This window comes from Anas platyrhynchos, chromosome 4 (genome assembly GCF_047663525.1).
Source record: "Anas platyrhynchos isolate ZD024472 breed Pekin duck chromosome 4, IASCAAS_PekinDuck_T2T, whole genome shotgun sequence".
Classification (NCBI taxonomy): Eukaryota; Metazoa; Chordata; class Aves; order Anseriformes; family Anatidae; genus Anas; species Anas platyrhynchos.
In genome coordinates, this window is record NC_092590.1 from 34473624 (window position 1) to 34617802 (window position 144179).

General features: G+C 37.9%; 7 protein-coding genes and 1 long non-coding RNA gene across 12 annotated transcripts in view; 3 read left to right on the top strand and 5 right to left on the bottom strand.

The window, feature by feature from the left end:
- Positions 1-18866, bottom strand: part of RBM46 (RNA binding motif protein 46) — a 19707-nt gene extending 841 nt beyond the window's left edge. The window contains exons 1-7 of one of the 4 annotated variants that reach the window (XM_072037374.1): positions 18711-18854; positions 16946-17108; positions 15965-16126; positions 12175-12642; positions 10758-11540; positions 1213-1288; positions 1-682 (exon numbers count right to left, since the gene is read on the bottom strand). The exon at positions 1-682 is cut by the window's left edge and continues 841 nt beyond it. In XM_072037374.1, coding sequence (XP_071893475.1) covers positions 619-682; positions 1213-1288; positions 10758-11540; positions 12175-12642; positions 15965-16115 — 1542 coding nt within the window. In that variant the 5' untranslated portion in view covers positions 16116-16126; positions 16946-17108; positions 18711-18854 and the 3' untranslated portion in view covers positions 1-618. Of the gene's footprint in view, positions 683-1212; positions 1289-10757; positions 11541-12174; positions 12643-15964; positions 16127-16945; positions 17109-18638 lie in introns of all 4 variants that reach the window. The other 3 variants (XM_038178936.2, XM_072037375.1, XM_013100921.5) reach the window with 3 other exon arrangements.
- Positions 18867-32366: 13500 nt separating this feature from the next.
- On the bottom strand, positions 32367-36216 carry LRAT (lecithin retinol acyltransferase). Its single transcript, XM_013100924.4, has 2 exons — positions 34402-36216; positions 32367-34289 (listed from the first exon to the last, which is right to left on the bottom strand). The coding sequence occupies exons 1-2, from the start codon at positions 34969-34971 to the stop codon at positions 34137-34139; spliced, it is 723 nt and encodes a 240-aa protein (XP_012956378.3). The 5' UTR covers positions 34972-36216; the 3' UTR covers positions 32367-34136.
- Positions 36217-38229: 2013 nt separating this feature from the next.
- On the bottom strand, positions 38230-95207 carry LOC101793952 (uncharacterized). 2 transcript variants are annotated; one of them, XM_038178131.2, is made up of 20 exons: positions 94973-95205; positions 94772-94872; positions 94414-94483; positions 93531-93661; positions 92357-92445; positions 89565-89664; positions 88388-88431; positions 87144-87221; positions 78709-78905; positions 75615-75679; positions 73843-73949; positions 71649-71760; positions 67307-67406; positions 55699-55738; positions 55411-55462; positions 52147-52258; positions 47587-47670; positions 45943-46066; positions 41477-41567; positions 38230-40323 (listed from the first exon to the last, which is right to left on the bottom strand). In XM_038178131.2, exons 1-20 carry the CDS (start codon positions 95133-95135, stop codon positions 40249-40251), a joined length of 1935 nt encoding a protein of 644 aa, XP_038034059.1. In that variant the 5' UTR covers positions 95136-95205; the 3' UTR covers positions 38230-40248. The 2 variants fall into 2 exon arrangements, with proteins under 2 accessions (XP_038034059.1, XP_038034061.1); XM_038178133.2 differs by lacking the exons at positions 38230-40323; positions 41477-41567; positions 45943-46066 and adding an exon at positions 46085-46971 and having other exon boundaries at positions 67307-67409; positions 94973-95207.
- A 566-nt stretch (positions 95208-95773) lies between these two features.
- On the bottom strand, positions 95774-98037 carry LOC140002448 (uncharacterized). The gene is made up of 3 exons (XR_011809052.1): positions 97457-98037; positions 96776-96832; positions 95774-96173 (listed from the first exon to the last, which is right to left on the bottom strand). It is a non-coding gene; the product is annotated as an uncharacterized lncRNA (long non-coding RNA).
- A 5610-nt stretch (positions 98038-103647) lies between these two features.
- FGG (fibrinogen gamma chain) lies at positions 103648-109426 on the top strand. The gene is made up of 10 exons (XM_005020954.6): positions 103648-103807; positions 103899-103943; positions 104383-104566; positions 104665-104758; positions 105724-105854; positions 106501-106634; positions 106748-106932; positions 107379-107656; positions 108036-108202; positions 109199-109426. Exons 1-10 carry the CDS (start codon positions 103736-103738, stop codon positions 109211-109213), a joined length of 1305 nt encoding a protein of 434 aa, XP_005021011.2. The 5' UTR covers positions 103648-103735; the 3' UTR covers positions 109214-109426.
- A 6700-nt stretch (positions 109427-116126) lies between these two features.
- FGA (fibrinogen alpha chain) lies at positions 116127-122619 on the top strand. Its single transcript, XM_005020952.6, has 6 exons — positions 116127-116287; positions 118066-118194; positions 119032-119215; positions 119505-119650; positions 120267-121341; positions 121758-122619. The coding sequence occupies exons 1-6, from the start codon at positions 116141-116143 to the stop codon at positions 122465-122467; spliced, it is 2391 nt and encodes a 796-aa protein (XP_005021009.2). The 5' UTR covers positions 116127-116140; the 3' UTR covers positions 122468-122619.
- Positions 122620-125512: 2893 nt separating this feature from the next.
- FGB (fibrinogen beta chain) lies at positions 125513-132844 on the bottom strand. Its single transcript, XM_005020950.6, has 8 exons — positions 132686-132844; positions 130915-131118; positions 129737-129920; positions 128920-129147; positions 128198-128311; positions 127513-127635; positions 127047-127332; positions 125513-126125 (listed from the first exon to the last, which is right to left on the bottom strand). The coding sequence occupies exons 1-8, from the start codon at positions 132758-132760 to the stop codon at positions 125897-125899; spliced, it is 1443 nt and encodes a 480-aa protein (XP_005021007.3). The 5' UTR covers positions 132761-132844; the 3' UTR covers positions 125513-125896.
- A 4013-nt stretch (positions 132845-136857) lies between these two features.
- The window catches only part of PLRG1 (pleiotropic regulator 1), a 16177-nt gene continuing 8855 nt past the window's right edge, over positions 136858-144179 (top strand). The window contains exons 1-10 of the mRNA XM_038178490.2: positions 136858-136995; positions 137463-137569; positions 137813-137955; positions 138969-139022; positions 140555-140648; positions 141085-141175; positions 141364-141465; positions 143473-143565; positions 143912-144061; positions 144175-144179. The exon at positions 144175-144179 is cut by the window's right edge and continues 97 nt beyond it. Of these exons, the coding sequence (XP_038034418.1) occupies positions 136987-136995; positions 137463-137569; positions 137813-137955; positions 138969-139022; positions 140555-140648; positions 141085-141175; positions 141364-141465; positions 143473-143565; positions 143912-144061; positions 144175-144179 (848 nt within the window). The 5' untranslated portion in view covers positions 136858-136986. The remainder of the gene's footprint in view (positions 136996-137462; positions 137570-137812; positions 137956-138968; positions 139023-140554; positions 140649-141084; positions 141176-141363; positions 141466-143472; positions 143566-143911; positions 144062-144174) is intronic.

The window sequence follows — 144179 nt, forward strand, 5'->3', positions numbered from 1 at the left end:
AATTATCTGAAGTGTTGAACCTGTGTTATGACTATAGCATTATACCTTACGTAGCCTGACAGTATGTTGACGTAAGGCCCTTCAAAATACCACTCCATCACTGACATAATGCTATTCCAGAAGCAAAAGTTTTATTGGACGTGTTCTTCCTATAAAATTTGGCATTAAGTTACAGAAACAAGTCTTTTGAGTATCGCATTTGCATTTCATATTTGAGCTCCAACTGGAATACTGGGAATTATGTTTATGTATTAAAAGGCAGGGTTGCCAGGTGGTTTTTTTAAGTGTTTACTTCAGATTTATTACTTACAACTGAAACTAAAAAGATATTCTGCATGTAACTCACAATACAAGCACCGAATTATTTCAACACTAAAGATAAGCTACTGTTGTATAAACTATTACAGGTAATAAAAATCTTTTAAACAAGTTCTCTCTTCAAAACAAATTTAACTAAAACGATTTAACATTCAATTGCACTAATCTTCAAAAATCAAAAGTTAAAAAAATGTACTTTGAAAAATAATTCATCACGAAACGTGTAATCTGAATTTCCAGTAATTGTGCATTAGTGTGGTGTTCTTTTTCCTTCGATGGCAAGATCCAGTGTAACAAATTTCAAACTTTCAACTGCTCAACTTGTTCTTCAGGGCAATTCAAGCAGAGTACGGTGCACAGTTGGCTGCAGGAAAAAGGAATAAAAAAAGGGAAAAAAGTTGGGGGAGAGAAGAGAAGACAACTTCTCATTTCAGCAACCATACTGCATTACCTATTCAAACATGAAATAAGGAATTTAGGATAATGGTGTAATGAAAGCATTCAGTGTCTTATCCCAATGCTGCATTCCCTTTCTTCTGCACCCCTAATATTAACTCAAATACTTAAGGAAAGTATTTAACCATACTACTTTACCTCCACTGAGAACAAATTTTTAGTGAAAAAAAATTAAATAGAACAATGATCTAATAGGCATAAATTGTCTCAATTTCTTACATATAACGCTATCATAGCAGTAGTCTTTCATATTAATGCTTTAGGTCAAAGTGAGCATTAACGATGGAGTACCGTGTTCTGGCAGCCCTACTTCATAAATAAACTGTCTTCAGCATAATCAGCAACTGACTAGAAAAGCCCAATAAATTTACTCTTATTTTGAAGTTACTGACTCTACTGATGTCAGTCAAATTATTTCATGCATAAACATAGACCAACCTTGTTCTATCTTTCTGACTTGTTTTTCTCCAAGTTCTCCTACACAGGCCTAGATTTACAAGCTTATGGTCCCCATCTGTAAGCAGCAGGACAGGAAAATAACAATCTTTAGGACAAATCCTGGGTGACTCAGATTAGAAGCTCCCAGCAATGAAGCTAACACGGAGCATGGATTTAACTTTATTTTCAAACTCCCTTATAAGCTTTTAAAAAGCTATCTCACGACACTCAGAGAAAATGGTAATCCCCATCTTAAAATGGGTGAAGCCTCAGCAATGACAGCCATTGACACATTAAATTCATCCACAGAGACACACACCAAAAAAAGAGAACATTTACCATTGTGGCATATCATGCAGAAAGTTAAAAATAATGTTATTTTTATTTTCTTCAAAAGAGAGGAGGAACACAGACTTTTTTTTTACATGAAACTGGCTCCCCAGAGAAATAGCCCCTATTATAAGTGTAGTAACAACTCTGGTTCTTAACACAAATCTAAACCTTATCTGGAAATGCAACTGATTCAGAGATCAGTTTAAAGTCATTCTAGGAATTAAAACCCTAACTTCTGTGCTGTACTATCCAAGTGAACATCAGACTGGCTGATCCATCAGCAGGTCTATAACAGTCTCCTTTGAAAACAGACACTAGACTAGGTATTTCTAAGAGCCTTGCTGGTCTCAAGGTTATTTCGGTATATGCACACCCCCAACTGCTCTAACTAACAGCTCAAACAGTAGTGCTGAGAATGTTTTTGATGGAAAGAAAACTGCAGCAAGTAATCTTGGGATGTTTGCTCATTCCTACTCTCTCACTGGTGCTTTTAGGGACACAAAAAGCATATGGTTGCTTCAGGATTGTTACAAAAACAATTGTGTAAGCCATCTGATAAATATTTGAGATTTAAATTAATACTGTAAAAGGAACATTCTATACTACATTATAAAAATCACAAACAAAAAATACCAACCACCACTTATGATTGTATTTGATAAAGCCAGTAATTTACATGTATGTATTTTTTAAGCATCTTACCTTTTGTACTCAGCTGTTAATTGTTTGAACAGCAATAAAGGTAATTTTTATAACACAAACCAAGGCAATGTCAAAGTAAAGAAAATGCTTATAATGAAATAGTAGAGAAAAAAAAATCAACTGTGACACGTTTAAGTTAAATGTCCCAAATCCATGACAGAAGTCTACCAATACAACTGTTCAAAAAGCCAGATGCTGAGTATACTCTTGAACTAGTTTACGTAAGTTTTGTGAATTTTTGTGAATTGCTACTGCATGCAATAGTTAAAAAGCTTAAACAAGTGAATCTGCAATAAGATACGAAACTCAATCCACTCACTTCAGAATGCATGCAGTAAACAATACCACATGGTGAACTGGAACTAAACTGCTACTTATATGCTCTAATTAGCCACTACAATGCTTTTCCTTGATTCACAGATGTAGTAGTATCTTTACTTTTCTAGTGCTTCTAAATGCTTTCTTCTACCTGAAAATTAACTTCTTAAAGTGTGTCACAGTGCAATGTCACATGGAATAGCAGGTGCAGGGGAACAAAGGATATTTTATTGTTGAATACACTTACAAAATCTGGCAGATCCCTAAAACTGAGAAAATTTTAATGAAACTTCTTCCCCTTAACTCCCAAGTCAGATTCAGCAGGGAGAAACCTCCCAGGACCCAGCCTCTTGCTGCAGAGAGTATTATCTTAAGGACTAGAAACAGATTCTACCATCTTCCAATGTGCTGCATAGGTCTACATGTGCTGATGGAGTTTCCCTGAATGAAATTTTAAATTGTAAATTCAGGAGACCATTTGCATCAGCACTGGAAGAATCATACACTGCACGGACATTTTGTAACACAGAAACCTTGACACTATATGAACCAAATTGTTAATATCCAGATGGATAGTAGCAAAGCTTACTTAATTGTTATAGGACAGTATAGGATTTATAGTTCCCTCACCAGATTTGTGAAGAAATTTGCTTTTTAGGAATGTCTAATCAAGAAAAAAAAGTCACTAACTGCTGTGTAGCCATGCAACAGCCCTTCATAAACCCTGTAACACAGAACTAAGGAGAAGCAGCTTGGACAAAGTCTAAAAGAAGTCTAAAAGAAATCAAGATACAAAACATTTGTGTCTTGTTCCATAAAGACATCAAAACTGTAACTCTGTCTCTTCTAACGAGAGAAATAACATGTGATGTCCAGTACATTTTTAATAGAGCAGTTTGCTGAAGTCTCATTTTTTGTTTCCCATTACTATATAGGGAATATCATAGAATGAGTCACAGACCAGCTCGGGTTGGAAGGGACCTTAGAGATCATATAGTTCCAACCCCCCTGCCATGAGCAGGAATGTACTCTGCTGGAAATTAAGAGGATTTTTTTTATTATTATTCTTAAACCTCTTTAAGGAAAGCAAAACTTAAACAAAAAAAAAAAATAAAGGAGTTCTCTGGTAAATATAAAGGAGTTATTTCAAGTTGAGGGACTATATTAACTTCAGTCAAGAACCACGTTTTCTGACCCCTGGTAATCTAATAATAATTTATTCTGCACAGTGTTCCACTGAAATCAGATGGGCTACCTAGGAAATATTGAACATTAGCAAAAAAAAAAAAAATATTGTTTCTTTTCTAAATGCTTTAGAATCCTGGCAGAGCTAGTTTTGAATCGAGTACTTTATTTCTTACACTAAGTGGTCAGGGAGTGGGACTCTACGTTTGTAGGTTCCTTCCAACTGACTATGCTAAGTTCTCATTTTCTGCAGAACATATGAAGTCTTCCATTTTAAATGTTAACTATTTATAAGAAAAACAAAACAGAAATAGTAATTTATTTTGCAGATAAACAGTACAAATAAAACTTTAGTTTCCAGATGTTTTGTCTATCTTTGTGTTTTACAAGACATCTGATGTTTTGTTATCAAGAAAGGCAATGCTATTCTTTTTAAACTTGCTTAAATAAATGAAGAAGGTCTTCACTTGGACCAAATATAGTTCAAGTATTTTTTCATCTAAATTTAGTTTCAGCTGGGGGAGAAGGAGAGGAGAGAGCTGTTTACTCTTTATTCTGATCTTACTAAAAAAAGCTTTAGCTAAATAACAATATAGACTCTTGCATTTTTGTAAACTAGAATTTGCCAAACATCTGAATTTACAATTCAGGTTCTCTCTCTCCAAAATACAGCAGTAAAAACAACACTGATCTTTAAAGAGGCTATCACAACATTCTAAGACTAACAAGATTTTACTTAGTGATGTTATTTCCACAAAAAAAAATAAAATAAAAAAATTGAGGACTATGTAAAACAGAGTCCTGCTATAATATGAACTTAGTACAAGACTATGAAAGCTTTTACTCCTAACAGAAGGAAACTGAAGGGACTATCCTCAGCCTCCAAAATAGATCATGAAAATGAGTAAGATGGGAGAGGAAGATCTACAACTACAGGGACCTTTCTGAATCTCCACCACTTCCAGATAGGAACATGACTACAGCATATGCAGGAAACCAAACACTGGATGTGTTGTTGTTTTTTTTTTTTGTTTGGTTGGTTGTTTGTAATAAATAAATAGAAAATTGATAGCCAGTCACTAACCAAGCAGAGAAGTCACTAGTAAACACAATGGACCTCAGTGCTACAGTTACATCAGAAAAGCTTTTCAGAACTCTTAGATATTAAAGCACCTGTATGTTTACTAAGTATAGGGGTCACAGCTACTTAACTCTGTATTTATACCTGCATGCACTATTACAATTGACCCCATTTAATATGTCCATTCTAAAATAAATGCGTATCTATGCAATTACATTCACCAAACAGAAGCTAGTATTTCACAAGAAAATGTAGTGTATATGAATTTGAGTATAACTTAACAAGCAATTATATCCAAATAAATTTCTTATACAAGAAATTAATGAACACAATTAAAATAAAGTCAGTTTAATGTGTAATCTAACAAACAAATCAAAATTTCCTTATACCAGTGGAGTTCCACCAGCAGTAAGTAAAGCCAGAAATCATTCTGAGAAGAACGTTCTGTTCTGCTTTTTCTGGCCTCAGATGATTACATTTACTGAAGAAAGGGAGGTAGAAATTATCCTGCAACTCAAATTGACACAACTTCAGGTTCTCCTTTACCTGTACTTCAACGTCATCTGGATGAGCCAAATTGATTCCAGAACCTACAAAGCTGTATTAATGATGCAAGGTACCTGACAGATAAATAACACCTCTCAACAGACTTTTTAGTTTCAATTCGGCTCTGCACTATGTCACTGCTGGTCTTGGAGCAACTTCTGCGTTAATTAATGCAGCTATATAGTCTCAAAATTGGAGCTGCCTTGTGTCTAGTTAGCCTGAAGGACAGAGTCCAAAAAGGCAGGAGTTGGAAGCGTTACCACCCATGTTTTTCTACATGGGCACCACACTTGACAGCAAAGCATAACTTGAGAACACCAAGGTGCCATGCAACTTCTAGAGACAAACCCACACTAAAACGATGTTCAAAATAACAGAGAAAGTAACCATTTCTTCTACAGGGCGTAGAGTTTTCTTTCTATTCTGTGTCTTCCCTCTAATCCCTCCCAACCTGAACTGTAAACTGTCACCTTCTTCTGGAACTTCAACATGCAGCCTGGCTCCATATCCCAAAAATGAACACCTAGATATATAGTTTCCATATATTTAAATAAATCATGAACAGAACAAGGAATTAAAAAACTCCAGGCTTATCTAGTAACATTAAAATATAGCTTATTTGTCTCTCACTGAAATCGTGTCTTCTGAGAACCATTTTCAAAATATTCAGGTGACACCAAGTGGTAAGTTGTTGTACTGCTATCTATTCAGAACTACTGTATACAGCAACAAGTACTGTTGATACAGAAATACCTGTTTTTAATAATAGAGCGCTTTATACTAGATACAGGAGATTAGTAAAGATGTCATTACTGTGTGAATATCCTGATTTTATATATCTCGCTTATTGTGTTGATAAAAAAAACTGCTCTAACATTAAAAAATAACTTTCTACTTGTAGTATAACATTTAGATAAAAATACACTATTTGCAATGACCAACAGAAAAATACTGAAGTTACATAATCAGTATTTTATGATTTTTACGATATTTTTTTTCTCTAAAAACCTTTATTCCTGCACTTTCAGTTCTCCTTTTTCTTCTCTTGACCATATACAAAGTACACCCAAAATGTTCATGAAAAACAGACTGAGTATTCTCCAAACTTTACCAGGTGCATAACATAGTTGGTAAAAAAAAAAAAAACAACAACAACAACAAAAAAACTTGTTTTGACATTCAACTTAAGTTGATCAAAATGTGAATGTTTACATAAAAAGAAATGTTTGTGTAAAAATGTGATCTTAGAGATCTTAGATCACCAGATGATCTCAAACAATAATACACCAAATTCAGAGGAACAGAGACCTTTCTGAATCTACAAGGTCCTTCTACATACCCTAAGACATACACATGGTAAGAGAGAAATATCAATAAATCCTCTTTTCTCATGGAGATTACCTATACTCTATGTGCAGCACTGCAGCATCATGAAAACTGTTTTCTGAAAACTGCGAAGTGCAGCTACTCTGCATTATGTAGCAACTACCAGTAGTATATGCTACTCTGCATTATGTAGCAACCACCAGTAGTATATGCCTTTTTTTTTCCTCCTGTATTCTAGCAGGTTTCCAGGGATGGTATACCTACCCCATACCAGCCTTGAGGTGTTGACCAACCACAAGCTGCTGTTTTGCTTTTGTACTTACTGCTACTGTACAGAGTTAAGATGTTGACAGTATTTCTGACACCATGTAACCTCAGAGATGTCACCTGGGGAATGGGGCTGCACACCTCAAAAAGGAAAGAGTTGCAGTAAGCTGTTAAAACACTACCTACTCTGCAGAACATCCACAGCTTTCTTTAAAAAGCTCAGTGCCAGTCTACGCACAAAAAATAAATATATCCAAAGTAAGTCCAATTCATCTCCTTATCAACAAAAGAAATAATAACATGCATCTTGTTGAAATTTTGTCTACCTTTGCAAGAAATAGGACTAGCTAAGAGTGTCTTCTTCGGCTTTAAGAATTAAGAAACTTTGTCAAATCACGTATTTTTGCTTTAAGAAGCAATGTGTGAGGAGTTAGAAAACAAAACTTAATACATCTTGAAGTGTACCAAGTAAACCAAAACAAGACGTAAGGAAAAAATGATTAGGGGAAGCCTGCCTTTACCAACAGTTTGTCTATCAACACCAAACGAAGTATATAGCTGCAAAGTTTGTGACTGCTCAGCACAAATGATAGCATAAGGAACCTGAAATTCAATTCTTTTGCATAAAGGTCAAAAAGACAGTCTTCAACATAATGCACCCTTCAAACCTTAATGAAAGTCATTATGGGGAAAAAAAAAAAAAAGACAAAACCTTGACTCTGCCTTTCAAACACAACTACTAAAACAGCAAAACAGCAAACAAAGTAAGTACAGATATTCTCTTAACTTTTACAGTCACAATTCTTTTTTTCTTCCTAAAATAAGGCAAAAATTATGTTCTGCTGTTACCTCTTAAACCTTCTGGAAAACTCATACTCTTGCCCCACTGTTTGGATAGTCTCTGGACTTCAGCATGGCACCCATTACTAGGAAGAAGACTTTTTCATTCTGGTTTCTAACAGCTTTTCTCCATGTATTCTATTTTCAAATTCTCTCAGAGCAGCCCTTTCTCCTTCACCTTAATCTGCTTACATGACTTTTAAAAGAAACAAACTATAAACATTACAGAAAATTAAGCAGACAACACCTTTATGTTCCTGTAAGAAAATTACTTACCAGCTGGAATTATTCTGGGTCATCTTTGCATACTCGTATTTATAGCAAGTTGCTTCCAAGATGAAGTACACAGAGACTTTTCTCAAAATCATTGCTACTTACAAGCACACATACCCATGCAGCATCATTGAACATGTCAGACCATATGACAGACGCTTCACTGAGTAAGAGGGATCTTCTGTCCCATCCAGCAACAGGTATTTCTTTCAACAGAGTATATTAACTTAGAATAAAAACTTCTGTAGATTAGATGGGGGGAAATACAGAAAAACAAAACACTATTTCTACAGTCCTTAAAGCTATGTTTTGGTATTACAACAATGTGAAACACCAAACAGAGGTTTTTAAATCAACATGAAAAAGGTGTGTCTTTCAGAAGTCAGTTACACTTGCTCTGAAAGAAGGCTGTGCATGCTCTGTGCTGAACCAAATCCTCAGAAAAGAGGATGCACAGAGACAATAGAAGAATAAAGAACATTCGGAGTTCAAAGATAACAAGACAGCATTACCAGTACCAGGCCATTAGGTGGCTTTTAAAAATCCAAACCTGGGATTTGGGAATTCTGGTAAAAACTCACACCACTTGCAGTACACATAGAACCCTGAAATGTTACAAAGCTTTAAAATACTGTTAGTTTAAATTCACTTTAAAACATTTTCCCTTATAGAGCTTACAACTATAATTGAAGATAAAAAGCTCAACACACACTTCATTTTTATTTTTTTTAAACTTGTTGCATTGTGGATTTGATAACAGCTGTGGATAGGCATTCTCAGTTTAAAATTCTCTCTTATACTCCTCTGAGAAAGAAATCACCAAAACAATTTCGAGCACACCTTTTTATAATGGTAGCTTTAAGCCACAAAATGGGCAGATATGCACGGCCAGATATGCAGGGAAACAAAGCACAGAATGGAGAATGCTGTCTTGAAGCATTTCTTAGGAACAGAAGTGTCATTAACACAGGAGCACACTTAACCTTGTGGTTATCATTTTTCCCCTGAAAATTTAGGGTTACTGGACCAAAATTATTAAGTGAAGCCATTATAATAAACTCTTCTTTATCTAATCTCATTTATCCTCCCTTCATATCTAAAAAAGAATCAAACCAAAAAATTATAACCAGCAGCAGAAGATACTTTGAGAAGAGAACGCAGCAAGCCATACATAATTTGACTTTTTTTTTTTTTTAAACTATTATTCACGTGGATGCATTGCTGAGCGCTGCATGCATGCACAGCTAAGCAGAAATGACTATTTGCTGCATTGTACAATCTTACCATGCCACTATCTAGAGCTGCACGATCCAGCATCACCAAGCCCAATGCCTCAGACACTGCCTGTAAGGAATTTTGTGCCTTTCAACCTGCAAGTTCAGCCCCAGGAGACTGACATTCTAACACATGCTTTTCCTAAAACCAGAAAGTGAGAAAAACACTGTGGTCTCTTTAATACACTGAAATAAAAGTAACAGAAGTACAAACTGCCCGAAATTCCTAGATATTAGATATGACTTGTAGATAATTTGCCTATGGCCACTCCAAAACCCAAACTATGCCTTAGCCCAAACAACTCTTGCTTTGCCCCTCTTTTAAATGGTAATAAAAGCTAACTATAAGTCTTTTACATAGAATAGGACAATAAACTAGTTTGTGTTAGCTGAACAGCCTATTATCTCCAATATAATTCTTCACAGAAAGAAAGGAAGCCTCTGGCTCTAGAAATAACTAGAAATATTTTTTAATGACAGAAAAATATTCATGTTGCTGCACAAAAGTCTAGCAAGAATTAATTTCACAATACAGCACCTACAGATCTGGGCATGCTGAAAGAAAGCATGGTACTGATACACAAGAATATTACTCAGCAGATCAGAGAAGTCAAGTGACGGTTCATAATACCTGCAAAACTATAAAGGTCAGTCCTATCTCATCTTGAAATACACCAGGATGAAAAAGGAAGGGAAGAGAAAGTACAACTGCTGATAAGAGTAGATGGAATGAATTACACAACGTTTCATCTGGAAATACAATTTTTTAAAGCATATGGTATGTCTGTGTAACAGCCTTCAAATCCATTTACCGAAGGGCCGAAATTCTGATTTCATTTTGAATGTTTTATCAGCTGAGGGCTGCTACAATTACTAATGAAATGACGTGACACTATAAATCAGTTCTGTGTTTTGGATGCTACAGCACAGTATTACAGAACTGAAAAATACTGGACAGGAACCAGATGTCAAACATTACATTTTATATTATTTTCGTATTTTGACTTCAAACAGAAGGAGGGATAATGGACTGTCAGAATTGCAGTAATTTGCTTTCTCAGTTACAAGAAGAACGGGTATCATAGGTTTTTATAATATTAGAACTTCTACTTTCTAGCAGCCACATTCTAATTTTAAGAAATAAATACAAACGAAAATGCTAAACTTTGAAAGAATTAAGAATAACTGCATCTGTTTTCTCCCTTTTTTGGTTTAGAAAAAATAATTAGAAAGCACGTTTCACTTCAAGAACACTCCAATGATACCATTATAGTGCTGAAAATGTCTATATAGAGCAATGAAAAAAAAAGAGCTTTCCAAAACTATACACAAAGAACAATGCTGAAGTTAACTTTTTTAGCTTTGTTTCTTAAGAACTATTTAAAAGCATTTATGCTTACCTAGATGCAGAAGTGTCAACTGTGCTGCCAATTCCTTCGCATCTTCTAATGTTGTACAGAGTTTGTCTGGCATGAAGTAACTCTGGGAACCATATGCAATACTAGGAACAAGTACCTTGTACACCAGAAGTATTTTCCCATCCTGACTCGTGGTTGAATACAGGTAGTATTCTGGTGGTACCCAGTTATTTTTATAGCAAAAATAATCCAGGTGCATTACTGCAGAACTGAAGTGACTAGATTTTAAGGAATACATACTAATTGGAGTAAGCTTTGTTCCTGGAAGAAATGGGTATGTACACCTTTCAACTTCAGGGGGGCTTGGACTGTGCTGACCATTAAGACGAACTGAAAGGTTTGCTTGTTTCCATGCAGATTTTTGATGACCATCCTCTTTGCTGGGAAACCCTAAGAGACTTTCAGAAGAGGGACTTATCTGATCATTAAAATGTTGCTTCCAAGTACTTTCTTTGTTAATTGGCTTTGCCAGTGTTACCTCAATACTAGCTCCATCAATGCACCTCCCATTCATTACAGACATGGCAGCAACTGCATCCTCTCGGTTGAAAAAATGAACAAAAGCATAGTCTCTCAGCTTCTTCACACGTTCAACTACTCCTGGCTTGAACTTGTTGAATTCAGCTTTAATCGTGTCTTCTGTAGTAGAGAGCATTAAATTTCTTACATACAACACTTTGACTCTCTGCATTGTTTCTTCATCAACTTCTTTCTCTGGGTCTGCCCAATCTACTTGAATAGTATGACCCCAGAGCTGGAACGTTCCTACAGCAAAGAAGCATTACATCAATAAGAAAGGCGCAAAGGAAAACAAAGCCATTCTTATAGATTACCTCTATAAAAAGCAAACAAACATGATGCACACCACCAGAAACAGACGGTTCTGTTGTCTGCCACTTAAGCAAAATTTGTAAAATGTTACTACCTGAAATAATTAAAAAAAATAATCAAAACAAATGATTCTCTACTAAAGTATTAAAGACATGCTTTCAACCATCTTTAAAATATGAAATATCAGTAACTTCATTCATACCCCTCAATGAAAACAAGGGACACAATCTGAGCTCAGCTTTGAAAGAATTCCCGTGCAGGGACTAGTACATGCAAATGAAGACTGGATGCTTGCCCAAGCAAATATCTATCTTGTAAATTGCAGTAACTTGTGTTAATAAAACGCTTCTTTTTGTTCTTGGAACTGCTTAAAATTTCACTTATTTTAAAAAATGATTCATAAACAAAAACTGTTTTAGCTGAAAAGCACTACTACAGTTTTGTAACTCTCAAAGTAAAATAAATCAAAGAGAAAAGAGATTACTATTACCCCCCCCCCAAAAAAAAAAAAAAAAAGAGTTACATATTCTGCCACCCCAGAATTTGATTTAATTAAAAAGAGGTTTACCTGGGATTAGCCTCCTTCTAGCCATTGCAGCTGCTCTGTGAGACTCATATTCTACGAAAGCAAAGCCACGATTTTTAGTTTTGTCAGTGGCATTTGGATAAACGATGACATCCACCACTCCTTCTGTAACTTTTTTCATTTCATTCAGTATTTCTTGTTTTTTCTTTTCTTTTGGAATAGCTCCAATAAATAGTCTGCAGTTGTCCAAGCTGACGCAGACACCAATAAACTTCCCTGGACGAATTTCGTAGTTGTTAAGAATCTTGATGGCTAGCTGGGCTTCCTCTTTAGCAGTGTACATTACAAAAGCATAGCCTCGATTCTCACCACTGAATTCCATCATCAGCCTAAACTCGTAGATCTTCCCAGCTCTCTCGAAAATAGGAACCAATTCATCTTCATACATATCACGAGGAATCTTACCCACAAAAACTTCACATCCACGAGGTGGTGGAGGACCTTCCCAACCTTAAAATAAATTGTCCAACAGAAACCTTAGTACAAATGCCAGACAGGCACACCTCCACAACACAATCTGGGGTTGGGAGTTATTTACTTACTATCAGTCTCTGTTTAAAACTGGTATATTCTCACCTTAAGTATTTATGTTTAAATACAAACTGTACACATAGGGCAATAGTCCTTTCTTTCCCTTTTTTTCCTGTTTTTCTAAATTCTTTTTCCATTTCTTTCACTTGAATTTGGATGGCAAGCCACCGAAACTAACATTACCTAAAACACTGACAAGCTTGTTGTCAGTCTACATTTCAATCATTTTTTGCCCCTTAAAATTATATGTTACTTATTAGTACAACTGATATGAGGTAACTCAATTGCTAGAGAAAGAACTTGTTGTACTTTATACATTTAACATTTTACAATTTTAAACATTTCATCACACTTCTTGCCCACATTTTAAGAAGCTTTCAGAAGTCCCCAGAGCTTTTTGTCCCCCCTCAACACCACTCAAAAGGTCCAACATCTTGGTTTCACAATCTCCGTTCATCCACTAAAACAAGAAATCCCTAAGGATGGTAGAATATGAAACCATCCTTTTTTTCAGTACCCAAGAACACTGAATATTTTTCCTCCCCAAATGGATCAGTTTTCACATGCTTGAATTGGATGCTAAGGGGCGAAAAAAAAGTAAAATCCACAGAACAGATCCATGCATCTTGTCCTTATGCCAAGCACACTGATGTATAATAAAGACTGTATGTCTGCCATACATGCCGCGTTCATACATGTTCAACAGATAATGTAAAAAATGAGTATACGCTTTTAAAAATACGGAGTAATGGTCCGTAATGATGTCATTTATTTTCCAAAAACCTGTATTTAAAAAAAAAAAAAGTGGCTCATTTTTATTTTTTTAAGTTAGGCAAATAAATTAGAAAAGAGTTGCAAATCAGACAAATCATTCAATGATAACTAGTATATTTTTGAAGGCTTTGACAAGAAAGATTCTCTACAGAAGAGAAAGCGAGGGGTACAAAACTGTTAGAAAAAAAATTGGTAACTAAGTATGAGTATGAAATGACAAAGCATAAGGAAGCAAAGGAAGAATATGACAGTTATCAAGTTACAACAAGAAAAATAATTAAATGTTTCACTTTGGCTTGAATTTCACGATCACCTAAATATGATTTATTCTGTAATTAACTTACATTTTTTCCCTCACATACATATCACCAAAGGGCAAGTAATTTACTCCTGAATTTAATTTTTTTTTTAAATAGAACCACTAGGAAATTTTTGCTTTCTTGCAGATTAAGTTTATAAACTGTACACTAATTACACACATAAGAATATTATGTTTGCAGCAATCTAAGCAGAGGAACAAACAAAGGAATTAAAATTGTTTTGTTTTTTCAAAAACACTTTTCTGATAAACAGCTGAGGCAGGGGAAATTTAGGCTTGACATCAGGAGGGGGTTCTTCACAGAGAGGGTGGTTGCACACTGGAACAGGCTCCCCAGGGAAGTGGTCACTGCACCGAGCCTGTCTGAATTTAAGAAGAGATTGGACTGTGCACTTAGTCACATGGTCTGAACTTTTGGGTAGACCTGTGCGATGTCAAGAGTTGGACTTGATGATCCTTAAGGGTCCCTTCCAACTCAGGATATTCTATGATTCTATGAAACTTTCTTCAAGTGGCAAAAGTGACAAGAACCTTGCTACTGACAGTGAAGGTGATGAAAAATTAAAAATAATTAATGAATCAGGTTTTATGGTTCATTTTGAGCCAGATCAACTGCTTGCTCTGGATAATACGACAGCCAAACAAACAGCATGGTAACAGAAAAATGAAGCTATGTCTCCTTCAACAACAACACAAGCTTATATGAACTACGTCATAAACAATCAAAATTCACAAAAAAATTGCAAATAGTAATTGTAGTTTCTCAGAAACCATCTTAAACATCCAGGCCTCATTTGTCCTAGAAAAATGTTCGTAGTTATTTAGGGCAACTTCCAGCCTAAGCAAATAAGAAAATACATGAAGACTTGAAGTAGACAAATAATGTCAGTGAACAGATCTATCGAAAATACCTTGTCCAACAGATCTAATTTCAGAAAAGATTAACAAAGTCCATTAATAAACATACTTTTTGCCAAAGGAATACACCTAATATTCTGTAACATTCTAATTAAAATTGTAATTTTACATTACACAATGTTTTCATTATGAAAATATGTATTTATATATTAGCATAGAAACAGGCTGAATTCTCAGAAAGCAGTCAGCAAAGCCCTGCAGTTCTGTATTCAGGGTCATTTTCAAAAGAATTTCATTCGGCCCTCTTCTTCTATTTTACCAATGCTGATAAAAGTGGGCTGGTAATTTTAGTCAGGAAAAGCTTCCAAACAGCAATCATTTTGATACAGCTGTCTGTTAAACTGCATGTAGGAATGAGCAGTAGGGCTCAGGCTTACAAACATGACTTAAAGCCATGGGATCACAGGTCACTAGGGAGAATGATCCAAAACAGCAGCACGAAGAATCTACCATCTTTCTGCTTGTGTAAATGCATAATCTGTCTCAAAAAGAAGAGTTACAGCCGCAACTTAAGGCAAAATTATTATATATAGGTAACTGACAGTATTGTTAGAGAGAATGGCAGGTACTAAATGTCTTATCAGGAAAACTCAGAAAAACTATTTCAGACTAGAAAAAAAGCCTGAATTCAGCATGAGAGATGTTACCCATATTAACAAGCTAAGGGTAGAGTAGACAAACCCATCTTCCACGGCTCTCAAAACCAAAGCCAGATACTTTTCTGAAAATGCATTTTTGGGGAAAAAAAAAGTCATCAGGCTCAACACAGCAGCAACGAAGGAGAAAGTAAATACCCAAGAAGTTGAAACTACATGATTTAGAAACCATCTCTTTTCTTAAAACGTTCTCAAGAACACCGAGAATAAAAAACACCGTGACGTTTTGGTAAAAGAAAACAAAACCATGTGTTCAAACTCTTGAATACAAGAACAATGAAAAAAATGTAATTAAGAAAGACACCTAGTGAACTATTCCTCCTTCTGTACTTAAGTTTCTTCACTCAAAATGAAAACAACAAAAAACATTCTTTTGGGTTTTATCCATTTATTTCATAAGCTTTCAGCACTTCCAGCACAAAATATTAGTTTCACACATCCCCATAATCATGCCAGTTGCATGACCTTGCAATGTCTTTAAACAAAAACACTCTTCATGAGTTCTACTCAAAACTAAGGGTATTGCTATTCTTAAACAAAAACCTCAACTTTGTGATCTCAAATAAATGCTTACCTGGTGGAGGACCACCAAATTTTCTTTGCCCATTTTCTTGAACCATGCTGTATCCAGTCTTCTCCATCAGAGCCAGTAAGGCAGCCTCATTCTGAGTACTACTTCTGGTTTTGCCACATCCATTTGTTGCAGCTGTATTTTCCTCATGCATATCTGCAACAGCTTCAACAGAATATCACAGATACTTCAGGGCAGGTAAGTCTAAGCTGTTGTCTGAATACAGAAACTACCAAAGCACGGAAAAACACAACTTATGCTACATTTGGCTATTTAATGTGACTTTATTTAGCGTAAGACTGCAATCCTACATGCAATTACTACCATCTACATACTTGTTTTCAAAACATTGTTCCGTAGCTGTAATAATCTTCAACTCGAAGCAGCAATTTTATATTCTGTGTGTTGTTGGGTTTTTTTTTATACAAATAGTATCACAACTATTTTCTAAGTATGCTGTCCTTCAAGTTACAATAATGAATTCTTTCATAAAGCTTGTTATCACAGTTGTATAGAGACCTAAACGCTACTCAAAGGGACAAATTCCTCTCTCTTATTACTCTATTTTATGGAAGTACCAATGATTTTAAAACTGGATTTGAGTCCAAAAAAAAGACTTCAGAAATGCACTAAGTCCATGTCTAATTAACGTAAAGAATTCAAAGAATTCAGGAACAAAAATAATTTAATTAAAACCAATATATAATAAAACTTGGCAGAACTGTCAGTCAAAACTAAGAAGCTGAGATAATTCCACCCCAGGGTCCTTATTTTCATGCCTTTATCCATTTTCACATCAAAACTGAAAAAGGTTTATCAATATCAAGCTTTTATCAAAAGACTTGTTGCTGCCATGACCACTATTTCCCAGCGTGCCAAGATATCCTACAACAGCTTTAAGTTTCTGTTATCTAGGTCACAGGAAACTAATCACACCCAGAAAACCACACAGTAATTAAGAACTTTACTAGTCACACTACTCACAAAGTCTGACTTCAAAGTCAGATTTTTTCACTGACTTTCTCTCCTTGCCCTGTTTTTTTCCCAAGATTTTCTGCTGTAAGGTCCACAATACTTAGCCAAACAATCTTCTTCAACACTTCAATCCCTGGTCCAAGTGGCCTGTCCACGTGGTATGTCCCTCATTCTCCAAAAGACACGCAGCCAAAAAAAAAAATCACCATGAGAAACATCAACTACAACTGTTTATTCTTTAATGCCCTTTATATTTTCATCTTGCTTTGTCTTCAATAAATTGAAGCTTCACTGAGTAACATCCTGAAGAATTCTCTACTCCACCCCCACCATGAAAAACAGCTAATACCAGGCTTGATTTCACAAAAAACGTCTCGTCAAAACTCAGTTATCTGCTGAACAATTAAGTTCCCTTCACTGGACCTAGTTAAGACCTTCAATAGTGAAGTATATGGAAAGCAGAGAATAAAGGGTGCTAAACCACAGAGAGTAAGCATTCATGTGCCTGTCTCTTTGTTGGACTTCCCATCACTCAAGGTCCCAAGAAACAAATTACTTCAAGTGCTGCACCAAACTTGAACTAATTCCATTGCTGCATTAAATTGATCGATGCTGCCGAAAAGGAAGGAAGAAGGATCCCAAAGCAGCTATAATTGCATCCATTTTCTACAGTCTGAAGCAGAAGTCACCTTGTCCCCTTCATCTTGTTACTCTTGGTTTTTTTTTGTACAAACTAAACTTCAATGAACTTTTACTTCTAGCTTCATTACCCAAATAAGCACCATTATCTATACAGCTTATTTTTCACACAACAGCCGTCCTGTCCAGGTAACTTCCTACTGCTACCAGAAACAAGAACTACTAAAAATAAAGCCATACATACAAATAGGTAACATAGCAAAACTTATCCCACCCACCCTTTCACATAGAAGGGTTTTCAGATGATTGCTTGTCACGCTGACCAAGTTCTTACCTCCATACTAAAGACATTAACCAGCCCCATGGTTGTTAGAAGTCTTACTGTTCTTCACTTAGATATTCCACTAAAACCACTACAGTTCCTCAATCCAAAGTAAGTCTGTGTATGTTTATAAAGGTTTTTCAGAAGATTTACGCCATAACTACTTGTGGCTAGACTGGTTTTAATGATTAAGCCCCTTCCACCGCCACATTTAATGCACATTTTACCGTGATATTACTGTTCTGTGTTTGCATTATTTTGCCCAACAGCTTAGCCCCTTTAACCAACCTTTGAATCACGGCCCTGTTCTTGAGTCATGGCCCTGTTCTTTGGTGCAGTCTTTCCACAACAGCTGACACTTTAACAGCCTATACACGTCCCTTAATTAGAACACTGACAGAATAAACACAACTCCTTTCTTTCCATCCCAGAAAAAGAAAGGTTTTGTGTATATAATTATACAGAATTTAGCTTATAGATTTATAGCAGTATTGTGTAATAATGTAAGTTGTGTACATAATTACATACGGTCTAGTTTATGAAATTCTGTGGTAGTAATATCAATCTATTTTATATATATATATATATATATGTATGCATTTTTCTTTTCTATCAACCAGGTATTCATTCTGGGACAGGAACCTATGTAAGCAACCATTCTGGAAAGATAACGTTCACGCAATGCCCAATACAAAACAATAATTTAAAAAAAAAAAATCCCCTAAAACTTGACTTCAAAACCTTGAGCTTTGGACGCGGCCAGCAGCCAGCAGCCCACAAACACCCCGCCCGCCTCCTCAGGGCGCCATTTACCCGAGCGGGACGCCCTCAGGCCGGCTCCGCCGTCTGTCCGCCCCTCACAGCACCGCTGCCAGGCAGAGCTGACACCGCCGCCACAGCTTTCCCTCTCCCTGCCCCGGCTCAGCCAATCAGCAGCCGGCTGAGGTGGGCGCGGGAGTGATTGACAGCAAGCGCTGGCCAGTCAGAGTGAGCCAGAGGGCAGAGGGGCGGGGCACGCGAGCTCTTTTAAAATGGCGGCCGTTGCGGGCCGTTAGGGCGCGTGGCGGCTGACGGGAGCGTTGGGGCGCGAGGTGGGGCCGCCATGAGGGGGATGAGGGGAGAGCGGTGGCCCCCTCAGGGCCCCTCATGAGGGACGCGCAGGGGCTGCTGCCGCCCCTCAGACCGGCCTCCATCCCTCCTTTAGGCAGGAGGAGCCCTGGTTGGGCTCAGACGCAGCTTTTTTGTGTCTTTTTGGCTTGTAACTGTTCTTGGAAGGCCTGTCTAGGATAGGCTGTGGTGTAAGCATGTGCTTCCTGTTGTGCTGGTTCCTGTTGGCCAATGTAATGCTTCAGTGAAATAAACCTGTTTTCAATTCCTGCTGTTGTAGTTCAGTTTTTACTCAGGCCTAATAACATAATTATTAGTGCCATAACAAAAACAGGCCCTTCCCAAAGCAGTTGGGCTCTGAAGGCCTTGTGGTTTTAGCACTGCTTCAGAGCCCATGTCAAAGCTCCTCAGAAGCGCTGGAGAAGAGCTTTGATGGGCACACATCAAGTGCACAGCTGACAATAAAAAGTATGAGATTAGCCTGGAAGTTCTTTAATTTGTTGCTATCCAAGTATTGTAGCCGATTTTCCATATCTAGCAAACCAAAGACTCACTGACAAGAAACATGGAGCAGAGACTTCCTTCCTTACACACCTTGCCTAAGCTATAAACACAAAACCGGTTTTGAATATACTAGAGAATCCCAAGAAATTTAGCTGAAGGACATGCAAATTCATCTTTATTACAAATACGTCCTAGAGTTTTTAGCAGTCTACTTTTTAATATATACTATCATAAAATTGTATTTTAATAGAGCATATTAAATATTTATCTATTTGAGTTTCTTTTTTAAAAAGAAAAAGCTTATCTTTTAATCAATAATGGCATGATACACTCACCGTGTGTTTTACAAGTGACATGACACCATTTAAAAGTCCTGAATGGCCAAAAATGCTATTGCCTTCAAGATTAAATGCCACCACCTTTTTCGTTCAGGTGCCTGCTGTTTTTTTGACCGTATCTAACTCAGCTGTGAAACCTGTAATAGGAATGAATTAGAGGTATATTACAATAAATAAAGTTTTGTGTGTTTTGTCTGTAACTCAGTGCCCTTGTTACCTTGGAGACTCCTCATTTTGTGGCAGAAAACCCCATGTGTTTCATTTGTTATTGCTAGTGGAAAGAATTGAAAGAACATGAACAACAACTTCTAAGTGAAAAACCTCTTCAGCATTTTCTTTGAATTTCACAAATTTGACATCTCACTGGGCAGGTGACCATGCACAACCATTTCTGAGGTACAACTTACAGTTTGCTGATGAGCAGCTGCTCAGCAAGGAATTTTAACCCATTCCAGTAATTCAACAGCAGCAGATCTTAAGGAAACACACAACTTTGCTATCAGGTCTTCCTCTTTATGGCATCACATGAAGAAAATCAAAATAGCAAAAAAGTCTTAGTTGTTATTTCTTATTAAACATCAAAGTAAGCTGTAGTAACTAAAGACTCAGTTGGTTTTCTTGCTGACCCCTCCCTATTTAACAGAAATTAAGATCCTTTTCTTCTTTTGATCCATGTGTGCTAATTGGGTATTAGAGCTCTCACTACTGCCTTGCCCACAGGTGCTAGCTGTTTCTTTCTGACAATCCAAATTGCTCAGTATAATTAAGTTTTACTATGAACAGCTGTTTCTAACCTGTATTTGTCTTGGATTCTGCTGTGACTTGTCAAATGTGATAAAGTCTGAGCTTAATATTTTCGAGTCTTTTCTAACAGTAAGGCAGTATTTACAAGGGAATACAATACTATATGTATATCAAACAGCATATCGAATAACTTCAGGTATCCAAAAAAAGACTTGGCATAGCTGAAAACATGTCATGGCTAGAACAAATCTACTTATTGAACCCAGATAACACTCTCAAAAACAGCTTTTCTTGTATTAGAGCTAGAAGAGTCCTCAACAAGCAACCTTCTCAGTCAATCTTTTATTTTAAAAAGTTAATGTAGTTAATTTTATGCTTTTATACAACGTGTAATTGTGTCAAGTAACTTGGAACAGTTGAAGGAACTTCTCTGTTCCTCCAGATAGGCACTGCCACCAGTGAATTCTGCCTTGCTTTCATGTCTTTCCCATTGTCTCACATAGTACTGGATTGTATTGTGCATTCAAAAGACACAGCTCATTTATCAGTAGCCATCATTTGTAAAGGTGATTTGTAAAGGAAGGAGAAGGTCAATGAACATTTTAATTCTCATTTCTAGGAGTGATAACTCTTCACAGCAAAGAGACAGTTTCTCTCATTACTCTCTCTTCTCCCCACCCCCATATATAAATACCACTCATCCAAAGACATGACATATTTTAATGCACTTATTTTTAATGAAGATTAACTAAAAGATGGGAAAGAGGACCAGGCTTAGAAGAACGTTTGTTATTTATCAGAGGACTTAGTTTTTACTGCCTTATTTAATTGGTACCGTAGCACATACCTGTTAAACGCTTAAGCCTGATAAATAGAAGCCTTTTGGGGGGTTATTTTACAAGAGTCATAAGTATTTGGCATAAATTCTGGTTAGAAAATTACCTAAAATTGCAAATAATGTGCTGTTTGCCCTAAAGCTTTATTCAATTCCTCTTAATATAAAGGAGACACTGAGTTAGTTTCTTCATGAATGTCTTTTTGAAACTGTCACAAATCTGATGGATGAGGAATGAGGGCAGAGATGCCAAGATTATGACATTTATTCCTTTGGCTAAATTTGAAAATGTGAAAGAGGCCTTTTTCTTACACATTTTATTTTATAGCACTGCATCAGACGGTTGCTTTTCTTTTCCTTTAAGTTATTTTAGGTAGCTGTAACACAGAAGTCCTTGATGTTGTTTAACTTCTGTTTCATTGGAATGCTAGCAAGCCCCAGCATATATTCCTGGAGTGGACTGACTGCCACTGCAGTTGTAATATGTTTTAATAGAAGCATAAGATTTTTTTTTTCCTTTTTTTTTCTTTTTTTTTTTTTTTAATTCTTTTGGTCAGAGTAAATTTCACTATGGCCTGGAGCAGGAAAAGAGGGTATGTAGTATTTCTGCACTCTGACAGGTTTGATATGTAGGTAGTGGAAATACTTTAAAAGGAAGCAGACATCCTTTGAAGTTTAAACAAAGGTCTTTGTAGAAAACCTAGACATAATATGATTGTAAATCTAATTATACCAAGCTGTCCAGAAAGACTTAATTTCAGTCAGTCGGTCCACTTTCTTTCAGGTTCCAGTTCATCAAGTAGCTGTAATGCCTGTTTTGTAGGATCCTCCTAACAAGGCATCCTAGTGCCCGAAGGGTCTGTTTTCTTGAAAAGTACCATTTGCTCTTGTTCAGCTTTTTGCCTCTGAAGAGTTGCAATCCTTTTTAAATATAAAATCTGATATTACTGGAAGAAGCATTAGGGGCAACAATGTAGAGAAATCATCATACAGAATTGTTTTCTTTCCTTTGTAAACCACTTCAAGACACACATATGATTTTTAACATGCAGATGTGCAATGAATATGAAAAGAATATAAATTCTGAAGCATGTTCTGTGCTCACCTAGATGAACGTGAATATCAACAGTTTTATTGAAGTAAATTGAACTAAACCAAATTTAAATCAATATCGCTGACTACAGTGAGGTAAAATGTTTATAACGAGGTGTATCAAATCTCTTCTTTTTTTTTTTCCCTCATGACCTCCAGAGTTATTGCTTTCTTCCTCCTTTATATCTTGCTCTCAAAACCCTATACGACAAACCATACCTTTAATCACTGAAATGGCTGTTTTCTGGGAATGCAGCTGACCCAGAGAAGGGAAGGAGCAGTTTGGAATTGCTGAAAAAAGTAACACTGCAGAGGGTTGGTGAAAGAAGAGCTAAATGTCAGAAAAGAGAAGGGAAGATAGTACGGGAAGGAGGGAAGAGCTGCAGGAGATGGAGAATCCTTTCCTTTAGTACTGCAGTATTTTGATTCTACACAGTTACACAATGCTTTTCCATCTGTTTTTTAGGCAGACAATAACCTGAAATGACAGCATATCCCCTGAATGTCTGCAACAGCAGCAATTAAAGAAATCTGGCTTTTCTGGCACTTTTGAAATACTGTTGTAACAAAACTTGAGACCAGAACTTTCTTTCCACACCAATGTGAAGCACAAGGAGCTGCAGAGCCGGCTTCCTTTAGTCACAACACTGGTGTCCCAGTCCTCACCGGAGGCCTTGGAAAGGTCAGAGGTAGTTCCATCTCAGTCACTGCTCAGTTTTTGGTTTCTTTGCAAATCCTATCAGAAAATATTTTATTTATGGTAGTTTCTGTGGAAGTTTTATAGCATGGTTTCAGCATTGGAACCAAACAGGCATCAAACTGTAAAGTCTTTAGTCATATCTGATCTGACCTAGAAATTAACTGAAGGTTTACAAGGTAGACTAAAGATTTACCTATTGAATATTTAATAATTCTGGAAATAAATTATATTGAGTGCAGCAGGGGAGAACAAGGTTCAGTTTTTATTTTTCCTAGAATGAAATATTTAAAGTATGTTCATGGTAGCTTAAAAAGTGGAGTGTTCACTGTTTCCTTAGGCTATTCATACTTGACTTTGAATTCCAGTTTATTCTCACAATCCTAAAAGGCATTGATTTAAGCACACATCCTTTTAATTTATTATCCTTTTATATCCTTTTAATTTATTATCAAGCTCACATCCTTTTAATTTATTATCCAGCTGCTGTGAACTGCTAACTAGCTTTTAAGTCAGGAAGCTCAGGAAACTCAGGACTGTCAATGCCAATTACAATTAAACAACGTATGATACTTCCTTATAATTTTCTCTGTATTTTTCCTGAGACTTTAAGGAGATTGTGCTATGTTTAGAGACATAATTAAGGAAGTCTGAAACAATGCAGCCTGCTTTTTTTGTGGGTCTTTTGTTGGTTCTTTCATATGCTTTCATATATTAGACACACATAGAATGTCATCATTTATCTTTCTTTTTTTTTTTTTTTTTTTTGTAGTAGTATTCACTAAGTAAGGCTAACAAAATAATTTTTAAATGCCTTTTTTGTACCTAACTCTTGCTTTCCTTATGAGGCCAAGAGACATAATCAAAACTACAATGAAAAAAAAAATCAGGAACCACCACACTGTGGATAGCTATGAAGAAATCCAAGTGCTCTGCAGCTCAGCTGTCCCTTCCCCATTTCTGGTTAGGTGTTACACCAATGAAACGGGAATTTAGCACAAACACTTTTGTGCCTCCTCAGTAAGCTTCAGTACTTACTCAGCTGTGCCAGCTCCAAAAGCATGGATGTACTGGTGCGTTACGGGCCAATGCCAGCGTTAAGTGATCCCAGTTTGCTGAAAAGTCTGGCACAGCGTTCTGCTGACAGGCCTGTGGGAGAACATGAGTAAAGAACGACTGCAAGACCTTCCCTGGAAAGCCACTAGGTGGGATTAGCTGATTTTAACAGAAGGACTGTGAGCTGCGGCTCTTCTTATTTTGAGCGAGGCCTGCAACTCCCTTCTCCCATCAGTTGCAGATGGTGCAACATCGTCCACACCACATCGAGGTCTTGACAAATGGGGGATTTTCAATGCTCATGCCCACACAGGGCACCAGGGAGAAGCCACCCTCCTTCCCGTGCCCCAAGCCACAGGAGGCAAAGGCCTGCTGTGAAGGCTGCCCTTCAGACGGGGCAACCCTCCCAAACAGGGAGCTCAGTAAGCTCGTTACATCAAAAACCCCAGGGAACAAGGATAAAAAAGTTTCAGATCACCTTGCTAACATAAAAGCTAATAACGAAAAGCCTCATTAAAATAAACCATAAGTCAGGCATTTGCCAGAGTCAGAGAATTGACACATAATAAAGAAAGGGCCTTTGGGGAAAGATACCTCTCTTACGAAGAAAGGCTGAGAGAGCTGGGGATATTCAGCCTGAAGAGAAGGCTCTGGGGTGACTTTATTGCAGCCTTTCAATACTTAAAGGGGGCTTATAAAAAAGATGGAGAGCGACTCTTTGCTCAGGCAGACAGTGATAGGACAAGGGGGAATAGTTTTAAACTAAAAGAGGGGAGATTTAGATTAGAGGTTCACTCAGAGGGTGGTGAGGCGCTGGAATGGGCTGCCCAGAGAAGCTGTCGATGCCCCATTCCTGGAGGTGTTCAAGGCCAGGTTGAACTAGGCCCTGACCAACCTGATCGAGTGGGAGGTGTCCGGGCCCATGGCAGGGGGTTGGAACTGGGAAATCTTTAAGGTCTCTTTCAACACAAACCATTCTATGGTTCTGTGATTAGCCATAGCTTTAGATAGATAGATAGATAGATAGATAGATAGATAGATAGATAGATAGATGTGTGTGCGTATATCAGCAATATTAAAAAAAAAAAAAAAAAAAAAAAAAAAAAAAAAAAAGGTAGAGATTTCCACAGTAAAGCCATTAATTTTCACAATTATTTTTTACAGGAAACATATCCTCATATTAGTCCTAAACTGAGGGATCAAAAGAAGCTGCTTTATGAGGAATTAGTAAACTTAAAGTAACAAACTGGCAAGGCTGGGCATATTCAAGGCTAAAGAAACTCCAGCATGATACCGTGGGACTGAGAGGTGTAATGTGTAATAAATTTTTGAAAGCAGCCATTGTACCGGAAGAATGGTGCCAAATGAACCATTTTCAGAAGAATCCCAGCATGAATGTGTGGAAAGCACTAAATCTGAGTTCCGTACCAGGAACATCTGAGAATTCTAAGGCTAAGTGGAGAAAAGGCATGCAAAATGAATATTCATTGTTCCCTGTAGTAAAAGAAGGGAAGAACAGCTAATTTAATCATCAGACAGTCATTTTAAAATAAAGTGCCTTTCTGTATAAATCGTAACTAATGTTGCCATTGAACCATTTGGAGGCCAGACAGAGAAGTTAAAATAGGAATAAGAGAAGTTCATGTAGGGTAAATTCATTGGTGAGCATTAAACTTGATGTAATGAATGCAGGCTTCAAAACAGGAACATCATGAATTGTTGCTTATGGAAATTTTTGAAACTATATCAAGACTCTGCCTGTACCCATACCCTGCCCCTAAGCACTCACTGTTGCTCATTGGCAGAGAATGATACTGGGCTAAACCGACCTTTGGATATTGCCAAGTTCATTCCTCTGTTCCCATATTGCTGAAAAAAAAAATTGGCCCTCCACTGTAAGCTCAGGGCCCTCAAAGGTAGTTAAGCTGCTAACAGTGTCTGGTTGTAAAGGATATGCTTGTCTCAGCTCTGAATCAAGAGTCCAAGTTTCCTAAAAAATAATGGGAGTAGTTGTATGCACAGGAAAAGACCTTGGGAAGCCAGATGAAAGGTGCATTGCCTAAACTAGCAAAAAGCTAGGTAGAAATGCAAGTGGCAGCACCAAAGGAACTGGCTGTAAGCAGTTGTCTGAATAGATTTGAAAAGCTATGAAAAATAAAGCTGCACAGTTTATGGCCTGTAAGATTCTTCAAATCATAATTCAGTGCAAGTTCCTTAGTGATCAGGATGTTTATTTCTGAACACCATCATTACGTTGCCGCAGGCACAAGATATTGGGGAGATCAGGGAATGGAAGGGAGTACATCATATTTAGTCTTGTTCCATGTGAAGCCAGTAACAAAGCCACTGTTGATTTTAGCTGGAAGAAATGGAATGGTGTTGTTATAATGAAAAAGCTTGGAGTACTATGTACTTGGTGGTGGGTCTGGTGAATTGCTGAGAATGTGTCCTGCTGGGGTATTTTTAAATATGCATTGCAAGTAAAGTGATTAAAAAAAAAATCTAAACTTTTAGGTAACCTATTTTTTTGTTAGGATCAAATGTGGTTTTTTTGTATAAGCAGATGTCTCACTCCTGTGCCACGTTCCTTTCCTGCTCAGATATAGTGAGCTCACAACTAACGTCACAAATTCAGTGTCTTTCCCATAAGAAAAAATGGTTGTTGCCAACACAGATTTATATTTAATTGCAGGATTGAGTACTGTCTGTGAGAGAGATTTTAACACATACATTCCCTAAACTGAAAATGCAAACTAGAAAGTTACTGAGGGAAAGTAATTTCTGTAACTGGTTTGGGTGGATATTTTCAGCTTGCTTGTAAAAAAACGCTTTACAAGTCATAAAAACCTCATTATAATTTTGAAATGTATTTCATGACTATGTATCAGGTCTCCTGCCTGTATAATTTTCAATACTTTAACAGTTTAGGAGTTACTGGAATTGCTCAAAGATATCAGAAATAGAAATGCTCCATTCCTCACTGGAATTTCAGTTTGTTGGCCAAGCAGAAATACTGCTTTCTCCAGGCAAGTTTTTGAAAGGCATTTCTACTCTAACCCTGGTCTGCAAATGATCAAATTGTACAAATAACTATTTAGAATGACAATTGAGTTGTTCTTATGGTGTGACCAAAGCAGTCTGCTAGCCAACATAAGTTGGGAGTAATACCTAAAGAAAAATAAAGTGTCACCTTTTCCGTGCAATTGTCAGTGCTCAATGGCTGATGCACTGGATGAGAAGAGGTTACATTTACCTCTGTTTGTCCAGGTCATGTCCTAATCTATTACACACCTTGATTTCCAGAGGAGCTTCCCAAGCTTTGTGGAAGACCAAGGAATGGGATACAGCAACATGACTGTAAATGTCATGGGCTACATCTTCAAGTATACTTTAGGCCTTAGACACCTTCCAGTCTGGAGCGATTCTCAGCCCTGAGTAATGCATTCAGTCTTCTCTTCCAAACCTTGGAAGAGTTAGATACCTCAGGAAGGACTCCTCAGAAACTGGCTGAGCTACAGCCTGTGGAAAGTAACACATGAATAACATGAGGTTTGGCATGGAACTGAAAGAGTCTGGGGCATATTTGCATGAATCAGAGCCTAAGCTCATACTTCAGGCAAGTTGGTATGACTACAAAACAGGACAGGATCACGAGAGGGTATCTGTTCGGGTTTCACAAGCAACAGAGATGTGATAGCATGATGTCGAACCAAACAGCCTTCTTCCCTTAGTGCTAGATGCAGTTACGTGTTTTCCACAGCTATAACACTTCAGGTTCTGGAGGCCACCATGCAATCATCGGCTCCGGGCTACTTATACTGTGCACATTGCTTAGAACAACTCTGAATGAATGTGGTTGAAACCAGGAGCCTCCCTGCTCCTGAGCATTTCCTTGGAGTTAAGTATAATCTTGTTCACAAATGGAAATGGCAAAAGTTACTGTGTTTAACACCTAACCCTAACTACCTAAATCTTTCAGCCAAGGGTGCGGGATACCTCTCGTTATCTTTACACCCACATCTCCCCATTTTTGAGTAGAATTAATTACTAATTTATTTCCTACTATGTGGCAGTAACGGACCCACTCTTCCCTGTGCTTCTGTGTGCTACATGGAAGTGTGCAGGTATTGTCAACAAAACTGCAAGAAAACAGGTGCAAGTCTGAGTCTGGCCTAAGACTATGCAGAACATTAGCTTTGTACACAACATTGTAGTTTGACAAGTTTAGCAGAGCATAACCTTTAATTTGCTGGTATTCTTAATTATATAAAGTAGTATATCTCCTTAGCCTCACAGAAAACTCGGATTTCATAGGCAATGAAGTTGCCTTCTGGTAAGGACCCATGTATTTCATTTGTTTGGTATGTTCAATGCAAGAAACTCACAACCTTATGCAAATATTAACCAAGTCTGGCATCTGGAAAGAAGACAGAAAGATGATTGTTGTCTCAGTTACAGACATGGGAGACATATAAAAGAATTTAAAAAAAAAAAAAAAAAAAAAAAGAAAGAAAGAAAAGAAAAACTAAAGGCAATAGCTAGTTACAGCAGGTATCTGAACACTTCACCAAAAAATCCCACTACACCAAAGCAGCAAATCTTTGTTCCAACCTGATAGCCTCTTCCTTATATCTGCCTGAAAGTTTGTGCTGTGTCAAAGTAGGAAAACATCCCAAACTTAGCATTTCTAGTTCCTGACTAAGCCTAGGTACCTGGTTCCCACTCAGAACCACACTGAGGCCCACAGACCATGAGGACCAACAGCCCTCTTGGGGGTGCCAAACACACAGAGCCCCAAGAGAACCTGCTCCAACCCTGAGGGAACAGGGAGCCATTTTGTCCTTCAAACTCAGAGCCACAGGTGCTGCCCTGATAACCTGACTGATAAAAGTACTTCAGTCATCAACTGACCTAATCATGAGAGAAAATTAGGAAAGGTGAAGGGTAGCCACCTCATAGTTTTATCAAAAGTTTGGTGATTCTCCTGGAGGCAGACTGAGAAGGCCCTAGGACCAGGCCTCCCATGTCCCCAGAAATGCTGTAGACATCACATTAGTGCACACCTAAGAAAACAGGATTGCCATTTCCACTCAAGTGCTGCTACACGAAGGAATTCAAGGTTTTCAGTAACAAATGGGCCAAGCCAGGTCTACTTTAAAATTCTGGCCAGGTGAATCTATGAAAGGAAGTCATAGAATAGGTTTGTCTATTCGTGTGGTGGTCGTCCATATTACTTGGCTGTTTGCATGATCCCAGATGCAGCCACATTAAGTAGTGCTCTCTTGGAGCTCGCCTTGGGACAGCAGAGGCTGGGGAGTGCTTCCAAGAGCTGTGAGAGGCACAGCCACGCTGTGCTGGTGAGGGTGTTGCTATATAGGCATGAGTCACAGCGAACCACCACTGTGTCAAAAGATGGACTCTAGCCCATTTTATTGAGCAGTTTAGATTACAGCCTGTGGCATTTATGGTGTAATTCTCAATTTAAACAGCTTAATTTGCCTTCCCTTAGTCTCAGCCCTAACACAACCTCATTTCATCCCCCCTAAGCTCCAGCTGGGGACAAGAGAGCAGACACGTTGTGCCCAGCATGCCAAACCAAGCAGTGTCTCAGTCTTCACAGGCACACAGCCCTCACTGACTGGTCCTACAGCATGCTTAATATGCCCTGACTTTGCAAGTAAAAAAAACCTACATTACCTACCCCCCCACACTTTCACTGCCTTAACACCTAAAGCTGAGTGCCCAGTCTGAATGTGATGCATTGTAGGGGACTGGGCAGCTGAGTTGCTCAAAATCACACTATCGCAGCGCAGACAGTGATTCTTTTCCAGTTCACAGATCTGCTATGAAGAAGAGGTAGCAAGTAAAACGTGGGCACAGGGCTTGATAAAGTACTCTAATAAATGGGGAAACAAACAAAGAAACAAAAAAATCAACAAAGCACCTCACAAAAAGAGTTCTAACCTGTGAGACAGAAGCTGTTGTAAGTGTAAAATTGCCAGTTCTGTCCCAGACAGAGCTGCTGTGCTGCAGTCAGTGTAACTGTGATTTAAGTATCCTAAAGATTGCCCCACTTCCTCCCCTTCACCCTCTGTGCACTCAGGACGGTACCCTAAGCGTACCCTTGACTTCAGAAGTGAAGCTGTGGCATGATATACAGGCAAGAACTGAGTTTTCTTAAAACATGCCAAAAAACAGCCCTCAAATAACTTTGTGATATATTCACAAAGTAGAGGAGATGGTTTACTTTATCAGTGCAGTATCCTGAAAGATTTCTGTAAGGCTTACCAGAAAGTGCAATGCACTCCAGCCATAGCATCTTCCGTTCAGAGCAGGAAGCCTGTTCTTAGCAATTAAGTGCTTAGCGAGATCAGTCCTGAGCAATTACAAAGCCCACATCACAACTGGCTTTGAGTGTCACCTGAGAGCTTTTCAATTTCAATGGTAAAAGGAGATGCTAGCTAATGACCGTCTAACACAGTTCTGGATCATTCAGTGGTGTGAGACACTTTATTTAATGTGAGAACATGCAGTAAATAATACATAGAGATCGCAGCTGTAATGTTTCTTGTAGATGCAGCTTGCTTTCTAAAACCTGTCTGGATGATGTCAAGTCACACAGGTTTAATTCCTCCCCCACCCCACCCCACCCCCCGACTACAGCAAGTATTGCTGATTTTGTTTTCATTAAAAGCCTCAATGGTATTTCTGTGTAGCACTCTCCTTCAGCACAGGAGGACCCAAAGGTGAAATCAAGCAGCAGATGACTGCTGTGCTCACCCACAAAATGAGTAATCATTTACGCTACGAGCTAAAATAAACACAAACAGAAAGCTCAGTGTTCTAATGGCTTTCTCCATTTAGCTTTTTTTTTTCTTTTTCGAGCCTTATGAATGCCCATTTTATTTTTGTTTTCTTTGGAAAGCCTGAAGTGAAACATCTATCCTTTTCACTCGATGTCTTCACTACTTGCATTTCCCAGCGGCACTGGGGTGATGGTTACACTCCCCCATTACACATCCAGGCTTAACCACACAACTTTTCAAAACAGCCCCACCACTAGAAGACCTGCAGCTTCATACTTACACTTCCCATCACCACTGCTTACAGTCACCAATGAGCAACGCTGCTCCTAAACACACACAATTTTAAGCAGTGGAGCTACTCCACAGTTTTCCGCGGTTTTCTTTTATAAGTAGCTCCTTCATTTCAATGGCATGATAGTTTGAGCTCAAGCCTGAAATGCAATGCTCCACCTAGGGCAAGTGCTTATTTTTACTCAAGCAATTACAGAAAAAAGTTGACATTGACATTTACCAAAATATTTCAGAGCACATACACCACCCACTGAGCTGAACATGAGAATTCATGCCTGACTTTCACAAAATTTCCAGATCTCTTCTAGAATTACTGTTGGTAGGAAAAACTCCTTACCACACAGCAGAACTTCTCTGCCTTTACCCATGCTATTACTTGTCTCTGATGAATGGACACAGCAGGACAGCCTATGCTATTTCATAGTATTTCATAAGCTTCTTAAAACTTTATGCTTTGAAGGAAAATTCTCTTCTAATGCTTCTGGAAGTCCGCAAGGAGCTGGCTTCATTTCTTCTGTAGAGACCCCTATGAAAATCCCAGTTCAGTCCCCCAGATTAATCCAAATGCTTCCTGCTCAACACCATCAGCAAAGCTGTTCCTAGAGCAGGAACTTTTCTCTGCCTTCCAACAATCCCACTTACAATCTGGTTACTGGTCATGACCCCGCTGTTTATTGTATAAGTGAATCATAAGAATTATTGGAATTCTTATAAATCCCAGCTAAATAAAGGGGAAAATAAAAGCCCACCTGTAATCAGACACCGTGTAACTGCATGTAAATGGGCTGTTCACTGCCCTTCTGGGATAAGTAAGAGAAATGCTACAGCATTATACGCCATATCAAGAGACCGTTAGACATTTTCAAATGAATAAATTCTATTTATATAATTACAGTAGTGACTACAGTTCATACCTTATGCACAGCAAGTAAAAAAACACATAGGAATTTAATGTAAATATTACTAATGCATACACTATGAAAAAGCAATTCATGTTGATTTAAAAAAAAAAAAAAAAAAGAAAACACCTTAACTTTAAAAGGGTTACCAGCCACAGTTACGTGGAGCATTACAATCTTTGAAAGCAGAACAGAAGCTGTTTACAAGGATCCAACAGTAATTGATATCCAGCTGCTTAGGAGCTAGGCTGCAGACTGATCGTGTCCTGAAAGCTAGGCTGAAATCCCCTCTCAGTTGATGACTGCAGCAATAATGCTGTTGTTTCCTATGAGACTGGAATTTCACCCCGGTCTTTACATTCTTTGTCGGTTATAGCAGAGGAGCCAGAAGAAGAAAGATTAGAGGGCGGCCAAAGAGACTCACAGTTCAAGAACCCAATCTTCAAACAGCTGTAGGTCTAGAGGAGGGAGTAGCGGGGGTAGAATATAGTTAATCAGAGTCTTACTGTAGAAATAGGACAAAATGGAAACTTTGGTAGCAGAGCTGATCAGGATACTGAACACGGCTGAGAAAGAAGTGAATCTGAGCTTGAGTCCTTGGAAAAGACACCATAGTATTTGCCTTTAACTAGAAAAGAAGGTGAGCATAGTGCATGAACGTGTAAGTGCGTGTATAGCATGCCATTCCAGGAACTGAACAATTTCTCTGCATACATTAAGACATTGCAAAAGAAAAATGACAACAAAACAATGTTTTGTAGCACTGAAACAATTAGTTAGATGAACTTGATTTCAAATCCAGCTTTACACATTCTTGATAGAAAGGCATCAACACTGGGGATTTTTAGCACCGACTGCTGGCTTACAACTTATTTGCAAGGGACGAGTATAAAAATATGTCTTCTTTCATGAAGAGGCATCCTGTTTTAAGGCAATATCCAAAACAATACAGTGACCACAGGAACCACGCCAACAACGCCTGATGCTTTACAGCACCCACGAAGTTCCAGTTACTGTGGGAAAGTGGGAACTAGATGGGCATTCATATTTCTTTTCCTCCTCCTTCCAGCCACATGCCCTGAAAGACTGGAAATCTGCAATATTTATGTATCACTAGCTTTCAAAAAGCAAACTGGTTTTCTCCCATACCAACGAGAACCCCTCTGTAGCCAGCCATACCAACCACCAGCAGCAGCAAGGAGAATGCTGAGGTATTGCAGGCTTTCCTTGAAAGTTGTTCAATACATAGCAAGTGTTTATGCAATCAATACAAATGAGAAATTTGTGAGCACTTCCCAGAAGGGAACTCACAGGACCACAGCCGGATACACTACTGCAGCACAGAGCACCCAGGCAAGGGCTGCTTTTGGCTATCAGAGAGGCAGTTTACCTACTTGTGTCTCCCCTAAAGGATATTCTTAAAAAGACAGTAACTTTTGAATATTAAGCATATCTGTCAAAGAAAGAGGCAAGTAGTTTGTTCTCCATATCCACCGCTTTGTGGCACTGCACCATCCGTTTTATCAATAGCTGAGGCACCCAGGTATGCAGCTAAGAAATTAAAGCACGCAAAGGATATCAGCAGAATCAATTATGGCTAAAGGCAAGGAGCAGAACTGCATCGCACCCCTACTTTTTAGTGATTTTAAGGGTGCGCGAGAATGTACTGACTGAGATTTTCAGGAAATCTATTACTCGGCTTACACAGTAAGCTATGCCTCATGCGCTGTATGCCAGACACAGCGGTCCTGCAAAACAGCACACGAGGTTAAGAAACGTTACACAACGCCGGTGAGTAATTTGTGCTTTTATAAATACAGTAGTGTACATCCTATATACAGGCGCCGTCCGCAGGCCCTCGGGAACGCCATCAGCCCGCCATCCACAGCAAGAAGGTGACGAGGATGGTGGGCAGCGTGGTGGAGGGCGCCAGGCCCAGGCAGACCACCGCCGCCAAGCCCACCAGCACCGAGGCGAGCACGCTCCTCTGGTCGCGGATGATCATCTTCACCGTCTCGCAGAACTGCAAAAAAGAACAAGCGGACAAACGCAGGGCGGCGGGGTTAGCGGGGCAGGAGGCGACACCTGAGGGGCTTCTCCCCGCTACGCCCCCCGTGTCCCCGCTGCCCCCCTACCTTGTCGGTCTGCAGGCTGACCGGGGCGCCGTAGCGGCAGTAGGTGACGAAGTGCTCGCAGTTGTTCCAGAGCAGGCTGTACGCCGTGGCTCCCACCAGCTTCTCGGCACGGCGGGCGGCCTCCTCGCTGCCCAGCAGGCGGTCCTTGAAGAGCCGGTCCATGTGGTTGACCAGGATGCTGCCGCCGTAGGCGAAGTCCTCCACCGTGTCCACGCGGATGCTGGCCGTCTTGGTGACGACGCCCAGGATGAGGCGCTTGTTGGTCACCACCCGCTGGATCTGCCGCCGGTCGTCGGTGAGGGCGGGCAGGATGTCGGGCATCAGGTGTGCCACGCGGTTCTCGCCCAGGTAGATGCCGAAGTGGACGAAGAGGGTGCGCGGCACCTCCAGCAGGTCGCCCCGCTGCAAGCACCCGGCGCCGGGCGGCGGCGGGGCTGGTGCCGGTGCCGGCGGCGGCTCCCCCCGGTCGGTGTCGGTGTCGGTGCCGGCGGCGGGCAGCGGCCGGAGGTGTGCGAGGAGCAGCAGCTTCTCCAGCAGCAGCGCGGCCGCCTGCGGCACCGCCTTCTTCATGGCCGGCCGGCCGCGGGACACCTCGGCGCCGCCGAAAGGGCCCCGGCCCCCGGCCCCGCTTTTCTAGGCTGCCGGGCGCGGCGGGGCGGGGCGGCCACCGGGGCCAGCCCACAGGGCCAGCGGCGAGCCGAGGGAGGCGAGCGGGGAGAGACCGCCCCGCCCGGCCCCGGGGGAGCCGCCTTGGTGGAGCCGAGGGGTAAATCCTGCCCTCAGAGCCGCGGAGGAGCCGCTCTCTGCATCCACAGCCCCCCCTCAGCCCCGGCACCCCGCTGTGGCTGAAGGTGCGGCTTTCCCCATCCCGCCGCCTTCCAGCAGGTTGGCCGTGGCTGCTGCAGCGCCCCGTGGGCTATCAGTGAAGCAGGAGCAACACGGGCGTCTAACACCACCCCGCCTCACCGGAGACAAACCCATTTCACACAGCAAGGTGCTTTTTTTGCTCCCCACTTGCTTTCTGTGATCCACGTTCACTGTGGCTTCAGGCCAAGACGCTGCTTATAAGGCTCTCCAGCAGTACGACTCCTTCAATCACTCCACTCCTTCAATCACTCCAGCAAAATAAATAAATAAATAAACAAATAAACGTTTCGACATCCCTGGCACAAATAAAAGGCAGAGGGGACAGGCAAGACCCGCCAGGTGAGAGCCTCCTACCACCTGAGCCAAGGCCCAGGGAGGATCCTGGGGACAGGACCGATGAGGCTTATCATTGACCCAGAGCAATTTTTCCACCACTCCCCAGTGAAGAAAATGTGCCATGGGTGTGGGTTCCTCCGCTGCTCATCAACAGGAAACGAGCACTGGTATCACCCTCCCCCTTTCCTCCTGCTCCCAGCAGAAAAGGAGCTTCCTGGGAAACTCCAGGTTATTCTCTGCTTGGTTCAGCTGCAGAGAGAGGTCCACAGTAACCTTGTTTAGCCACTGGTAACAAGTGCTGGGGCTCTGGCCTGTAATCAATGGGATCAGGCATTTGGGATTTTCTCTGGAGAGTCTCAGCCAAATTTTTATGCAACAGAGGCTTAGCTCTCTTTCATGCCCCCTACTGCATCTCACACCACTCACAAAGGAGGAAATACCTCATAGATGTGGTTCATGGTGGTGGTAGGAACCCTGTGGATTAGCCACCAGCCATGCAGCTACTTAAGATCTTTTGAAATCCAGACATTTAAACATATTGGGAAGGTCTGAGGCTTTTGTTCATGCCTACAAGTAAATAAAAACAGGCACAGAGTTTTTTCTTTGCATTTCAGTGCATTTTTAAGGTTTTGGAGAAAAGAGATTAAAAACATGACCTACGCAACAGAAGGGAGAGGAATTCAGCTGAACTCCCTGACAGAAACAGCTATTTCCTAACTGGATCTTTTACTTGGAGGCATCCTTTGTTTGCTTTCTTAACATTAGTGAGCTTTAATCCCCGAAATCACCAGGGTCCATTTCAAGTAAATCCAGAGAGGAAGCCAGGATGAAACCGAAGAAGAGGAATCACAATGAGGAGGAGACTTGAAGTCTTACTCCATGGGAGGGTTTCAAAGAAATAAGGTGATCTGTGTGACATTTCTTCAGTGATAGTTTCCTCATACCCAAAGCACTAATGAGCTTTGTCTCTCCCTGCCCCCCAAACCACTTACCTACAGGTTCAGAACCCCACCTGCAATGAGCACTAAAGGCACTACACAGCCGACAGATCTGTGAAAGAGCTTCACTCCTCCAGCTAAACACACACACAGTGGCAGCAAGCGAACGCCATCCCAATAATGCTTCATCACTACCCTGAAACTGTCTGACTATGCAAAACACTTAGTACAAACTCATTTCTGAATTATGCTTAATACGATAAACTCATTGCTGAATTAAACCGTTCAGAATATCGAAAGGAAAACCTACATGCCATTTTCTGTAGTCAAATTCCAAGGGTTGCAACACTTCTCTCAAACTGCCACCATGCAAAACAGAATTTAAATGTATACTTACCATTATTTTTTTCCTCTGCTCAAAGGTAAAAAAAATAAAAAATAAAAAAATAATGTAAGAATCATTTCACTGGAGATGGCTAAATTGAAAACATACTTTTTTTGCCTCAAGCTGGGACTCCAATGGCTGACTTCTTACCCATCCTCTTGGACTGCTTTTGTGCTGTAACTTTTATACCTTCATTAGACAGATTAAATTGCCTGAAAGCTGGCAAAATCATTTGAAGTATTAAATATAACACAGGAAACAAATTACTTGTTTGGACTGCTAGCTGCTATAGAATAATTTCATGATAGACCCCATGATTTATTCTTGAGATTTAGGTAAGATACAGTAATGAAGCTTTCAGAGGTGAAAAAGAAAACGCAGCCTTTGTTTTGTATTGCATTTGAGCTGCAGCACAACAAATTCCCAGGTAAGAGGTGTGAGCCAGCTTCCATTACACTGAAAGCCATTAGAAGGATCCTTGTTTTTAGAATTTTAGTCGTTATTATTTCCATCCTGCCTTCACAGCTAACACAACAGGGAAAAAGCAGGAAAGAAAGGCAACTGGAAGGGAGGGTGAGTACTTGCCTATAAGAGGAACAGCCCCGGTTTAACAAGCAAGTGAAATGCATTTGTTAACTGATTGAAGTTAAGCCAATGCTGGCTGCATGCATGCTCACCTTCCAGTACAATTTGTTTTAATCAAACTTTGTTTTCAATTGCTCAGTTTCTACTGTAGATTAACAAGCAAATGCAGCTTTAACAAGCTTTCAGGTCAGCTGGGATTGCTGGAACAAGTACAGGATCGTGAATTCAGAACATACTAAGGGGGATAAAAACTTTGGATAGGGATTTCTGGAGGATATGTTTTGCAAGAAAAGTATCTGAAAGGAAATGCCACTCGATTTAAGCTGGTGCACTGAAAGAAATAATGGACAGAAAACATGTTTGTGAAGGATGGTTTCACAGCATCCAAAAGGGCAATTCCACAGATAAAAAACCCCTTTGTAGTCCCATATCCAATCCACTTGAACACTGTACAGTTCTTTTAAACAAATTACAGACTCTATTGTAGAGCTGTAAATGACCAACCCTCTACAACATCGTATTGCTCTTTTCAGTTTTTGTATTTAACAAAGACCAGGGACACAAGAGATAAACTCTGAATGAAGAGGGGAACCAACAAGGCAAAGCATGAAACTCCAAGTAAGTGAAAGAACCCCCAAACAGAACATTAAGAACCTCTGAACTAAGTAGCACTGTCTTCCAGGAGAAAAAACAACTTAAATGACTTGAACAAATTAATACTTATAAATGTATACTTTAATTCTAAAATAGTTGCATACACATTTACAGAGTCACTTAAGCAGCATATACAGTAAATTACATACATGTATATTTACTGTAGCCTTTTTACCCTTGTAGGTTTGCTATTGAGGTTTATCACTTTTTTTTTTAATTTCCTCTCAATACATTTGTATGTTTTGCTGAACTAACAGGCTTCCAAATTATTAACAAGTTTTCTGTATGAACAATGAATGTAAACATGATAAAAACAGCACACCCTTTTCCCTTTAAAATTATAAAGTTGGATACTTTTCTGCAGTGAAGTACTGACTCATTTTTCGTGACAAATAGATTGAACTGTGATGATTACACAGGTAGAACTTTCAACTGGCTAACAGAGTAACATGTTTAGATGGATAATGCTTTCACTTATACCTTCAAGTCAAATGAACAAGACCACAGAAAAAGGTGGGAACAATTCCTTGTGCAGTCCTCATTAAAATCAAAAAGCAAGGAAATTAATAATAATAGCACAGACTGAGATTCACTAAAACTGAAGAGTTTTGGTGGTTTACAAAATACTTATCTTCATATTTTTTCCATGATATTATTAGTAACACCTCATTTTGTCAGCACTAAACAAGTAATACAGTCTCCCCAAAATAAAGGGAAAGATAAACTTCTGAATAAAATACATCTGAACATACAGAGTAATATTCATATGGCTTTTGTGGAGGAAATACAGACAGCTATTAGGAGAGAAGTTGCATCCTGATATTGCCATAAGCAGCATGACAAGGATCTTAGAGTTTCTGCTTGCTTATTTAAGTGAAATGGTCTAGGAGTATCCTAGTTTGAGCATGGTAGCAATATTTTGCTGCTAGGGAGAAGGTTGGATGCAAAAAAGGAAATAGTGGTAACCGGCAGTCGGAACAGAAACAAGAGTGCACTTTATTCAGCACAGGACTCCTTCACAGCAGGAGACAAACCTTTCTGTAGACGGCTTGCAGACCATTCTGCGGGAAATGCAATGCAAATGACAGCCAAATAGACTTAATCCAGACAGGACTCTGGTACACAAAATAAAGATTTAGCAGGCCCAAAAGAAAACAAGGCACACCTGCACTGCCTGGTCCCCCCTTCTCCCTGCTAGGACTACCTCATAGCAAGAGAGAGTGAGCAGAAAGCGTAGCTCACACCGTTCTCCTGTCTGCATTTTCCAATTGATTCTCTTACCAAGGATCACAATTTGTTACTGGTTAGTGCTTTTCAACTGATGTTCCCAACATCACTAAGATGTTGGGAATAGTAAAGAAATCTGTCATTAATTGGACAAAGTGCTGGCAGTTCAGTGAATCACCAGCAAAGGTGATTATTAATTAACTGATTTACTATCAGTTAATATGTAATTGTTAACATTACATTTCTTTACTGCCCTATACTGCCCTTGTGCTTAAGGACATGGTTTAGTGGGTAACATCAGTGGTAGGGGGACAGTTGGACCAGGTGATCTTGGAGGTCTTTTCCAACCTTAGTGGTTCTGTGATTCTATAGGGAAAGCTGTTCTCCAGTGCTAACTTCTTAGCGACGCACATCAGGTTACCTAACTTCGCTCTATGTGCAGGTCAAATACAGTTGACAGGAGTTCAACTATATCAGTCCATTTAGTTTTTAAATAAAGATTTAGAGAAGGAAAAGAGATGAACGGAACAGGAGGCAATTTTCATCTTGGAACAAAGATTATCTTGTCTCATAATTAAATGTTGCAATTTGTTTAATTCTATTTTACAGGAAATAAATTAATTCTTCATCCAATGTATTATCTAGACAGGAAATGTTATCAGTCACAGACAAAGCTATTAGTCTGCTATTACTCAAAACAGTTGCTAATCTGTGCCATTTAAGCTAAGCCTCAGAGAGAACTGTCACTAATTTCTCCTCTGTGACTTTTTTAAGTCTGACTTAAGAAGCCAGTTCTTGCTTATAGTATTTTTATACTGCTCAGTGTTAAAAAAAAATATATGTATCAAACACCTGTTATTCTATCAGTGATTTTAAATCAGGAACATTTTTAATCTGGAAATCCAGAAGCATCTGCCCGAGTGCTTTGCCCTGTAAGAAAAAAAAAAAAAAAAAAAAAGGTAAGCAACACATCATCATTCTATCTAAATATATAACTTTCGTAAATCAAAACTGTTTCATATGGGATTTATTTTTTTTTCCTATCAGTGTAAGAGCCCTTTCATCAGTGTAAGAACTCAGCATGTTTTGTATGTTTAATGTGTATTTACCTCTATATACCTTTATACAGATTTTGGGTGAGTTTTTCATCAAGACTTGGATTATATATTCACTCAAATTATACTTTTTTCTATATGCTACATTTACCTTTTCATTTTATTACGTTAATTCACAAGTGAGGCAAATAAGTAAGAAATACTACACAGTTGAGTCTTCAAGCATTTAATCCTTAAGACTGAATAGTTCCTTCAATTTGTTACCTACTGCTAAAATCAATTTGATTATTATTCAGCTCTGCTGTCCAATTCATACCTAGCATCATCTCACTTTGTGAACAAACCTATTGACTATCCTGAGATTATTTGTACACTTGAGTATTTCTCAGCCTGTAGTGGCAGAACTATGATTTACTATAGCTATAGGACTGCCATGTTAAGAGATCTCATCATCAGGTTTAGATGTCTCAAATATTTAATAATCAAAATGTACACTTGCAAAAAAATAATTTGCATAATAATTCACATAATATGGTCAACACAAAAGATCTATGTATCTATTTCAGATACATATCTATATATCTGTATCTCTTTCAGATTTATATTAATAATAATTTAACTATATTAATTATGGTTCAAGCTAGAGGAGTCAGTGCACAGCTGATGGTTTCTGTGTGTACTACGAAACACTATCAGAATTGTGCAGTAAATTTGTATTCTCCAAAACAGCCTTTTGAAAAGCTAATTTAGTTGGTCCATCTAAAACCACAGGTAAGGACAAACTATTAAGAGAATCTTCAGATCAGTTATCTTGTACGTACCTTTTTCACCAGATATTCTACATCAACTCTCTACTTCACTATGCTGTTTTCAAACCTTGAAACAATGATGTAGATAATGTACGCTAACAGGAAATGAATAGGAACTACAGAGTCAAAAACAAAAGCTTACAGTTCCAGCTCATAAAGATGGAAGAGACTGTGTGATACTAGTCACAGAAGATAAAACTGCATTAAATCAATACATGCCTGTGGGTCACTTCTCAGGGATGCTATGCCACCACCACCAAGGGAATTCTTCAGAACAAAATTTAATCCATGGACTCCTGGCAACTCGTACCTGTAAAATAAAGTTTACTTTTTTCTTTTCTTTTCTTTTCTCTCCAGGAGATTTTGGAGGAAAAAAAAAAACACACACACACAAAAAAAAAAAAAAAGACAACATGCAAAAATTTGGATGCTCATGGTAGCATCCTCACTGATGAATCAAGTCTAAAAGTTAACTGATGGTTAACCATGGCTTTCTCTGACTTCTCGTTCCTCACCCTTACCCCAAATCAACTATATCTGACAGTTTTAAAAGAGGATCATAAAGCAATCAGTCTCTTATTATTCAACTTCAAAACTCAATGATTTCTAGTAAGGTAGTTTCCTGCTCCTTCCCTCTTTCTTCTCCATATAGAAAGCTCCATAGGCAAGAGGTTCAAATCCAGTCAGTGTGAGTTAACAAAAATGGACAGAAGGAAGTATTTTTAATATTTCCTACTTCTAATGCTGAAAAATACAATCACGTAGTTCCCAGAACTCAGTTTTGCTGACAATGACTGCCAGCTGATTTGGAAGTCATGCTCTCCATTACTGAGAAATAACTATGAGTCACTAACTCAAACTCGTACAACTAACAATAGAGAATTTTATAACAAACAACAAGTAAAGCTACACTTCAACACTGCTGGAGCCATGTGCTTTGTTAAGATACAATTATTTTATTTTAGTGTAACTGACCCATTTTTCTGTTCCACCGCCACTGTAAGCATTTTTCCATCCTTGCTTTTGGCTAGTGCAGTTCCAATTCAGAAACTTTTGTAGAAGTTTGTCAAATGGCTTTGTGGTTTCCTAACAAAGCTATTTCAAATTCCATAAATAGGTCTATATCATATTTCTATTTTCCCGTCCCTTCATAGTTTTTCAGTGTTTTGTCTACTTCCTTGTACTCTTCCAGTGCTTCTTGGTTTTTGCCTTCCTGCAATATTTTATTTATCTAAGGACTTGATGGCTTTCCCTTTTTCTCCCTTAGTAAAAGATTTCATCAGATCATCAGCAAGATGAGTGACTGAAAAAAGACCGTATCTGACTCTTACTATGTCTCTGAATGTTTGACTGCTACAGTTTAAATCATATTTCCTCCAATGCTGCCCGAATTTCTTTAGTCATCTATCTGATAATCATCTGTTTGCAAAAGATTCTTCAAAATCTGTGCTCCAAAAGAGATGTAATTTCTTGAAGCACTATTGTACAGCTGATTCTGTCATTCTGAGGTTTTTCTCCAATCCCTTTTTTTAGGGCTGTGAAAATTATGGCTGTTGCTGATACTCACTACTCAGCATGCCCTTGTGTCCTGGGGAGATGCCCTAAACCTTTCATGGAAGCAAATGTGGTCAACCTATGATTCTGCTGAACAGCCTGGCAAACACTTCATTCTCATTATGCTCTTGCAAGCACCAATCAGTATATCTGCACGCAACTCCCAGGAAATGATTTGTCATTGTTCTTTCTACTCTTTCATTCTTATTTATTATTAACATTATTAGCTGTTATTAGCAAGAAATTTGCTGCTCTCATTCTGTTGACCTTCCTTTAAATCTGGTTGCCAGGCAACATTATCATGCTTAAAAGGCATATTCACTGGGAAAGCAGGATTCCATTTTATTTTTAAAATTTATTTTTTTTTATTAATCCAACAGTGCTCTACCAAACAAGCATATGAAAAATAAAGCAATTTCAACAATAAGTCATCTATGGAACACATTAAATTTAATAACATAATCAATCACACACCAAGGATCAGATAACCTTGCAAATTTTTTGGTTAAAAAACCCTATGCAAATTACAAATGACAATATGCTATGAGAACTACAGGTCTACCAAAACAATAGACTGAAAAGTTTTACCCTGAAAAACCTACAAAGAAACAACCATCATAATAGTCCTAAGCAGCAACAATACACCAGTCACGTTGCCATGCATTTACCCAACATCATTAAACAATTTAAGTTAAATTGAGTGAGATCTAAAAGAAAAGCTTTTGATTGAATTGCATGATTAAATAATGTTTAAGAGCTGCTTTTTAAGAGCACAGAACACAAACTTTTCAAAGAATAAGGCTGTGACAGAAACCAATAAAATAATGCAAATTCACTGTTGTAGCTAAATTCCTACACTTATTCTCAACAGGGGGGGCTGCTTAACTACTTCCCCTAAAGTAATGTCCATACTTATTCAAAGAAGTTATGTTTCCCTGTGAATTTCCTGTGAAAATACACAGAAATTATAATGTTATAAATATTGTTTATTGCATTTATATTGATAAAAAGACATCATTCCTCCTGTACGAAAAAAGCAGAAGCTGAATACATAGACTAAAAAAGATGTCTGCAGATGAAATATACTGTAGAGAGCTACATGAGGTGTTTTTTCCCCGCATAATAAATACACATACAAAAATCAATTTAAAAGCATCTGTATCCACAGAAAAGTAGTTTTGTTTTTCAGCTCCTAGTAAAAAAATCCCATAGAAAGCAATTAGCTGTCATATTGTTTTTCTGAGCACTAGAATGTTCTCAAAAGACAGAGAAGATAACCATACTTCAGAGAGAGAAGACAAAAGCAGCAAGTTCTCCCATGATAAATGGACAATCCTTCTTAAATAACTGACCTGAGACCAGAAATGAAAAGTTTCTTTTCTGTTTCTTCAAAAATCCTCAAAAAGAAGTGTATCTGTGAGAAGTTTTAATAGAGATACAGCCCTATATAATGGAAATATGTAACTGCAGAATTGAGGATGAAAGCTGTGTATAATTCCAGTGCTGATAAGAGATGAGCAAGTTATCAGTATGGCAAATGCTATAAACTAGTCAAGTTTTATCTATTGAAGAACTTTCCCTTCTCCAATCATATTCACTCTCTAGTACTTCTTTAGAATGACCACCTCTCCATTTCTAAAGACTCGTATATGCAACACCACATATAACCTAGTCTCAGAAAGAGAGAGGGCAAAATGCCTGAAGAAAAAGTCTTTCACATGCATTAAAAAAAAAAAAAAAAAAAAATCTTTCACATGATCTTGTGGCTACCCTGCACCTTACTGTAGCATTGATGTTATTTTTAAAGGCAGTACCTGTCAGAAGACTTGTATGTGCATTCGCAGAATTCAAGACTGTTATCCTTTTCTAAATTTAAAGCCAATTTCTGTCTGCATTCAACTCTGTTCCTTAGCTTCACTTAGATTAGTCTAACTTTTCATGTTGAGCTTGCACGTCACTGCTATGCACCAGAAAAACTCTGATTAACTGCTGAAAGAATAGGATAGGCTTTTTTATGACAGTGAAAACTAAAAATAAATAACTCAAAAGCAACTACAGAGACTGAAGCACATGAGCATAATCATAGTTCTAAACATTTCCACATAAGAATCTATTCCCCCCCTCAGCACCCCAGTAGTTTTTCAATTCACTCACAGAACTCCATTATCACATCATTCACATTCATGTGAAGCCAAAACCAGGAACAGATTAATTAATTAATTAATCAAAATCAATTGGCTTTACCCAGACACAGCAAATTTCAACTTTTATTTATGAACATAAACAGCATTAAGGAACCATAATGTATCAATTTCTATATGTATAATTAGGAGGCCTAACTTTTTTTCTTCTATCTCCACTCTGTTTCAGAGGAAATTCAATTCTTTCTTGATATTAGAATTCACTAGATCCATAGATTTGTTAGCACTTATGAAACAGTGGGCAAGTGCATCAAGTGCATTGATTTGCTTATCAAGAGAAAGAACAGCACAACTAACAAAATCAAAAATTAAAATAGCACCACACTCTGAACTTTCAGATGCACCCTTCTGACTCAAGCTCTGAACAAGCAAAGAGACACTTAATAGTTTCCCAGCACCTACAGAAATACATGATTTTGGCAGAATGTCCATTGTTGCAGAGTAATTGACTCTATACCAAAACAGGTTTTAGAAGACTGGAAAGTTTATTAGAACAAAGTTCTTTGTTTTTAATGAGACACCAAAGTTAAAACCTGTTGACTTTTACTGGACATATACAGATAAACACTATTACCTCATTCTACAAGAACATAAGTATGTTTTACTTGTCAGTCCCCAGAAAACATCTGAGCATCATCCCACGGTAGCATGAAAACAAAAATGTTACGTATGCTGTCTACTGGCAGAGGATTAGGATGCAAAATGTGAAATTAACTGATTTACTCCCTTTGTCCAACTTCAGGAGGGAACTGAATTCATTTTCTTTTCCCATGACTACCCCTCAGGTTGTTATTTAAAAAAAATGCAAAGGAAGACACTTAAATGTTAAATATACACAGGTTTGCAAAACTTAAGTTAATATCCTTTAAAATAATTTCTGATACCATCATGTATTTATTTTACAACTGAACTGCACAGCTAGCTACTCACCTTGTTACTAGTTCTTCTTCAGGTTTTTCTCGCTCTAAAAGGTGTTGGAAGTAGTTCTCCAGGGCTTGAGCAGTTAAAGTTTTCTTTAGGTATGGATAGTAGAGGGGATGCCGTGCTATGACACCTGTTAGGTATGATTAGCATGAGTTAGAATATGAGCTACTGAAACCAAATTGAAATTATCCTTTCAAAACTGACTTGAAGTCATCCTCTCAATTGAAACTGTATATATGGATCCTCTTTAATGAGCTCCCGAATAAAGTAGCACGACACCTTTCCCTCTGTCAGCAGAGAGATTGTGAGGAGCATGATATGGAAGAAGGCTCCAAGACTACATGATATTAACCATTATTTTTCTGGATGCAAGTGGTCCCAGCCACTGGAAAACACCTGAAGAAAAACCAACAAGATACCAATGAACAACCCACGTGCAGTTCTCTTCCCCTAAATGGCTTGTGTGATTTTGAAAAGTAATTGCGATTAACCGTAACAAGGCATAATCTGATCAGCTGTGAGCATGGTGACTGAAGCTTTGGTTCTTGCCCCACTACTGATTAAGTGCAAGAAATTATAATTAAGTTTTTATTGCTGTAAGTATGCTTTGATAAGCTTCAGATAACTGTATGTTGAAGCCAAGGTTCCACAGCACGATCATGAAAGCAGATTTGCGTCACAGATCTTTTTATCTGAGAACTTCCAAGTTAATTTCATCTCATAGGTCAAGTTTGCTGTTGTTCTTTAATAAAGGATTTGTTTCTTTGTATCTGGGCAAGTCTATTAGCAATGTATGCATCGTTTATGATTTGCAGATGATATATTGCAATAATGGTCAGCTACAAATTGAACAAAAAACAAAAACAAATCTTTTATTCTTCAACCAAAAAAGGTTTCAAAAACAAGGACAAGAGAACTGTATTCCTTAAATATAAATGAACAAACCATCAGTTTTTAGCATGACAGCTGATAGCAAATCAAATCCCAAACGCACCTTTTAATTCATACTGAGCTTTGAACACCACACGCTCTCATCTTCCAACAAGTAAGAGAGCCAATTGTTGCATGCAGAAGTAAGGAATAGAAGGAATTATTAAATAATGCAAGAAGCACCACAATCAAATGTAAAGACTTCATACTGAAATACACCATTTGGATTAACAACTTAATTAAACATTCTCTTACATGCAAGAACAACTTTGCTATTTCCTAACACTATTGATGTTTTAGCCATATACATGTTATAAACTTCACATGCAGAGATATTACACATGTTCAGACAACCAAGAGATTGCATTACATAACAGATACAGGAAGCAGCAGCAACTAACATGTAAAGGAAACCTTAAAAAAAAAAAAAGGCATCTCCTAACTTTGGGATGCTTGATCTTTGCAACCCTAAACGAAGCTTTGGAGTATGATAAAGATATTATTTAATACCCCAGATTTCAAACAGTTACTGAACATAGACCTACAGATATTTCATCATTAAGATCCTTGTTTTATATGGATTACATTTTCTTTGAGTATCGAGGCAATAAAATAATCAAGTTCTCTAAGAGATTTCCCAAAAATTAAGAAGATCACTTGATGCCTAACTCTTATTTGAAAGTCTTACATCACTTTAGAAAGAAAGGTAAAGCAAAATACCTATGTTTGCAGAGTTGCCTTTGTCTCCACTTCTAGTATAGGCAAGATCTTCTAAGCGGTAAGTATGGGGACCACTTGGCAGATCTATACAATATAAAAAAAAGGCATATTAATGATAGCTACAAATAACGGTACATATTGAAGTAATTGCCTTTAAAGTGTTGGCATTCTGCATTGTTTGTAGTATTTTCTTGAGAAAAAAAAATTAAAAGCTTTCTTCCTACTGGAACACCTATAGGACAAGTTGTGAAGCTAGGGTGAAAATTACGAAAATTGATCATTTTTGACCTTTCATCTAAATCCCTTTTACCTTTATACAGCTGAATACTGTGCCATGCATCCCCCTTCCACCACTCTTGAATATGAAAATTCATCTCCATTTTAACAGTGTGGTATCCATGAAGGTGGCTTAGCAGATACTTATTTATTGACTAGCTTACAACTGTTAACACACAAATCTCTCTGCTTCCAGTACAGATGGAAAACACACGAAGCTACTGATGTCTTGATAATTAGTTGTGTGTAGAAAAGTGTCCTAACTTAAAAGACCATTTCAAGACAATGTGTCTCTCTCACTTTCATACGTGCTGCTATGAAGGGGGATTATTCAGTTGCATAGATGAAAATTTATTTCTCAAATAGCTAATTTTGTAAATATCATAGTGTTATATAAGAAAAGGTATTTCATGGTCATAAATGCATACACTAGGAAAGCAGTCTTGAATTTTTATTTTTTAAACTTGTCTGGAACATTAGATTTTCAAATCTTCATGAAGAATGAGTATCACTGTATTTTACTGAACACAAGATGTTATTTTTATCCATTTATACATCAGAAAATAAAGCAATCCTACTCATGCCCAAATCCAGAAATTCAATCCTGTTGAAACCTTAAACAAGGTTTGATGGTTTAGTTACACACTTACAGACCCCTTGCAATTCTTGATTAGTAACTATTAGGCTGCCACCACCTAGCTTCTGTTCTCTAAAGAGAGGTGAAGTGCTTACCTTGCTACCAAGTTTCAGTTATTCACTGATAACAGCTCAAATACTGAAACTTGAAGCGTAGGTTTTAATATTTTATATATATTTTATATATTTATTTATATATATTAATATATATATATATATATATATATATAATGTATAAAAGCAGAGAGAATCCAGGCATTTCCAACTTGCTTTGCTTCTGATCCAACTTCCTTCTGCATGTATCAGCTCTCCTGGCACCCCTGTGCCAATATCTGTAACACATTCTACACTCTTGCACATAGAATTTCCATTAGAGTGAGCATTCATGCAACAGAAGTGGCATTCTTCCTGCTTTCTGTCACAGTTTCTGGTGAAACAACTGTTGGTAGCAGCCACAAGAAGCAACTGACAAACATCTAAAACTTTTATCTGTTTTGTTTTGTTTTTGTTTGTTTGTTTAAAAAAGGAAAATTTAGCCCAAGGCACACAGTTACCACATTCTCAGTCTAATGCGTTAAAAACTCAAACTTCAAGGAAGTGAAACGATGGTCTTGAAAATCAAATACGCTGGATAACCTTCAGTTGTCTGTAATTGTCTGTCAATGCAATTTGAAAATCCGTCAGTGTTCCTTGTCTGTATCATTACTACTTCTGCTGAGAATAGCAAACGACTGCTGTTTTTTGTTTGTTTAATTTTAGAGAGTAAAAGACCCAATACTAAGATGTTATGCTGTAGGTGTGCCACATATGGAGTACTGGCTAGAGGCACATTGAGAAGTATTCACCAGTGTAACAACACCTGTTAATTTAAATTCATCCTCAAGATACTGATGAGTGTTTGAATAATACTTAAGTTTAACACAGTGGTAAGTGCAATTTAAAGTGTACCTACTATCAAGGCATGAGTAAATGTGCACTTTGTGAACTGTGGCAGGTAACGATGTAAAACCAGCCTCAGGCAAACAGTCACCACCTTCAATTCCACTCTGTCTACAGAGAATTACTGAATGCTCACACGAGCTGAAAGTGATTATAGCTTAGTCTAGCATAAGTTTCATGTATTACCAGCAAAGAATCATTGAAATGGTAACAATATACAATAAATGAGTTAACGTAAGAGGTTTGTTAAGAGCGCAATGCTCAATATTTTCCATACTCACTTCCATGAAAAAAGCAAGCAGAAGTGTGCAATGAAGCTTGCCAGGTAAAGGGTGTATTTATTCAACCGAGGAATATTATTTATGATTAAACATCTACATCAAAAGAGGATCTGAAAGAGTCCACTTAAGGCTCATTCCTTATTTTGAACAAGCCTACCATACTCTGTATACCACAGATATATATTGTAAATAATTTTATTCAATCCATAATTCAAACAAAAAGTGTTTCTTCAAAGGCTGAAATGTGATGGCGTTCAAACTATGTAAGATGTAGAAGTCATCAACATTTCACACAGTCTTTGACAGCCTCCATTTAAACAAAACTAGTTCAAGATAGTGTTCTGGTGTTCTCATTTATTATTATCCTAATTGATTTATCCTCCATGATCTGTTTATCAGGAAATTGTTTTCTTTTAATAAACATCTTAAATCTACAGAAGAATTCTCTTCGAAGCTAGGGCAAACGGTAATTTCAAATTCCGCCCTCCCAGAACCACATCTAGCAGCATTTTTGAAATCTATTTTCGCATATTTCTCTTATCTGTTCAAAGACAACTAACAGTCCCTCACACTTGAGATAACCACAAAACCAAGGAAAATACTTCCATCCTTACTAAATGCTGACAAAATGTTTTAGCAGAAGTTACTTCTCTCACAGTCTAACCCATCTGTCTATTTCTCATGCATGTTGTCCATGCGTTAAGCCACATAAGTAGGTAAGTACTTTGTCACAGGCAGAAAACATTTCTATTTACAACTAAGGGCAAAAGTTTAGAGGTCTTTCTCAGGCGAATCAGAGCTCTGCTGACCCTCAAAACAGGAGTTTTGCCTGAATAAAGCTTGAAGAATTCAGTACTTAAATGCTGATGTCAGGCACCTCAGAGAGGTAACTTGAATGGTAAGAAGGCATTTGAGAGCAACAAGGAGTCAGAACTGTTTGTTTCTCCAATATTTAGCAATGCAGTTGCCTTGAAATAAAAAATGAAAAAAAAAATCATCAGGAACTTTGTTAACCTTCTGTTAAACACAGCAGTGACTTCCTACTCCTTAACTCACCCAGTCTGATGTTACTCTGCCCTCACTGGAGTCCCAGATAGAGATTTCGCTAAAAACTTTGATTTGCAACAGAAATAATCAAGAGCTGAAAACATACTGAAGACCTACAATTATTTGTGGGTACACAAAAAACTTCAATGAAGTGATGCGTGAAAAGATCACGCATCAGGAGAGAAAGAACTCACACGCTGCAGACAGGCATTCAGTATCAGTGACTTTCAAATTGCAATAAACAGCCACACATGTATTTGAAAAATTCTCCACATGATACAGAACACCCCCAATTAAGTCACAGTTATCAATTCTATAACAGTTTTGAGAAATACTACTCATCTGGAATAGAGAATAAATTATATGAATGCACCAAAATGCTACGATATAATTCTTTTAGAAAATATGTATTTTTTGAGTATACACATAGTCAAATACCTAAATTACTTTCAATATTAATATATTTAAGTATTTAGAAAAATAAATCTTTATTTTAAGTCAACTGATTTAGGTTTGAAACTGTCTATTCAGAGCTTTAAATTAATTATGTAATTTCTCTGATGAGAAGGAGTAACAGTTCCCTTTTTGTCCAGCCAGAATCTTTATTAAGAAGTTTGCTATAATTTTAGGAAATATAGTATCTAGCTCTGACATTAGAAAGGATATGGAAAATCTTAAATGTCTAAGTGTCTGCAATTCTTAAACTACCTAATACCTAGCTTCTATGAACAACTCAGAGTGAACACATCCTTTTTGTTGCAGACATTCTCACCTGCTCATTTCAGCTCATTGGTTTACCCTTCAAGTTTTTTCCTTTCTTTCTTTAGAGAAATTGATTAGAAAAGTCAATTAGGACCGATCATAAGGGATCATTATTCTAATACGTTTTCAAGTTATTATTTCCAGATGGTCCCATTCTCGTTCATTTTTATAATGCCTGACTTATGTAATATAACTGAATTTATTTACCCAAATTACAAGGTTCTGTATGTCTACCCTCCATTCTGAACACAAGTATATTGATCTAAGAGAAGATCAACTATATCCTGGATTAACAAAATTTGCTGTGTACTCCGAAGCAATGTTTCAATTTCAAGTAGCATTCAAGTGTTTTCTTGGGTCTATGGCTTTGGTGTTTTTTTTTGTTTTTAATTAACAATTTACTTGTTAATTAGTTGTTAGCCCTGTTATAGCCTCAAATACATTTTATATTGCTTGATGCTAATCTTCATCCTTCCTAAACTACTTTTCTTAAGTGTTTTGCAAAACGAATTAAAATGCATATTATAAGGTAAAATGTATTTCATGGACAAAATTTAGTACATGATTTTATAGGACAAAGACTGCAAATGATACATTGAAAAAGAGAAGATGAACATACCTTTCAATTCACTGTCAATCTTGGGTGGATTATAGGGAACAGGTTCATCTGATGTAAATGTGAGATCTTCCTCAAATGTCTCAACATGCTGACCATTTAAAAACAAGCTGATCTGGAAAAAATACCCATTTCCAAATTGTCAAATTACACAGAAATCCAATGCAACACACAAATAAAGCATTTTTCTAATGAAATATTATCTAGCACATTTTTAGTAACAGCTTTGTAGATAAGGTTTTACTCCTGCTTTTTAAAAAGTAAAAACAACAATGATCCATTCTCATCTTAAAAATATCTTTGCACAAGGAAGAAATCGTAAAAATCATGTGCTTTCATAATAGAATAAATTTAACATATTGCTGTAGTAGATCAAAGAAAGATTAAGAAATGTACTTTAATATGGTAAAGTGACTGTTCTGTATGCTGTTGTCTCTGTTGTAAGGAAAAAACTAAAGTGATTCTGTAAGGGAACACATACAATGGCTGAATAGTTATGGCATTCACCTCTAGCTCTGGTAAGTCCATCTGATACAATATTTATAAAGTCTTGGGTAATTTAGCTTTGTACATTTTATTTCTGTGACTGCCATGGTCCAACATTTTTCCCCTTCAAAATCTATTCCTACACCTCCACACTGAAGAAATAACTTTTCTCCTTCATTTCCTAACAAGGGAGATTTTTCAACCCTGCATCATCAAGCAGGTATGACCTCTATCAGTCAGAAATATGGGTGAATAGGTAGCATCAGAAACAAATTAATAATGGGTGTTTTATTTTTATGTTGAGATGAAACTATGAACTAAAAAACGCTATGCTGTTCATCTTGCATGAACAGAATACAAAAGAATCACAGAATTTCTAGGTTGGAAGAGACCTCAAGATCATCGAGTCCAACCTCTGACCTAACACTAACAGTCCTCACTAAACCATATCCCTAAGCTAAGAGGAACTCTTCTTCCTCAACACCATGTAGTCTGAAAAAATAGAGCCTGAAGTGTATTTCGTTAGGTGATTGGGCAATTCACACACATTACAAGCAAAGGTTCCTTTGGTTACGTCATACAGCACAATAACATAGAAAAATTAACTGTATCTATTTCATCTGCATTGGAGGATGTCCAGTGGTAAGTACTTAGACATACAGCCATGTTACACCGCTACAGCGAACTAGTGTATACCAACTTGGCTGCAGCAGTTATTACCATTTGTTCTCAGTCCTCAGCAAATATAAGATAATTTTGCTCAGCAGTCTGAGAACTTATGAAAGAACACAGCAACAGAGGCCTCCAGTGCTTATCCAAGAAGAAGATAAAAATAAGTATTTCAGAAAAGTTCTTGCCTTCAGTAGGCTTGCTAGTATGATTCTTCTCAGTGAAAGTTCTAGGTTACATTTTAAACAAGAAAAAAGCACACTTGGAAAATAAATACTAGTTTCACTTTAAAACCACTAGTGACCTGTGGTAAAATTGGGGCAATTGCATAAGAGCAGTGAAAACAACACACAACAAATGTGATATTGAATCCAACCTGAAATCCAGAAAAGTGTTATCAAACACAAAACAAAAGAGCCCACTGTGACAACATTAACATATCTGAAAATCTCCTTACGTGGCATTTTTGGTTTTAGGTCAGATACTAGGTTATTTCAACAGAAATTCCAATCTAGAAAAGCAGTTAATTCATGCCTTATTTGCTCTGTAATCTCTAGCTAGACTTTTGCTGTTAATACCCAGCTAAAACTTTGAACCAAGGCCTTGAATCACTTACACCACACTTTTACATAACCTTTGCTGCACTTCAACAGCAGTACGTCACAAATTTTTTTTACTAGCATATCAGTGTGTTCATCAGATTAGTTACTTAGAGCAAGGAATTTGATTTTCTGTATGGAATAAGAGTAAGAGACACCACTTTCTTCCCCTGCTGAATTAGGTTACTATTTAATCTCAGCAGGCATTTTACTAAGTCTGGAACACAGTGCTAATTAATAATTTTACATTTAGTTTGATAAACAAAACAGCAGGCTAAACTTCCATGAAGATAATTACATATTAAACTTGGCAAAGACAAGCCATTCATATGCAGCAAAACATAAACCACCATAAAAATGACAAGTGCTTGAACTTCACAAAGCTGCACCAGGAAGGTTCTGGTCAGGTATTAGGAAAAATTTCTTTACCATGAGGGTGGCCAAACACTGGAACAGACTTCCTAGAGAGGTGGTTGATGTCCTGTTCCTGTCACTGTTTGAGAGGCATTGGGATAATGCCCTCAGTAACATGGTTCAACGTCTGGTTAGCCCTGAAGTGGTCAGGATGTTGGACTAGATGATCTTTGTGGGTCTGTTGCTGTCTAACACGGAACAACATTCTGTCCTTTGGTCAATTTTTCAATTAAGTGAATGAGTGAGAAAGCTCTTGCATCAATTATTAGGATGCCTTAGCATAAATATGTACGCAGTAACTGAAAGTCAGTTAAAAGCCTCCGAAAAGGAAGGGCATATAATGCATTTTTGCCTGCAGTCTCCAATTAAAATACTTAATTTAATTTACTGAATTGTCGGATGATATTCAGAAAAAGAGGGACTGACATTTACAAATCCAAACATTTTGTATTTTCAGTAAAGCCAGTTTCTGCCTCTGCTTTATCTTGAAGCCTTAAAACTACACACAGGTACAAGCATAATGGAAAAGAAGTACGGCTCTAGCTTAATGTTTCCTCTTACACTGTACTTTCTCACCTAGGATTGCAGTCATCCAAACCACAGTGTTTCAGGCTGAAAAAAAACATTCTTATGAACTGAATATGGTCACAGATAGATCTCATTCACAGGCTTCTCCATGATACTCATCACAACAGCACATTAGTGTCTCAGACTTCTACTTATATTGGAGAAAGTGTAAAATTACAGAAGTCTACTTCCATTTTTATAGACAGGGTAGTCAGAAGGAAAAGGTTCAGCCAACTCTGTTGATAAAATCTGTGTTAATCGGAGGAAGATCACTGAGTTTAACAGCTATTTCCAGTAGCACATACGAAGAGTAGAGTTGCATCAATTACAATGCAAGGTTGGCAAGTTCAACTGCTCTAAAATATTGTGTGAATAACACTCTGGGAGATCTGGAAAGATATTTTTCAATGTTACCATTATATTTTGCAGTTTCACGACTCAAAGTTGCTGAAAAAAATGCCAAAGTCAGCATATTTTTTTTCAAATGGCTTCAAAAAAAACAGAGCAGGCTTTAAAAAGTAGTAAGTCTTACCTGGACATCACTTTTTGGATAATGGAAGAAAAATGGCTTCAAAACTGGAGACCTAGACACACAAAACAAGAATTATAGATGCATTTTATCAGAAATCAATAAAAATATCAGGTCATTTATCTTTCAGTTATTCATATACCTGGCAAACACTTGGAAACTTAAAAGCTATTTGGCCATGATTAGCAATCATTTTCTAAACAATTAGGAAAGTCCAAGAAATGCAGAAATTCCTTAAATTTCAGTATTAAGAAAGCAAGACTTTGATTTAAAATTTAAAAAATCACTTACACTCTAGGGCGCCCTCCAACTATTCCAGTGAGGCCGGGTGCTGGAAATCGAAAATAAATTCACAAAAATAACTGTAAGAAACATTTTCAGAATACCAAAGCTTATAGCTTAACATAATTTGAATTATTCCTATAATGCAGATTTAATAAATACTAGACAACATCTGGCAAGTTACAAATGGTATCAAATTAAAACAGCCAAACATTTTATACAGCAGTGAAAAGGGCAAAATGTGTAAAAACTACTGTGACTTAAAATAAAAATACATGTTTCAAAAGGTCAAATCAAACTATTTTGGAAGAACCAAATGAAGATTTTCCGCCCTTTTTTTTTTTTTTTTTTAATGCCAATGTCAGTCAGGTAGTCTGCATTTGGTAGAAGTACAACAGTCTGGGGGTTGGAGGAGGTAGTGATGGTTTTTTGTTCACTTTTAAAGAAAGCGGAGAAACAACTCTGACCCAATCCATATACTTGCTTAGTACAGTTTTATTAGATTTACTATTTTAGACGCATCTCTCAAGCATTTTCACTGGCTAATGTAGCTGGTTTTACAGTACTCTGTATTCTAAATCCCATTCTCTCTTTAATACATAGGCAATTTTGGAGCTTAAGACATTACTGATTTACTGCAAATCTAGGATCATATGTTGGTCAAACTCATCTATTCTCAACATCAGGTTGCCAGATTTACCTAACACATCACTATTTCTGAAAGAAACAGTTCTGCTCTCCCTAGTATAGCTTCTGGCCCTTCTGTCTGGCACAAACAATATGCATACATGATACATCAGAAATCCATATAGAACTGCAGGGGAAGGAAATGGTAAAGTGAGTATGGTAAATCTAGGAATTAACACCCACATGGTGCATTTACCCAGCTTAATCCTGGCTAACACAGGTTCACTTTGCTTCATGCTTCTTTCAGGTGTGAATTCTCTCCACCTGTGCTCCAAACAGACCAAATGCCATGTAATCATGCTGTTGGGGTTCTAAACTTGCACCAATAACCTCCACCTCTCAGCAAGCTGCCTTAGCTTGGTTTCAGTGCCATGGTAATACAGACATATAACAGTGGTGGTACTGGTTGGTGCAACACAGCATAGGTCCAGAATAGAGAATCTAGCCATATCCACATTCACCAGATGAATGATTTCCCTGAAATAGTGTTTAATAAGATCCGTTACTGAAGCCTATGGAAAGACATGCAATCACATAGCCCTTACCTTGACTGCACTGTTCTACAAATCAGAGACATATTTTGATACATCAAAAATTAAAGTCAGTGCACATTTGAACAACTGATTTGGGGATGGTTGATTACAGTATGTAGGTCTTAAAGTTTCAGAAGAGATCTCTTGCCTGAAGCTAGTCCATAGTAGCTCTGCAAGCTTGGCCAGTGTGCTACTGCAGTACTTGCACATTACAACTAGAGTTAGTGAAATATGGTTATCTTGTGAACTATCTTCACAGCTAGAGGCTGGAAATAAAAGCAAAACAAAAAAAACACAGCAAGCTTTAGGAGGTGATATATGAGAACAATCTGAAGGGATTGGGTGTTAGTATCGACTCCACTCTCTCCCTCAAAAAAAAAAAAACTTACCATTTTTTTAGCACAGTCTCTATCAAAAAAAGCCACAAATAACCACCTCTCTACCTAAAGTTCTGCTGCAAAGAACACGCCAGTAGTCAGAATAGGAACTAACCCCTTACGTTACAGTTACATAATGTTAAATGACACAGGGAAGATTCAGCCCTACACATATTACCTTTATGCTCTTTCAAGCAGAAAATAGCCACTCAACATTAAAAACTAACTGGGTTAATTTACTGATGGACTTATGCTCCTAATTTGTTTATTTAGGTTGTCGAGGGAGGAGGCGGAATATGGTAAGGTCATGTTGAACATAGGTTCAGAAAGTTAATTTAAATTATCTGTGGATAGTCACATGGCTCACTTCCTGCTAGGCAGCTGAACTGCTCATTAAGGGTACCAGATATTGCTCCAAAATATATTTCAGCTTCGTGAAAGCTTTCAAAGAAAATTGTTCACTTGCCTGCTCTCATACAATGGAATTCGGCTTCTACAATGAAACAGTTCTCTAAAAACTAATAAGGAAGTGATCCACCTAAAAACATGGACTACTCACACTTTGAGGCTACAATAACCTTGTACTGCTACTTGCTATTATTAGTCTTGCAAACTTCTGCAGTACAAAAGCTTCTGTTACAGCAGATTCCTCTGTAAACACATTACAGCTACCTCTGCACATAAATGCAATTTCAGAGCAAAGCGACAACAACTTTATTCATTTCTACCTTACAATTATTCAATTCATTGTTCGTGTTAGTGTAACTAAGTTGGGAGCATATATAATTTTGTTTTTTTTCCCTACATAGGGGTGTATGTGTATATATGCAACACCTCTTCCACTTCTCTTCAGACAAAAGCAGAGGAAACAAATCTTAAATTGATCATGGCCTGTGACTGGTGATTTGTTATTTCTGTAAACAGATCGCACTAGAGCTCAAAACCTCACCTGCATCTAAGGGCTTTGATACCTATCATGTTTCTCAAATAAGACTGAAAGAAGGCAATGGAAGTTTAAGCATAACTCTGTAAGAGCAGATTTACTGCTGTGGCCATACATTTTTCTCCTGAGTTACTTAGAAATTCCTCAGATCAACTGTTGTCACAAGACACTCTCCAGCTGGGAAAAAAAAAAAAAAAAAAGATCTACTTGTGCTGTACTTCATACCTGCTTGGTTGGTTACTTAAGCATCTGTGCAGATGCTCTCCCCTCCTTCCTTTCTGGAGGAAGGTCTATCTCAAATAAAATGAAGTATGACTAATTTGCCATACTTGTAGAGAACATCCATCAGGCTGCACCATCAAGTAGATAAGATCTTCAGCTAAATTGAAGTTGTTGATCTCCTTTCCCAGAAACTTTACATGAGCACCTTCTGTTATCGGAACCCCATTCATTAGTCCCTCAAGGCAAATATCTGGTGGCAGATAAGGTATCGCTAAGCATGGTGTCATCCTATCTGCCTCCAGTCATCCACTTGAACAAGATCTTTCACTTGAAGCTGACCAACAACTCACCATCACAATCTGGCTGTCAGCTTCTGTGCCTCAGAACAGCACAAAATTCACATCAAAAAGGAGCTGAATGCCTTTCAGTTCACAAAACAGTTGGAGACTTTTTTAATCCATCTATATTCTGTTCATGTTCATCTGTAGGTATAGAATTTGCCTGGTATAATTGTCATACTGAATATGATATTTATTTTGCCTCAAGAGTCTGATCAGGTAGCTTGCCACACCCAGGAGCATTTTCGCTCACATGCCTGAGCACCTAACCTGACACTGCCAATTCCTCAGGTGACTGGACATTTAAAAGCAGTGAGTCAGTATTGGAGATCATGCCACTTAATTTCCACTGATTTCATTAACTCCTAAATATATGGCATGATTGGAGAAGTGTATGGCACTACGTCCACTAAATTTACTTCTTTCTAGGTGACTAAATACTAGTTTAGTACCCTTCCTTTGGGTATCAGTGCTTAAAAAGGTTTGGATCTATAAATAAAGAATCAATTATTATTCAGCAGATCCTGCTCTTCTGTTGATCTGTGTAAATCTTTACAGTATTACCATGTCTTTTCACTTTGACTCCTTCTTCTTAGCCCATGTTCAATTTTATGAATTTTCAGCCCAACTACAGTAGGAAAAAAGTCATCCTCCCTGTGTACCCATATATATTTTATATTTATCAACGTTTTTCTTTTGTGTTCATGATTCTCCAGCATACCTGCAAGCTAAATTTTGGGCCCAATGGACAGTTTCTTCCAAATCTGAAGAACCTTGAGTATGTCAAAGTATACTAACGCTCCTTCTCCACCCCTATGTGATTCAGCAGCAGTATGCTGATGGATGAGCATGTAGGGAACACGAGGTGAAGTCCACTTAAGATATACTTCCTAATACAATAATTCCACCATTTCTGATCCCCTGTACATGTTTTCACTCCTCATCTGCCACTGTGTTTAGTTTCTCACCCAACAGAACTTACAGAAGGATTGCCTTGCAAATACCAATACTTTTAAAGCTCATGTGTTTGAAGACAGCAAGTTTCCAACTAATTTCATGAACACTGGTATCACAAAACAAATGCCATGACTTCCAAGAATTACAACCATCTGTGGCCACCTTCCTCATTGTTTGTCACATGTTCTTCTCTCTTCCCCTACACCACCTCTAGTTTTCATGCAAGCATTTGTGGGAGTGGATCCACTGAAAACCGGCCATGGCAATAATGAATGCTTAACACAGGCCCAAAGGAACACCTATTTCAACATGTATAACAGCCACGTTCTAAGATATTCTAAATGCATGCCAGAGATATGACGCCTGTAAGACACCCACGGCAGGAAAAATTTCTGTTGCAACCTGCAATTAGAGAGAGAAATCTGCAGCAAAACAAGCTTCATTAATTACAGCTCTCGTAATTCCCCACTGGATTTTCTGATGGCAGGATAGCCTTATTATTTTGCCCTCTTTAGTAGTTCTGTCCTATTCAAATCCTACCTTAAAAGGCCACACCTAATTTTTGTTTCTTATTTCTTTTTATCCTTTACTCTTGTCAAAAATACAATTCTGCACAATTCTGTGGACTTTTCAACAGAAAAGAACATTACACAGTATATGAAAGAAAGATGCTATACTGCATGACATTTTTTGTAAAATGTTTTGAGTAAAAAGCAATAAAATAGTCTGACTACTTTTAAAGCTTTTAAACTTCCACTAGTTTAAATGTGAAAGGTGACACTTCTTTCTTTGAAGCTTCACTGAGTTCTGGAAGACAATCTTGTCTCGTGTTCACCAACTTACATTTTTTGACCTTAAACTGTTTGTCCCTCATTTTTCTGGTGATTCAATTAGTTCAACCGAAAGCTTATTAAATGCATTTACCCCATATTCTAAGGAATTATGTATGTGGCATATATTTGTAACTCAACTGTTCCTACAATATAGTTAAGTACAAAATACGTACTTCTGCAATGTGGTCAATTATACATTCTAATTATTCTGTGTCCACTGAATACAGCAGATACACTATCTTCTGCAATGTTATTCTCAAACAAAAAAAAAAAAACAGGGCCTGTAATAAACCGCTAGGACCAGGACATTTCTTGAAGTATCTTCCAACACACTTATGAGATCAGTCATAATATTTACATACACTCAAGCACTTTAAAATCTCAAGCTGTATTAACCAGCTGTCATCTTAGTGTCAAACTCCGGTCATTTTAATGTGAAATAAGGGTCAGCACATGATTTTAGCTATTAATAAAACATTTCTTAGCTACTGAACTATTAAACTATAAATGACAGTTTCCCTCATCAAGGCTCTTCTTAAGCCTCTTGTACACCAGGCTTTATTCACAATGATCTATACAAATAAAAAAAATACAATATAAAATACACTGTAACAAAAGAAACTGTTTAAATGCTAACCATAAGGCTGATTGGACCGTATGTGATTTTTGCCAGTACTTTCACTGAACAGTACAAGCCTGGTCTCTGCCAACTGCCTCTTATGAAGTGAGGATGCATTTCCATAGACTGGGCTATGCAGGACCGTGCTGAACTCCCAGAGGCTACTACTGACTTAAAAATCTGAGCCTATGCATCTCAGATTCTTCACTGCAAAGGATAAAACATAGAACAAGAAAACAGCTCTAAAACCCTGCTATTAAGGCTCAACATTAAAGACAAACTTATTTTTCAGAAGACTATGTGCATTAAAAATCAAACAAAATTGCTATTATTGTTAAAGAAACATCAATTTTCAATGTACTGAGAAATAAAACCTAGTAAACTGAAAGCATTATTTCACCAATTGGAAGTTTAGCAATTTTGGGTGCTACTTGTAAAAAAGATAAGATTGTTTTCTTTTAATAGTAAGTATCACTTCAAGCCTTTTAAATGTGCATAAGCCAAATGAGAACTGATTAAGTGTTTGAACCGGCAAACTAAATACCAGGCTCAAGAGAAGTTTACAGTGAAAGCGTTCCATCCCAAACAGAAAATAAACAACAAATCACTCTAATGTATGGCATGTCTATATACAGTTACTTCAGATTCTTCTCTAGGCTTAAGAATCTCATCTGCAATTTGAATAATATGAACTAGATATTTGTACTTTAGAACAGTTAGCACTGTGCAAGTACGCTCATGTGCCTCAGTGGATTCAATAAAAACAATGAAAATTTAAAACACATTAGTAAAAAAAAAAAGTTATAAGATTGCTATAAAAATCCTTGTTTTCTTTATTATGTAAGCTTGTTATTTTTTTAATGCCACCTTACCAAACTTCTCTCTTGCAGATCTAACGCCTTCTATATATTGCAGAGCAGAAAACCACACATGCTTCAGCCATATTCCAAGCATTCCAACACATTAAAAAAATATTCCTTTATTTTTCTTTTCTGATTCTCATTGAGAATGAGAGTTCATAAGAAACAGGGAATTTCAAAACAGCACACTGCTTTGGGACGGTTGTCTTCCTACTGATTTTCTGAAATAGAAATCTACCATAAAGGGGAACAAATAATAAACAGCAATCCCAAACTGATCAAAAATTATACAGATCTCCTTTTATGAGGACTAAGTTCTATTACCCTTTCTATATACAAATATATAAAAATATATCTAAAAACATTTTAAAGTAATCAAAGTCACAAAAATGAGTCAAAATAAAATAAATACAGACATTAAAGGCTTAAGATTCATTACGACAACTAAAAAGCATGTCTGACACAAGATATAGCACACAGTTTTAAGTCTCTGCTGTGAAGCATTATGAAGATCATTCTTCAGCAACATTGTTGCAATATGCCTTTTAATCACAGCAAGAATTTATTTTCATCTTGCTCTTGTTCCCTGCAAGGATGGAGAAGTTAACTGAAAATTCCTTGAAAATTTTATTGGGCAAAAAGAGTTCAAAAAGTTTTGAGCAATGTGATTTAAACTTAGTCTAAGTGAAATCCACCAAAACTAGGTTTTTATTACTGGCCACTAATGAAATTAATACCTTTATTAACTACAATTTGTAACTCCCATATTATGGCATTATTACCAAACTGAAACTACCTACCAGGTCTAGCTCAAGGCACCATAAGAAATGACTAGCAGGCTGAAACAACCTGGACTGACAGCGTTCCTAGATTCCATCACAAAAGATATCGCTGACAAACACCACTAAATTTAAGAGCCTGGGTTTGACACTGCCTTCCTCTGAAAAAAAAAGAAAAAAAAAAAAACACACCTCATGGACTGGAGAAGGAATTCAGGACTTCCCATCCTTTTTCTGACCTATTAAAGCTCCTCTCTCTACTGTTCATTCCTAGATGAAGAGTATTTGGCTAATCCAGTCCCCTTAAGTACCAGTGGAGGTCCTCTCTACCATTTTTTACAGGGAAAGCAGAACCAAAGACCCTGACTGAGGTTCTTTTGTGGTCATGCCTCCTTCCACTATCTCAGGAAACCATCTGTACAGCAGACAGACCACCTTGCAGTGTTACTGCACTACAAAGCTTTTTTGGTCATGTTACATAGCCTTCTAAAGATTCCTGGATGAAATGTGGTATATATTAAAATTATCTCTACAACTGTCCACACATCACAGAGTAACAAACACCAAACTGCTATTGAGGTGAAAGAAGAATGAAGTTATAAACCATACTGCACAGTCACTAGATACAGTCCAAGTAGAGGAGGCAAACTTTTCTAGTTTTCCCCCCCATACTTTTTGTCTAGTACAGACAAAATGGATACTGTTTTCTTAAGTCACTCAAAATGTTCAAAAAAATTGAATTGTTTTAGTTCAAGTGACATCACCCTGCAATTCAGCAATTCCCCCTTTCCCCTTATTGCTGGTTATGATGGTTAATTTGTTCCTGTTTCTTTATTTTTCATTGAAAACGCCTACAGAAGAAGGTGTTTGTCCCTGTCCACCCCCCGAGTCAATCACTCTTAAAATCACTACCTGTCCTCCTTGAAGACACAGAAGAGCTCAGGGGCCCATGACAAAGCTGGAAGGCAATCACTGAAACCCAGAGCTTTGTTGCTTAAAGTGCAAGCATGTACTTTATAAGAAAAATACATGTTTAAAGCCCCAACTGGTGTGCAGCTCCTCAACTGTCACCATTTCAGGAGAATTAAGTCACTCATTCTACATACATACACAGACCCATGTGGGATGTGCAAAACCACATCTGATAAGCACCCTGCACACACACAAGAGGCAGCATCCACAGCTATTTTCATTTAATGTCCAGTAAGAGAAAGTGAAACAACACCATATAACATAGTGCCTCAGGTGCTAGTGCACAGAGCCCTTACTCAAGGTACAGGAGTTTTGAATTCTGGGTCCTCCTCTGTCCGTGGACACTCCTGACCTTGAGTGAAACAGAGGACAGAAGCTTGGAGAAAGGGGGAAGGAAGCTATGAACATCAGGTCCTGCTGTTAGAGAATTCACCTACGGGAACATCAATCTGAGTTCTGGCTTCTGTTCCCAGCATCGCTTGTACATCTGTCCAACAAAAGATCAAATTTGAGTCTTGTTAATGGAGCTGCCTGGTTTAGGACACTCAAGCAGCAAGCATTCCTTGTTCTGCTCTTCACAGCATGTTCTGGCAGCCTACACCACTGTCAGAAACGAAGCATCAGAAGGTGATTCATTGATTAGCACCCTACTAGCGATTGTCTGGCAGTGTTGCATTTATTATTCTCTTTAGAGAGATTTAGCAAAAACAAACAAACAAAAGGAGATGCTTCAAAACCACTGCTTTAGGAGTATTCCACATCAACAAGCAGCCCACTAAACATTTTAAATCCCAAATCTGGCTCTTCTCTACACATGTATTTTATCTGTGCAAACAGTATGGAAATCTGCTACATCACAGCAACTGAAAGCATTGACTGTATGAAGCAATCTTAATCTTTACAAATCAGAAAACTGACTATTCATGGGTTTGTGATCAAGGATTTGGAAGCATTGTAGTAAACAGCTCTGATGCCCTCTGATACTAGTAGCTTACTTCAAGGAGACCAAAAATTTTGTTGGATTCTTGTACCTGGCAAGCAAAAGTGCTATTTATCACCAGATGCACCAGATAATTCCAGTAATACGCTCCTTCCCACTACTGCTCATTAGCAGCAGTCCTATGAAGTAAAGGAGACTTTTTAGTTAATAAATGCTGCAAGATATTTTATAAAGTTTAAGCTGTCCATTTACAAAACAAAGCCAGCATCACCACAATCTCACATTCAGGCTGTCTAACCTGACGGTACCAGAAAAAACATCTGTTCCACCAAGAGTTCTGAAAACATGAACTGAAAGCTTGCCAGCCACCTTAAAAATAGATGTTCACATACTATGGTAACTCAATTATAATACTATGCTATACTATCCAAGTTGGGTAGCACAGATTTTTGACTTTTTCATTCTTTAGACAATTTAGACAACAGTAGAGAGAAGAAAAACGGAAACCTTAACAAATCTAGCACCTTCTGACATCGAACAAGGTTTATTTGCACAGTAGTTGCTTGTAAACGAAGAGGCACACATTAAGAATTTGGAGAGACAAGTATATATGCATTAACATCAGATCCTAAAAGTAGGCACTTGTTTTAAAATCTAGCCAGCTTTCTCTTGTTCACAAAGATACCTGCTAGGGATTGTCTGTGCATATATAAAACAAAGAATAGATCTTTACTTCCAGGAATGTTACATAGCCTACATAAATAATGACAAAGGAGAAACTACTTCAATTATGAATCCTTAACAAATTTTAGAAATGGTAGCTTGGTCTAACTGTGAAAATACTACTTTTCATTCATTAGAAAACAGCGTGGAAACTGTGTGTATCCGTGGTAAATGCTGACCTGCTAACCAACCTTCTAAAATGCAAAATATTTTAAAATCAACTCCACGAATATTCCTGATTACTTCTACATAATTGTATTCAATCCTTTAGAAGGGAGAAGGAAAAAAAAAAAAAAAGAATGTGACCATACATCAACCTTGCCTCCATAAATATAGCTTTTAAAAGAATACTACATTATCTACAGCCCTGATACCACTCTAAAAACTGCAACACAACGTGCTTTGTTCCATACAATTTTGAATCCAATAAAAATAAAGCACTGACTAATTTTTTAATTGCAAGGCAACAAGTAGTCCCCATTAATCAGGATGCTAGACGTGCTATAGAAGTTGACATTCAGGTTAAGCTCAAGTAATTCAATTTTGAAGATTCATGTAAACCCTCAGTGCATTTCTCCATAAGTTACAGAGAAGCAACTGCAACATACCTGAGCTCTCATCTTCAAAACTAAGCTGCCCAAATTTAAAATGGATGTTTAAAAAACGGGCGAAGTATCTATAGTATAAGCAGCAGTCAAATCACAAGATGTGAATGTGCTACTTAAAACTGAGATGGATATAGTAGCGACACTTAGATGTGACTTGGAAAGAGAACAGAGAGGAGAGGAAAAAAAAAGAAGAGTTTGCTTAAAGTGATCAAATAGTAAACCTTTCTTGAAAGCTACAAGAACACAATGAAATTTACAAAAAACAAACATGAAAGTTTTTGGAACAGACACCTAATAAACGAAAGAAGCATACATCATTCACAACTTCATGCAAATACTTAAACTACATATACTTAAAACTAAGACTGGCTTATAATTAAATCCTGGTATTTTATCTTTCTCTCTCAAGCCCATGGAAAACATCTTGCAATGGTTGCCTGACATCATGTTCATTCAAAGTCAAATGTTAAAGCCATTAATTTGAGGTTAGACATAATTGTGCAGAACCAGAATTTAAGCTGGGGAGCTAATATGCACAGTGTGAATAAAGAATTAGATGCAGCCCATTAGCATTCTCACTGCAGTATCATATTAAAACACTTTTAATTAGATCTGAAAGTTTGACGTCTATACATAAGCAGCTACACATTAAACAGCTTAGAAGTACAGTAGTATCTTTAAAAAAACCACTACAGTAACATCAGATAACTGAGTGGTGAAGAGTACCTATAAAACCCTTAAACTATACAGTTCCTAATGTACTGCAATGTTATAAAAAGTCATTGTGATAGATTTTTGCCAGCTGATTACCATTCTTAACATTTAGTTTTGGTGAGTTCTAAATAGGATTACTGAGTTTTAATAACATGATAAAACAGAATAAAAGCATTGTCACGTATCAGTGCAACCATGAGTAGGAAAATAAAACTAAATGATAGAAAAAATGTTTTCCTTTTACTATTTTACTATCTTTTACTATCCATTTTACTATTTTTATTTTTGTTACGTGTCTGTACATCTCATTTCTATAACAAATACACTGAAAAGGAACTATGGTTATACTACTATCAGTACAATGAAACTGAATGGAATTAAGTTTTTCGGTGCTCGTCAGGCTCAGGAACAAGAAAAGGTAACTTTAAGTTCCTAAAGAAAGATTTGGACTCGATGATCTTGAGGTCTCTTCCAACCTAGAAATTCTGTGATTCTGTGATTTGAGTATTTACCCATGCCAGTTCCAGCTGGTGCAATCTCTTTGGAGAAGATTTCTAAAGCTTCTTTTCGCTTATGATGTACAGCAAGCCAAATAACAGCTTCTCGAGGACCCTGCTTCAAAGAAAGTAGAAGTAAGATTTGCTTTGAAGAACATCTATTATATTTGGCAAATTGAAAAGTAACTGTAGCTCAGCATTCAAATTACATCTAATGGGAACATTCAGTGCTTATCCAACATCACTAGAATTTTTGGTTAATGTTTTATTATCTTTTTCTTTTGCTTCCATGAAATCAACTACTGGAAATTTCAGACTGCTACAATACCAAGTAATTTCTCCATCCCAAAGAATCAAGCACTATAACAAACAGTAATTTATAAGAAAATAAATACCTTGCTTCACTCAGTGGGATGAGCAAACCAACTGTCCTCTTATTTTTAAGCACGTTGAGAATACTTCGGGGGTCAAGTAAGCCTGCCAAGTTTACTTCTCTTAGCATCAAAAAGCAAACAGATCTACTCAGGAAAAAGAAGTCAAATCTAATCCTTGGGAGTTAAACAGGAGAACAGAACTTTTTTAAACCAGCAGTTGCCCAACAAAAACACTGGATGCCCTTCCAGGTAAACCCAACCACTACTGTCCCTACTCTACAATCAATACAATTCCCTCTGTAGATAAGCACTCTCTCATGATTTTTCTTTTGTAAAAATCTTTTTGCCACTGAAAGAATTCACCACTGGAAACCATATACTGGCAAAAGCCTTGGAGTGATCTTCTAACTCTAGTATTCTAAGCAGGTTTCAAATTCTAAGTCTGTCCTTAAGCATCTCCTGTTTTTTCCCTAAAACAAACATAGCTGTTACCATCATATACAATTCCAAAATTACTTAAAGCAATTGCCAGTATACACAGCTTGGCATTCTGAAAAATGCTAAACCATTATTCCTAAAGAAAATATATGGATTTATTCATTAGATTCCTCTTAAATTTAATGGTAGCATAACAAACCCTTTTTCTTTTCATATTTTAAGACTTCAGTAAACATTTTAAGCTCAAAAACACACACACGTGTATGTAAGTACGTATGTGCGTGTATGTTTTCCTCTTCAAAATAACTACAGAAACTCCAAGCTGGATCTGAACTCCAGAACTGCCTTTTAACACATTTTCTAACTCTAGTGCTACTTACTTGAATTGCCCACATTTCTGCAAAGCTACATTCTTTAAAAATGTTATATAAAATTAAACAGCAAATTTAATTTTAGCTTTTGAAATGCTGATATCTTGTATATTAGGATCATTTTGTGTGTGTATACTGTTACGTTTTCACAAAAAAATGATACTAAAGAACTTGTCAGCATTAGAAAATCAAATCAATTTCAGGAATTTAAGTAACTTCAACAATGTAAGAACACGGATGCATTTCCTATTGGCAGCTGCTGAAACGGTGTTTATAATAAATGCTGGAGTACTCCACACCAAGCATTCTGGATAGCGTAAGATTATCCCAAAGAGGGGGGTTATATTAACAGACTACTAAATTCTGTATTCCAATTCAAACATATGGTAAAATCCCTTAATGAACAAACTCACTGATGCCAGCTCATACCAATGTAGGGAAATTTACCAGTTTATCATAACTGGTGACCAGCTAAAACCCAGTTAATGAAGGGCCTTCACAGAAAAATATGGCTATGATACAAATTCAACTTTAAAAAAAAAATCATTCCCATACTATCAAGAGATTCATTAAATTACTACTATTAACAAGTAATAGGAAATACTCTTGCAGAAAGCATGCTTATACATTCACATCTGCTTCCTGCTTCTAAACTGTACCATGTCTTCAGTAGTCTAAGTTCTGTTTACCTCCATGCCCACAGATGCAAGGTAGTGAATGATACTACGGTCTAAGAAAACAGTAAGTTGAGTCTCGTTCTCAGGAGGTGAATCCAGTATCAGAACTGAAGATGCAGACTATTTCATAGTCATTTATCTTACAGTATCGTAAGTTTAAAAAAATACATACGAATAGCAAACCAAGTTTCAAGTTTATTTCAAGTTTAAAGATGTGTTGTAAAAGGGTTATTAAAAACTAACATTTTAATTAATGAAACATTCCTGTTGTTCTGTTGAGTAAAATAATTTACTTATATCCATATTTAACAGTTTTTATATAATGAACTAAAATCTGATGTACTGTTAATATATCTCTTTCACATAAAACACATCCAGTATTCTCTAAATCATGAAATTGTTGATACTGTGACATTGTCATAGACCCCTTCTTCCTCAAGAACAGAAAACCAGAGCAGGAGGTATTAAAAATTATATACCACCAGGGCTAGTCCGTGCTGATTCAGGTCCCTTGCTCCTGCTGACAAAGCAAGCTATTAGATTGTCAAGGAACAACTATGTAAACAGGGGGAAGAAATTGAAAAAGGAAAGGAAGCAAGCATTTCTGAATTTCTCAAGGCTACTTTCTGTTGTCAGCAATTGTTGATGCTGTACACATTAGCTCAGACTATGCCATAGTGGTCTACGTAGGTCTGGGATATACAGAATTTCACGGTTACAGAGGAATACCTTTGCACCCAGCTTGAAACACCTGTGTGGGAATTCATTCAGCCATACCAGGCATTTACACTGAGCTCCAAATACTGTTTGGTACCCAATTCCTGTCTTGGTATTCACAGACATATTTCCCTCTCAAGTTTAGATGGCAGAATCTTCAAAGCAGGGACTATTTCCTCGGCTGTTAATACATTGCCTAACCTAATGTGGCTCTGGTTTTGAGCACTGTTATTTGCAACCCAAATAACTGCATTTAATTTTGTATGGAAATACAAGATAAGAAAGTGAACACATAATTCTTAAACCCTAAAGGGCAGATGTTTTCCTTAGGAGCCTACAACTTCTTTTGAGATGGCAGAGCAAAGCCCACTCCTCCCCCATTCTTTTCACACTCCTACCACTGCTTTCCAAATGAAAACTATTCCGGTTAGTTTCTTCTAACTCTTGGTTTCTTCTAATTGCTGAAGGACCATGGTGAAGGGGGTGAAGCAGCAGAGCATTTTCTTGTATTTCAGCCTTAACTCTCACATCCTATTGCTGGCATGTATGTGCTTTCCATACCATGTAGATAATGCTCTGCTCTACTTTTATAATATACATGTATATAAGACTAAGGAGCAGACGTATTCAGTGAACTGTAAGTAAGGCAAACTGAACAGTAAGAACAGAGAAACTGTTCTTTTCCAAGTCATTATTCACTCTATGCAACAAGTAATACAGAAGACTTTACATAATGTAACATTACTAAATGTAATAGAATTCATAATCATAAGGAGCTAGTACAAAGAGAACACATACAAGTTCAATATCTGGAAAATCTGTTCCTATGTTCCACAATTTTGATTCTGTATAGCAGGGTTTATAGTCCTAAAAGGAAAGAGACCACATCATACAGATGCTTCATCAGGGAGCAACTCCTGCTGCTGTGCAGAATGAAACTGAAGTCCAAGCACTAAAGTAAGCAGCTGCATACATAACTTGCTCCATTTACACAAACAATTTCTATAATAAGAATGTCTTTTCCAGTATTTTCTATACATACAAATTTTCAGCTATTTTACATGTTGGCATTCCTATGATCCAACTCAGAGCTGAGTTATGCCAGTACCTTAATGGTTTTGCAAGACTGCAGTTAATAAAAAAGAATTAAATCCTACTGTTTTAGAACAAGCGAAGCTGTCTAAATATTTTAAGTGTATGTAAGTGGGGACAAGATTTACAGTCTTCTTCCTTTAAAAATGACTTTCACATTCTAGATTAGGAAAACGAACTGGGTATCACAGCTGCAGTAGTTACAGCCATCATTCATATTCTTACAGATGAATATAACAAGTCACAAAACATGACACAGAATTATGTAGTTGAGGATTGTTTCACAGATAGGACCCACCGGCAGTTTTAAAGTTGCACAGGCAAAAATAGTTCTGCCATTTCCAGACTCAGCAACCTTTATCATGTGGTCTTTTAAACTGCATTAGACACAACTTTAAGTCTACTTTGTAAGAACTTTTATAAGACATTTCTTTAGATGAATAGCATTAGAACAGACTACAATAACATTTTTGTTAGATTTCTTATCAGTGCTTCTGGAAGATCCCAAACTGTAAAGTCTTTGTCAGTATAATTTTGTACACTAAGTATGACACTGAATTCTTTGCAAGATGGTAGGGTGAAATTCCCAAGATGACAGTGACTTGCTTTAAAGTTATGGAAAAGATAACAATATGGAAAGATTAAAAGAGGTCAGTAAAAGTTTAAGAACACTCCACTGAATACTTACACCATCTATACTCCTTCTAGCATGAGGTCCATATGTATCTTCAGACCCTAAAACCTGTATGTTAACTGCACTGTAATCTTCATACCCAAGCTGACTGAAAATAAGACGAGTCCTGCAACAAATGATTGTTTTTTAATTAGTAAACTGCCTCAAAGTAATCATCTGGAAGTAGCCTCATACGGTACACAGAGGTTAGCTCTGATGTAAACTGGACTATGAACACTTTTCACTAAGCAAATGCATCTGAATACTGTACCAAGTCATGCAGCATCAATCAAGTGATAATTACAAAGTTACACCTCTCAATTTATCCCTAGGTTTCAATCTGAGCCATTTTTCTATTCAAATTATTTTTAAAATGACAGGCAGAGACAAATCAATTTTTTTTTTTTTTTTTTTTTTTTTTTAAATCTTTAAAACAAGAGCAGCTGAAAATGGCATTACAGCACATGCAGTCTTCCTGGTTTTCACACTGGTAATTCAGCCCTTATCTTAATTCCTACTATAAAGTATTACAACCTACCAATAAACATATGAAACTACCTCATTACATCACGGGCACCAACAAAGGGAAATCTAACCGAAGAAGGAATTTGTATTCAAACCTTAAAGGTAATTAGTTGGGATTAATGAACATACAACTCACATGCTAAGAATTAGATAACATTTTTAAAATAATTTTTTCCTCATTATTCATGCCTGCCATCTTGTGAAATCCCCAGAATCCCAGAATGAGAGAAATCCCCTCATTCTGTGAGATCACTTCCACCAAAAGCATATTGTGTCAAGAATGCCACGTTTGTCCAGTCATGATTAGTAATGTGGATGACCATTATCTTTTTTAATACACTACAAAAACACATACTGTTTTAAGAGAGACAGCAGTTAACACTTTTTGACAAATATTATATTAGCTCTAATATGAGCATTAGCAACAACTTTTAAAAGACAGCCCAATTTGTAAGCACTGAATAAACTGTGAATGACCCTTATGGTCTTTTAAAATAGTCATATGAAGTCCAAAAAACAAAATAGTCACAGTAGAAAACAATAGAAAAAAAGCGTTAAAATACTCCAACTGTTAAAAGTATGCAAGTGTTAGTATGTTGGATCACTGGAAAAATAAGTTAAATTTTGAAGCACAAACTACTTTTCCAGTAATCTTTATCTGGAAACCTTCTAGCTGTTTCAAAGATCTAATCAGTTGAAATGCTGGAATTCTGTTAGGATGAGAAAAATATTTTCCATCAATGGAACATTTTGAAGATCCTGATAATATCATCACAAATATAAATATTAAACATGGCACCTGAAAATTCAAGCAGTATATGGGACTTAAATACACAACAATTAAAGAAATGCATTTTAAAGAGGTGAAAGTGATCAGTGTACTGCAAATGAGGCCATTTTATTTCAATTAATGTGGAAAAAATACTTGATTTAAGGTATCTAAATTTGCAAAAATGATGTTTGTAATAAAGTAGAATAATTTATCTAAAAACATTAGAGATCCCAGAGTCCAAAATATATTGTGGGTAGTTTTTAGCCTTTTAATGTGTCTTGCTACTGTAATAAAGAAGCCTCAAAAACAAAATGAAGACTAACAGACTTCTTAACAAGCACAAACACACTGCCAAATTTCTCCTGCTTTCAAAATTAAAAAGGGGAATAGGTGCACACAAAAGACATGAAAGCTTGTAATACAAGTTGCCAAAGCAGATTAAAACCTTAGTCTACCAATTAATTTGACCTCTACATCCAAAACACCTTAAACTTATGAAAAAGTTATGTAACTTACCTCCATGAAGGTTTCTCTCTGGCATCTAGTAAATTTTAGTCTAAATCATAGCTTTTCCTATATTAATTCGGGTCTCCCTCTGCTATCCAGCTATCTATTTTTGAATAGTTTTTGACAACTTTTCCCTCCCTCTGTCAAACATAGTTAAGTTATAGTTACGGGTTGTTTAGGAAACCTGTTGTCAGACTGTTCACACCTTTAAATGTCCTCCCAATGGGACAATTATAATTTTCTGTTTTTTTTTTTTGTTTGTTTGTTTGTTTGTTTGGTTTGTTTTTGTTTTGTTTTGTTTTGTTTTGTTTTTATGGTGTTAATGATTAGCATCATATCACTGTTCTATTTCCATTATCTCTGAAGTTAAAAAGCCCAAACCCCTTCCAAGCCTCAAATACTGACCTTTTGAGAATACTTTCCGCAGTAAGTTTTCCTTTTTGTACTGCCTTTGGACCTCCCACAGGACAGACAGCAGTAGCTCTGAAACCATCAAGGTAAGTGGCACTTACCTAACGATAGAGGGATTACAGAATTAATATGGGATTCAGTATTGATATACTGATATATTGATACATTGATAAAAATGGTCTCTGACAATTATTGTCCTTGTACTCTCAGAAGTGGAATAATAAGAATCATTATCAGGAAACTTATTCTATTATTTAAAATTCAAAATGGCATTATTAGAGGAAGATTCAGATTTGCAGAACTGTAAAACTAAAAACTAGAAAAAAATAGAAGGCTTCTAAAGTAGGTGTGCAAAGCATTATGTCCATTTGTCACTAAATGCCAATTAGCAGTTTCAAAAAATGGAAACATTTCACAGCAAGCCTATCTTTCTTATTTATTACAACGTTCAATGTATTAAACATAAGATATATTCAAAATGATTCCTGAACACATACATTTAAAATTACCTACGTAAGAGATGATAATAAAATAATAAAGGCTTATATTATTGCTATACGAAAAAAAAAAATTCTGCTTATTTTATTCCATTTCATGGTTCATTAGCTGAAAGTATCATGTCTCAATTATGTCCTTTACTTGTGCAAAAGTACACAAACATATAGTCAAAACCAAAAAGTACAGGTGAATGAGGCTGCTGGACAAGACAGCTGCTGAAGTTTGCTTAGCAGAAGCAAAACAGTCTTGCTTCAAACTGCATGCTTAAACCAAGGAAGAAAAGTATTACCTGCTTAATTATCTATAATGCTAAAAATCCTTTGTCAATATGTTCCAGCTACAGCACCTTTAGGGAATTCTTTCATGCTGACTTTACAATTTGCCAAAACTAAACCTTTTTTGGTGATATTATGTTTGAAATATTCTATTTTTTAAGACAAGGTATCATTTTTTAAATAAAATGGATTTTAAAAGTGTCAAAAATATTTTGAAATGCATTAAACTTTTTTTCTTTTTAAATTATACTCAGGCACACATCATATTATTCAATTAAGTATTGGTAGATCTGCACAATTCACTACTTAAGTTAACTCACTTTTGATATGGCTATAATAAACAGTTAATTGCTGAACTCTGCCTTGCTCCTGTAAAAGTCAGATTTACTATTAGTTTAGACAGGAAAAGGATCCAGCCCCCTACCAGTACATCACCAGAAGTGTACTATCTTACAATCCAATTCAGGGAATGGAGACCACTAGGAAAAAAAGAATCTAGTAGCAAATCTAATAAAAGTGCAAAGTTTTATGAGTGCAGCTTTCTTTCAACAGATATTTCAGGAAACTATACAACCAATTATCTCTTTCATAATTATTTGCTCTCTTCACATAAATCCCATTATTTAACTTTTATGTACTAGGTAGTTTTCAAATTTCATAATGAAATGGAGTAAGATTGGTAAACCCCTAAGTATTATGAAAGTGACTGGGCTAACAGATTCATTGTTACTGTATGAGAACCATTTCAGCCTTCTCTGGCTGTTTTTGCATGTACCTTTTACATATATAAATAAACATGATTTTAAGAATCGAATAACATTTGTTTGGTCTTTAGCTCTGTTACTCCCCACCCCCACCTCCAGCTGAGCACGAAGATTGTAAAAGTGGCAACAATTTTGGGCACAAAAATATCAAGTATTTTCTCCTAAGTAAAAAAAAACAAAAACAAACAAACAAACAAAACACTCTACACTCCATAGAAAGAGTTAATACCTTATAAAACGTCGAAGGAGGTGATCCTTTTGCTCCATGAACTTTCACTGCCCCACCTTCAAAACCTATAGCAGTTAAAAATCAATACTTAAGCTTCTTCAATATAACTTCAAAGACGTTCTTTTATGATACCTCTTAATAAAAAGCACTTAAAAATAATAATTGATAGCTGTACTGCCACAGAAGAGAATCTTTTACATAACAGTCCTCGACTTAGAAACACAAAACAAACTGGTGACTAAATTTATGACTTCAATGAGCCTTTTAACAAAACGCTTGAAATGTTTATTTGTGTACTTAAAAATACTTGACACAGAATATAGCCTTAAAACTACAGTAGAAAATAGTTATTTTCCACTTACCAACCACCTATTGCACACACACAGCACACATTTACTGTATCTTGCTTGGCAAAGAAACAAAATAAGAAAGATGAGAAATTTGTGACAGCTTCTTTACTGATAGCTTAGAAAGCAGTGGGATAATTTAACATTAGCCTTCTTGTTGATAACAGAAACAGAACAGACTGAGTGTGTGCTCCAGGGCGACTACTGTGTTCAGTACTAGGTATATTAATGCCAAGAATAAAGTGGAAAAAACACTGCCATGTCATCAGGTTCAAGCTTGAACTGGAGAAAAATCAATAGGTGCAATCTCTTGAAAATTAGCAGCACATGATCAACACTGCGCCAACCAGAATTATACTACAGTTCACCTGCAGCTAATCTGTGACTGCAAATATTTACAAGTTTAAAGCTTTACACAAGTACTCTGAAGAGATTAAAACAGCAATTCCTCCAGAACATATTTGAGAAGTGAATCAGACTGACATAAATTTTACGTATCACTCATAAATAACATCATCACTCTCTCCACAAGGTTGACATAAGGTTAGCTCGACTCTGTCAATACAGAACAATATCCCTACAGACAGAGGGAAAATCTGGAAGAGTTTCATATGCCTGATTCAGGAGTAATACAAACATAAAACCCACAAAACAAAATGCATGACATCCACCGACCAAAAGAAAACAGAAGCACCTCTCAGTGCAAACACTGCAACTAACCCAGCAGGACAATAAAAACGGCAATGTAAACAGCAAAAACAGATAGCATGCCCTGTTTTTACTGGTGTACGTGTCAAAGCACTTCAAACTACAAATATTTAAGAAATTTGTCTATTTTCCATCTGTTATATTTCTAGGAGGACTAACTGAAAGTTCATGTGAAAGTTCATTTTAAGTTCAAACATGTCATATCGGGTCATTTGCAAGCTAAAAGTTCACAGGAAGGTTAGGGTTCTCTTCCCACCCACCCCCCTTTAAAAAAAAAAAAAAGATGAGCGGCTAAGAGGAGCAAGCTGGCCTTATCAGAAAGCCATTCTGTTATGCTGCATGAGCAGAAGGTCCACTGTTCTATTTTACAGGACTTTAGTAAACATTTTTCTTTTTTTTTTTATTTTATTTATTTTTTTTTTTTTTAAGTTTTACAGAGGGGATCAGCATACTGCCACAGCTTAAGTTCCACGAGAATGAGGAATATATATTATAATACAGGTGAAGTAAAAAGCAAACGTCAAGTAACTGTAGCTAAACATTTTAACAGCTTGATAAAAGCTCTTTTACCCAACTTAGCAATTTTCAAGTTGCTTTTGCTGTTCTGTTTTCATGCTATGCTTTCAAGATCAAACACAGAACAGACATCATATGTATCTTTAGTTTGTTGGCTGTTCATATGACTGTTTGCAGTTTTGAGGATGCAAAAGAGACTTTCCCAACAGAGGTTCTCTAGTGGATATCACGTACCTAAGCAAGCTTCTACCACTTAAGATGATGCAATTAAATATGTCTATGAAAACTATCACTATCAAATGATGTTCTGAAAGATACAGCTATCCAGTGTTAAATTCCAAATGACAGATGAGATAAAATGTATTAAAAATACACCTTTTTGAGCAAATAAACTGCTGTTGAAGTTCACAAAATAGTGAAGTCATAGTGGAGCTGTCTCAATGTTACTCATAAAACAGTTTAAAAACTTAGTAGGTTTTAGTCATGCCTTAAAAGTGAAGCAACAAGAACAGTGATAAAAGATTTAAATGAGTTAACCAGCAAGATCATGGGTTGGAAGGGACCTTAAAGACCACCCAGTTCCAACCCCTTGCCACGGGCAGGGACACTTCCCACTAGATCAGGTTGTCCAGGGCCCCATCCAGCCTGGCCTCAAACACCTCCAGGGATGGGGCATCCACAGCTTCTCTGAGAAACCTGTTTCAGTGCCTCACCACCAGGGAAGAATTGAAGAATTGCCTCACCACCAGTGAAGAGTGAAGAAGTTCCTCCTAACCTCTACTCTAAATCTCCCTTCTTTTACTGTAAAGCAATTCCTATCATTGTTTGCCTCAGCGTTGTCCACCAGAACCCCCAAGTCCTTCTCTGCAGACTGCTCTCAGTCTCTTCTCCCAGTCTGTCCTCATGTCTGGGACTGCCCTGACCCAGGTGCAGCATCTTGTACTAGGACCTGAACCTCATCAGGTTCACGTGGGCTGACTGCTCAAGCTTTTCCAGGTCCCTTCAGATGGCATCACTTCCTTCTGTTGTATTGACTGCACCACTCAGCTTGGGGTCATCTGCAAACCTGCTGAGAGTGCACTCGATCACAGCATCTACGTCATTGATAAAGATTTTTAAACAGTACCAGCACCAAGACAGACCCCTGAGGGACACCACTTGTCACCAACCTCCACCTTGACATACAGTCATCAACCACAACTCTCTGGGTGCAGCCTTCAAGCCAATTCCTTAACCACTAAATGGCCCACCCTTCATATCCATCTCTCTACAACTTGGCAATCAGGATGCCATGTAGGACCATGTCAAAGGCATTACAGAAGTCCAGGCAAATTATAGTTAAAATTCTTAAAACAATTTCTAATAAAATTTCTTGGAAAAAATATCAGTTTATTACAGCATTGTGCTTTGAGAACTCAACAAGGAATATGCAGAAAAAAAAAAAACATGGAAATTGAAGTAACAACTTTAGTTTGATAGCCTATTTCATTGACACAGATTTCTTAACACTTAAGCAGACTAACCTGGAATTTCAGTGATGGAAACTTCAGAAAAGTCACATGTGACATCTGGTAAAAGATAGCGCTGAGGATTGCCCACTTCATACACCAGCTGTTCAGCCACAGTGCCAAATGAGATTAGCCCCCCTGTGTCCGGTGGTTTGGAAATAATAAAGTCTCCTTCAGAGGAGCACTCTACAATGGGAAAGCCTATGTTATGCCTGTAAAATTAAAAACATTGAAAATAAACCATAAATATGAAGAGAAGGTAGAAATAAAAGAGTAAGAGGTAACAATTTTATGTTAATGAATAATTAAATAAAATTGATCAGGAGTTAGAACATAGCTGGTTCTTTCCTTAGAAACACGCACAAGAAAATACACTGAATAAGGTAACCAAAATAATGAGAGGATGCATTTTATTGCCTGGAGAAGGAGTACACAACATCAGATACCAACAGCAAACGGACAGGAGCAGAGAAGGACACTAATGGAATTAATAAAAGTAGAGCAGAGTCTGAAAGAATTAGAGAACTATGATTAAGAAGGTAAATCCTGAAGAAAAACATAATTGCTAATTCTAGCCTAGTTTGCTACAGCAGTACATACAGCTTTGAAAGCGAATACATGCAAATGCATCCTGCAGTCTGGATTTGTATAAAGGACATCAAAGTGGGAAGAACAAACTGTGCCAGAGGTCTAAGATAAGAAGTAGGAAACAAATCATGTATGTTAAGACAATTTTCTATTTATGGTAAGTTATACGTACAAGAGTTATAATCAGAAAACAGAAGAACACATGAAAGTAAAAGCAGGAATTAAAAGGCAATTATGAAGCATAACAAAGACAAGAACAAAAAATTACAGAACTGTTTGTAAATTAAAACACTCCTCCTAATCATATTCTCTCTATGATCAAATAACTCAGAGTAAGATGTTCATGCTGGTTGTTACAGTAGTACGGTAGGATTTTCAGGGTTTTGTGGAAGCTATCTAGGTATCTGCTTTCCAAGTTAAAAGGTTTTTATCCACAGATAATTTCTTTAAGCAGAAGTAACAAGTGAAAATCAAGAAGCACCAGAAAATTAAAGCAGAGTATGCTCTCATAAAAAGGCTACCTGGCTCACTCCTCTCTCAGATGCTGGAAATTTGTGGAAATGAAGCAAATGAGTGAGAAAAAGAACATCGATGGGAGATAGATACAGCCCCTTGTAAAAGCAGAACTGTTCTGAAAAGGGGCTAATGAAAAGGTACTCAACATCACCATTCCCAAAGTCAATGATCTTCAGGTCATTCATACACACTTAAAATCAGTTCATCCCTGAAATTAATTACTCCTGGGTGCTAAAGGGAACCATGTGCTGAACATACAACCAAATTGGTTATTAACAAAGGTTAGATGAACATAGTTTGCATAACATAAATGCACAAAGTTTTAAAAGGAAGTAAGCAAAGAAACCAGTGAACTCTTAAACGACATTAGCAAAAGTTCATGGGAGTTTGAACAGATTCCTTATCATTGGGAAGCTTAAAACTTAATCCTTTATTTAAATAATGGAGTTAAGAGAGAAGCTCTGTTACCACAGATCAGCAACTTTAATGCCACTAGTATACAAAACTTTGAAACTATGGTAGCTGGAGGACACCTAGAAAAGCCCACCATGAATCAGTAAGGATTATATTTCATTAGTCTGGTCCTTGAAACTATTTAAACAAAACAGAGGGGATAAAAAAAAAGACACCACCACCAACCAAATCCTGTGAATAGAAAGAACTGAATGCATAAATTGTTTATTCTGAACAATTAGTGGTGGGATTTTTTGCTTGTTTCTTTGGAGGGAAAGAAAAGGGATGAAAGTTGACAGCAAGAAGTATGTAACACTTGCCATTTAAAAGGGACACAAGAAAAAACTATAACCAAAAAGCCATCTCAATTACCCTACAATACCTTTCAAGACTGATAATAACCTAACATTTTTAACAATCCCAATTTTACAGGTAGTGAGAAATTCGGGAAGCAAAGTGACTTTCCTAGTGCTACACAGCAAGATCAGCAACTGAACAAGACCACAATTAAGGAGTTTTAAAATGCTTAGCGCTACACTTGCATGCTTTTATCCTACTTCCTATTTGTCTTTTTTAAACCAATAGCATTGGCTGCCTTGCCAGTAAGCTGAATGCAGCTTATTTGTATCACTTACCCAGAAGTGTAACCTATATGGATGGAAGTGATTTTCCAGTGCAGTCAGTCCTACTGCACTGAAGACAAATATCCTTGTTACAACCCACTTTAAGTCATCAGCATGGACAACTCTTGGGACACGTTCCTGTACCTTCTCCCCAGTGAACTTTGAAGGAAAACGAGGTAAACTGCAGACACTTGATTTTCTAACATTGGTTCTAAACTACTGACTGAATTTCAGATTTACCCTTTACTCTCTAAAGACCTGACCCATTAGCAAACAAAACACAACTGGGAAAAACACATGCATACTGTATTACTTCATAACAGATGCCAGTAACCATTTACATTGAAGTGTACCTTCTTAAAATAAAAAATATTTTGTATATTGCCATAAGACATTACTTTATAATTAGTTTTTAGCTTGGAAACAAACCAGGCTATGTCAAGTGACAGCTATCTAAACCTGGAGTTTGAGCTCCCTAGCAGCAAATTTCTGCATGGGGTATTCTAGCACATGCTGCACGTACTACCACCACACCATCACCTTGATCACTATTTCCACTAAAAGAAGCAACTCTGACTGATTTACCACTATGCTGAATAATTATGGACCATGTAACACTTGCTCTGTAGCATGCCAACATAAACCTATACAACCCACAACCAAGTTGTCATCACATCCAAAGTGGCAGTGGCCAAACAGCACCTTTCGATGACAAAAGGATTGCATCAGTTTAGTGATAGCACCATAAAACCATTTCAGTTAGAAGGGACCTTATAGATCATTTCGTTCTTACTTCCCACCACTGGCAGGGACACCTTCCACCAGACCAGGTTGCCCAAAGCCCCATCCAACCCCGCCTTGAATACCTCCAGGGATGAGGCATCCACAGCTTTATTGGGCAACATGTTCCAGTGCCTCACCACCCTCAGAGTAAAGAATTTCTTCCAAATACCTAACCAAATCTGCCCTCTTTATTTTAAAATCATTACCCCTTATCCTGCCACTATGCTCCCTGACAATGAGTCCCTCCCCAGCTTTCTTGACTGCATCCTTTATACGTACTGAAGGGATAAAGTCCCAGAGTAGGATGGGGCAATATCAAGCAATAGAATTCTGACAGGAAACTCCAAAAATTAATTCTAATTAAGTTGTATGTAAGTAACAGAATACAGTAACAGAGATAAATATGAAAGTACTACTCTTAAGACATTTTGAGCAGGTCTTTTAAATGGTTAAAATACAGAAGTAGTAAAATAATATCAGTTTGTAAAAGGAGATGACAGCATTTTTTTTTAATCTAAAATATGTGTTTTGAGTTGTGGATTTGATATCTTACAGTTAAGTTATATGCACTAGTAAACCACAGAACTGAATAAATCCAAGCTAACATTAATCCTCAGAAACCCCTTCCAAACTGGTGTTAGGTGACGGGTTAACAGTTAAGGTAGGTCCTCGCTGACTACAGGAGTAACACAGTCCAAAAACTGTTTTTGCTGTAGAAGCCACCTTCTCATCTACCTACATCTCCAGTTGCTGTCCAACTTGAATAGGAATCAGGGCTCTGAAGCTAAGTCTCCTGTCAGTTTTCTGCCCTGCCATCAATGTACATGTATTCTTGGGTCGTTTTTCCCCTCCCATGAAAAATACAGCTTTTCTTAATTTCTGGCTCTCAGAAATGTTACACCTTATGGGCATGTCGCAGGTGATTAACAGGAACCATTTACACAGATCTCTTCTCAGTCTACTCGTGGACAATGCACTGTTCAATCTCTGGACAGCTGTGAAGACAGCCTTCCCTCCTGTTTTGCTCGGTATCTTACACAGCTTGCATTAAAAATGAAAAAGACTAGTACTAGGTCCTGGGTGGCTCAGGGGGAATAGGATTGTCTGAGATAAGATGGGTATTTCTTTCATCGTAGTTTTTTGTAAGGTACCAAACCCCTGAAGTATGTCACTACTGGTAGACTGGACAGATTACTGGAACAAAGGATGGGACAGCATACTGTATAACTTCTACTTGCAGAGGAAGATACCGCAAGAAAGAAAACAAAGAACCCACAATAACGCACGTGACACGTAAGTAGACCAGGGGCCAAACAAGCTGTGATATGAACTTTTAGCTTTACAGCTAATGTAGTTTCCTGGGATGTGATTTGACCAACACCATGCTGAGGAAAGCTCTAAGCCACATGTCTCAACTCCCCCGGCACCTATTTGAGCATAATGTTACTGGGCAAAAAGTAGGAAATGCTACCATTTCCAGCAATGTTTTTATAACCCATTCAAAACTGTTAACATGTGTCAGGCAAGGTCAGCACGTACTTAGGGATGGGTAAGACATGGATCTCTACCTGTTGGTACCAACACTTTCTGCAAGCTCTGCTGCAATTCCAGTTTCAGGTGATGTGATCAATACACTTTGCTATCTCCTCTACCTAGGGTATTCCACAATATACGTACTACATGAACTCCAAATGCCTAGAGAATTTCAGGCCAGACAGACTGCCTGGCATTTTGAGCTGCCTGGAATAGATAGATGGTACTACAGAGAAAAACGCGTTCCACATTGCCTAACTGGGGACTTGGAACAGAATCCAGCATGCAAGTCCCAATCAGCAATCTGGATCCAGCCCTTAAGAGACTACAACTACTGACTTACCCTTTTGGTCATCCCAGGCCAGAGGATTATGCAGTCTCAACCATTGTACACTCTTGGCTTAGGGCAAAATGTCAGTGTTTACCATCTCCTCAAAATGATTACTCTACTGATCAGCATTAGTTTATTCTCTCCTGCATTTCAAAACAAAACAAAACAACGTACTAGTCACCCACTGGCACTAAATAATAGTAAGAGACAGCAATGTCTGGGGTTAATGAAAATGAAATACAGAGCTGTGCATTATCAACATACTTCTGGCATCACAGTTCATTTTGACTCTGCATGAATCCCCTACTTGGGGCCGTGCACTGGATATTAAATAGGAGCAGTGATGTGTTAATCACTTCTTTTCTCCATCTAATATATATTACTACACAAAAAAACAGAAAAGGATTAAGTGCCTTTTTGGATAACATTTACCTAAATCAGTAACTTAACAGTTGATAGAAGGCTAATGAGCACTCTTAATTGTTTTTTTGAATTGTCTCTGCTAATTAGAGAATCCACACAAGGAATCCACTCAAGCAGCCTCTCTCTCACTGGAAAACTGAATAGCATCTATCCCCTCTAGCTCTGTTTTCATTAAAACTGGAATAAAATTTTTAGTTTCACAATTCCTGCCTCTAAGTCAAAAAAAACAAAGAGCCCAGCACAACTAGAGAAATTCTGCCTTGGACAGCAAAAAAAAAAATCAAGCCTAGTTTCTACTAACTAAAGTAACTTGGAGAGTCCTGAGTCAGAATAGGCATTTGGCTTGTTTTACACTAAAAATCTCCTTTACCAAGACAACAAAGTAGGATTAACTTAAGTTTTAATAGCTAATCATTCCATTGCCACAATATAGCCACACGTACATTCCTTAACTTAATTAAAGCATCCTTTTGCAGTGGGATTAAGTTTCCAGAAACAGTCTGCACGAAACACTTAAAAACCTTTAAAAAGCCTACAGTGGGTGAATGAAGAAGGTTCAACCCAGTACCTCAGTCCTCAGAGGTATGATAATAACAGGTATAATAAGAGGTATGAACATAAGCTCTGACACGCATGGCTTTACTGAAGTCTAAATTAAAGTGTTCTTGTTTACATAGTTATTTCTTTTTACTTATACATAAACAATAGACAAGTTTTATAGGCCTAAGATTTGATAACTTCTCCCTTTTTTATTTAAAAATTAGAAAAACTCCTAATCAGTCTTTCTTAGCAGTACACTTAGATCCTTTTCAGCAGCCAAAGAACAGCAATATGGACTACTGGTCTTCGTAACACAAAAACAAAGACAATCAAAAAATGACCTGAGTCTCATCATAACCCAACCTACCTTCTGCAATAAAATACGAGGAAACAAGACCAAGATGCCCTCTAGTGTTCAGTCACCAGAGAGCAGTATAAATACTGTGGAGGGTATTCTCAAACTCTAGTTAGTGTAAAGGTCCAGTAAATGTTTGCTGAGCTGAGTGATAAGCATTCTTGGCTGCATAAATGCATTCATGGTGGTAAGAAATTTGTATGTGAAAGGCACATTAATGACAACAGAGGTTTGACCTGGCTTTCTCCTCCCTCATTTAATGACTTCATTGGGTTAGTATGGACCTAATACCACATATTTTATGATTTACTGAAATTCAAATTATATAGCTTTTACTTTTAGAAGACCTACATCTTTAAGTCTCTTGAAACTAAGCAGAAGTTATTAATAGAATATAGTAAAGTAACTTCTGCAAACTTTCAGATCTCTGTTGACCTACTGGCTATGTAAATAACGTTGGAGATAGCAGGTACTACGGGTTTTGATCATTACTGAAAATATGAATTATCATATGATCACATGGATTTGCACACACTGAGAACTCATTCAGATTGTACAAATAAACAGAAAGATCCATACCATCAAGTTTAACAGAGTCAGACTACTACTAACTACACTATCAAATGGAAAATCCAATTATCTGCAAGCCAGCTTTCATATTTCCTCTTCATGTATTCGGACCCAATTATAGCAAACAACTACTGGAAAAGCTGTATAATAAGTCTTCCTTCTCTCCTCCCAAAATAGACATGCTAGAAGTCCATTTTAGTCAATCTTTTACTCTGCCTCTCCAAATATATAATTTTAGAGTTTACAGGTTATTTTTATTTTAACTAGTTTCTGTTTAATCATAAAAAACATGTTACATCTCTGCCGGTATTTTAAGAATTTCATCAATTAAATTCCAAAGACCTTTTGAAGCTGCAGACCAAAACAGTCACTAGTTTTAAGGTGCTGTAACTAATGCTTCAGTAGACTTAAACCAAAGGCAAACAAATTGTTATACAACCACAGATACAATTATGCATGATTTAGAAGTATGCATAGATGGGGATAAGGTGACAGTGCAGCATTAGGTGCTACCCTCCTATATTTGCTAGCAGCAATTCAAGTTAGCACCAGTCAGCTCTAAATCTCTAAGCTACGTGATTACTATCTAGATGCAGCTTTTTTTTTTTTTGCATATGTGTGTGTACATATATATACACATATATATGGGGGGGGTATACATTAGTTATCCATATACAGCATATGCATATTTGCCTGTAAAATTAACTACTCCCACTCTAGTTGCTTATAGCTTAATACACTCAAACATCCTCTTTTTTTTAACCATAGTGACATTTTTCATGGAAAAAAAAAATCTTAAAAACACAGAGCTACCAAGTATTTTAATATGAGAAAAGTTATTTTTCTTTCATTCTTTTATAAAGCAAGTTGGAGTCACAGTTGCAGGAGACTAAGAAGTTTAATGATACTGCATAATAAAACCATTAAGGGATATATCAGAATAAGAATAAAATTAGCACTTACTTTCCAAACTGAACACAACACCTCATCACTACAGACCCTCTCATTTGATTTCCTGTTGAACTCCATAGTGAATAGTGAGTGCAATTTGTTCAGGGGCAGTGGCCTGAGAAGTGTCTGAACCCGTTTCCTTCCCCAGGCACTTGCCTTCCCTGCATTTCACTGGCACTGAGGAACTAAGAATGCCTCTTCCAGTATCACAATCTGAATCAGAAACTGACAATAGAAGGAGGAGAAAAAGCTTGGCAGCCCTAGCGAACTGACCCAACAGAGTGGTGGCTACTTCATGCACCTGGACTACATGTTGCCTCCTTCTTAGGGAGAACTTGGGAGCAGGAACAGGTTGTGTAAAATCTGTAACTCAGCAGTAGTCAACTCTGATCTAACTGACAAAACATGACCTAAAATATCTGTATTGTCTTACATGCAATCGTATGTTAGAACAGTAACAAGTCTTTCAAAAGAAAAAAAAAAAAGCAGAAGATAAAGAAGGAAACAGAAAAAAAAAATACATAAAAGAAACATCGAAAGGATAAAAATTGTTTCAAATCATCAGCTGCTCAAGTAACACAGGAAGTCCCCAGCTGACCAGAAAGGAAAACAAATAGGGAGAATAAAACTTGAAGAACAACAAACATTAGGACAGAAAAACAAAGGGTACATATTGCCTCCCCAGAAAGAACAAAGTAGAAACCCATTTTACAAATGCAAAAACAGTAGGAAACCTTATACTTGATCTACTACAAACATACATGCTGATGTCACAGATACCCACCAGTCTGGTACTGCGTGCCAGTCAGTGAATATTCCGCCAGTACACTGAGCACCACATTCAATAAGATGACCTGCAAGGCTGGGAAAACAGCAGGCATTCAAACAACCAAATATTCTGTAAAACCAAGTATAACAAATCCAGCCTAAAAACAGTAAAAGTAATAGTACAATGGAAATAAAGCTAAATAAAAGAACTACTATTTTTTTTTTTTTTTTTTTACTCCATAGGCACTTGTTTATAAATTTTGAATTAAACCTAAGTAGGGATTCTGAAATATGAAGAAGAATTTGAAGGTGTAGACTTTTACATGAAAAAACTAGGAGTTTGGTACATAACATCAAAAATCAAGTTTCATTACTCATTTCAAGAAGTTTTGATCTAAATTCAACACAGTACTGTCTGCATTATGTCTAACTAAATATGCAAATCCCGTTTTCAATCAAGAGTTGTGTCTTCCTTCCAATGCGAAGGACATTATTGAACAGAAGGTATTATGATTTTCAAGTCTTTTATTGAAATATTCCATAAATGTGCTATAGAATTATGGGCAAAATCCCGATCCTTCTAAATTGGTTACACATTTCTAGTGCAGCTCAGTGGAGCGCAGGTTTCTTTCCACATTTTTTCCCCTCAAGAATTACAAGGTCCAAAAACACTACTACTAAGTGTACTTGGCTTACTTTAGTAGTCACTCATTTTTATGGACTTCAGTGCAGTAATATGATGCAGAAAGTTAAATTAGGTGCCAAAATTTAACCTAGTGCTTTCAGCAACAACTTTTCAACCTTTTGATTTTCAACTAAGGCTTGCAAATGGGGCTATTCATACTCAGCATCTGCAAAACCAGACAAGAATGCTGACATATGACCCAATCTCCTTCTGTACGTCTTTGAAGACAGGAGTTGCTCAACTATCCACGCTGATGGCCAAACAGAAAAAAGCTGGGTATCACTGGTCTGTACCTTAAGATTTCACTTCTTGACACAAAATGGACAGAAAAAGAAAGTGTTAAATAATTCACTGTCTCCTCTCATTTTAGGTTGATTCCAAAATGAACTTTCTTTCAGTTCCAAAGAAGAGAATATTAAGTGAGCATCAAAAAAAAGCACCCAAAAGCTCTACTGAAATAACTTCCAAATAAATTAGTTCAGTAACAATATGCAAATCCCTAAATTATTAAAAAGTTATCACCCTGTCATTGTACGAGATGATATATTTATTTACCCATTTCTTCTATTATTTACCTTCCTGCTGCTAGCAAATCAAATTCATCCCTATTCCAGCCAAACTAGAAGAAAAAATACAAATATATTACTTATATTACAGCACAGAAGACTGCTTTGAGTAACAATACATTGGTCATACTTAACTGCAGAAATCTAAAGAACAATCTAATTAATCACCAAGAACCGTAGGTGGATTTGAGCTGCTAAACAGTGTATCAGTAAAAGAGTTCTGACATGTTTCAACTCTCCTTCTTTTTAAATACATGCAAACAAATATAAATTCTCACAGTCACACCCCCTTCAAAAAAGTTTCAAAGTGTAATATACATCTTACTCAAAACTTCCATATGCTGGAGGTTTAAAAGTCGTGCTATTATTTAATCACATAAACAAAGCACTGTGATTTTCCAACTTTTGGGGATTATCAGTTCCTGGACTATTACCAATCATCCTTGTGTTGTTTTCTGTTTAACTACAGGTTATTTTTACCAAGTTCAACATATAGCAAGAATATTTTATAGACATGAAGTCAGAAGAATGTTAAGTTTTAGAAAGCACATTTTTAACTAGACAGTAATGCATACTCTCACGTATTTTTGAAATATGCACCAAAAATAGCTTTCATGTTCCACAGTGTGTGGTCATTCACAAAATGTACAACCTATTCAAACCACATATCCTGCTTATATTATTTGTTGAAACTCCTGGAATTTGAAACATGTTGCACTGAAACTCAACTTCTTAAAATAAAATTGCTTGCCCATTGAAAAAGACAAGCACATCAGACCACCCAACCACCAACACAGCACAAAGCGAGATCTACTACCGCCACCTTGTGGCAATGAAAAGACAGTACTTGTTTCTTAACCTTGCACCAAGTTTTAAAGTCGGGAAGGAAAAAAAAAAGTGAAATAGTGATGAAACATGGCAAAATTCCCTTAACTTCATTGACTGAAATTATTTCAGTTTTCCTTATATTTAAATGACATTTAAGGTCATAAATATCGCTGCTACAAATTTAATAGAAGTGAAAGGTGGCAAAGTTTCATTCAAATAGACAAAAAAAAGAAATAAAAATTAAAGAGTTAATCTTTTTTAGCTCAGTATTGACAATTTCTGAAGCAGTAAAAAACGGCTCACAGTGATACCTAATTGTAATATGATGAACATGAGTGAATATTTAACCTGTACTTACAGAATGAATGAGTGGTCCTAACACAATCCCACTGTCAACGCATCTGCCAGTAACAACAATATCTGCTCCAAGGTCAAGAGCCCTGCTTATTGGTCTTGCTCTAAAAAGAAAACAAAACAATAACTATTCTAACTTTTTAATGTATAATTTAAAAGTCAGTTCCCTGCCATAAACAGTATAAAAATCGCTTTAAAAATCAATGAAATCAACTTTAACTATTCAGTCGTTGCATAAATGATGAGAATTTTGAAAAGCAAGCATCAGAATACCCAATCAAATTCATTACTTGATTGAAAGACTTATCTTGATGCTCATAGAAAATGTCTTGAATGTAGTGCAATAGAGGGTCACTTATTATCAAAAATTGAAAATACCAAGTGTTTTACAGAGAAAAAAATAATCGTATTTCATTTGTGGATGAGTACGTGATGACCAATAGTAGGGCCACCTGCTCTATGAGGTCCTTTACAACTTAAACCATCCTGTGATTACATGTTATTCACAAATAAAGGTTGGGGACTCTGCCCTGCAAACTTAAACCTTTCATGTCAACCTCTACTAAGTGTTTATACTTGCAATATCAACCAACTTCAAGTAAAACATTGTGCAATCATTATTTCTGAAGAAACTCAGGCAACAGGTTTTCTAGGCTGGTCAGGTAGAAGTTGGCCCAGTCAAAATTAACCAGGCTAGCCTCAAGCAAAAGGAGCCGCACACTCCTGTCAAATAATAGATTCCTCCGTTTTTTGTGAATTAGACAGCTTCAAAACTCAAACTACATCAACTGTGTGCCTTTAAAAACTAAACTAAGAACAGCATTTTTCTACAGTTTCAATAGACTTAGTCCTGCTTTTGCCAAGAAAAAAAGTGCACAGAGGTTCTTAACAATTTAAAAAAATTACGTATCAGTTAATATATACAGCATATATATATAGCACATATATCTCAATACTACATAAATTAAAGGATGCTAGCTAGAGAAAGAATCATATACAGAGCATGCAGAAAGAACGCACATCTGTGGGCATACTGTTAACTAAAAGTTACACCTAAGAAGCACAAATGGGGTTTCTGCTTAGAAATACGTAGGATGCTGTTAGAGCTGTGCTAGACCTTTAAAAAGCAGTAAATTAAGCAGTTTGCATCTTCTTACTATAAACTCAATCCACAGAACTCATCTCAATTCAGAAGGGACAAAAGAAATACTTCAGGGTCTATATACTTCAGTGTTAAGTTTTCAGAGGCAGGTTATGCACTGAACCTAGAATCAAACTGCAATTTTATAAAACTGTAATTCCATCACTAGATTTATGGAATTAAAGGAAAAAAAATCAACTACCTAAAGAACTTTGTGATTTTACCCAATACACCATGATGTTGACTCCTTTTATAGATTTCTGTAAATTTCTCACTCGGTTTGTGACAAAGCATCCACTGCAGATGCCATCAACAGAAAATTAACAGTTTCATAACTTGCATTTTAAGAGGCTGGTTAGTAGCTTTACATTTGAAGGCATCCAAGTCTAATGAGCCCATGCAGAAATATCACTTTTATTAGAAAAGCAAGCTCCAGACTCTGCTGTTCCAGCTTCCAGCAGTGAAGCACAGCTAGACATAAAACATTTTTAAAAGGCACCCTTCTCATATTAGTCTGCTTTCATTCCCTCTGCTTCGAGTTACACTTCCTTAAAATTGTGAATAAATCACGAAACACCAGAACTGGAATTAACACCGTCTTGTAATTATAAATCTTAACCATTATTTCTTAGTCTTAATGTACACTTAATTACTCATGATCTGCAAATCTTGCAAATCAAAGGTTAAAAGAGGGTTTAAAAGAAATTTAAAAACAACTACAACAGAAAACACTAAATATAAATTTAATGATACATCTATTTTTAAAAAAAACAAACTCATTTTACAGAGAAAAAATGTTAAGTACAGCCATACCCTGCTGTTTTGCACTGATGCATTTTTTGGAAGTGTAATGCTACTGGTACTAGAAAGAACACAGCATTGTTTTGATGATGTTTAATGTAAAATAGGAGGGCTGTGCACACAGATTTCAGAAATATACAGGCGGATAATATATACAACACGGAAGATGGACAAGCAAAACCATGATCACAGGATCATTAATTGGAAGATATGCTTGGCTTTTGTAAATACTTGGTTTCCCTGAGGAATTTGATGGTGACAATGAAAATATAACTGCTTTCAAATAGGGAGCTACAACATCTGTGTTTAGAGATTCATTAAGACGCACTTAGTTTCATAAAAGAAGCAAGGGAGATCTTTCAGAACAGTAATCTGTCCCAGAAAGCCAGCTTTTGAAATTTCAGCAGTATGAACTCAGACATGTAGTTCAACACAGCCTAATCGGACCTCCCACAGCATTTAAAGCATGTCATCACAACACCTTAACACCTCTCTACACTACTCTAGTGATGACAATTGTTAACAACAGCTCCACGCACTGGTACTATTAAAATATTTACAGACTCCACTTTCAAAAAATGATTTTAAAAATTGACATAATTAAACTATTTTGGCTTGAATCAAAACCTGAGAATTCACAACTGATGTAATGCTAGTTACAACTGGCAAATTTCTAAAATAAAAATGTATTTACAGGTTACAACAAAGGCATTTTTTGTTTTCCTTATTGCTTGAATCCTACAACAGTGAGCCTTAAGTACCTAGGTACTACTTGCAAATCAAACCAGAATTTTAACACATTGACTACGTGAAACTTGTTCCATACTAAAAACAACTTCTTAAAAACAACTCACCCAAGATACGCATTCATGCTATGAATGCTCTCCGGAAATTGTTTGCCACTCTCTAGATCTGTGATACCAGCTCCTTTCAGGTTTTCTTTCTGTTAGAAAACACACAAACAAACATATATTTTAGAGTACCTACTGTAAACCTTTTATTGATATCAGACAATAGATCTATTTCATAACAATCTCCCTTTTCCAGCACACAGAAAAATAAGTTGGTCTTCAATGCTGTTCCATTCACAGATGATTAACTACAATGAATTGGTAGTTTAGGCTTTCAAATCATCTTTAATTCCTGTAGGACTGAGCAAGTCAAACCCTGCCAACAGAAACATCTGCCATAACAGCAATGGTGGCACAGCCAAAAAACAAGGTTAATACTACAGCTCAAGGTTATTAAACTCAGTATGTCAGGTTACCAAGGAGGTATGGGTATAATTTGCAAATAAATTTACTAAACCTTCATCATTCAGTAGCATGCAAGGCCTGCATAGATTAATAAATGTCACATTGCAGGTATAGATTAAATTATAATGCAAACCTAACCCCTTTTAACTACCACCAACATATAAACTGTTTTCACAGTATCTTTGCATGTTTGACACTTTTTTTTTTTTTTTGCAGAAACCGAAAGCTTTCTTGTAATGCATAAAGACAGACCGGAAAAGACATAGTTCATCCTAGATTTCACCAACAAAAAAGTAGATCTTCCATCCTCCTAGTTAAAGATACCTTACAGACCATAAAGGTAAGAACAGCTACCTGTAAATAGAGTAACAACTTGAAATGCCTGTGAACTACTAAAAAAAGCTAAAAGGAATAATCATTTGAGGTGTAACCACACTTCATTAGGATGCAAGAGATTTAGCATTCAGGGTTATTTAACTTAGCAATAACAGCACATCCTGCCTTTTCCTGAAGGGAGAACAGACCTTAAATAATATTTAGTTTGCTAAGAAAGAAGCTAAATAACAGCAGATCTGCAGTCTTATACAATTCACCCCCTTCACATATGAAACTTTTGAAAAGTATCAAGAATTGTTTTCTTGCATTAAAAAATAAACAAAGTGAAGAAATAGTTTTAAATGCTTTTAACAGTATAAAGATACTGTATACATATGCAAGAAGTAGGCACCTATAGGACAGTTTTCACTCCATATAGATTAACAAAGTAAAATACCTCACTCATTAGGTCATCTCCAGCAACAACAGCTATTTTCATATCAACATCCGCTTTCTTCGCCACCTCCTGAAGGGCAGCTGCACAAGCGAGGGGATTAACTCCACCAGCATTACTGATGACACGAACACCTAAACAAAAGAGATGTAATCAAGCAAAATACTAGAATTACATTATGAACCTTATCAAGTCTGTGAAATGAGATGATCAGGCTAAGCCAGGGAAGGATTGTCTATGGAAAAATAATTGTTGTGGATACATCTCATCTACATTCTCCCCTTCAAGTAACGGGAGAGAAATTGACCACAAACGTAACAGAAACTGACAGCATTACAACAGTTCCTGCAGATAGGCCATTTGAGACCAATCACTCCAGGCACCTGTGCTTTCCAAACAACTCCGTTTTATCAGAAATATTCATTTATCTCTATAAATCCCAGACTGTTAGCAAGGTACTGGGTGCTTCATAGAAGTAATTCCCTTCTTCCTCTCAAGCTCAGCAGCTTGTGAACATATGCACATGTAAACAGAAACAATGCAAGATTTAGGAAAATAAACAAGACTGCAAAGCTGTTTAGGAATGCAGACAAATTTTTATATTGCATTACAAGTGAGATTTAGATATTTTTTTTTAAACTAAGATTTGCAAAGTGATCTTCCATTCACAAATCAAAGATACATTAAGAATTATACAGAGACATACAGGTGATGTATGTATATAATTACAGGCAAACATTTAAATTGAAGTCATGACTTGAAATTCGTGATTTTTGCTAGCATTTCAGACATTACACACAGAAGACAGCAAAGCACGAGGGTGTGAAACACCCATCCAAAGAGCTGAAGGTCATTAACACACACACTCAGGTGAAGGGCAGCGTACCTTTCCTGTGAATATCTTTTATATACGGGGCTATGGCAGTGGAGACGAAATCCGGAGTGTAGCCCAAATCCTGAAAGAGTTAAAAGCCGTGGCTGTTTGTCACGAGTGAGTCAAACCCGAACCCCTTTTATTGGTCAAGGGACAAAACAGGGAAGAACAAGCTTTCAAAGCATTTAGTCAGTGCTACAGGAAGGGAGCCCAAAACGCCTTTTATGCCGCAGGACGCTGACAACGCGCGTCCCCCGGGCACCAGCAGCAGCTCGCAGACACGGGGAGCAGGGAAGCGGGCTCCTGGTCTGCCTCAAGCCGCAGATTGCGGTGTTTTAGGCTGGGCAAACAACTCAGGGCGGCTACTCACCGGGGACCGTGCCCTGGCGGCCGTCAGCAGCGACATGGTGATCTCGGAGAGGTAATCGAAGACGAGGAAATCCAGCTTGCCGCCGTACAGCAGCTGCGGCACTGCAGGGGCAGGGAGGAAGGCGCTGTTAGCTCCGCGCCGAGCCCCCCGGCCCGGCTCCTTTCCCCCGGCTCCTTCCCCCCGGCTCCCCCCGCCGCCTACCTGCGGCCGCCGTGTCCCCCCAGAAGCCCGAGGCGCAGCCGATGCGCACCGCGGCCCCCGCCGGGGGCTCGCAGCCGCCGCTGCGCCGCCTGCTCCATCGTGGCGGCCGGGCGGCCCGCAGCAGCCGCGGCCCGCGGAGCGCCAGCAGCGCGGCGCAGCTCATGGTGGTGGCGGCGGCGGCGGCTCCGGGGAGGGCTCCGGGCACCGCCCGGCCGCCAGGCCCCGGCCCGCCCCGAGGCCCGCCCCGGCCCGAGGGGCCGGGCTGAGAGAAGCCGGCACCGGGCGGGACCGGGCGGCCGTGGGGGGCAGCCCTGGGGAGAGCCGGGGCAGGGTTGTGGGAGCGCCAGGCGGCCCCTTCAGGGGGGTTATGGAGCCCTCTCCCCACACACATTAGGGCTGTCACGGCCTCAAAGTTCTTAGTTCCCATCTGTTGGTTAAAAAATAAGGCTTTCTGTGTGAGGTCGTGTCTCAGTCCTGATAGGAAAGGTTCCTTGGGCTGAGTTTCTAGCCAGTGGCTGTGGGTAAATCTCAAGGCACAGGACCCTCGGAGGCTCCCTGCTCGGGGAGAGCCCACGTCATTTCTCCGATACAGCAAGGACCGTGCCCAAATCCAGCAGTTTTGCGTGCAAATCCGGTGTAATAACTGCTAGGCCTGCCCCGACACATAACGCTTTGGTTCGGGGTGGTGGTGAGTCATCTCCCGCAAATGAAACACTAAGAAAATCTGGGGTCTTTGGAGGAACACCAAAAAATGTGTCATGCGGTGAGACATTAACGATTCCAAGTATATAATGACTGAGGAGGTAGAGTTTGTTGATGGAAAAAGCCACGTTAAAAGTATTTAAATAAGTACTTTTGAAAACTGTCCATAAAGCATTCAGTTAGGCTAATTTCTAATTGCAATGAGAGATGATGCAATTGAGATAGAAAATAATCATGCTGTGATCTTAGGATTTGGTTCTTTATTTAGGGAGGTGCTGTGTCTTCCCATTGCAAAAAGGCAGAAAAGCCGCATACTATCTAGCACAAATCTACACAGATACATTTTTAAAAAGACAAGATGTTGAAAAACAAACCAACTGAAGTACAGTACAGGGGTGAGGAGTTAGTCTAGGAGATCTCCAAAGACTCCTTCATTTTTGTAATTCATTACCTTAGTTATTAGGAAGCACCACCTTCTAATTTTCAATTTTCTCAGTGCCTTAAAAAAAAAAAAAAAAAAAAGTGAACAATTATTAACAATTATTAAACAGATAGAAACAAGGAGAGGCCACAGAGAGACACACAGAGATGAACTACACATAGAGAGGAACTAATTCTTGAGTATTAAATTATTAAAGTATTTAACTATTACATTGAAAACTTGAACTAGTAAACATCCAAGTAATCACAACAGGAAAAAAAGTAATCCCTTGTTATGTATACATAGCTAACTCCATAGAGCTTTCTCCTAAATATTTCAAGAATCCTTAATATAGGTGACAAATATTTTCACACAGTTGACATCAATATGCCAATGTATATTTATTGTAGCTCTAAATAAATAAATAAAAACACCAGCTTTGCAGCAAGAGCCAGAAAGACCAACCTGGCACAAAATGCACAGCCATCAGTACAGCCATAAAGCCGAGCACTCCCTGTAGCTAAATTTTAAAGTGTCTTCCATGTGGTTTCAGTACAGAATACATTCAGTAAAATTCCCACATAATTTTAAAGTAGCAAGGAGTGGGGCAAAAACCTTGGTAAGGTCACCCTAGGTTGCAACAGTCTCAGACCCTGCAGTGAAATTTAAATGCAATTTACCTTGGTTGAGACTCCATAATCAACCAGGAACGAACGTGCTGCAGCCCTAATTCACTTCTGTCCTTAAAGATATGCAAAAAGGAATGCCAGTCACTGACAAACATAATAATTTATAGCCCAAGAATGTCAGTAAAACTCATGCCAAAATCGGTTGGGCCAAGATTTCGTGCTACAGAATCAGATTTCTGGACAGGGACAGGCTGACCCTACTGACCGAAAGGCATCGAGCGGCCGGTAGATGGCCGTGTCTGCCCGCAAGCAGAGCCGGTCCCTGCCCCGAGGCCTCAGAGGGAGCTGTCCTGTCCAGCCAGCATCACCCGTGCTGGGGGGTAAACGGGAGCATTTCTTCCCAGATAAACCTCTGTTCACATTGTTTTTTTGTTCGCACATTTTACCTGTGTTAACATATAAATATCCACACACACATATATACATTGGTATAACACTCTTGGTATCTAAAAGATACTTTATTCTTTCAATTTTGTTTCAGATATTTTTTCTGGCATGGATTTTGACAACAACTGGCTCAGTGATGGGCTGGATTGTGCTTTGCCAAAAAACATTTTAACACCCTTGCAAATGAATACAAGAAGATTACCATTTCATCAAGTTTACATATGAATACTTGCACGTGTGCTTGAGAGAATTAATATACAGCATACATAAGATACTAAAACCCACCTGTCAATTGATCTGTCAAAAATATGAGGAAAAGATTTAGGATTGTTTCCATTATTTGAAATGGTGCACTGGAGAGATGAAACAACGAAGGCCCCTGTTCTGTTCCTTTCCCCAGTTAAAGATTTTTTTTTTTACTCAGGTTAGATTCATTAGCTGTTTAAAAGAGTTCTTAAGGCTCCAACAAAATCAACCATTTTCTTGATGAGAGTAATTTATACACTCCCTGGATTCTCTTCATTTGATTAGGCAGATGATTTTCTTAAAATCAAGTTAAAGTCCATGCAGGTGCATGTTATGTAGGATAGTATGAAACTACTTCGTCCCACATTACCATCACATGGGGTGTCTTAGTTTTGTCATCCAGAAGCAGTTATATGGTGGCATGTTCCTCACATTGGGAACACAGTTGTATCCAACTGTGGTGGCATGCATAGTCCTGGAGACTCTCTTCTTCTGTATATTTAACAGAGATGAACAAAACTGCATTTTATTGAGGTTTACTGCAGGTTACTGAGACTGTGGGCAGCTGATGATTCTACAGAGTAATTGGCACTTTCTAGTTTCAGCTGGGCTGTTGTTTATCTGTTTATTAACCTTCAATTGTGCTCCTGCAAACAATTTGTATCCAGAAGAACAAGCTTAAGTTCTACTGGTCTGCCACTTGTTGCAACAGAACCTCTTGGTTTTATTTTGAAATTGACTCCTACTAGTTTATTTCACTACCCTCTGTTTCTCTCAAGATAAAACAGTCTGAAAAATCACCCTGTGCCACTTATCATTCTGGGGACCCCAGTCTTAGCCCATCTAAATCAGAGCTGATTCACTGTTCCCCATGCTGAACACCTGTGGCCATCCTCACTGCCCTTCATTGAGCCTTCTCCAGTATATATATATGAATATGTATTTATATGTAAATATATAAACATATAATATATATAATATATAATATAATATATATATATACATATATATTTAAAATATATATGTGTAACAACATATATATATATATAATTTTTCTGTAGGGACAACCACTAGCACAGTTTTCAAGGCACCAATGAACCAGGTACACACTGGGGTGCAATAACAATTTCTGGTTTTTTTGTTTGTTTGTTTGTTTGTTTGTTTTGTTTTTTTCTGTATTCCTTTCCTCACGATTCCAGTGGTTTATTTGGGTTTTGATACTAATAAGCACTGAAGCACTGTTTCCATGGAGTTACCTACCACATCCCAATGGTCTCTATCATGAGCAGTAATGATCAGTTCAGAGCCCATTGCTTTATTGCTTTGAACATGAGTTTAGGATTTATTTGATAAAAACAGAGAAAAAATATTTAGAGGACCTTTTCCATATAGACTTGGGAAACAATGTCTTGTCATGTTGAGATTTTGGCCTTCATGTGATTAAACAGATTTTGGAAAAAAGTTTATTGCTCTCTGAGGACATCAGATGGCACTGTGGGGTTTGTAGTGGAGCTGCTAGTCAGTAGTAATGAGCCTATGCAAAATACATATGTGGAGGTATTAGTTAAATGTCTCTGCTTATAGCCTGGACAGGTGTTGCAGGCTAACACTGATAGATGCCATAGCTCTGTTGCATGGTAAAAATCCGTGTCCATTGGCTCTGCTGCTTAATGTACAGCTTTTAAGCATAATACATGTTTTGAATTCCTCTCATAAATTGTGGGAAGAGAGGGAAAATAGCCTGGCTGTATTTATTTACTTATTTATGTATTTGTTCTGGAGAAAGATAAAGATTACAGAGTTAAAATAAAAAATAAAAATAATATTAATAATAAAGGAATATCATTATTTTCCTGATCAAATACAGGAAATGTATTTGACTGTATTGACAAATGTAGGTCAGTCTCAGATTCACAGTTTCATTCAGTGGCCCTAAATGCTTTCATTTAATTATGTTAGTGCCATTAATATTTCAATTTCGGGCCTGTGTTTCCCTCCTTGTAAACAGATTTGTGCATCAGCGTGGAGCACAGAGGATGTGTAAAGGAAACATGAAATTAGTTCTACCATCATCCTGAAGTAATCGTAATCCTGGAAGTCAGAGAAGACAATGCAGACTACATTGTTCCAAAGCAAACTAGCTTTTTCTAGGATTTTTTTGGCAGACAGACATCCTAAAAAATGACTTAAAAAGTACAAGCAAGTTATTTCACATGCCAATTTCTTATTGTGAAACATATTACATTTTTTCTATTTTCTGTTAACACCATTGTAAATAAGTTCCTTTCCAAAACAATACTATCAGCAGATACCAATAAATATTTCAGTGTATAGAGGAGGGTCTATTTAATTTATTGAAGTTCTGTCCTCTCAACTAATTACAAAATATTCAGCAAATATTTGAATTTATTACTTATCTTTTTCCCACAAATTAGTGGATGTCTTTGTTTAACAAATAGAGTTCACTGCTCTTGCCCTCAAGGTAAAGCATACATTGTAATCTCTCGTTTTCAGTTAGTCTAAAAGCCAACATTTTCAAAGCAAAGCAATGGTTGAAAATGATCTCTGTAAATCAGTAAAGGGAGAGAATTTGCAATGTTGCACCTAATACCCCCATTTGAGGCACAAGCTGCTCAAAGCTAAATAACAATGTTTAACTTGTCTCAACTGATGGTTTGGGTTTTTTTAGTATGTTTGGTGGATTTTCAGTATGTTGAAGTATAATGTTGTGTTCTGGGATGCAGAAAAACCTCAAGAGTGATAAAGCAAGAAATCATGTAATCCAAACTACGTTTTATGTTGCTACATTATGTATAAAAAGTGATGGAAAAAGATGACCACAATAGCATAAGTCACATGCCAAATGACTTTTGCAAACATCATAGCAGTTTCCCTGCTTAGAATAAAAAAAAAAATAAATAAAAAAAAATCCATCATTATTTAAGAATATATTCTAAAGTGAGGAAAATTATCTTTTCTGTATCCATGGTGTGCATGCAGCAAAATATCTTCTTAATTCTTTCCAAAACACTCTAAATGCAACCATAGCTGACATGAAATACATGGATATCATATTTGACCTCACGCAGCTTTCAAAGAATCAGAATCCTTTCCAGCCCATATTGGAACAGAAACAGCCTGGATCTGTGCTGGTTTCATAAGTGAAAAGAAATAAAAGCCTTTCCTATACAGAGCAACTGGTAGCTAATATTTACTGACTCCAGGTACTTCAGGAAGTGCGAGGAAGAACATCTGCTGCACAGAGTGGACTGTTGAATTGGCAAAAATGTTGCCATTTGCATTTTGCCCAAGATGTAAATATTGAAAGAAAAAGTGAAAGATGACTTACACAACTTTTTTTCATTTTCACTTTTCTATTTGTAAACCAGTTAGTTTTATAGCATATGAGAAGCATAGCTTCATTAGTAGGTAGCTTTTTTATCACCTCAATTTCTCAGCCTAATTATCACTTCTAGCAAGTGTGCCCACTAATCTTTAGAGATTATTAATAGTACAAGCAGGGTAGTGCGTATTGGTAGTAAACTTTCTTTTTCTTTTTTTTTTTTCATATTTACTTTTGGGGGTTTTCAATGCTTTTTAAAAATTATTTTTACATTTAAGTTTCCATTAAAACAACAACAACAACAAAAAATGAAATGCTAAAATAAATCACTGTAGCATTTCTGAAATTGTATAGATTAATATTACAAGTTAGACTCTTAAAGTACATGAGTAGGAGTCATAAGTTTGGAAAACTGTTGTTTTTCCAAGACAGTCATAAAAATAATCTGATATTCAAGGAATAATTTACAAATACGAGAATATTCTGACTGGTATTTCTGAGGGAAAATGTACTGTGAATAACAGGAAGGTGTTGGATACTTTCCATGTGGTTGTTTGACAAAAATACTAATCAACTAATTGAACTGAACAAGACTCTTCTAAATAAATGATTCACTTTTACTATCTGCTTAAAAAAATAAATGGGAAAAAAAAAATAAAAAGTAAACTGAATTTGAGAACTCCTCTTTCTGACCATGCTAACATTAATCATTCCTCATTTGTTAGCAAATCAGCAAATAAGTTTACTGGAAGGAGAAAAAACTGGCCAGAAAATCAACACAGCAAACTAATGTTGAGCACGTTGCTGGGTAAAACAAGGTCTCTAACACGTTTGTTTTGTAAAAGGGTCAGCTATTTTGCAGCCAGGACCAACCAAGAGAAAATGACATGAAAAGGAGGAAAACTATTACATTGCCATTTCGCTAAGAACACATGCTGGTTTTGATCTAATGAAAAGTGGGAATAAGTTATTTCAAAACAATGCAGTGTGAAACCATAGAACTAAAGGGAAGGAAGCAAAGAGATGAAAGGACTAATTATTCAAGGCTACACCATGACCATGTAATCAGTAAAACAAAGACATTGTCAGGTTTAAATAGTTATACCTTCTACTAAGAAGCAAAAGAGTTTAGAACCAGAAATACAACTAGGCAGCTCTTATAAATGCAATATAGAGATATTTGGTAATCATTAAAGAAATGTTTCAAATAGAGTTACATACATGAAGGGATCAATGTGGTGGAAATTCACTGAAAATTCAGTTTTCCCATTCCTAGCCCATTTGTAGTCACAATAATCCTTTTTTTTTTTTTTTTTTTTTTTTTCCTAAATTCAAATAGCCAGTTATCTGGAGCAGTGAAACTGTTTTGCTGTTGTTGTTATCTGAGATATTGGCGACTTTAGCAAAAATTATTGCATTACAAATTGAAATTACAGCTATTGTCATGTGTTAATTCTAAAATGTTAGCTTTTTTTTTTTTTTCTCAGAATGAACAAATATAGTTCAGTGCCAATGTTGACTGTTGTCATCTTTTCTTAGTCCTGAAACCTTTGCCTAGAAATGCAAGACAAATTTTTGCATGTTCTGTTACCAAATATTCTTCCGAAAGAGTTTCCAACGTATATGTACTACTATTAGTAACAAAAGGGAAGGGCATGTTCTTTACTCTGTTAAAGGACAAGGGCTGCCTGGATTTAGTTATGCAGTTCACGTACTGTGTCACAAACTTTATGTGCCCATCTGCCCTCGAGAGTACATCTGCGATTGAACCTGACCCAGTTATTGGAGGAAGTTCATGCCAGGAACATAGTCGTGCTATACACACATAGGAAAGGAGTCCTGGTTATGCACAGCCACTGAAATTGAACTTCCAGGATCCTCTGAATCCTGTGTCATTCTCACACCAGCAAATGAAGCAAAGCAGGCTTGAGCAATGTGCAAGCTGTAATAGCGAGGAGAGTCACTGGTAGTTTCCTGAGCCCATGTTAACAGCACTAAAAAAGAGATAATAGAAAACATGAGAGCAGTTGACTTGTATACATTTTTATTTACTCCATTTTCACTATTTAGGAAACAGAACTAGCCGTGTAAAAGGTGGAGTCTTGTCCTGAAAATGTATTGAATGAGGCAGAGTACAAACACAATCTCAGAGCTGGTCTCTGTCCCTGGAGAGATAGATAGCACTTTTATCTAGAAGCAGCATGTTTCCACAAACGCTTGTTGCAGACTTGTTGCAATAGGAAAGACAACATTTCTTATCCCAGGATACTGATAGCACTAATACCCCAGCAAGGCAGCTTTTATCAGTCATTCAAACAGACTCCCTGAATTGAAGGATAGAGAATATTCATGCTTCCATTGCTTGTGAGAAATATCACAGGCATGTTTTTCAGCTATGGCACTGCTCAATATGGCTTTATACGTGCCTCAGTTTTATCATCTGCCAAGTGGGGGGAATGATGTTGAGCCCTTTTTGAAAAGCATGTTCAACTCTGCATAAAGTATTACATACGCGCAAAATGTTCTTAGCATTATCTCACATTAGGCTATGGATAGGTGTTGCACACAATTCAGGTAGTTACTGTGGCTTTTCCCTATGCTGAGTGACATTTCTGCCAGTCCCCATCCCAAAGCCACGTGTGAGTCTGCTTACACTTGTATTACTAGAAGTAGCTTCTCCAGTCCTTGTTTCACCTTTCTGCCTCCTTTAAGACCTGGCTGGAACAAAGTGGACAAGTAGGAAGCAAGTTCTGCAAACGGGAGGAGTGTGAGATGAGTGCAAATTCTGGGAATCCACCTCAAACCACTACCCCACCTCTTCCCGCTACCTCACAGAGCCCGCCCCCAGCTCCAACCTGCTCCCTTAAACCACTGCGTCTGGGTGCTGAGCCAAAACTGGCTGCCCATAAAGGTGCTGCTACCTTGGGCACCAGGCTGAACACTTTGGGCTGGCAGCGCACAGTGGGGCAGGCACGATGGGGCTGAAGCCAGGCAGATGGGCACCACTGGGGTATCTCCTCTCCTTGCTCTTCTCTACCAGCCTGGCGGTAAGTGGAGAGGCAGTGTTAAAAAATGTGTCAGAGCTGAAAATGCTACTGGAGAAAATTCACTGAAAATGGTCTTGTTTCTTCTCTTCAGTACCTTCCCACCAGAGAAAACTGCTGCATATTAGATGAACGATTTGTAAGTACATGAACAATGTTCTTTTATATTAAGAGTCTAAACAAAGCCTTCCTACTGATTATTAACTGCCATTATCTTTTGTAGCTTCATTAGATCCCCATTGTTATTTTCAATACTTATTAAATGCTCTGTACTTAAACCCATTGTTGATTAGTAGCTATAAACATCTATTGAAATAGGCAGCTGCGCTGCTGATAAAAGCATTTTAGAAGACGCTATAAGTAACAGCTTGCACTGTTTTCTTGCCAAGTGTGCACATATACACAGTGTGAAACTACACTGTCTCTGTAAATTTAAACACCGCAGACAGTGGCAAATGCCTACCCCTTTTTTACCCGGTCATTTGTACAAACCATGACTTAGAGCTCTCCTGCCCAAATGTTCTGCTGTCCTTTTTTTGCTCCTGAAACATTATCATTTATTATTCTTTCTTCTTCAGGGTAGCTACTGCCCAACAACCTGTGGCATTGCAGATTTCTTTAACAAATACCGTCTCACTACGGATAACGAACTGCTGGAAATTGAGAGAATTTTGCAGCAAGTTACTAATGCCACAGGAAAAGCAGATTATTTGATTCAACACATCAAAACCCTCTATCCTCCAGATAAGCAGCAACAACAACGTGAGAATATAAAAATAACTATGCAATTGAAAAATCTTACGTCACTTGTTTTTCTAATTTGTCTAACTGCAATTATATTATCCATTTGTCTGTTTTAGAGTCGGTTGAGGGTTTCACTCAAAAGTCCAAGAAAATAATTGAAGAAATCATCAGATATGAAAACACTATTTTGTCTCATGAAAGTACTATACAGTAGGTATCTCCCACCTTTTATATCACTTGACAGTCCAAATAATTTTATTTCTCTGCTTTTATCAACTGCAGTTAAGACTTCTTCAGAAAGGGTTTTTGTGCTTATGTGCACCACTATGCCCACACTGTCATTACTAGCTCCCTAGCAAGATACATTAGGATCATAAGGGTCTGATAGTGCATTCTCTGCTCATCTGCGTAATCTATTAATTGTGCAAGAAGTGCAAGATAAGAATGTCATGAAGCCTGGCAACATTTTTATGTTTCTTTTGCTGTGTCAACTACTTATAACTTTTATTATTTTTTTCATTGGCTTGGGAGAATATATTAATATGAGTTTGCTTAGTAATGCAAAGTGTTTGGAATATTTGTGCAGTCATTCACTCTGGCTAGTTTTTCTGCATATATCCTAGAATATCAGCTCAGTTCCACATACATAAATCACAAGTAATTATAAAATAAATGGTAGTCTTCTGTAAGCCAATGTTGAAAATATAAATGAAAACACCATTAACTTGGCTAAAACTTGAGGATATGTTTTTTGCCCTGAATGTAGCAAAACCTCTGCCCCTATAACATTCTATCAAATATGGCTTAGGCACACTGACTACTGCAGTAGTTTATTTACATAATTTATGTTTTACAAATGTGCCCACAATTAAGGAAGAATAATTTATCATTTACTAATGAGAACAAAGAAAAACTTTCCATAGCATTACAGTCACGCATGAATTGCTGATTTGAGTTTTGCTGATTAGAGGCAAGTCAAGTTTTGCATAAGATTAAGTTTACGGTTTCCCATTTTGGCTAGTTTCCCAACTTTAAATATCAGTGTTAAGAGAGTCTTCCCCTTTTGCAGGGATGTATGTTGCAGCATACTACATCAGTCAGGCATGTGTGCAGAGAAATGTGTATTACTGTCATTAAGAAACACCTGAAGCAACGAGGCATTTTTATTTTTCCAGACAGTTGACAGACGCACATATAATGAACACCAACAAGATTGCACTACTGAAACAGAAGATTGCTCAGCTTGAGTCAAGCTGTCAGGAACCATGCAGAGATACTACTGAAATACAGGAGACGACTGGAAGAGGTGCACAAAAAGTTTCTTGTATGGTGGAGGGTTAATTCAGTTGCGTGTATTGCCAGCATGCATCACAGCAATGAAGTACACGTAGTCTTAAGGAAGATAGATTTTTACAAAGATATGTAAGATTGCAAGTTCTGAAGTCAGCGTTTGGAACAATTTAAGTACTGGGTAGGTGCTCCGCAAGTAGGACATTTAAATGGAACAGAGGTCTCACTTGCCCCTTTGGCCTTTTTGACCAAAATATGATTATCCCAAAACGTATCATCAGTGACAGAAGGAGAGTTGCTGTGGACAGAGTGAAAACAGAAGATAACTCATTATGACATTTCTGCTGAGTAATATGAAAAAAATTAGCTACAGAAGTGCTGTTTTTGTTGTTGTAGAAACTAATGCAATGGCTATATTTTACATTTAAGTTGCTTAAACTCCATGGAAGACCAAAGTCATTCTTGTCTTGTACAAGTCCTGTGACCTTCAGTGAGTTTTTTTATGGCAACGACATCAAAGTATGTAGACTAAATAGTGAACTTTGCAACAGTATTTAGATGAGTTGTATTTTTTGCACTAAGAAAGTTGCAATATCAACTAAATGTGAGGATAGAACTGCAGCTAGATTAATAACAATCCTTTGAATATATGTTTATTTCAGATTGTCAAGATATTGCAAATAAAGGTGCCAGAAGAAGTGGTCTTTACTTCATCAAGCCTCAAAATGCTAAGCAATCATTCCTAGTCTACTGTGAGATTGACTCATATGGCAATGGCTGGACAGTGTTACAGAGGGTAAGCCACTTGTGTATTATTACCATAAACAAGCTTGCTGTGTCAGCACTGTTTTTATTTGCTTACATAAAATATATCACATTTTCGTTGATTTTTTTTAAATATTTTTCCAGAGATTGGATGGAAGTGAGGATTTCAGAAGAAATTGGGTTCAGTACAAGGAAGGATTTGGACATCTGTCTCCAGATGACACCACTGAGTTCTGGCTGGGCAACGAAAAGATTCATTTAATAACTACACAATCCACTCTGCCATACACCCTGCGAATAGACCTGGAGGACTGGACTGGCAAGAAAAGGTATTTGCTCATGAAGCTTCTGAAAATGATGGCTTAAAGCTTACTGCTTCCACTGTTGTGTTGCTTTGTACATATTTTTGAAAAAATTGTGGTGCTGTTAGGTCTACTAACATACATAGGACACTGAACTCACAAGTGTAATGCCAGCCCCTGTGTGTGTCTGCCTAAAGGCCACACACAAGCAGTCCTAGTTGATTTGGCAGAATAGATCTGTTCCTTCCTCCCTCTGAGAATTTCCTTATGACTATAGTAAGCCTAAGCAGTAGGGGATACATATAGGGACACATATGTGTGTGTGTGTAATGTAGGTCTTTTATACATCACTGAAGACTAGGAGTCAGAAAACGCATCTAATGCTGGAGCATAGAAGTTGTTTGTGTATTTTTTAATTGAGCACATACTGGGAATGCAGTATGCTTACGTTCACCATTATCCTCTGTTAACAGCACTGCTGATTATGCTGTATTCAAAGTGGGAACTGAACAAGACAAGTACAGATTGACCTATGCATACTTTATTGGTGGCGAAGCTGGAGATGCCTTTGATGGCTATGATTTTGGAGATGATCCAAGTGACAAATCCTATACCTTCCATAATGGCATGCGATTCAGTACCTATGATAACGACAATGATAACTTTGAGGGCAACTGTGCTGAGCAGGATGGATCTGGATGGTGGATGAACAGATGTCATGCTGGCCACCTGAATGGCAAATATTATATAGGTAAAATATCTTCTAAATACCTACTTTTATGTGGAAAAAAAGTAACCAAGGACAATATATTTCAATGAAAAAAAAAAAAAAAGAAAAGGTCACTTTCTTTGAGTATATTTTGCCATCTGTTTTCTGCAAAATATACATAGCCCATTTTTTTCAATAACTGTTAATATTAATGCCAGCAGTAGGAACTTCTGGCAGCTCTCCAGCCCAAAGTGGAACTATCAGTCCTCAGAGAAGTAAACTGGGGGACAGGGGCAGTGAATGCATACTGTTAGTATGCCTAGGGATGTTGTAGAAGTGTTAGTACCACAAATATGAGTGGGATGGGCACATTAATTATTTCAGAAACAACTAAGTATTTTTTGCCAACTGATATTTTTAGATGGCGTGTACACATCTCGAGATTCTGATCCAGCTGGATATGACAACGGCATTATCTGGGCAACCTGGCGTGACCGGTGGTACTCCATGAAGAAAACTGCAATGAAAATCATCCCATTCAACAGACTCTCAATAGATGGACAGCAACACACAGGCAGCATCAAGCAGGTTCGACCTCAGGAGAGAGGAGATGTTTAAAATGAAAACAGAACATAGTTATCATTTTGAATACAGAGCATGGACAGCTGAAGTATTAAGCCCTCTGCATCTTAGGGGCATCAGCTTTGCTTACCATTTTGTCACAGAAATATTTGTGTTTTGATTTTAGTATATCTTCTACTTTAATGTTTCTTTTAACAGATAGATAAGTGATTGGTCTCATGATCAGAAATAATTCCTTGCCTCCTTTTACTTTGAAGGCTACATTTTTAAATTCCAGCTAGTATCATAGAATCATTAAGGTCAGAAAAGTCCTTCAAGATCATCTGGTCCAACCATCCCCCTACCACCAATGTCACCCACTAAACCATGTTCCCAGGTACCATGTCCAACCTTTCCTTAAACACCCCCAGGGACAGTGACTCCACCGCCTCCCCAGGAAACCCATTCAAATGCCTAGCTACTCTTTCTGAGAAGAAATGTCTTCTGACTTCCAACCTGAACCTCCCCAGAGCAAATTGAATTCATTCCCTCTTGTCCTATCTGAGGCCAGTTATCTGAGGCCGACCCCCAGCTCCCCACAGCTTCCTTTCAGGTAGTTGTAGAGAGCAATAAGGTCTCCCCTGAGCCTCCTTTTCCCCAGACTAAACAACCCCAGTTTCCTCAGCTGCTCCTCACAGGACTTGTGTTCCAGACCCCTCTACAGTTTTGTTGCCCTTCTCTGGACATGGTCCAGGGCATCTATGTGCTTCTTGTAGTGAGGGACCCAAAACTGAACACAGCACTCAAGGTGCGGCCTCACCAGAGCTGAGTACAGGGGGACAATCACCTCCCTGGTCCTGCTGTCTACACCGTTCCTGACAGAAGCCAGGATGCCACTGGCCTTCTTGGCCACCTGGACACACTGCTGGCTCATGTTGCACTATCAACATGTCGTTGTAGCCTTATGTACTTCTTTCTTAGAAGAACATTAAAATGCTGTCTTTTTTTTTTTTTCTGTTGTAGGTTGGAGACGCATAAAGGGACAATTTAGCAAAGACTGATATGGACAGGGAAAATAAATCTTTCATCTGTGAGACACTGAACTTATCTCACTTTCCACAGTTTGGAAGTCAACTTTGTAAAAAGCTGTTGGCTGTAAAATGCTCAAGCATTTTCCTTGAGCAGTGCTTACTTCTTATGTGGTTATTTTTTCTGTACAAATTCTCAATAAATTTTTGATTACTACAAAAATGCTGAGCTTACTATTTGTGCTCTACTGTTGGCCAAACAAAACAAAGTAAACACTATGATGTTTGGAAGGTTACTCTGATCAAATCTGTTTTGTTCAGTCATTCCTGAATTGGACACCAGAAATTTCTGCTGTTTGCTTAGAAGTGCGTGTTGGAGCTATTTCTTCATAAAATGTGGTTTGCTTCCAAGAGTCTTCATTTTGTTTTCTGATGAAATTGTTGATTTGTGACACAGATCAAAGTACAAAGCAAATTGAAAGAGACCTAGTTTACTGCTAAAGGCCGAATAACTGAGCTTACCACAAAGTAATGAATACATTTTCAACCAGGATATGTTAGGAAATATACTAGCATAACAAAGATATTTTATTTCAGAACATATACATTAACAAGTTTCCCAAATATTATTCAGAATAGAAGTTTGGTTTTCTATATAGCACACACTACCACACTGTACAATGATTATTCCTGAATGCTATTGTAAAACTATTATTCCTGAATACCATATTCATAAGCATTTTAAATGATTCTAATGTATATAGCATGATTTTCAGAGCAAAGATGTTAAAATTTGCAGTAGAAAATAATTACAGTTTTGTTGCATTTGCTTTTCCTAGATACAGTAATAATTTTCCAGCAATCCACATGAGCAATCCAACAGCACAGATCAAGAACAGCAAAAAGTTTGAGATGCTGCATGAATATACTCATTCAGAATATTTGATGAGTATTTCTGGGTTCATTAGCAAATCAGATTAAGTTTGTGAATAAATTGCTCAATGAAAGATATGTTCAGGCTAGAACAGAAATATAGATGCATGTCAAGTTGATATATGAAGAAGTGCTTCCTGGTCTTTCCTTTTAGCTACCATCGAGCAGCCAGAAGTTCAGTGGATATTTCTGAATAGCGCATCCAAATAGTTTATTTTAAAGACAGAGAAGTGTAAGAGGAAGGCAGGTTTTTCAGGAGTAGGTCAGAAGAAGGCAATTGCTAGCATGGTGCCAACACGGGGTTAACTGCTGTTTGGGATGAGGGACAACCCCTCCTCACCACTGAACCAGTACATTTGCATGGCTCTTTTGCATCCATGCAACCAGCTGTGCTTTGCAGCCCAGCTTCAGTCTTGACACACAATTCTTCACCAAGCAAAGCAGTTATCCTGAATGTTTTGTGCAGTGAGGCCTCTCCTAGGTTCCTCATGTGGTACATGTAGAGGGACCTGTGGGAAGGATGCAAGCTGGGAGCTGGCCAGCCCAGCCTCATCCTGGTTCAGCAAACAGTCTCTTGAGTGGCATTGGCCAAGTCACTTTCACTTTCTGTTTTCAGTTATCCCACCTATAGGATAAGATTTGTTAAATAATCTTAGCATCCCACCTATGAAATCTGTAGCAACATTACTCTAGGTCTGAACTGTGGTTTGCCCCTCCCAGTCTAACCTTTTGGTTGCAATCACTTATTTGATGAGAATCTGCTGTAATTGCACACATTTAATTGGCGTAAGCTGTCATTTTATGGGTTGCTTACAGGAGCTAAGGTTGGCTCATTCTACCAGTTGTTTTGTTGACTGGTGTCCTGAAGTCTCAAAAATAATTTCTGCTCCAGAAGTCTGTCAGGTCAGGGCTGTTGAATCCAAGAAGCCTAAGGATTCACATAAGTCCTCTGCCAGTGCTCAAAAGGGAGTCTGCCAGATCCCAATCTGCAGCTATACCCCATGGGCTCTGAAAGAAGACTGGCAAGATTTGTGCCTTTTTGAAATCCTTCCTATTGTTTCCAACCATCTAGCTATCAGAAAGGGACCAGAACAGATCTATTTCTTCTAACTCTTAGAGAGAGAATAATACTCTCAAGTTGTGTTTTGGTGTTTGTTGCCTTTTTTATTTTTTAATTTGTTTTTGTTTGTTGTTTTGTTTGTTGTTTTCTTTTTATTTGTTGTTGTTTTTTGTTTGTTTGTTTGTTTTCAAGTAAATACATTGCATTTTGATTTAATGCCTCTGTTTTATATTCTAAAAGATCTTATTTCTCCTTTCTAAATCAGTCTATAATTGCACACGACCTTCAGAGCATAGACAGTATAATCCTAGTGTAATCCTTTATATGTAGGGTAACCTATCCTCCTCTGAGTTTATAAGAGTTCATAATAGGGTTTGGGTGCTACACTGTTTGCCTTCCTTTTATACCTTATGATCACTCCAAAGGAAAAAAATAAAATAGGAAGAGACAGAGGGGTAGTGAGGCAAATGAGGTGGACAGACTGAAGGACTTGGGTAAAGAAACTAGGACTGAGAGGGCAAGAGAGAAGGTACTTACTAGCATTGGCTGTCCGGCCAGTAGGAGCAGGGAAGAAAACAGACTGGAGGAAGAGGGTGGCGCAAATTCAGAAACACAAACACTGACTTGGGAGCTCAGGTGAAGCTGAGGCCCCAGCAATGTTGACTGGGGAAAACATGGGACCAGATGCAGGGACTGGCTAGTAACAAAACCAAGAGAGATGAGTAGGCTGAGGAACATGTTAAGAACAAGTGGAGCTCGGAGCTGGGGCTGGAGGGAAACTGTATCTAAGACAAAATTTCCAGAGGAGGGACAGGAACAAGCAGATAAGAGGAGGATAAGGCACCTTCTGACAACTTGTGGTGGAGTTTGGTGGTAAAACAGGAGACAGAGGCAATGATGGGCAAACAAGAGCTGGTAGACACTAAGTTGAACGTGAGTCAGTGATGTGTCCTGGCCACTAAGAAGGCTAACAATATTCTTGGCTGCATTATGCAAAGTATCGCCAGCAGGTCAAGGGAGCTGATCTTTTCCCTCTACTTAGCATTGGCGAGGCTGCACCTGGAGTGCTGTGTCCAGTTCTGGTCCCCCAGTACAAGAGAGACTGGGACATACTGGAAAGAGTCCAACAGAGGACTACTGAGATAATCAAGAGACTGGAGCACCTCTCCTGTGAGGAGAAGCTGAGAGAATTAGGACTGTTCAACCTGGAGAAAAGGAGGCTCAGGGAAATCTTATCAATGTTTATAAATGCCTGAAGGGAGGGTGCAAAAAAGACAGAGAAAGGCTCTTTCGAGTGGCACCAGTGCCAGGACAAGAGGCAGTGGGCACAAACTTCTTTCCTGTACAGGTGATGGAGCACTGGCACAGGCTGCCCAGAGAGAGGGTGGAGTCTCCTCATTGGAGATCTCCAAAAGCCACCTGGACGTGGTCCTGGGCACCCTGCTCTGGGTGGCCCTGCTGGAACAGGGGTTGGACCAAGTGGACCCAGAGGTCCCAGCCAACCCCAGCCATGCCGTGATTCTCTGATTTGGAGCTGGCTCACAGCCAGGGCACACAAACCAGAACTGAATCCCGGACTCCCCAACTATTGTTGTGGCAGCCTGCCAAGAGCAGGGCAGCCAAAGCACTAAACTGCACTTCTGTCCTTTGATCATGAATTAAAGTTAAATCCAAAGTTTATTTAGCTCTTAGCCTTTAGCCTTCTCAAACAAACAGACAGAGAAGTGACTGGATGATTGCAACAGGAAAGCAAAGGTACAGGCTGAAGGTCAGGCCCAGATTCAGCCCTCAACTGGAAAGCCTGAGGAACTCCTCCTTTTCCCCAGCTTCACATATGAAGCAGGAAAACCCTCTTAGCTTACCTAATGTTTATGATCAGTTATCAGATTTTTTTTTTTTTTTTTTTTTTTTTTCTTTCATCCCCTCTAGCCTTGTTGGCTGGGTTTTACTTGAACCAGAGCTTAAGGTTTTTTTTGTGTGTTTGAAGGTCACTAGAGAACTGCACGCTCCATCAGGGTCAGAGGAAAGCTGTCTCATACTACTGCAACGTCCAGTCTTACGCTAGTAGTGTATGTGCATCACACCATCTAGCAAATTGTCTAACCCTCTTTCACCGTGGTTGAAAAGGCAGAAACCCTTCTACTTGATGTGCTCACATTGCAAGAATGTGGACATTAAGAGAATGGTACACATTTCCTGTTTCTTCAACACATTTTGTTTTTAAAGCCTATAAAAATACAAAAATAATGTTCAGAGAGTATTGAAGATCACAAAATCAAGCTCTTTCAAGTTAGGAAAATCCAGAACTAATGTGACACATCACATCTGAATTACGCTTACATATTGATTATGATACAGTCCTAAAGATATTTATCACCTAATGCTTTTTTGTTGTTTTTGTTTTGTTTTGTTTTCCCATTACATTATTTGCCTAATCAGTGCTGAGCATGGGAACTGGTTGCAAGAAGAATGAAGGACAATTTGTTTGTTGTTGAGGTTGTAACAAATGTAGTGAGCAAGACCAGACTGGGTACAGTCATCTCTTACAGCCAATACTCTGCAAAATTAGGTACTGTTCCTTACCTCTTCATCTCATTCCCATGGGACCACAGGCAAGTCACTCAGGGATCTTAGACCTGGCTGCTGGATGTTCCTCCAGACCTCAGTGCTGAGTGGAGAGCTACAGCTGAGGTCAGAGGGGTCTGCACATGCAGTGTATTCTGAAAACTCAATGTATCAAAAAAGATCCCCAAACCTAAAAGCTACTTTTGGACTTAACCTTCTCACCTGGCTTCTGCAGCCATGAAATGGAGAAAGTGGTGCCCTGCGAATGAGTGTTGGTAAGGCACTGGAATAGTTGAGTGATAAGCACCACAAAAAAAATCCCTGAGGTTTAAGTCTTCAGAAAAAGAGCATACAGCTTCAGACACCACTGTACACACTAAACATGATCAGGAGAAGGGAGAATCACAGGTGATCCAGCAGTACAGCCAAGTACACGTTTGTACGCACAAAGAGGGCATGTGGAGGTAGGTGTATGTGCAATTCTTGTGTTCCTGATAATGGAGGGTGTAAAGCCATGGTCTTTGAGCAGAGTTTGGTGTCTATCAAGTATGCTAAATTAGAGCTTATTAGCTTGAGTGGGGACTGTCTGTGGACCCAAGTATATTTTGCATGTTGCTCATTTTATTCTGTTCTTTGAAAAAAATTATCTTATTGCTACAAGTCTTTTTGTTATCATGATCTTTCCCTCCCTCAGGCATGTTACTGTTTTCTGAGCTTTTCGTAATTCCTTAAGATTCTTATATTTCTTTCACAGTGCTGTTACACCAGAGTGAACACAACTGTGTAGGACTTGGAGTGGGGAAGAGTCATCAGTCTTGCCACTGCTGAATTTAGCAGCAGAGAATTTATGAAAGTATATTATGTGCTTTGAGTTCAGGAGCTGCCTTATGGATGTTTATCAACCAAACAACACAGCCATGGCTGGCTGATCTTCAATCTGAGCAAAGGTAACATGGGGTCTGTCTGGACTTCTGTGGCTGAAGTTAGTTGGATTGTTCTGTTTCTGAAATTAGAAGGTGTTTCTTGCATCATAGCATTACTGGCATTGCGTGGGATTCAACAGAAGTCTTTACAAAACAGCCTGCAGGAAATTAAAATAAAGTCTTGTTTCAGCTTATGCATGCACAGGTAAGATTAAGTCTTAAATGTAATAGAACCCCTTTATATCTCATTTGCAAGGCCAGATTCTGGTGATATAGGTGTAAATCAGTGGCATAAATCAATGTAGCATCATCTTATTGAACTGTTCTGTTTCCTGCTACCTGAGAATATGACTCAGTAATATTGGTATATGATCTGTTTAAGCTTAAGAGGGTTTTCCTGGGTAAGGGAAATGTGCAATGAAAAGCCAGAAATAGGAGAAAACAAAGGGTCCAATTCAACTTCAATGAACTTTACATGGAGAGCAACAAAGACTTCTGAAGATGGAAGAAGAGGAAAAACAGAGGAAAGGAGGATAAGAGAAAACTCAAGAGGCTGTTTCAATGGATCCAAAGCTACAATCAGCTATTTGTAGTTAAAAATGTACAGTGCCACAATCAGGCTTAAACATGCCTCTGTGATGCAGGGTATGATGAGCAACCTGTAGCTGACAGAAAGTTTTGTGAATGTCATATTTAAAAAAAAATAAAATAGAGTGTTTTATTCTTTCAACTGATTAAGCTGACATTTGCCCAAGCAAAGATTTTCTTGCTCATTTCTGCTCACTGTGGTGGCAACTGTGGTGGAGACAGGCAGCATCTTCAGGTGTTTGACAGCCATGTATAATATTCCCCAGTAATAGTAAGGCTCGTTATAGATCTCACAGCAGCAGCACATTATCATCAATTGCCACACATAAACTATATCCTTTGTTCAATAAATAAATAAATAAATAAATAAATATGTAGCTCCTTAATTGTTCTCAACATTTTTCTGGGGCATTTTCAAATACTACTATATTGTGCTCTTCATAAGTATGTGTTCAATTCACACAGTCCATTTGGTCATTGATAGCCTATATCAACCTTTCTAAGGCAAGTACTTGCTTTAGGAGGCCCACGGGAACATAGTCACAGAGAAAGGGCAAACCAATGACTTCCTTTTTCAAAAATCAACTGTTTGATTACACTAGCTAAATTCCTGTCACACAGAGTGTGTCTTCCAGTGGTTGAGTATTCCTGGATGCTACTAGATCCTGGACACATCTTAGCTGAACATCTGTTTACAAAAAACTAAGCTTTAAACAGATTTTTTTTTTCCTGGAATTCATGGTGTTGCCCTCATGCTGGTGCTCTACAATCTTATCTGGAGCAAACAGCACCAGAAAGTTGTGCAAGAGGCCTTAGGTAATCACCTGGGGACATCTGGCATGTTTTGTCTCCAAACAGAGGGAAAATAATGATTAATCTCAGATTTTCATTAAGGTTTAAATTGCATCAAAAGACGAGAGAAGAACATCCTCTCAGTCAGAGTTCTGCTCGCTCTTCTCTGAAGATGATATCCATGAGGATCCTCTGTGTGTTGCTCTGCCTCAACTTAGCCTGGGTATGAGTTTGCTTGCTTCATTCTTTTCATATCATGCTCATTTGAAGAATGAAGGTTTATTTAATCTTCATTCATTAGACATGTTTTGGCTGTCACCTAGCTTGTGAAATTCAATGCACACACATATGCACAAGCTTACTGTAAGCAATTCAGTGCTGGACTTTCACATCAGCAATTCTTGAATTTCCATTTCTCTAGTTTTTCTTAATCTGGTTTTGCTGAATCTGCCTGGCTTTAGGAGCAGCAAAGCAGATACATTAACATGAATTCCTAGATTCGTAGATGATTCTGTGTCTTAAAACTTGTATGCCAGTGGATCCAGCAAGTCAGGAACTTTAAAGTTTATTTTAGGGTAAATTCTACTCTCCTTTGGGTAGAACATCTCAGTTTACCTCTACAATATTTTCCAGCTACAAATAACACATAATACCTTTATCATAAAATACCGATTATACAACAGTGATTCCTGTGACAGCAGCAGCAGGAGGTTAAAGCAGATTTAAGCAAGAATCGTTTTTTAGATAAGGAAAGCGATTGTCTTGATTTTCAACTATGCTAATATAACTTTGCCCTTTTTTTCATTTAGGTCTCAGCCCATAATCTTGTTTTAGTCTTTATGTTTCTCTTTGTGACTGTGTTTTGAAGAAAGTGGATATTTTAACAAATGAGAGGAGTTATACAAAGCAGATATGACAAAACAGAAGTAGTCATGTTTGAGCTGTCAGTGCTGAAAGGGCACAGACCATCTAAAATTAAACTTTTTATTTGTTATTTTGTTAACAGGCAGTTGGGTCAGATCCTCAGGATGAATTAAGCAAAAATGAATAAACACTCCAGTTCCATAGGGATGAGGTTCTGGCCCTGAAGGCTGAAATTAGGGAAAGTTTCTCTGCCTCAGAATAAATCATTAATATTTTTAAGCATTAATTATACTGCTTGAAAAGAAAGTAAGATGTGTGCAGAGGAGTCTAGTCAGACCTAATTACATATCAAGTCTTAAAACAGTCTCCTTCATCTTTTATGAAAAAAATAATTATTTTCCAGTCCTTTACTGAGCAATAACGCAATAGGAATCTTTACAATGTTTTGATTTAGAATTAGCTAGTGTAAATGTATTCTTGCTTCTCAGATTTCAAGAAAATCTCAATACATATCTTTCTTCTCTTTCCATTAGCAGAGTAGAATCCATTAATCACTGACATTAGTAATTTTATTACAGTGTTATTAGCTTTCTTGTTCTTTATGTTGGGCAAAACACAGCTACAAAGTTATAGTTTGCAACTCTGATTAAAATCAGAAATACTAACGGGAAAACAAAATTCATATATATATTTAAGACAGTTTTGTGTAGACTGGAGGGGGTAGAATGAAAATAGAAACTTAGAAATATGACAACAAACAGATGTAGAACATAGAAATTTCAAAGCATATGCTTTACCTTAAGCAGTTTGAATCTAATTTCAAGTTGTTTTTTAACATTTTTTTAAGTTTACACAGAGCACAAGATCACCTTTTAATGATATTTTCATATATCCTGAGCACCTTTCATTAATTTTAAGGTGTGTTAATTTTAAGAATTGAAAAGCTTTATTGTAAGAAAATCATATCTTACAAGAAATGCCAGGAATAAAACCCTTGCATTGCTGGGTGATTCTTTCCACATGGCTGCATTTTCTGCAGCAGTGATGCTACTGAGTGCTGAAGTGCTTAAATTTCTATTCTCTTGACAACTGTTTAGACAATCTCAGGTTTGCACTTCCCCTTTTTTCACCTGGCAGGCGCAGGATGGAAAGAGCAGCTTTGAAAAGGAGGGCGGAGGTGTGCGTGGTCCCAGGATTGTGGAGCACATGCAGCAGTCCACCTGCAAGTATGAGAAGAACTGGCCCATCTGTGCGGATGATGACTGGGTGAGCAATGAGCTTTGGGGATGAAAACTGGGTACTCACAGATGTCAGCCAGCCTGCTCTGATGGGTGTCATGCAGGCTGTACACATTTGAGCCTTAGATCTGAGAGAGGGCAGCTAAACCTGCACATCAGGGCATCATGGCATCCTGGGGAAAAGAAAGAAAGAAAGCAATGCAGCTGTTACTGAAGAAGAAAGAAAGGGAAGGAAGAACAGTTTTCAGAGGTACAGAATCAGTCTGGAATAGAAAGATGAAATAAAAGAAGATTATTCCATAAAAAATGATTATTATTTTCAGAATTTTGATATTGCTGCTTTTGGAGTTGGTAAGAGAAAGGCAATTGAAAGGAAGATGTGTGACAAAGAAAAATAAGTAAAAATAACTCATATTTCAGGAGCAACTTTTTAGAAAACCAGATGACAAAACATTCAGTAAAAGGTTCGTAATGACTGACTGAATGTCCCTGTGTATAAACTGTCAGTTTGTCTTCTTCTTGCCTCTTATATCTCAACTCACCTTTATGCTATATTTGTAAGATGTAATCTTGCCAAAGAGCTTTAGTTTATAAGAACATTAGGCTTTTCTGAGGAAAATTTTGCTTTAATAACTTGACCTAGGACATCCTTTCTCAAACTGGACAACAAAGCTCTCCTTACAGCAGTCTTTTGGGAAACAAATAAGGTTTTTTGTTTGTTTTATTTTATTTTACTCTTGAGGGAAAGAGTAAAAGGAAAATTAAGGGTTCCTAATCTGTGTTTACAAAATCTGTAAACATATTGATAAAAATAAGGCATGCTCATGAAGACTTTAACACAATTATTTCTTTCTTCCAATCTTAGGGTACAAAATGTCCATCAGGTTGCAGAATACAAGGACTGATTGATGACGTGGACCAGGATAATAGTCACAGAATAGACAAAATTAGGCAGCTGCTCGCAGACAATCAGAACAACTATAAAACGTCCAATCGGATAATTGTGGAAACCATAAATGTAATAAAACCAGGCCTGGAGGGTGCCCAGCGTAAGTATCTCCCTCAGTTTTATATTTCATGGCTGATTTTTTTGGGTGTGCATTAACAGTATTTAGTGAAAATATATGCTGTACTGGCCCTCATTTTCAAAAGACAGAATAAACATAGTAATACATGACTCTTAACTAGTAACTGGTAAAAACTAATGTAGGTTTTTTAAGTTTACTGTTATGAGAAATATGTTAAGTACATATTTTAATTGTGTGTTTTAACACATGACACTCTTTTAGGAAAGAAAATCACACAAGCATAGCTGACCCTGATGCATTTTTGTTTCAGAGCTTGATGAGAATTATGGGCAGGTGTCAGCAGAACTGAGGCGGAGAATTGTGACATTAAAGCAGAGAGTTGTCACTCAAGTGAACAGAATTAAAGCTCTGCAAAACAGCATCCAGGATCAGGTGCTGGAGATGAAGCGCTTGGAGGTGAGCAGCTGCTACACTATGCATATTGTTTCCAGAGCTTAGCTACAGAGCGAAGAGGGTCTGGTATACCAAGCACAGCAACTGGTGCTCCATCCAGAAGGAAAATACTATCTGACCTGCTGAGGCAAATCCCCAAATGAGTTGCTTTCTGGGGGGCTTGCTTTTCTCTTCCTGCTGCATGAGAACCAGCATTAGCTAAGGAGGGCTCCTTCTCTCATCTGCTCTCAGTCAAGCAGCCAGGATTATCTGCTGATAAGTGGCTCCGTGTGGGGCAAGTCTCCTCCTGTAAGGAGCTGCTAGTCGCTGGGGACAAGGGGGGAGAGGTCCTGTCCTTCATAAGGACACCCTTATGCCCCAGGAGCAACAGGAGCAGAAACTGGGAACATGCCACAATGTACTTCTCCATGGCACTTATGTGCATCGTGCCATTGTGTGTGTTGTATTTGCAGTGGAAATGAAGCCAGGGTAGGTTTCAAAATGGAGCTTTGGAAAAGCTTGGCTGTAGATGGGAGGTACCAGTGCAGCTTCCAGTTTTGCCCAGTCCAGTTAAATAATATACTAGTTTGTGAAAGTCAGGCAAGTTCCCTAACCAAGTTATTTCTCTCTGTTCATGCAGGTGGACATTGATATTAAGATACGAGCTTGCAAAGGAAGCTGTGCTAGAAGTTTTGATTACCAGGTGGACACAGAAAGCTATGATAACATCCAGAAGCAGCTTACCCAGGCCAGCTCCATCAACATGAACCCAGACCTTCAAACAACCACCTTGAGCACACTGAAAATGAGGCCACTTAAGGACTCGACTGTGCCTGAGCATTTTAAGCTAAAGCCTCTGCCAGAAATGCAAGCTCTGAATGCATTTAATAACATCAGGCAGATGCAAGTGGTGTTAGAAAGACCAGAAACAGGCTCGAGCTCCTCCCGAGGCGAGACCCTGTATCACGTGGCAGAATCAAGGGGGGATGGACATTCCCACACCGGCAAATTAGTTACTTCTCCCCATGGGAGAGACACCCCTAGCCTGGGAGACAAAACCACCACTGTTCATAGATGCACCAAAACTGTCACCAAGAAAGTTGTTACTGGCCCTGATGGCCCCAGGGAAGAAATAGTTGAGAAAATGGTTTCCTCTGATGGTTCAGACTGCTCCCACTTGCAAGGACTAGGAAATATTGGAGGTGAAGGAAGCACGTACCATATCAGTGGGCCAGATAGCTTCCACAACCTAGGCAGGCTTTTCCCTGACTTAGAGCCCTTTCTTACCCATGAATCTGGATCCAGTGGCAGTAGATACACTAGTGGATCTAGCACCATTTCAACTAGCGGCCGTGTCACGGGGACAGGCAGCAGCCACCTGAGTACTGGAACATCCAGCCACACAGGGTCTTACGGAGGGAAAGACAAATTCACTGACTTAGGAGAGGGGGAAGAAGATGACTTTGGAGGACTCCAGTTTCAGCCTGGATTCTCGTCTAGCAGTGCAAGTCACTCCAAGACTGTAGTTACCAGCTCCTCTTCTAGTTTCAACAAGGGAGGCTCCACTTTTGAAACCAAATCACTAAAGACCCGTGAAATATCTGAGCAGCTAGGTGGGGTGCAACACGATCAGAGTGCAGAGGACACCCCAGACATTCAGGCACGCAGCTTCAGAGCGGGAGCAGTGAAGCAAAGGACAGCCAGCACTGGGAAAGGTACACAGGCTCACAGACATAGCTAATGAGGTAGTGGAGCCAAACTCCATCCATAACCAAACTGACAGGTACTGCAGGTACTGCAGTATAATGATGTGATGATAAAATGCCAGAACTGTGTCTGTTTGTTGCCACCTTGGAAAAAAAGAAAATGAAAAAAAAAAAAAAGAAAGAAAGAAAAAAAAAGGGGGAAATTATATCATTAATATTTGGGTATTACATAGACAATTCAGTTTAAGAAATACGTAACGTTTTCTTCTCTCAATTCTTTTTAACATTGCCTGTCATTATACCTAGCATAGTCCAAGACATGTTTAACAAATTTTCCTCAGAGCTATTGCTACTTGGATTCCTCTGAAGTTTTTATTAAATTTTACCGATAACTCCTGTCAAACCAGATCAACTTTTTTTTTTAGACTGCGATGATATCCGCCAGAAACACACTTCTGGTGCCAAAAGTGGCATTTTCAAAATCAAGCCAGCGGGATCCAATAAGGTTTTGTCAGTTTATTGCGACCAAGACACCACTTTGGGAGGATGGCTATTGATCCAACAGAGAATGGATGGATCAGTGAATTTTAACCGGACCTGGCAAGACTACAAGAAAGGTTTCGGCAGCGTGGATGCCAAAGGGCAAGGAGAGTTGTGGCTGGGCAATGAGAACATTCACTTGCTGACTCAGAATGACACTCTGCTTCGTGTAGAGCTAGAGGACTGGGATGGAAATGCTGTGTACGCAGAGTACATTGTGCAGGTAGGGTCTGAAGCAGAAGGGTACGCCCTCACTGTGTCCTCCTACGAGGGCACGGCTGGGGACGCACTGGTCGCTGGCTGGCTGGAGGAGGGCCCCGAGTACACGTCCCACGCCCAGATGCGGTTCAGCACCTTTGACCAAGACCACGACCGCTGGGAGGAGAGCTGTGCGGAGATGTACGGGGGCGGCTGGTGGTACAACAGCTGCCAGGCAGCCAACCTCAACGGCATTTACTACATGGGGGGCCACTACGACCCGCGGTACAATGTTCCCTATGAGATCGAAAATGGTGTTGTCTGGATGCCTTTTAGAGCCTCTGATTACTCCCTGAAAATCACTAGAATGAAAATCAGACCCATGGACACCTTGTAGAAGGACAGGCATTTATTATATGTGTCACAACTAAAAGATGAAAAGATTTTTCATGTATATGTGCATGACATACCTTGACCCCATGAATGTGAAGGCAACTGGACATACAGCTCGTGGCTTACAAAATAAACACTGATTAATTATTAACAAAATAGTTCTTTCATCTTCTTTATAACTGAAAAACTTTTAAAGGAAATATTGATTTTAAAAAGCTTTTTATATAAACCTTGTCTGCAACCTTTCTATCGGTCCCTTTATAAAACTTCAGTAAACATCTCTCTGATGGACAGAGTACTTCTTACTAACATGTTTTAGGCTTTTCAACATGCTAGACATGTTAAAGGTCAAAAACTCACAAAATGACTATCCCTAACTTATGCCTTACACAATTGTTCCAAAGTGTGAGTGAAAAATTACATTTGTGCAGCAATTTTCTAAAAAGCAGCTTAAGTTTATCTTGATGGTGATTTGGAAGAAGAGTCTTGGGTACGCCAATAGTAGTCACATCAATCTACTGAAGAAATAAGCAATTCAAAGTGACAAATTGTGGTGCTCTTTGGAGCAAGTCAACAGACTGGACTTCAACTTAATAACATTTGCCAGACTTAATCACTTACTTCAGCTGCAGAGAAAAATCCCAAATCCAGGTGATACTTGTATCAAATATGCTGCCTCAAGTCTTATCACAATAATTTAATATTTAAATGTCTGCCTTGCACCTTCCTTCTGAGAACTGTAAAAAAAGCAAAAACATATTTTTTTATCTCTCGGGCTTATTCATTATCACCAGCATAGAAGGTTTCGGGGCTGGATGGTTATTTTATTGCTGTTAGTACTGGATAGATGAGGATATACAAAGTGTACTGCTCATATTTCTGCAGCTACACCACGCATGCAGCAGTAAGCTACCTAACCTTTCATAGGTGTTGAAAATAGATCTTAATCCAGTAATAGCTCTATGTGAACACAAGACATAAGTGGAATAGAATTTGGCCATACAAAGCCTGTAGGGCTAGACCCCTATTTTAGTGAAACCAGCAGGGAGACACTTGCATTATGTCCAGGTTTAGATCTTTTGAATGTGATTTTACTATTTTTACCTGATCTTTTTCATGTTTCTCTCCACTGTTAAGATTCATATTTATGGATAAAATTACACAAGTATTTACTCTTTTTATTTTTTCTATGCTTCAATTGAGAAACAAGCATAAGCAGAATTGCTTGCCTTAAATCTTACTGCTCAGCATTTTTCATACCATTTAACAATATAATAAAATACTGAGAAGGCTCAATTTCAGCCTTTTTTCAGGGCTTCTCAAGCACAACCATTGCATAACATTTTTTGAAATTTTGCTGAAGTGCAGAGACATCTTTACAGCCAGATGCGTGGAGAAGTTTCTACACTTTTGGAAAAGTTGCTTCTGCTTTATGCCATGTGTTTGTTCCCTAGTGTCACTGGAAGCCTGTCTGAGGGGACGCTGAATATTTGCAGTCATGCAGTGTGATGCTGCTATGACATCTCCTCCTTGTTCTCCTGGACTCCAGAGATTAAATAAACATTAGAACTGTAAATGAGAATTTTAGACTGCCATCATAATCAGCTAAAGAATTGTTGAAGGTGAGAAGGGTAGCCTCACTGACAAAAGATCTTGATCTATACAGAGAGTTTGGTCCAAATCACAGATGGGATAAACAGGTCCATTTGGGAACAGGGAACAAAAGGATGACTGTCAGAATAACATTGATACATCTCTGTATTGTATTAGATGCCTCTAGAAAGAAGGCAATTTGCATTGTGTTTGCTTAAACTACCTTTATTATTCACAGGTAATGTACACATGGGTAGGATTTATACAAGGAGATGTTTTGTTTGGAGGGTTTAGCTGGTTTTAATAAAACCTTTTTGCAAATGGCAAAATGTGCTTCTCATCACTGCCCATGGTGTTCCCCCTGCTCAGTCAGCTCACTGGGTCAAGGTGTACCCATGCAACTCAAAGGCAGAGTTCACAGGCAACATGTGTTGTTGAGCCTGGCCATCTTTCTGTCCATAAAGGAAAACATTCATAATAAAAAAGCCAGTATACAGATAGTCAACCTCACTAACTTGCTCTCTTACTGCATGCACAGCACCCCATCTCTCTTTGCTACAATCCGGTTTGTATCTTGCCTGAACTTCCTTCAGCACTTCCAGGTCACAGGCACTTTCCTAGGCTTCTGTGCAAGCAAGCTATTGATCTGGCAATGGGAGTGGAACAGGGTAGTTCCCTCCAAAGCAGCTGTAGTAACAAGCCCCAAAGTCCCAATTACCCCATTAAGTGGTAAAGACAAGGGAAGACTGCAACAGACAGGGGCTGGGTGATTTGGGAGGATGCCAATACAAAGATAGGCAGGACCTGAATACTGTATCTAGCCCAGAGCCTGAAAGCCTCTCCACTGTCCAGTTTGCAGTGTTCTAATGGCTGCACAGGAAAATCTGAGCAGATATAGGGGAAAAAACATCACAGAGTGAAGTGGAGCAGGCTGCCCATCAAGGCTGTAATATTTTCAAGATACTCAAAACTTGACAGGGCAAAGCCCTCAGGAACCTGATCTAACTTTGAAGTTGGCCCTGATTTGAGCATGAACGTGGCCAAGATGCTCTCTAGTGTTTCCTTCAAACCAGAACTAACCTATGACTGGAGTTACTAATTGCTCTTGTCCTGCAACACTGATTGTGTGAAAGACTTACCAGTCAGCTCTCCTAATACTATATAGGATATACTATAAAGACTGTGGGATGCTGGAAAGGATATTATGAGGTATGGTATGCAACTGAGTTTCTGTAAAAGGGCATATTTAATCCAGGAAATAGGATGTGAACTAAATGACTGTTAACCTACAGATTTTTTAGATATATATTTTTTTTACTTTATTCCTTCTCAGCTTGTTACACAGGTAGTTACCACATCTTTGTGATATAAAAGAAGCAAAACAGTGCTTTCTTTGGTGAAATGTATTTTCTTTTCCCCCAATAATGCTTAAAGACTTAGAAATTGTGGAGAAAAATTCAGTTTTAAGGCTTTATTTATTTTTTTTTTAGAAAACATTTTATAATAATCCTCTTCCTTTTCAATTTTGATATGGAACTTCTTTGTAACAGAGTGAAACAAGTATACATATACATATTTTATCGGACATCTTCAAAACCAGTACTTCTGTCTTGTGAAGAAATGAAAAATGGAACAAAATACACTAGCGGCTCATTTTCATAGTTCAGATTTTGATTTTCACTTGCCATTGCCTTTCACTTTAGGTCAATATATAGTCCTACATATGCATTTGGTTCTCATATGTAAAGACAAGCCTGAATACCACATTGAAAAACATAACCAGGTACAAATATGAAAAGAAAATCCCTGTTTCTTTACACTTAGATCACTTTTATAGCAGTTAATCTGGGAAGTATGGCTTGATTTTCATGCTAATCTTCTTCATTGAATACCATGACCCTTTCCAGTTCATCCATACAATACCATCATCTGTACCATGTTTTGCCATATCCCAGCTGTAGGACCCTCCCCAGTAGTATCTGCCATTGGGGTTGGCTGCATGGCAACGATTGTACCACCATCCACCACCATCTTCTTTGGAGCACTGTTTTCTTGAATCTGTAGTTAACCTGATGATGTAAAAGGAACAGTTAAGACAGATGAACAAGCAAATAGATGAGAGTGCACGCACATGTCCCTGTACTGAAATTTTCAAACCACAACAAATATTTAAAATTCTTCTCTGAACTTTATGTAAAAGATTGACCATTGCAAGCACGTGCTATACAGTACACTTGGAACATGAAGCTGCTATGAGAAATAGGTAAAATTTTATCTGTATCTCTTTTAGAATGTCTTTTTAGTTTACTAAATGATAAATAAAATTACTTGCAGTTCATAATGCTAACTGCAATATCAATTCAATTTAGGGATATTAGAAATAATGATAATTGTATGTTTTCCCAAATCTAAACAATTCCTTTATTCGTAAGTAGGCAATCGGGTCTTAAGATAGACATATAGCATATATTTTAGAGACAGAGTGCTGAATTACATCCTTTACAAATGAGCTCCAGTCTTCTGAGTAGGCTTTTTTTTTTTTTTTTAATAATCTATTCCCTCAAGACTCATTACTGTGTTACAGGGGAGAGTACCAATATTCCTACTCAAGCGAGACAGTGCTTAGGACAAGAACTGCCACCATCAGGTTCTGATATTGAGAATATTGTACCAGATTTGCCATTTTGTCTCTGGTAACATCATTCATGTACTCAAAATAATTCAGTGTGCCTGCTCCTCACATGGCTGTGGAGCAGTGCTACCATAATATAGTTTTACCTGCCCTTTAGCTATGTCAGTTCTGCCATTGGCTACACCAGTGGGACAGCGTGAACACTTGGTTAGTAACTTGCAGTGAGAAACTTATTTTAGGTTACTATGAAATGCTGTGCAAACTAGCATCAAAGTAGAGAAATATTCTATATTTCTCTTAAGGAGAGACATATGGTCTTATAATTAATTTCTTTTAACTGTCTAATGTGGTTACATACCATCCATCATTGTCTCTGTCGTAAGTACTGAAGAACATGCCATTGTGAATTGTCATTGTCCTGTTTTCTCCATACAACGTTGAAGCTCCTTCCATCAGAGCATTGCCTGCATTGCCTCCGTAGTTACTAACTGAAAGCTGGTACTTGTTTCCTTCATTATGTATGGTGAAACCTCCATAGCGAGCTGATACTTTATCACCATTCCAATCTTCCATTTCAATTAAAACTTTAGTGGGCCCTATCTTGGTAAGTTGGCTGATTTTGTCATTTCCAAGCCAATATTCACCTGAGAAGCAATAGACAAGAGCTCTGTGAAATTGATTTCACAATATACTTCAAGGTAACTTTATGATTTGCCCACGTCTGCCAAAGCAGATTGGTTAATTTTAAAAAGTCAAAATGCTTCAAGAAATATGAGAAAACAGTTTCAGTAAGAACTCTTCATGTTTCATGCTCGGTGTTTTACCTGGTGTATCACAGTAGTTCTTCCCTCCACTCTTTGCAACATTTCCAAATCCTTTTTTATATTCATCCCACGCTCTTCCAAAATTAACACTGCCATCCTGGCGGTTCTGAATCAAAGTCCAGCCTGCAGGAGCAACAGTATTTAGATTAATTTGCTCTTATGAAAGGAGCATGAAACATTAAGATACAGCCCTTCTATCATCATCTCATGGATGATGTGACTTCCTTGCAGCAAGTATGAGTTTTCACTGTTTATGAATTCAGCCTTGCCATTTTTACTCACTCTGAAGGGGTGCATTGCTTCATGAGCAAATGTGGAAAAAACATAAGGTGAAAGAGTGACCCAGTTTTTTTTTGGCTAGCATGTAGTAGCAGGGTAGGAAATGAGCCAGACCCTCCACTTCTGCCCACCCATTGTCCATTTTAGCCATAGTAAGTATTCACCAGTCCCTTCCCATTAATTTATTTCCAGTTTCATTATAAAATGTCCTGCAGTGTATCTGAAGATGACCAACAAGACTTTCTTGAATTAGTCAGACTTAATTCTCAAGTAACTACAAAAATTGCAGTTCAGTATGTGATTGTTTAAATTGCAAGTTACTACTTTTTTTTTTTTTTTTTTTTTTTTTTTTTTTGTGGAATTCTTATTAATTAATATTTTAACAACGTTGTTATTTCACACTAACCTCCATCATCTGTTTCCATGTCACAGTATACTCTGTATGGTCTGACGAAAGGATCTGGTTGGATGAGGTACATTTCAGATGTTTCACCTCCCTTTCTGAAAATATCCTCACATTCTGCAAGAATAAACCAGAGACTCTGTTACTGAAAGAGTGCCAAACTCCTTGGTTTGCTGATTGCAAGGGAACAATTTTAAAGATGCATTTATGTACTTTGATTTTGATTTCCATACTACATTGTATGAAAGAAGCAAGGAAGAAAGAACAGCATACGTGCATTGCTATACTTTTCTAGATAAGAATTTCTAAAAGCTCAACCTGAACAACTGAAGACTATTTATATTTTAATTACTTTTTGAATTGGACAAGCTTGTAAAAAGAGAAACTTTCTTGATTGAAAAAGTAAAGAGTACAACTATGAGAGTCACAAATGTATTACCTTCACCTCACTGAAGGTGAACGTGGTTTACCTTACCTCTTCAAAATGCTATTGGCCAATGATGATGACCAGTTATTAGATGAGGAAATCTTTGGTCTGACCAGTACAGGTCAGTCAAAAGATTTTTTCATATTGGATAACCATCTGTCTTTTCTGCTATCCTAATCAGCGTCATAGGTTTCAGAGCAACCAACTCACACCACCAACAACTGAATGACGTGTTTATCAATATGCATAGTGATATAAATGTGAGAAGAAAGAGATGTTATTATAGTTAAATGAGTACCTTTGCCTGTAACCACCGGAATATTACAGGAAGCAACGCATGGGGAACGGCAGTAGTCTGTTTGGGTTGCAATGGCATTTTCCAGTTTCTGGATCTTTTTGTATAAAGTTTCCGTGACTGCACGAAGGACCCTGAGGCTTGATGGGATGTTATTGTCCAGATTATCCTTTATATAATTATAATGCAATTCCACTTCTGTGTTATACTCAGAAAGTAAAATATCATTGTCTAGAAAAACAATTAGATCAGAAGCAGATTAATTTTCAATGTTATGAAAAAGTCAAGAGCAATCTGTAAGCACAATCTGAGAAGCCACTTGTTTTCTCAGTGGGGAGGAAGGATATACGTGTCTTTTGATTACCTTTGCACACTGTGCAAAAACAGATTCTTGGAAAATTATTACATGTGCACCATTATTTCTTTGCAAGCTCATAGATTTATCAGTGTCACTATATTCTGCCAAAGAACTATAACTAGCTTTCTCTCCAGAGAGCCATGGTGCCAAGCCAGGATCTGGGCATAAAGGAGTTGGATGGATCAAAGGAGTTGTCAGGAATCAAAGAATTGGGAAGCAGCTAAGAGAGGGGACAACCCTTACAGTTAAAGGCCTAATAAGAATCTTGCTTCAGTATCCATTCCTTTGACTCTCTGAAATTATTTTTTTAAAAGATTTAAGATGGCAGAGTTATGGAACCCTACTTTGCTAGATATCCTACTGCATTTTCAACATTTTTAAAAAGTCCTCTTAGCAAGTAATAGTAGCAGCGTCACTAGAACTATAATATCATTTACATTATGATTCATAACAACAGCATACCTTTTCTTTGTTTCTGTGTCTTTATCAGTTTATCATCTATCATATTCACATATTGATAGAAAGTTGTAGAAGTATCAGAAAATTTGGTCACTTTGTCTTTTAGATCACGAATAACTGATGTCACAATCTTTTCTTGTTTTACCAGTGCAGTTTGCAGTTCACATCCAGTTGGACAGAGTACTCCCTTAAAAAAAAAAAAACAAAAAAAAAACAAGGGCTGTGTATAAAAATCAAGTAAAAAAGAGAAGTTTCTAAACTAGTCAGTGAAAGGACATAGCTTTGAAAGCATTGAATAGTTAGTAATACGTGACCATATATTTAGGCATCAAGGTACAGGCTTAAGATATTTAACTTTATGAAGAAGCTGCAGTGTGAAGGGTAGGAAGGTGTCTTGAGTATCCCCAACAGGACTCCTGTTGGAGCTCTTTGGAAAAGGCCTCTCTTCACACTTTTGGGTCCACTAACTGCTTTTCACTTTTCTGCACTGCTAAATGTTCACAGTGTTCAGCCACCTGATCCATGACTAGAATCTGTCAGGAACTAGCTGGTGTTCATGCATGTTTATATCTACCCCTTCCTCTTTCACTATCCTCAGAAAATCAACCATGTTCTCTATGCCTTGGTTATGTATGTCTCTCTTGAAATGGCCATGTATGTTTCATTAAAAAATGATTATGTCAAGAACTGTGAGCACTATTGCTTCTTTAACAAGAACTGCACTGACTTCAGTCACTGGAGCAGTGACTGAATGTAGACTATAATTATGGTTTGAAACAAATTTTAAGATGTGAGTTTTTGGAGCCCCTTGAGATTACCTGAAATCCAAGCCATCTCTTTTGCAGAACTTTTTTTCTGTCATTCTTAATAGTCACCTATGCAAGCCAATGGGTAAATCTCAGGCTAACCCACAGATGCTTCCTTTCCTCATTTGTGGTTTGAACCTTTTCTCTCTCCCCTTACTCACTGTAGGCTGTTTGTCTTTGTGACTATCCCATGGACTCTATAGCACTGCACTTCTGAATGAAGCTCTACCAAACCCAAACAAAAAGACATTAAGTTTTGCTGCTTTAAATGAAAGATCATTCTGTGTTTGGCAAAGAAAACTATTGTTCAGCACACTAGAAGGCTGTTAACAACCGTGCCATCCTCCATTTCTGTTTAGACAGGGAGACACCTACCAGCTCCTCGAGAGGATGCTTGCAGCCACCAGCATCAGGATAGATGATACGTTCCTTCTTGCTGCCCTGCTTATCCGGCTTTCGTGGCCGGGGCTGGTACCCAGTTCCAGAGATGGGAGGTGCCACGGGTCTGAGCGTGGGGGCCGTTTCTCGCCTTTTGTCTAGGGGTCGGTGGCCTCGAGCCTCAGGTACAGTGCTTTCGTCCTGCAAAGCCAGGGGAGAGGAAGCTCTCTTGAGTCTAGGATTGCTATTGCAAAATGCTATGCACAGGATGATGGTATCCATTCAGCACTCTATTTCAAACAGCAAAGAAAATTGTGGATTGGAATAGAAACAGCATCAGCTGAAATACAATACTGACATTATGTACAAATTATCACAATGTTTTTCCTTGTAAAAGCAGTCATACTCTCTTCACCTAGGGATAGACAAGCTAAAAAGCCTTTAAACCAAAGCAAAACGATAATTCAATGTTTCATTCTGACTAAGGAATAAAGTTGATATAGCTCAGAGCCACTGAGAATCATGAAACTTTAAGTGGTGAGATTAAAAGAAAAATGTTAGAAATAAGAGGGGTAGGAAGAATATTCATCATCATGTGAATATTCAGTGTCCCAGTGGCTTAATCAAGAAGATTGCTCAGTCACAGCCCTCCAGCCAGGTTTTTAGAACTTCTTTGGATGCCCATGTTCCTCCTCCCTCCCAGGAGCAGGAACAACAACAGCCCCCCGCATCCCATGCTGTGTTTTTGCCAGCAGCAAAGGCTTACACATCGTCTCCTAAGAAGAACACTACCCCTGTGAGGCTTACGTATAAAAATCGGCAAACAGAAACACCATCTTAACAATTTCATTTCTTCGAGAAACTTCCATCCTAAAGTTTATCCTGAAAGACTAGTAAGTCAAGCAAGGAAACTAAATTATTTGTTGAAATGAAACCTTCAATAATTAGTTGTTTGAACAATTGGATCAAAATCTTTGATCATGTCCAATCCCACTCGGACTTAACTGCAAATAACAAACATTTGTAGGCAGCATGCGAATTTCTGAAAATGATTTAGTGTGGTAATCTCATCAATAATCAATGTACAGACATATACATTTATGTTGTATAACGGAAAATAAACTAATTTCTGGTCACCTGACCCTATTTCTGACCTATTTCATTTTTGCAGGGATTTCCAAAATATAAAAACCATTCTGAAATTATAAATCAAATTTCCTAATAAAACATTTTACTTGTTGAAAACTAAACACAAGTTAAATTATTTTAGATTGATCCTCATTGCTTACCTTTTGGTTTAACTATCACCTCTCCATTTCAAATACAAATCTGGCAGTTAATGATCTGGTGGCTAATTTATTTTTCCCAATGTCTACTGAATCTATAGTAAAATTGTTCCTGTCTTTCAGACAGGACATGATTAAATACACGTTTCTATGCCTTTGCACATCACAAATGAATTGTCCATAACATGTCAAAATTGCTACATAAATATCCTTAAATAAATTTAGCTGAATGACTAATCTTACCGTTCTTCATTCTCTAAAGAAAGGAAAGAAAGTATATCCAAAACCAGAAAATAACTGCTGCACTGTTAAATACCTATGAAGAAATAACTGAAAGATTATTTCTCTGAGGAGAAAAAGAACACACACTGTATAATTTTCTAACTTAGCTAAATCACATAAGCCAGGTAAGTCATGCATGCAATTAAATAAAATTAATAATTTTTACTCTTATTATTATTAATTCCAATCAGTATTACAACCTCATCATCGTAATCAGTAGAAGCCTGGGATTTAATGAAAGGAACACAGAGCAGGAGCAACAGGAGCAGCTTCATGGCGCTGGCTTGCTTGAGCTGCTCGGTGACCCTCTCCCATCAGCAGCTCTGACAGGGCAAGATCCTCTCTGTTCCTATATATACAGGTGGCAACCCCAATTTCCAGCTTGACACTGATAGGTCCAACCGTTCAAAGCAATCACTGCTTTCCTGTTAACATTTAACATTTCTCTTCTCTGTGTGCCTGAATACATTTGATGTTGAGCAATCTCTCTGGACATCTCTTATCTACGTGTCCCAGAGACCTCTGTTGCTGCTGGCATGAACTAAATGTTTAAAAACTTAAAAGTACCTCCTGCTCAGATTACACAAGTTACCATGTTCTCAAAAATTACGAGTCTTACAAGACTGAAAAAAAAAAAATGACAGCTGAAAAGCTGAACGTTCAAAGAAAAGAAATGTTGTCAAATATTGACTGTGACATCTCCTTGCTTATTTTCTCCCTGATGAAAATTTGGATGCTTCAGCAATAGCATATTGAATTTGAATTAAACTCACCTCACACAGAATGATTCACCCTTCGCAACAGTTGTAATAGCACCTGGATATGCAAGCCTTTGGGTCTTATTAAGTACAGTACATCTGAGTAAACATATTAATTTGCTGTTTTCCTTTTTAACACAATAAGTGTATATGTCATAGCCTTTATTTAAATACTTTTAATAATCTTTTAAAAGAATATGGTATGAAGTTATTTGTAATCATAGTGGGTCACACTTTCTGATACTTTTTAAGAATATGGCATATCACTGCTCTCATATTAGCAGTTTTAACATTTCAGTGCCTGCATATTCTATAATTTCTGCATGTATTATGGATGATTGTGTTATGCTGAATTAAATCTAAGGTGCAGAATGAAAGTCTGCACACTTTTTTGAAGTCATTCCTATTGATGTCTGAGGACATTAGCAGAGGCAAGCCATGGGCTGAGCTTCCCTTTCAGAGACCAACTTGATGGAGCAGGAGATTTTGTGATAAACAAATAAAAGAACAGCTAAAATGGCTTGTTTTAGTCCTTTTTCCTGTATTCATGCCATTGTCAGAGTTCTGGTAAACTATGGGGATTCCTGAAATATGAAAACTGTTTAACCTGATGGGTTTAATCATTAAACAGCTTGGCCCCAAATGAGCCATGGCTCAGGAAGCTCTCTTACTCCCCTGAATATGATCCCATGTATAAGGACGTCACTTACACTAACACTATTAGCTTTGGAAGAACACAAACTTATCCCTATAGAAATTAAGGAAGACTGTCTGTGGCCAAATCTGACATCATCAATGTGTTATTTCTGTGTAAAGATGCCAGCCAAGATACCGTACGCCCTGTCATCACTGGTTCTGGGCATCTCCCAGAACCTTAAATGCAATTTGCCCCACACTGTGCCTTAAGGAAAGTTCAGTAACCCTTATTTTCTGTATAAGGAAGGGGCACAGTGATGCTGAGCCTCTTGCCCAGGGCTTACAGGTACTGGGCCAGTGGAGAACTAAAACGGTGTCCCACTAGTCCTGAGTTAGGAACTTGGCCATAAATTATCTTGCCTTGGTCCATACAAATCTTCATGATATTTGTCTTGAATTCATTCTGAAACAACCACTATGTTCTGCAGTAGCTCATGGTGTCCTTCCTCAGGCACTCTTTGCATGTGGTGGCCAAAGGTGGCTATGTCCATGCAGAGCCTGTCCAGCACAAGTGGCAGGGATTGGCACAGGAGCTGAGCCTGCTGCAGCGTCCCAGCACAGGAAATCCCCAATTTCATCTGCCTACGGATGGGATTTCCCCTTTGAAATTCAGCCTTTGACCCTCTCTGCTCCAGTGCTTTTCCTTGGCTACCCCATGAGGGTTAGCCAGTAGTATCTCCCCAGGGAGTTACCAGGAGCTACAACAAATGAACAACACACGTCTGGATTGTGGAGTTGGGTCAGTGAGCAAATGCCCCAGCAGGGGTTGTACAGGGCCTCAGCTGGTAGGGGGAGGCTGGGCCTGCACCACAAAGGTTTTCCCTGAAGAGGCTTTTCAGCAATGCTGTGCCTGTACAGGAACACAACTTATGCTGACAAAAAATAAATAAATAAATAAAATGCTTCCAGTGTGACAGTCTAAATCTGGAACTGCAGAGTGAGCAAGGTATACTGGCAAACATACATGCATGTATCAAAATATTTTGGCAACAGAACTTAATCTACATGGGTTAGCTTGCTGGTTATGAGATGGGATTTTTATTTCATGCTTGCAACCATTACAGCTAGGTTGACACTTTATAAGGACTGAGTATAGCCTTACGAAAAGCAAAGAGCAGGGCTTAAATTTATCCTAAAAATGGTATGAAGGAGGCTTTATTTTCCAAACAGGACACCTGTTGGTTTTTTTTCCTTGTGTTTTCCTCATATTCTCCCCAACACACATGGTTAATGCGAAGAACTTCCCAGACTCATGTCGTCGTGATACCACAACAAACTTGCTATTAGGAACTGTAAAAACAAAACATTGATCTGATGGTGTTCCAGGACATCTCTTTGTACAGTGCGCTTGTCCTGGAGGGCTACTTACGGGCAGAGGTGTATGTGTGCTTTTAGGAATGAATATTTGTTTGCCGCTTCTCGTGTTTGTTCTGCCGATTTGGCTGCCCATGGTGCAATACTCTTTACACAAACCCCCATCCTTGAATCTTGGCTCTTCCAAGCTGAACGTGTCCCTGAGGTGGTCTTGGTGAGGGGGAACAGAGACTTCTTGGGCCGCTGACAATCTGTGATGGTTACTAAATTAAATTTAAAAAGACATCCAGTTGATTTAGAAATGTTCTCTGAAGCCGCTAGTGTTGTAATAATGTCATACTGTGACAAGAATACTGTGGAATTAAATGTTCATCTCTGGTGTCCTCTTTTGCTCCTTTTACCGGTAAAAAAAAAAAAAAAAAAAAGAATTTCAAGGATTTCTTGTAAATGAGAATTAATGTTACCTTCATATTCTGTGAGTAAGCAAGTTCTTAAACATTAATGAGGAGGGCTGTTCATTTTGATCTTAAAAACAGCACTGAAAGCATATTCAGTTTACCAGTCATCTCTTCCTTAGTGGTCATTTATTAAAAATAAAATAAAATAAAATAAAATAAAATAAAATAAAATAAAATAAAATAAAATAAAATAAAATAAAATAAAATAAAATAAAATAAAAAAATTACATAGTTTGTTATTCCTGGAATTAGAGCTATAGCTGACATGTAAGAACGCATCACGTAGTTGATGTATTGATTGATTAAAAAAAAAAAAAAATTCAAAAAGTTGATTCAAAAAATGAATAAAGTGAATATTCTCATGAATATTGCTGACATGATTTATTGAAGATCTTGGACTATATTTCAACTTAGAATAAATCTGCTAAAAATAAATGCAAACATAACAGATTAATTTGACCTCTGGCTTTCTAAAGCATTGCAAGGCGTGTATCATTGTACATCGCTGTACTTTATCCATTGGCAGAGATTAGCCCTTAAAACATTTCCACATGTCAGATTCAGTAGTCAAGCATTACTTTTTGAGTAAATTTGTGTTTTATTGTTCGAAATCCCTTCCCTCTAGATCTCCTTTTACACCTTGTGTCTCCTCCATCTCGGGGAACTGCTATGGGAGATGAGGGACGTTTGTGGCCCACCGCCATCCCCAGCATCCGAAATGGATGCAAGGGGCATCACCCCGGTGGTGGAAGCCACCAGCAGCACGTGTAAAGCTAAAGTGACCAAAAATGATCCATCAGTGCCATGAACGAGAGGAGATGGTCGTTGTGTGAAGCGGGGAGGTTGCGTGAGGCAGTGATCCCAGGCTGCCACCCCATGGCTCACGAAAGGGGCAGGTCTGCGTGCAGCTCCACGTGTGTGTTTGCTTATTTGGCTTACACAGGCAAGTGGGAGACCTGCCAGGGCATCGGGATACGGTGTGAAACGATAAAACTTGCACAGCGGCCGCTGACTGCTCTCAGCAGTGCCACACCGCACCCGCGCGTCGGGCCCCGTCACTGCAGCCTGGGGGCAGGGGCGGGACTCGAACCCGCGACCTCAGCCCAGCCCAGCCCAGCCCAGCCCAGCCCGACTGCGCTGCGGCCCCGCCCCACGCTTGGCTCCGCCGCCCTCCTTCCCGCGCGCACTTAGCGCGTCGCTTCCGGCTCGGCGTGGGGGAAGCGTCGGAAGTGCCTCCATTGCGGGCGGCGGCGGGGGGCGAGGAGGAGCGGCGCCATGGTGGAGGTGCGCTGCGGGTGGGGGGCTTGGGGTGCTGGGGGGGGGGTCACCGACACTGGGGGTGTTCCAGGGAAGTCACACTGTGCGCAGAGGCTGATGGTTGCCCCTGTTCACTTTTCTGGAGTTTGTGAAATAAAACTTGAAGGGGTCTTTTCAGACTCAGTTGCTGTGCTGTTTGCATATAAAAACACCTGGAAAACATGAAGGAAAACATTTGCACGTTCGTGCATTTGTCATATAGGTGCTAGTGCTGAAAGTTTGATCTAAATTTTTGGCTTAGGTAACAAGTATAAGATAGTATATAACAGTTTCCAAGGGGAGTGGTGTTTTTTGTGAACTAAACAATGTCATCACATCATCTGTCTGATGCTGCTGAAGCCTGAAATTGCTACTCAATTCAGTTTTTGTTTTGGTTTTCAAATTTTCATTTAATCATGGCTGAATTTATTTAAACATGCTTTGCTTTATTTTAGGAAGTCCAGAAGCATTCTGTGCACACGCTTGTGTTCCGGTCTTTGAAGAGGACCCATGACATGTTTGTAGCTGATAATGCCAAACCTATACCATTGGATGATGAAAGGTGAGTACTGCGGTCAGTGAGTTAGGAGCGTGCCTCAAAGTTTTGTACTGTTCGCGATTGCTCTGTCCTATTGGCAAATTCAGATGTTTCCTTCTACACAATTAGCAATCTAGTGCTGAGGGAAGGAAAATAAAAAAAGAGGATTGTAAATTAAGTTGTATAAAACGTTTTCTGAAATATTTCAGAGCTTATTAACAGTAAAAGTCAGGATTTAATCAGGGTTGTGCTTTGTTCTTCCAACAGCCACAAAGTAAAGATGGCAGTCAAACTGCGTACAGAGTATGGCTCAGTGTTGCACATGCCTACTCTTAAAGAAAACATGAGGGAGAAAGGAGGCCCAGCCACTGGGGATCCTTATGGACATAAACAGTATTCTGGAAATCAAGGTCAGTTTGCTCATCGCGGTATAGTTTTTCTCTGTTTTGTAATAGTCTGAGATCTTCATTTTGAAGACTGTGCTGTTAACACATTAAAGATTTAGAAGGAAATCAAAATATCTGTTTTTTCATTTGTTGCTTTTTTCCTTGCTACAGTCCACAGGAGGTAAGTGGTACGGGACAAGGAGAAGGTTTATTTTAATAAGGGAGTGATAGGATGCTGTGTAATTTAACTTGTTGGTAAAATGAGTGTTTTTTTAAGGTAGTGTTAGTACATGCTGTACTTGGATATTAGAAAGAAAAAGGTCAGTGATGTGCTTCACCTTTTTACAAATTGATGATAGTTAAGGACTTATTTTGTTGTCTTGTTTCATATAATTTTTTCAGACTTCTTTTAGCTGGGCACCTATTAAAACAGAAATACTTGTTTTGATTTTGTAGGTTTTTTCAGCTTGTGTTTGGTTACATATAGAAAGTGTGCACATTGGGTAGATTCATACAGAAACTTCTCTTCTGAAGAATGCCAAAAGCCTTCTCATTTTAATTGATATTTTTCTGAAATACTGCATTTGAAAGCATTCTGAGAAATGTTGAGAGACTGAAAATACTTTAAGAAAAAAACTTTTGCTTGTATATTTCTCTTCTGTTATTGCACACAATGAATTTTTGTAAGTGGCTTGCACGTCAGACACATTGTTTGTGTACTTGAATCTTTTTTCATGATACTTTATCTACTTCAAAAGGCACCTTTGACAATGTGAAGGATTTTTGTTTTGGGGGAGTGTCCCTATGGATTGAAACAAAAAAGCCATTAGTGTTCTTAAGATGTAATTTTACTATTGAATTTTAGAAAAGATAGTCAAAACAAATTAAAATAAGAATTAAATTTCTGTGTAGTTCACTAGAAATTAAGTTATTGCAGGTTTCTTTTGATCTGTTTTCCTCAGTTTCCTGCTTGAATGCATCATTTTGTGATGTAGTGTAAAATACAGTTATTAATATGAAATTCTATTGCTTTTTAGGACAGGAACTTGAATATATGATAACAGGTACACATCCATATCCATCTGGGCCTGGTAAGTAAAATTCTTTGAGTTTTGACAACTTTGTTGCCTTCCAGGCCTCCCCCATCCTAGCAGGTTTCCTGTTGCAGTGAATCCATAGCTGTCAGTAGTAGTGGGAAGTAACATTCAAGTCTTTCGTAGTATTGATGCAGAGTTTTGTGGCTGATAAATGTTCTGGATTAGGAGGCAGTAAGATTTGATAAAGATGCAGTGTCTTCTTGCTAAGCCTTTGTGGATGTGATCTTGCTCTGAGGATGTCATTCATTTCTGTGAGAATTGTCCTGTGGTAACATCGTCAGAAATGTTCTAGGAATTTTCTCCCTAGTTTTGTGGTTCACTTTCTCTTGGAGAACTTGCCAAGACCCATGGATTCCTAGTGCCTCCACTGTAGTGGCAGAGCTGCTCTTAGAGATTTATTTTGAATAAGGAGGAGGATTGCAGCTAGAAGGCAGTAGAAAGACAAGGGGGGAAGGTATCCTGCTTTTTATTAGTAGACCGGAAAGGTGTAGGTATCACCAGCCTTGCTTTGAGAAAGGGGCAGTGGTGTCTAATAGCTGTAGTGTCAGCTGGTTCCATGTATGCTTGGAAAGATCATTCCTATGTTGTTGCATCGGCCACTGTTAATTGGTGCTATAATTGATCAGTCTCTCTTTGTGGCAGTAAGATTTGTCTGTTGATCTTTTACTGTTAATGCTTAAGTTCACTGTAGTGGGAAATATGGTGTGGCTTGATTTGTAAGTTAAATGAGAGTTCAGAAGTGCTTACTTGTCTGTAGCTGTGAATTAACAAAATCTTTGTTGCTGTTTCATATTTTAACCTGGGCGTCTCACCCAGATTTTGTCTTTGTTGTAAATTGCCAGAACTTTGGTTAGGGGGGAAAAAATAGAGAAATGGGAGTGGAATAAATTCACCAGTCTGCATCAAAGCTGCACCTTTCAAAGAGTTGTTTATATGTTTTTTTGTTTTTGTTTTTTTGTGTGTGTGTTTTTTGGTTTTGTTTGGGTAGATTTCTTTTGTTGTTTCTTGCTGTTCTGGATTCTAAAGTGACTTACTGTTAGGATGAGGAGAAGTTCTAGTCTGAAATATTAGGATATCACTTAATTAGGACTAAACTTCTTGTAGTTCCTGCACCACCCCATGATAACTGCAACCACGTAGGGACAACATAATAAACTGTGCTGATGGAACAAGTCGGCAAATACTTCTCGAAAATATTGTTTCTTTATTTGGTGCTTGGAGTTCCACAGTGGCTGAAGCTGTATAAGAAGATGGGCAGTTAGCTGTTGTTTGCAATGACAATCATTGTTTTCGATGCTAGAGTTTGCATACATCTGTAAGCAGTAGAATCATAGTAGAATGGATTTGGACCAAAGTACAAATTTCAGTGGATTTAATTCCACAGAAAATTCTGCGGCTATATGACAATATTACAGAGACATAAGTCCTTGTGTATGGGTCTATGTGTAAATATCTGTTTATACAATATACTTTACTAAATTTTCTTTAATAGTTGTCTTTGCTTCTGCTATGTTGCTTTTTTTAAGGTGTGGCTCTGACAGCAGACACCAAGATCCAGAGGATGCCTAGTGAATCTGCAGCTCAGTCCTTAGCTGTAGCACTTCCTGCTTCTCAGACCAGGTACTGCTGTGTTATTTTTGTTAACGCTTCTGTAATCTGTGGAAACTTCAAGGCAGAACAAAGGAGTTGGGATAAATGTTATTTTAAGTATTTTGAATATTCAACTATAAAATACTTAAACACTTTTTATATGGCCAGGCACCATCTTAGTATACACTGTTTTTTTCTTGGGTGTCATGAGAGGCATGTGGACAGAAGTGGGAACATAGGGAATTGTGATGATTAGATATAATAGGAAAAGAGGGACATTGTTTATGGGTAAAAAAAAATATATATCAAGTTTACCTTGAGGTGGTCAGAGACTGGAACCTCCCTGGGCAACCTGTTGTGGAATCTCCATCCTTAGAGACTCAGCTGAATAAAGCCCCATGATACCTTATTGCTTCATGAAAGACTAAGTTGATTCCAATCAGTCAACTGTTCTCATCCACCCTAGGCTGGATGCAAATCGGACAGCTGCCGGTGTGGGTGAGATCTACAGGCATGCTGGAATATCTGAGCGTTCACAGCCTCCTGGGATGTCAGTGGTGAGTTTGTTGCATGTCTTAATGTGAAAGTTAGGTAGTGTTCGTCAGAGTGGTTCTGCATTCGTGTGTTGTGTGGGGATCTTACTGACTAAATTTGGTAAGTATTGAGATGTCAGAGCAAGGATGCTTTAGGTTTTATGTGAAGAGATTTAGTTTTGAAGCATAAGAGTAACCTTTTTAATTTACAGGCTATGATGGAAGCTGGTGGAAACAAAAATTCTGCGTTAGTGGCCAAGAAGGCTCCAACCATGCCCAAACCTCAGTGGCATCCACCTTGGAAGCTGTACAGAGTAAGTTACAAACTTATGGCGTGAATTCAGATAAACTAATGGTTTATGTTGTATTAAGATGCCAGCACATAGATTTTAATTCATTTCTCATTCACAAAATAGAATCAAAAGAAAGGTGATCACACCTAAATTTTACACACACACTTTCCTTTACAAAAGATGTGATTACAAATATTGTTCATTCTGTTTAGTAAATTACTTTGATTTATTCTTTTTTTTTTTTTTTTTTTTTTACATTTTTTGTTTATGTAGATTTAGCTGTAGTATCAAATATTCATTAGAGATTGTGAGGTTTTCTTTCTTTTAAGATTCTTTGGTACAGGAACTCAAGGGCAATATGCAAAAAAATGAAACTAATGACACATTAAAGAAATGACTGTAGCTGGCCTAACACATAGAATGAGAGTAATTTCAAAAATCATGTAATGTTGATGAAGGTGGCGGGGTAGCTGAGCTGCAGGGAAGATCTCTAAGCATATGTATTGGTTCAGATCTTAACTTTTCAGGTACATCTGTTTCAACATGCATACCTTTCTAACGGGCTAATTCTTCCTATAAAACTTGAGCAGTTCTATATTTTGTCTGAGAAAAGGTGAATATTGCAGGTATATCATGTTTTCCTGGTTGAGATGTAAGAATCTCTCACTCTGGTGTCAGGATTGCATTGTTTTTGCATTGTTCATCTAAATATACCACCCTATATAGACAGTTAAATCTTCAGAAGAGTACTAAATGTTGTTTTACTAATTAGGTGTAAGGCTAGTTGTAAAAAGTAGTTTTCTGAAAAACTCAAATATATATTGATTCTGAATACAGCAGTATTAGAACATGCTCTATATAGAAATTAAGGCAAATGTAATTTATCGCAAAGTCATCAAAATAAACCTAGAAGAGGTGCAAGGCAAATAGCAAATGTCTACCTGTTACGAGCACTTTCTTTTCAAAGAGTGTAAGTACAGATCAAGTCACTGTGCTACGTATCAGCTCTTTGTTAGCAAAGGTTTGCTGTCAGAAACTTTGCTCAGCAGGACAAAAGCTTTTTCAAGTAACTTGGAAGTAGAAGTATAGATAGAACACCAAATGTGGGTTTCCTCTTATCTACTTAACTGTTTCACCTGCTCTTCCTAGGCTTGATTTGAAGTCATTTGTGGAAGATGGAGACTTAACAAATAATTTAGTTGACCTATTTTATTTGTGTCCTGGAAGTGCTTGTGTTTTTTTCTAGACTATGAAGAAATCTAGACAGATATTTCAAATGTATGTGGCTGAGGTCTCATCTGGTCTGAAGAATACACATTAGCTTACCAAAGAATTTCTGCTTAAGAACTTCTGTTGTATCGTAGGTCTTTTGAAATTAGATGTATGATAGTACATGAAGTACTGCATCTAGTGAACCTCATTGTGAATTTTGATTTTAGTTGTGTGACTTGAGAGAAATCAGTGAAACAGAAAGCTTGCTTACAGCAGCCTGTGTATCAGTAAAGCTTTTATTGAGATTTCTCTAGTATTTTGTTGCCAGAAAGTTTCTGATATACTTGTATCACCCCTTATTTTGGGGGGAAAGGAGGTGGCAGCTTGTTTTAAGAGGTAACTATTATTTGCTAACATAATTTAATAGCCAAGATTTTACGTAATAGCTCTTGAGCTAGTTACTATATAAGCCCTATACAGTGATATAAGGAAGTTGCACTTAAATACAGTATTTTTCAGTGAAGTCTCAAGTGTTGAACCACGATGTTCTGGACTCAAAAGACTTGAAAAAATTGCTTATAGGAGCAGGGTCTTTCCCTGTTGCAAGTTTCCTAGGTGTGGTGTATGACATAAATTTCTACTAAAGTAGAAATAAAAATTAAACTCTTTTCTGATCTAATTTCAGATTTGATTGTTTTGAGAAGCATGTGTTTCTCAGTTAATACTAACAAATTGTAGTGTTGGAGAATGAAAGTTTTATTGACTGATCTGTGTATTTTTCCTGATTTAAGAAAAAAAATGTTTCCTTTTTTAAAGGTTATCAGTGGTCACTTGGGCTGGGTGAGATGTATTGCAGTAGAACCAGGAAATCAGTGGTTTGTTACTGGCTCTGCTGACAGAACTATAAAGGTAAGAGGTTGGAAGAAATTATTAACAAATAACTCTTCTGTTTCACCCCCTTCACATTTTAAAATGTCTTTAGCTCCTGGAAACAATGTCTTGGTTACTGTGCACATAATGCTGTGTACAGAGCTACAGAACTTTTTTTTCCTTATTACCTAGTCACAAATGGAACAAGATTTATGGAATGTTACTACTACTTAGTATTTCATTTATTATAAGGTAGTAGTTGAGGAGTAAACGTTTATGCTGCAATTTTTAGTTTTAATCCTACTGCTTTTTACCTGGGCTGTTTTTTCATGTTACCATAGCGTAGATTTTTTTTTTCTACCTCAAAATACCTGTTTTGATGCAGATTTGGGACCTTGCTAGCGGCAAATTGAAATTGTCTTTGACGGGGCACATCAGTACTGTACGAGGAGTGATAGTGAGTGCAAGAAGTCCATACCTCTTTTCTTGTGGAGAAGACAAACAGGTGAAATGCTGGGATCTTGAATACAATAAGGTAAGCTGTAGTTTCTTTAATCGGAATTAGTTGGTACTGAGAAACAAAAATCAAAGCACTTGAAATAATCTTTTGAAGATGTTGTTAAAGTTTGTGTCTTTTTTTTCATCTAGGTTAT

Excerpts from the sequence above, each read along its gene's own strand:
- FGB (XM_005020950.6), bottom strand. The coding sequence starts at position 132,760 with ATGAAGCTGCTCCTGTTGCTCCTGCTCTGTGTTCCTTTCATTAAATCC. Across the intron at positions 127,636-128,197 it reads CATGGAAACAGATGATGGAG|GCTGGACTTTGATTCAGAAC; the intron begins GTTAGTGTGAAA and ends TTGCTCCTGCAG. Across the intron at positions 127,333-127,512 it reads GAACTACTGTGATACACCAG|GTGAATATTGGCTTGGAAAT; the intron begins GTAAAACACCGA and ends ATTGCTTCTCAG.
- LRAT (XM_013100924.4), bottom strand. The coding sequence starts at position 34,971 with ATGAAGAAGGCGGTGCCGCAGGCGGCCGCGCTGCTGCTGGAGAAGCTG. Across the intron at positions 34,290-34,401 it reads TCAGCCTGCAGACCGACAAG|TTCTGCGAGACGGTGAAGAT; the intron begins GTAGGGGGGCAG and ends TCTTTTTTGCAG.
- FGG (XM_005020954.6), top strand. The coding sequence starts at position 103,736 with ATGGGGCTGAAGCCAGGCAGATGGGCACCACTGGGGTATCTCCTCTCC. Across the intron at positions 106,635-106,747 it reads GCTGGACAGTGTTACAGAGG|AGATTGGATGGAAGTGAGGA; the intron begins GTAAGCCACTTG and ends ATATTTTTCCAG. Across the intron at positions 106,933-107,378 it reads GACTGGACTGGCAAGAAAAG|CACTGCTGATTATGCTGTAT; the intron begins GTATTTGCTCAT and ends CTCTGTTAACAG.
- LOC101793952 (XM_038178131.2), bottom strand. The coding sequence starts at position 95,135 with ATGAGCTGCGCCGCGCTGCTGGCGCTCCGCGGGCCGCGGCTGCTGCGG. Across the intron at positions 87,222-88,387 it reads GATTTGCTAGCAGCAGGAAG|CCTTGCAGGTCATCTTATTG; the intron begins GTAAATAATAGA and ends CTGTTTTCCCAG. Across the intron at positions 67,407-71,648 it reads CTAGAAGGAGTATAGATGGT|GGTCCTCGAGAAGCTGTTAT; the intron begins GTAAGTATTCAG and ends TCTTTGAAGCAG.
- FGA (XM_005020952.6), top strand. The coding sequence starts at position 116,141 with ATGATTAATCTCAGATTTTCATTAAGGTTTAAATTGCATCAAAAGACG. Across the intron at positions 116,288-118,065 it reads TCTGCCTCAACTTAGCCTGG|GCGCAGGATGGAAAGAGCAG; the intron begins GTATGAGTTTGC and ends TTCACCTGGCAG. Across the intron at positions 119,651-120,266 it reads TGGAGATGAAGCGCTTGGAG|GTGGACATTGATATTAAGAT; the intron begins GTGAGCAGCTGC and ends CTGTTCATGCAG.